The 144,179-nt window shown below is 33.4% G+C and overlaps 1 protein-coding gene and 2 non-coding genes across 4 annotated transcripts; 2 read left to right on the top strand and 1 right to left on the bottom strand.

Moving 5' to 3' along the window:
* Positions 1-388: 388 nt before the first annotated feature.
* Positions 389-461, top strand: Trnav-cac (transfer RNA valine (anticodon CAC)). The gene has a single exon. It is a non-coding gene; the product is annotated as a tRNA-Val (tRNA).
* Positions 462-81,662: 81,201 nt separating this feature from the next.
* Positions 81,663-143,295, top strand: LOC128992106 (voltage-gated potassium channel subunit beta-2-like). Of its 2 annotated transcripts, none has more exons than XM_054415518.1 (11): positions 81,663-81,796; positions 84,457-84,715; positions 126,647-126,864; positions 129,455-129,662; positions 131,269-131,396; positions 131,731-131,937; positions 132,643-132,740; positions 134,386-134,445; positions 135,835-136,026; positions 136,533-136,818; positions 138,144-143,295. In XM_054415518.1, exons 2-10 carry the CDS (start codon positions 84,594-84,596, stop codon positions 136,632-136,634), a joined length of 1,335 nt encoding a protein of 444 aa, XP_054271493.1. In that variant the 5' UTR covers positions 81,663-81,796; positions 84,457-84,593; the 3' UTR covers positions 136,635-136,818; positions 138,144-143,295. The 2 variants fall into 2 exon arrangements, with proteins under 2 accessions (XP_054271493.1, XP_054271492.1); XM_054415517.1 differs by having other exon boundaries at positions 132,643-132,746.
* On the bottom strand, positions 116,379-116,451 carry Trnav-cac (transfer RNA valine (anticodon CAC)). Its single transcript has one exon. It is a non-coding gene; the product is annotated as a tRNA-Val (tRNA).
* Positions 143,296-144,179: the final 884 nt, after the last annotated feature.

Below are 144,179 nucleotides of genomic sequence, written 5' to 3'. Positions count from 1 at the left end.
ACGAAAAATAAGGTACAATGTAGAGTTTTAGACACTAGTGCAATCTGTGACTGGCTCACACAACTGTTTAATGAAAGATCCGACCCACTGTATTGTTGCTATGCGACACCAACATATTGTTAGAAAGTGTCTGCAATACTGAAATGACAAATTACAATAATTTGTCTCGAATGACTGGACCTGACCGTTTGCACTCAGCACAACAAAATGTGTTCGGGACACAGCAGGGTGCTAGCAATGAACAGACTATATACAGTATAGTTTGTGTATTCATTGGTATTTGCATTGCATTAGTTACTTTACGGTATTATCAGTCCATTTTCGTAAAGCAAATTAAATATATAAATAATTTAAGTTTATCATAGTGAATTTCTACTCTTTATTCCAAGTTTCCGTAGTGTAGCGGTTATCACGTGTGCTTCACACGCACAAGGTCCCCGGTTCGATCCCGGGCGGAAACACGAACTTTTTGCCTATCGTAATGTATTTATTCGTGTTTAAAAATGAAATACAATTTTTTTAGACCATGTAAATAGAGTATTGATATACTTTTCGAACCCATTGATGCAATTATATTATTTTTTAAAGACTTTTTATTGGTTATTCGCATGTCGCAGGTGCCATAATGCCTATTTCTTATAGCCTAAAAGATTACCAAAATAGATTTAGTTTCGTATTTACTAACTTGTTCTCTATGGTTATTTTTTATAATTTATGATAATAACTCATTTCAATGGTCACTGGTTAGCACGACAACTCGAACAAAATTGATCCGATTTTGATGAAATTTGGTACAAACGTCTAAACTTACGTTTATTTGAATGAGTTCGTGAACCAGCATGATCGGACTATGGGAACGGGGGTTTGTGGGGGCTTATATGGGGTAAAAATTGGGGTTTCCCATTTTTTACTTTAAAAACAAAACATTTTACAATTTGTTTCAGACCATTTTGTAAAGCTTGAAAAGAGAAATTTGGTATATTGAATCATTGTTATATGCCTAACGGTTATTGAGTTAATAAAAAAACTTTAAATTCAAAATTCCCATGTTAAACTTATGGAAATACTGTTGTATTTTGCTTGTTTATGGATATTTATTCAAATTTGGCAATTTTGTTAATTTATACTAAGCTATCAAGATTTAAGAAGAAACCATCCTCAATATCTTCCCTGTAGCAGCAAACCTAGGTACTCATTAAGATAAGTGTTTTTTTAATAGGAAATACATCTGACAATTTTCAGGGAATATTTTAGTAGAAATCCAGCAAGGTAAATAGAAATTCACTTAGTCTGCAGGTTTGCTGCGGTGGGGGTATTTTATGTCTACAAAACACTATTTAGGTAGCTAAAGAAACAAGAGGCATATATGCTTCGAAATACTGGGAAATATTACAAAATAGATTGGGACGTTTTAGATATCGTACGATGAGTTTTGTAATTTGTTACTGACCTTGCTATTTGCTTTACAATTTGTATTGTAGACATTTTATAGGTCTTTAGATAATATTCTTAATTTACGCACAATGATCCATGGCTGGGTTCATTTTCTAAGCCCTTAGAAATTATACTTTTTATTGGATCGAAACGACAAAGTTCTGTTTAGTACTGTGTATAAAAATTAATGACAACTCAATGGTCGGAACAAAAATAAACTGAGCTATCCAGCTAATGGTAAAAGGAAATTATCAGACCAATAAATACAGTTAAACAGTCTAATAAAAAATTTAACACTTTACAACCTTTGAATTTTACACAAATTTCTAAAAAGTTTAACAGATTTTCCAGTCTTTCTTCTCTGCACCACAACCTGAAGAATTACCTTTCCCTGGAAGCATTTCTTTTCCCTCCTTATTCAATGATTCTCCCGCTCTTTCTGAACACCCTTCTTTGGCAGCCTCTCCAGGGGATGTTTCTGTACCTCCCCCACTCCTAGGCGGGACCCAAGCCTCCACCTTAGGTCTTGTGGTGGTGTAGGGGACATACTCTAGGGGGGTACCACTCATGTTCTCCTCACGGGGTAGCATCCAGTGGTACTGGGGTCGGAAAGGTTCCTGGTCTGGGGGGAGATCTGTACGATGGTGCAGCCAGCCGAACCATTCCGGGGGTACCTGCAAGGTTTAATTCAACTGAGGACTTGGAGAAACATAATAATGTATGTGGTGGATTATTTTGTATAGTCTGTATGAATGAACCTGTATCCTGGCCCTTAATGTACCTGGAAATTGGGCAATGGGGACTAGGAGCTTAGCTTGTGTATTTTTAAATTATTGCATAAATAAAACCATTCGCTTATTGATTGAATTTTAATCCTACACTGGTTTAAGCTAAAGAACTGGTAGAGGTCCGGCTCTGTTAGCAGTAGACTACGGTAATGTAAGGGATCTAACGTTTTAATGTTAATATAAAACATATGCGCCATCTAGTATGCCTACACTGAAGAAACTATGGTCTGACAAACTCCACGGAAAAGCCTATTCACAAAAATCCACACAATCATTTGGATTTTCCTAGGTGCAAAAGTGGAGCGTAAATAGCTGAGTACGTTCTCTTCTTGTCTTATACAGGGTGAATTTTAAATGAGTTCCCCCCCTACTTTTTTCCACACTTCTTAAGATATCATCTCCGGACCACGTCAGATCATTGTTGAGTAGTAAGTACTTCATTTTGACTGGGTATACATTTTTGGCCGCCATCTTGGATCCGCCATATTGGATACAAAGTTTTTTTTTTCAAATGTAAAGGTAGGGTTGTGACCCATCATTTCAAACTAGAATTTTATGCTGATTACAATGCCGCAATTAGTTTTAAAAATCTTGATCCGTTCTAAAGTTATGAGGACATTTTATAACTTTATTTTTAGCCAATTTTAACATTGTGCATTAAAAAAATAAGACCATAATCTCATAATAGTGCTAGATAAAGATAAGTATACACCACCATTCATTGTTGACATATTTTTACTTGGTTATGACGGATGTCGTTTTTTCAGCCGCCATCTTGGATCCGCCATTTTGAAATGTGATCAATTAATTTAAATATGAAGGTGGTGTTGTGACCCATCATTTTGAGCTACTTTTTTATGCTGAACTCAACGCCGCAATTCGTTTTTCATTTGCATCTTTTGATTTTGAAATATTGAAATTTTAAATAAGAGTATTTTTATATTTCATCAAGAATGCTTGATAACCAAAAACGAATTGCGGCATTAAGTCCAGTATAAAAAAGTAGTTCAAAATGATGGGTCACAACACCACCTTCATATTTAAATTAATTGATCACATTTCAAAATGGCGGATCCAAGATGGCGGCTGAAAAAACTACATCTGTCATAACCAAGTGAAAATATGTCGACAATGAATGGTGGTGTATACTTATCTTTATCTAGCACTATTTTCAAATTATGGTCTTATTTTTTTAATGCACAATGTTAAAATTGGCTAAAAATAAAGTTATAATAAGTCCTCATAACTTTAGAACGGATCAAGATTTTTAAAAACTCATTGCGGCATTGTAATCAGCGTAAAATTCTTGTTTGAAATGATGGGTCACAACCCTACCTTTACATTTCAAAAAAAAAAACTTTGTATCCAATATGGCGGCCAAAAATGTATACCCAGTCAAAATGAAGTACTTACTACTCAACAATGATCTGACGTGGTCCGGAGATGATATCTTAAGAAATGTAGAAAAAAGTAAGGGGGGAACTCATTTAAAATTCACCCTGTATAATTTAATGCTATACTGTTTTCCTATAAGATGAACGGGCCATCTCTGGACGAGCGGAAAATCACTCCTCCGCCGTTCCGCTTCCATTCCTAAAAAACCCAAATTTACCTGGCTATCGTCGTACTGCAGCCCCACATGGTTGACGTATTCGACCCATCTGTTGCGGAGGAAGAAGTAGTCGTTGTTCTGTATTAATTCTACTTTCGGTAAAAAAAACTACACGAAAAGTCCATTTTTACATATTTTATACAATAACTTGTTTATTTATAGGGACACGACCTCGGAATCAATAACCATTATTGTAGTCTACATTTTTAGAATTACGACGACGTGTTTTAACCGATGATCTATCTTTTACCGTTTTCAAAATATCAGCGTTTTAACGCATAGCGCAAACCGCCATGTTTGCCCCCTCCCCCCCCCCCCCCACCTTATCGACCACTTTTGAAATAGGCGACATACGCAATTTTGATCACCACAGTCCATATTACAAAAATAAGCAATAACATTGCGTACTACTTTCGTGCATGCTCAAACCCCCTCAGCTCCAGGACTATAGTATGCACATAAAAATAAAGGTATTTATTAGTAAAAAACAATGCCGCAAACCCGAGCTCAAACGGACAACCGAGTCAAAAATGGCAGCGTAGTGAATAATTGATCAAATAGCAACAATAATTGAGGTAGATTTTTAAATATTTAAAGAGATAACAATGAATGAATGAATGAATGAATGAATGAGGTGCTCCGTTATCTTATCGGTTTAAAGGTCCCTTATCGCCAAGCGCCATTCATTCGCGACCTTCGGGTATTTAAATTTATCTCTATCATGGAATGTCATTGATTTTAATTTAGACTTTTAAAAATCATAACTTCAGAACGAAACATGCTATTGGAGTCGGGTTTTCGCAGTTGTGATCAGCTAAGTAAAATCTTCAAACTAAAGTGGGCTTTTATACAGGGTGATTGATATAAGTGTGCCAGCCGTTTTATTCAAAAACCATAAGAGATATAAAAAAAAGTTAAATGGTAAGTGCCTTGGATTTTTTATTTTAAAAATTGTGGTCAAGTCGAAAAAAATTTTTTAGCCACAATTTTTCCAATATGGCCGCCAACTTTGATTTTTCTTATAGAACACCCTGTATTTCATGATGTATTCCGGTAGAAAATGTAATTTTAAGACGATTTTATTCTTGCGATTTTTTTCATAAACTTAACCGTTTCAAAGATAATAATGGTTAAAGTTGTGAAATTTTGAATAGTTTTTGTATAAAACAGCTGGCATGCTTTCTTAGGCCTTTATCAAAACTCTTTCTTATGCCCAATTTTTAAAACTTTAAACATTATTATCTTTGTAACGGTTAGGTTTATGATAAAAACATAACGAATAAAATCGTCTTAAAATTACATTTTTTACCGGAATAGGTACATCATAAAATACAGAGTGTTCTGTAAGAAAAATCAAAGTTGGCGGACATATTGGAAAAATGTTGGCTAAAATAATTTTTTTGACTTGACTAAAATGTTTAAAATAAAAAATCCAAGGCACTTACCATTTAACTTTTTTTGATATCATTTATAGTTTTAGAATAAAACGGCTGGCACACTTATATCAATCACCCTGTATAGTAAAATAATCCAGATACTTACTAATTCACAAAAATACAGATTTGTCTGGTTTTAATCCGTATAAAAGCTAATTTTAATTTTAGCTTGTGTTAAAATAAAACATATGCGCAATCTAGTATGCCTACACCGAAGAAACTATGGTCTGACAAACTCCACGGAAAAGCATATTCACAAAAATCCACACAATCATTTTGATTTTCCTAGGTGCGAATGTGGGGCACATAGAGCTGATTACGTTCACTTCTTGTCTTACATAATTTAATGGTAATGTTTTCCTAGAAGAGGAGCGGACGCACTTCCTAGAAGTTACGCCTCTCCGCGAGCGGAAAATAACTTCTCCGCGCTCCGCTTCCACTCCTTAAAACCCCAAATTTACCTGGCTAGCGTCGTACTGCAGCCCCACATGGTCGGCGTATTCGACCCATCTGTTGCGGAGGAAGAAGTAGTCGTTGTTCTGGTAGTACCTGTTGCCGTAGCGGTCCGTGCCGACCAGGGTGCCGTGCTTGAGAGTGTCCCGGATGAAACTGGACTTTAGGCACCCCCAGAGACCACCGTGGTGGCGAAGAGTCTTGGCGAGGCTGCGGAAGAGGGACATAGACAATGAGGACGTAGATATGGTTTGGATGTGAATTAGGAAAGAGGGTTGAATTGAGATAAAACTGTAGTGTAAACAAAGTTGTCCAGGATTTATGATGTTTATTTATATTTGGTGTAGAATTGTCAGCTGTTTTCTGATTTTTCCAGACAGGAGAGAAGTAGGATTTTAAATTTCTTATTAGTTTACAATGTGAAATGATCGTTCCTACCCATACAGTTTTGTTTGTTTTGTACAAGATTATGGCTGAATAGTGAAAGTAGAATTAAGTTTTATCATCACATTGTAAAATGAAAAGCTAGTTTGGATATGGGTTAAATGTGTGAAGTTTGGGGTGCAAGTTTGCAGACCAATTGTTTTTATTTTATTTAAGAATTTATTTTACGATTATTTCCTGTAATGTTAGAGCTTCGCCAGAAAGAAAAAGTCATTGTTTATAGTGATAGTATTTAATTTAAATGAGTTAAAATAGCAAGAAACGAAAGGTAAACTACAAATCTCCATCCACATCGGATAGGCTGATTAAAGTTTTGTTCAGCTAAACTATAAGAATGAAAATATATAAGGGTGTATGAATTATTTAATCTATGTTGAATCATTACGTGGTGTCTACATTTTTTAGGTGATTGGTGTTTATAAGCTAATTAACTAATTATCATGACATAAATTAATTTAGAAGAGTTAGATTAATTACTAGGCGTGTTACATCTTTGATTTAAATCGTGTTTACGGAGCTCAACTTTTACATAATTTTAATAAAGTTGAGTGTATATTTCGTCAGGCTTAAGAACTTCCAAAAACAACAATAAAACGATAAATGACTATTACTAACATAGTAGTGGTTTAAGTAGATTGCACTAAATAACGTTGTTTAATTAAAATTTAAAATAGTTCAAAGCTCACACATCTTGACTCTTTTGTGATGCAACACCGTGTGGAAAGAAAGGCACTTGGATTGAGAGCTCTTGATTTCCGATACAATCTTGAGCCTTGTCTGGAGGGAATCCAATAGATAATCACTCCCGCCAAAATCATGTTTATCTCCCGCCATAAACACATCTTTACACGGATATGCAACACCCAACATCGTTTTGATAGACAAGAGTACTTAAGAGCTCTTGATTTCCGATACAATCTTGAGTCTTGTCTGGAGAGAGGCCAATATACAATCACTCCCGCCAAAATCATGTTTATCTCCCGCCATAAACACATCTTTATACAGATATGCAACACCCAACACCTTTTCGATAGACGAGAGTACTTGAGAGCTCTTGATTTCCTATACAATCTTGAGCCTTGTCTGGAGAGAGGCCAAAAGATAATCACTCCCGCCAAAATCATGTTTATATCCCGCCATAAAACACATCTTTATACAGATATCTAACATCTTGTTGTTTGACAAGTACGCGAGAGCCCATTGAACTGCGATACAATCTTGAGTCTTGTCTGGAGAGAGACCAATAGATAATCACTCCCGCCATAATGTTGGTTTATCTCCCGTCATAAACACATCTGATAGAACTTTTATCGTCACTTGCTTACCAGTGAAATTGGAGATATTTTATGGCGTTTGGATATCCATAAAGGTGTATTCTTCACTTTAAGATCCATATACAACGAAGGTGATAAGATACAACAACGTAACAACGTAGGAATGAAATATATTGTTGGATCTATGAAAATCAATCGTTTTTACTGCATGTTGTATATTAATTCAATACTTTCATACAGAACAACCCTTTATATTGCAAACCTCCATAACTTGCACAGATACCTTATATGAGTTTATACGAAATGTACAAGTCGTTCATCAAAGGATTTTGATGAAAAAGCACCATCATGTTTATTTTAACTATTATAGTACTTTATTCCTTTACTCCTTACAGAACATAACAACGAATTTTTTCAAGAAGAATCTTACGGTTTTTACAACAGAGTATCAAATAATTTTCTTTTCCAGAGAGTACTTCTGTACATTAAATTACAACAAATCAATAATATACATTCATAAATTTATAATTTTATTTTTACCCTACAACCTATTTACATTTACAGAACGAGTAAACCTAACAATTAAAATCATTCAATACAACAGCTATAACCTTATTTAGGAGAAACAAATTGGAATGTATCTCCAAATTCTTAAAAAAATATATTATCATTTTCACACAACCACAGTTATTATTGTAACCCCTAAGTTTTGAATCTGTTTCATTTCAAGTCGAGCAGGCAAGTTTGATAACATGTAACCTTCCTGGAAAGTTTCATGGAGGACACTTCTCTCGTCCTATCGTCAAGATAATGTCAGTTTCTTTTGCCTTGAACCCCAGCAACAAATGGAGCTTGGCGTAACGAGGTGTCGTACTTATCAGCACAATCAGCTTTTCGCCTCTGTGTTTTTAGTTTAATCCATTACATTTTTCAAAGAGTTTCAGTAAGTATTTCCTTCCCGTAAATACTTCTGTGCTAAGTTTAGGTTTTATCTCTTCAACTTATTATTCAATTTTGCATAGTGTGCATTGTGTTTATTTTGGTCCACTTGAGTAAAATTTGACTATTAAATACCCCAAAAAAGAAATTATAAATATAAATTTAAAGTATTTTATTTAGAAACCATCAATCAATTTACTCGAATTTTTATAAAGATATTCTCGTGTAGAAACTACGATGATCACGGATTATAAACAATGAATTTTGTTATATCACAGTATATGACAGTGTTTAGCAACAGTCTATGTATAACATTATAATTGACGTTATAACCATCAAAAGAGTTGAATTGTATATAAATATTGATTGACTGGTGCTGAATAGTTCATCATTAACTCACATCCATCAATGACTGGGGAGAGAATGACTGAATAATGCAGTGATTGTAGTTTAATAATTCCATCATATCACATTACAACTGTTGAACGAGTCATAACTCACATCCATCAGTGACTGAGGAGAGAATGACTGAATAATGCAGTGATTGTAGCTGAATAATTCCATCAGACCACAGTACAACTATTGGACGAGCTATAACTCACATCCATCAGTGACTCGAGGAGAGAGTGACTGAATAATGCAGTGATTGTAGCTGAATATTTCCATCAGATCACAGTGCAACTGTTGAACCAGTCATAACTCACATCCATCAGTGACTGGGGAGAGAATGACTGAATAATGCAGTGATTGTAGCTGAATAATTCCATCAAATTACAGTACAACTGTTGAAAGAGTCATAACTCACATCCATCAGTGACTGGGGAGAGAATGACTGAATAATGCAGTGATTGTAGCTGAATAATTCCATCAGATCACAGTACAACTGTTGAAAGAGTCATTACTCACATCCATCAGTGACTGGGGAGAGAATGACTGAATAATGCAGTGATTGTAGCTGAATAATTCCATCAGATCACAGTACAACTGTTGAATGAGTTATAACTAACATCCATCAGTGACTGGGGAGAGAGTGACTGAATAATGCAGTGATTGTAGCTGAATAATTCCATCAGATCACAGTACAACTGTTGAACGAGTCATAACTCACATCCATCAGTGAGTGACGAGAGAATGACTGAATATTGCAGTGATTGTAGCTGAATAATTCCATCAGATCACAGTACAACTGTTGAACGAGTCATAACTCACATCCATCAGTGACTGAGGAGAGAATGACATAATAATGCAGTGATTGTAGCTGAATAATTCCATCAAATTACAGTACAACTGTTGAACGAGTCATAACTCACATCCATCAGTGACTGAGGAGAGAATGACATAATAATGCAGTGATTGTAGCTGAATATTTCCATCAGATCACAGTACAACTGTTGAACGAGTTATAACTAACATCCATCAGTGACTGGGGAGAGAATGACTGAACAATGCAGTGATTGTAGCTGAATAATTCCATCAGATCACAGTACAACTGTTGAACGAGTCATAACTCACATCCATCAGTGACTGGGGAGAGAATGACTGAATAATACAGTGACTGTAGCTGAATAATTCCACCAGATCACAGTACAACTGTTGAACGAGTTATAACTCACATCCATCAGTGACTGAGGAGAGAATGACTGAACAATGCAGTGACTGTAGCTGAATAATTCCATCAGATCACAGTACAACTGTTGAACTAGCTATAACTCACATCCATCAGTGACTGAGAAGTGAATGACTGAATAATGCAGTGATTGTAGCTGAATATTTCCATCAAATCACAGTACAACCGTTGACCGAGTCATAACTCACATCCATTAGTGACTGGGGAGAGAATGACTAAATAATGCTGTGATTGTAGCATAATAATTCCATCAGATCAAACTACAACTGTTGAAGGAGTCATAACTCACATCCATCAGTGACTGAGGAGAGAATGACTGAATAATGCAGTGATTGTAGCTGAATATTTCCATCAGATCACAGTACAACTGTTGAAGGAGTCATAACTCACATCCATCAGTGACTGGGGAGAGAATGACTGAATAATGCTGTGATTGTAGCTGAATATTTCCATCAGATCACAGTACAACTGTTGAAGGAGTCATAACTCACATCCATCAGTGACTGAGGAGAGAATGGCTGAATAATGCAGTGATTGTAGCTGAATATTTCCATCAGATCACAGTACAACTGTTGAACGAGTCATAACTCACATCCATCAGTGAATGAGGAGAGAATGACTGAATAATGCAGTGATTGTAGCTGAATAATTCCATCAAACCACATTACAACTGTTGAACAAGTCATAACTCACATCCATCAGTGACTTGGAAGAGAATGGCTGAATAATGCAGTGATTGTAGCTGAATAATTCCATCAGATCACAGTACAACTGTTGAACAAGTCATAACTCACATCCATCAGTGACTGGGGAGAGAATGACTGAATAATGCAGTGATTGTAGCTGAATAATTCCATCAGATCACAGTACAACTGTTGAACAAGTCATAACTTACATCCATCAGTGACTGGAGAGAATGGCTGAATAATGCTGTGATTGTAGCTGAATAATTCCATCAGATCACAGTACAACTGTTGAACAAGACATAACTCACAGTCATCGGTGAATGGGACGATGGTGCGTGAATAATGTAGTCAATTCTGGTGAATAGTTCCACTTCACTACCTCCAAGTATCCTGATGACTGTCCATTCAGCATTGAGTGATCTCTTGGTTGCTGAATATCTTTTGGTATCAATGTTTTCAATCTTTAGACGTGTGTTAGTGATGTAATTTAATTAATTAAATCAGTGGTCATATTTGTTGGTTTTTATCACGTTGGGATAAACCTGTTTTATAAAATTAGATATATAAAGCCTTACTTTACTTTTCTAGACTGATCCATCGTTCCTTGATTTTACTTCACAGATTCTACCCATACATAATCAAAACGTTCTGAAACGTGCATCCAATGACGTAAGGATTTACTTTTTGTATGCTCAGTTAAGTTTGAAGAAAATCAAGAATAATTTCATCGGTAATTTCTTAGAATGTACATCACCTTTTCAAGTTAAATTTTTTTGGACCATTCCCACATACAAAAATTCTAAAAGAAGGGCAACCACATTGAAACACAAATTTAAGAAGTTTTATGCCGTATTAACAGTAGTTTTTTTAGAACAACTAAGTGTATGCTGTAAACTATTTGAAAAATACAATATTTGTGCCAAGATTTCTTTAGAAATAGTCTTCTCCCCACAGATTATGGCTAGAGGCAGCATTAAAGATAAGAGTTGTTGTAAATAAAGCTTTAGAGGTACTATTTTGCAGCCATTACCATCCACAGTGTTTCACAGCTAAAATATGCTAAACAAATACTCCTTGCATTTTTCTATCTATATAAGTATGAAACTGAGTACTTATTTAGTGTATATTTCCAACACGATATTTTAAATGTACATTTTACACAACAGACAAATAAATAAATAATTAATAACTTTATTATAAAGATTTTTATTCACTAACGCATGGGTTGTCTTTTGTACCTAAATAAATCGTCTGAACCCTTGTCTATGCTTATTGGATAAAGTAATATGGGAATAAATTAAATATTTTATTAATTTTCAATCCCACATTTGTTCTTTCTCCTAAGTCTTTTTTTATATGCTATAGATAGATATTATACTTTACCACTTTAAGTATTGCAGCTTACTTTAAATGTAGTGTGGGACCGTGTCATCTTACTTTCGAATTAGAAAAAAATCTAACATTTTGTTCTGTTTCAGGTTAGTTTGTGCATCCTCTTTGGACTCCAAAGAGTAAGTAAACCACAAGAGATTAATGTATACTTAGTATTTTCGCAAACATTTAATTTTCAGAATTCGTTTCTCTTCTGTTGGCCAACCCGACACAATATTCTAATTATTTTAAAACCTAGTTATTAGACAAGTCACGTCTTTCTTTAAAAATTTTCAACCAATTAAATACTTTATCTCGCTACAGTAACCTGTAAACCCATCACGGTTAACAGCAGAAGGGAAAACGGACGATCCGATGTAAATTACGGCCGTAAAACACGCAAGGGAGATTATATAGATAAGACAACGAAGACATGAAGTAGGAACTGCCCATCATAAAGGGGTTGGTGCACAACATTGAAGAACATGGGTGCTAATAGTTTATCTTCTTCCATAGTGTCAGTTGGGGGGGGGCTGGTCTAGTGGTTAGAGCGTGGAACTTCGGTGCCTAAGGTCCCGGGTTCAAATCCCGCCAAACCACCAATGGATTTTATTTAAGTGATAATGCTGCAACCCCTAGGTCTAGCCTGAAGAAATGTGAAAAACATCCTGGGCTCGTGCCTAGCGTCTTAGGAAAAAAATAAAAAAAATATGGTGTCAGTCCAGGTGTATGTGTCGTATGTATTTAGTAATTTACCACCACAACTGACTATACACACGAATAAAGAATGGGTGCCAAATAGAGTTACTTGCATGAAAGAAAAGTCATATATATCATTTGTGGGAATATTCAATAAACAATTGTCTATGATGGGGGACCAGTTGATCGACAATTCACTTCATCGTCAGGCCACTCGACCGTCTTTTTAAATTAAATAAATACGATAAACGTCTTCGTTGACAAGTTATTTCATCGTAAGTCCCGTTGACCAACATGTAAAATTATATAAGGGTGCTGAGCAATAGCTTAGCTACTTTATATGTCAACTGAATCTTTTATGTGTCATTTGTGTAGCAACTAAATGATGGAAAAACAACGAACTGTGTATTACTAGGTGCTGCGGCACAGCTGGTAGAGAAAATGGCGATGAATAGCTTAGCTTGTGTGTCATGTTTTTATGAACAAATAAGGTTGGGACTGTATATTACTATGTGTTGAATAGCTGAAGAGAACCAAGAGTGCTTAAGGGTGTTTGGTCAAAAATTTGATGTCTTATTTTTTGATATTGTTCAATTGTACTAAAAATTAGAGATACAAATATATAAGGAAAATTTTTTTATTTTGAATATTAAGCGAGATGTGGAGCTTGAAAGTAGTAAATTTTTAAACTTTGGTACCAGTTCACAGGGAGAATGGGTAATGCGATTCTCACCAAAATTTGCATTCAGGTGTGTAAAAATAAGATAATAATCACTAGCTATTTAAAATTAAAAATTTTTAAAAAAATTTATTTTTTTATTTTTTATAAATTTTTAAAAAAATTTAAAAAAAATTTAAAAAAATTTAAAAATAGCTGCTTGTTTTTGGGAAAAATGTATCTGTATGTTGGAATAAAAAAAAATGTGATATGTTTACTCATTTGGGCTGTGAATTCGTACCTTTGATGCCTTGCGCTGTCGGAGCACTACTCGTTGAGTGTGTGTACACTAACACCGGGGCTTTAGAATACAACGATAAACGTATTCTTTCAATGTTAAAGGATGTTAATAATTACGTGATGTTAAAGTATTCTAAAGCCCCGGTGTTAGTGTACAAACTCTCTACGAGTAGTGCTACGACAGCGCAAGGCATCAAAGGTACGAATTCACAGCCCAAACGAGTTAACATATCACATTTTTTTTTATTTCAACATACAGATACATTTTTCCCAAAAACAAACAGCTATTTTTAAATTTTGTTAAAAAAAATTTATAAAAAATAAAAAATAAAATTTTTTTTAAAATTTTTAATTTTAAATAGCTAGTGATTATTATCTTATTTTTACACACCTGAATGCAAATTTTGGTGAGAATCGCATTACCCATTCTCCCTGTGAACTGGTACCAAAGATTAAAAATTTACTACTTTCAAGCTCCATATCCCGCTTAATATTCAAAATAAAAAAATTTTTCTTATATATTTGTATCTCTAATTTTTAGTACAATTAAACAATAACAAAAAATCACACATGAAAATTTGCGACCAAACACCCTTAAAGTTCCAGCCACATACCCGAAAGATATTTTGTATAAATCTTGTGTCAGATCTGTCAAAAATAACTTTGTGTTAGTAAAAGCTATAAAAATAATACTGTCATATGTCCAATCCACATACGACAATGATAGACTTTTTGGTCGACAGTTTTTCCAGTAATAGTTTATCACTTCATGCTACTTTGAAGGACAGCAGTATAAATAAATAAAAAACATGCCTTTATTTGCGAGCGTCTTTCAGTACAAGAACTGTTTTACAAAGTAACTCTTGTCAATATAACTAACTTAAAAATATACAAAAATTATTATACAAAACAATGTGTATGACAAAACAAAATTATAAGCTCAGTAGGATTAACAAACTCTCTTTTAGGGCAATCTACGATCCTTTCATTATAGTCACATTTTTATGAGGTTTTATAAGGGGTGTACTTACTAATTTGAATATGTAATTAGTATTCTAGAGGTTCCTTAATTTTTATGAAACTAATTGTTTCCAAGATTCATTTCTAGATAATGTAACAATACGTGCTTTGAGAGTAAGATGATAATCATTTAATGGATTTTCAAAACCAAGATTTAGTAAGGAAAAGTAATTATAACCTTGGAAAAAAACGTAGTTAAAATTGCCAAAGTTTATTTGAGTTTTAAATTTACTAACATAGTACAAATTCTATTTGTTCTTGAAAATATATTCATCGTCATTATCCAATCAAGGATAGCACGACAACAAAAGTAATTAGTTACAGTAGTTAGTAATTGGTTCCAAGTTTGACTATGCTATTACTCCTTTCGTATATCAGTATTTTATAGATGAAACGGTTAAAACCTGATTTCTTAGTTGAAAAGCTTATTCAGCTATTTAATTAATTTTCTCATGACATTATTTAAATAGCTCCTATTGGAAAAGTTGTACAACCACAACAAAATGTAAAATCCAACATGTGTATGTTGGAGGGTTTTGTCAACAAGTTGATATGGTGGCTGTTATACAATGGGTGTTGTATAACGTCAAAACAACATTCTTTTAGGAAAGACTGTTGCATAGCTTATTTTATATCTTTATAAAAATATTTATATTTTTTTATTATTCAAAAGGTATACGAGAACTTCTAAGTTAAATGCTAATGTTACTATGTTTATAGTACTCGCCTCAAATTCACTAATCTTCAAGGTTTTATTTTAAATATATCTTTTTTTCAAGATCGCGTTTTATCACCTAATAAGTTACAATATAAAACTGTTGCACACAATTTTACTTTAAGCTTACTTTTAGTTTATTTATTGATCCCAGCCTTTCAACTACAGTAGGCTCCCGCTATTCGAACTCATAGGGACCGAAGCCAGTCCGGATAACGGGTTTTCCGGAAAAACCGACGTCCCCTGAATCACTCGAAAAATAACCCAAGTATTTTACTTAAATTTGGGGAGCACTGTAATTAGATATGGGGTTACTGGCGTCAAATCTTTTCCACGAGAAAAGTCTTTTCAATACCACTCACTTCATCCCGATACAGTTCGGTTAAACCAATGTGATCATAAAAGTTGTCTGGTTAAATACATGTCACTTCTGCCAAGTGTAATCAGGTTGAACCGATGTACGGTTAAACTGACGTTCGGTTAACCCGATTTCTGGTTACACTGACGTTCGGTTAAACCGATGTCCGGTTGAACTGACGTTCGGTTAAACCGATGTCCGGTTGAACTGACGTTCGGTTAAACCGATGTCCGGTTAAACTGACGTTCGGTTAAACCGATTTCTGGTTAAACTGACGTTCGGTTAAACCGATTTCTGGTTAAACTGACGTTCGGTTAAACCGATTTCTGGTTAAACTGACGTTCGGTTAAACCGATTTCTGGTTAAACTGACGTTCGGTTAAACCTATGTCCGGTTAAACTGACGTTCGATTAAACCGATGTCCGGTTAAACTGACGTCCAGTTAAACCGATGTCCGGTTAAACTGACGTTCGGTTAAACCAATGTCCGGTTAAAACGATGTCAAGTTAAAAGATGTTCGGATACAAGTCTATTGTACTAGTTAAATGTTTAGTTAAATTTTCAAATCAACTTCAAAAATATCTAATGTAGACTTACTCTTTGGAAACATAACTTAAGAAGTGATTGGTGTTTATTTTCATTCTAAAAGAGCTTCAGTCTTACGAAACATTCCATTCAATCTCTCGCTGAAGAGGAACAAGATGGCGGCCACTCAAACCAATTTGATGGAACTTGATTACTTTTGCTCGACGTAGCTCACGACAGCTTTACTAGATCAGAGTGAATCATATGAAACATAAGAATGCTCATTTTGTCGAATTTTATCTTATCACTTTTGTAACAGCTTGCTGAATCCGTGCAGTAGCAGTTAGATTTGAATGGTTGCAATTGTCCACAACTAAATTAATTTGAGTTTCGATGAATGTTATTTTTCTGTAGTTTACGTCTCTTATGGTTTTGTATTTTTGTTTTTTTATAAACAGCAAATGACATTAGGAGTGTGTGAATGAAAATAAGCTTACAGAATTAGTTACCGAACACATTGTTTTAATATCTATGGGAACTTGGTCTGTTTAAATCGTGTTAAGTCTAAAGACTAATTTTAACAGTTTTTGGTAAGTGTGTCCCATTAGATATACAATATATTTTTAACCCATATAACACTTGTGGTAGGACTGGCTAGTACCCAGGTCAGGAGACAGGTTTCATCGTACAGACTATTGTGTCAAGTTAAAGTTGCAGGGTTTAGCTTCAAGACTTGTGAATGTTCATTAAATAATATTTCATGATGTTGAAGATCAATGACTTACGAGTATTTCTGGCATTTAAAGTATCCTAAGATGTGTCTGCATTCTCTTCTTCTATTTATGTATTAATTAGAATTTAAAACAAAATTACCCACTCTCACCTATAGGAAGGTCACCACTGGACCAAAGAGCAACCGATATTTTACAAAAGATTGTCTTTAATTTATCGAGCCAACAACACCATTTCCGTCCGTGGTACGAACGCTATTTTTCACCTCACTATACCCACCCTATTACCACTATTTACTACAAAAATAATGCACTCTAACAGTCAACACAACTACAACTTTAAGGTTATGTGAGGAAATAATTGGAAGAATCGGAAAAAATGATAATAAATAGTTGTTAGGCAGCGGTGACAATAAAACAAGGCTATTTGAATGCTATGGAATTGTGTATTTAATTTAAAACTGATTTTCGGCCCTAGGGATGTAAAAACCTGCTCGGTCCCCAAATAACGATGACAGCTGGCATATACAGCAATACGTAGCTTTCGGCATACAATAACCGTTTGTAAAACGGCTAAAAACGTCGTAGTGTGGTAAAAAATAAATAAACTAACATTAAAACGAAAATATGTACCTGAAAGGAAAATGCCTTGTAAGTGACTACCTTGAATAAAAATGTATCTAAAACTGAAAGAACTAAAATAACTACGATTAATACGCTTAGTGACACAAACATGCAAAATGTGGAAACGTCAACCGAAATGCACTGAAATGCTGAACAATAGTATGAAGTATGTGTCACAGTGTCGAACGTTGCAGATGTCATCTATGAGGAGCGGCTAAGGATGAGTGCAACTGAATAATGCAGAAACCCAGCCTGAATAGACGAATGACATCGCTGTCAAGTCCTTTGAACCTATCGTTATGTCGGAGAACCGTCCTTTCAAGTTTCTACTGTTTTTATGTCAAAATAAATTAAAAATTTTGTTTGACCACAGAAATATCTGCATAATACGTCTATGTACGGTAAAATCAAAAACCTATTCTGAAAACAAAAAATATAGTAATACTGAAACCTTGTTATTTTACAAGGGTTCACAGTATTCATTCAATTTATTTTTAATTGGAGTTTTTTTCATCCCTGACGCAGTCAATCAACCAATCATAAGATACATATTAATAAGATCAACCAATTTAAGATAGGGACGCTACTATGTGCGTATTTTAACCGAAATATGAGTGTAGGATGAGTGGCGCGATCTTGTAGTCTTGTTAGTGACTAAGGCCGACATGTTCCTTAGACACAGCTGTTAATTAATAGCCCATACAGCCAATGTCAAGTAAGGGGCCTACAGTTTATAGTGAAGTCCGAACCACACTTTTCCTTGGAATTAACGAATTGGTTTATCAGGATAGTACTGCGGATACTCGTAGTACTCACTAGTGCGGACGTTAATCCACACCAGGGAACATCGCATCTACAGTTCATGCCTATAAATATCCACAATTTTATGGGTTATCAGCAAAAACCATTTTAATGCTCTTTCAAATCACACAGTAAGCTACTTGAACACATTATTGAAGAGCATTATTTATCATACTAATATGATGAAACACATGTTTTTAGCTAACACTATGGGATGCACTAACAAAAATGGCAAAAATAAAAACTAAAACTAATTTAAAACTACAACAATCAACACCAAAACGACAAAAATATCGGATTGTATATTTTATTGCATAATATTTTGTAAATTTCTCATTTTCAACGTTGAAACTGTTTACTTCCACGGAGAGAAGATCCAGTTTTTCACCAGTGTTGTTGAACAGGTTTAAATTAAAAGAGACCTCGCGTTCGCCCCTTTGTATTAACAAAGACAGAACCGAGCACAGCTAAATAATACAGTACGTTACGCTGAATACCATCCCTTTATGTGGCAGACTTGTTAAAGATTTCAAGCTTTCAATGTTCATGGTGAAAATTAAATGGTGAAAAGTTTAATATTGTTTACATTGTGTAGCAGTAATGCTTTTTTGAATCGTAAATGATCAAAAAATGTTTATTTGTTGCAGTAAATGTTGTTATGTATCTTTTTTGTGGTTTATTTTTTTGGAGATTTGACTCCTGTGATTTTTACAAAAAAATCAGACTACGTTGACGTTGACTCATATTTAATAAATGCAATTCGTAACAAATAAGGGATGTATAAGATAAGATAAAGTAAAATAAGATTTTTATGTTTTTTACACTTTTTACACCAATTTAAAATTATTATTGGTTATTACACCAGAAAAATTGTTTAGGCCCCTACAAGTGCCTGGGTTCTTTCAATACGTCTCAAATAATTAGACTTCGTGAATTTGATATCAATAAAGTAGAAATTGTATAACAGACATATTTTCAAGAGTAAGTTTTTTAAATGTTGAATAGACATTATTCAAACGTTTAAACTTAAACGTTATTATTTATGTTGCTTTTGTTACCTATGCCGATAAATTTAACCATTCACCAAAATTAGCTAGTGAGAATTTACAAAGCTACCTTTTTCAATACGGAGAACAAGATTATATATTCTAACTTTGATTAAAATGTGTGAATGCTATTTTCTTAAGTTTTTTACGCCATACTACACTGTTTTAACGAACTTCCCACGCAAGTATTTAGTCCAGAAAACAGCTGTTTGCCGCCAGCTTAATCAAATGGGGTTTCATTGCGTGATACTGTTATGCAATGAGTTTTACCGGACACCAATCAGCTGATTATACTGTATTTTGTTGGCAATGAGTGGTTGTAGACAAAAACATAACCTCGCTTAGAGGTTATGACTAGTGATTTTTAGTCCTTTAATTGGTGGTGATATATAAGGATTTGTAGAGATTTAGTAGTATGGCGTAAACTATCGTACGTAACTCGTCCAAAATTTGTTTACCGGACTCGTATGGTAATCCCGTACTCGACTTCGTCTCGCACGGGAACGACCACACTCGTCCGGTAAACACTTATTTTCAGGACTAGTAACGCAATATACTATTTTAGATTACCAGCCAAACAAGAACAATTATTAATAACTTTATGTTGGCGTAACTTAAACTAAACTTTCTCTGGCAAAAACCGGTCATTAGGACAGACTTGGACTAAAAGCTGTCATTGAAAGAAACAAGTCCTAAATGATGACATTAGGGAGGCTCAGCAAGAAAAGTGATAAAATATACAACCTCTCTTCTCGCTATGGGACTTACTATTATTGTATAAAAGAATATTTTCTTTATTTATTGAATTTATAAACTAATTGAGATAGTTCTTACATATGTATAGTAATACTATCAATCAATATAGATTTAACTTTTTACACATGAATTAAAGAACACTCAAAGATCCTTATATATAATACGTGAAGGCGATTTCTACGAAACACTACTCCTCCGTTAATATTGGACGGATTTTTACAAACTATGTGTCAAAATAAATTATTTTTTGTGTAGACGCCCCCTTTCACCCATTCGTGTAATAAAAATCCTCGGGCTTTGCCCCACAGACCATCAAAATACCAATGTATTTCTTATGAAGAAAAGATTTTGTTTACAGACAAATAATTTGTATTAATCTCATAATGTTCATAGTAAACACATGATACACACAAAATCGTTCGTTTTCAGAGTGAGTTCGTTGTTTTCAGTTTCTATAACTGTAGCAGTGGAGTGATTGATTACACATTATCTTTGAGTTCACTCTTTTAATTCATCGGAAATTATGATTGATATTCGTTTTGAAATAACGTCTGTAACACTTTGCAATTGTTCGAATTCGAGCAACAGGTGCACTAGTATATTATTTTTTTTTAAGCACTACAAAATATTTTGGAATGAAATAGCCAAATGTTTCAGGGGTCAAAAATGGGTAGAACCAATTTTCACTCCATAAATTCCCATTCCCATAGTCTGATCATGCTAGTTTGCGAAGAATAAGTTTAGCTTTACACATATGTATTACATTTTATCAGAATCATAAAACCACTCCCAGCCCCTCGTCTTACCATGAGACATACACGGTAATGTATTATTCACTTTATGAAAAACTTTCTACAACATCATTTTTTTAATTTTCATATAAATACAAATAATTTTAAATCACTGCTAGTGAATCACAATAAAAATTGAAAAAAAAAATAGATTGTTTGGAATTCTACCCACTCTCCATTGTGAGATACATGACCGCATTCTTGAAGATAATCTAATCTGTTAACATTTCTTTTTTATAACATGTGTTGCAACACAATTAAAATTGTATTTCAAATTTAATTTCAAAGTTATACTTGCAAATTCTATTAAAGAGTTGAAACATAAATTCAATCTTATTAATGAATCTTTTTTCTCCTTATGAGAGAAAAAATTTAAAAGTATAATGCTTAACACCACTAACACTTTACCGTGAGTTAAATTTTAAAGTGGTTTTAAATGCAATGTATTTTTATGTTTTTTTTTGTTTTTTTGTTGTTAATGTTTCTATAGAAACATTAAATCACTTCATTGAAAACTCTCAAACAATCAACAGCACGACCAATTATCTTAGTAAGTCTTATTTTTTTGTCAATTATTAGTAAACCATGAGTCGCATTCGTAAGGTGGTGGTAGGTGTGGGCGTAGGGATCGCTGTAGGCTGGGTAGTGAGGAAAGTATTCGGGGGACCGCCTCCGCCACCTTTTGGAGGTGTCGGGGTGTTGGTTCCGCGAGTACTTGAACCACTACCTTCCGACAGTTTCCCTACTCCTGCACCTCCAGCATCCTGGGGGTGGGGCTCTTGGTAGGAAGTGAAGAAGGTGCTAGACGGGGACTAAGCACAGAGCAAAGAATAATTAGGACAAACACAAATTAAAAACAGAAGGAGGCTGCAAACATCTAAAGCCAAACAGAAGGAGGCTGCAAACATCCAAAGCCAATGATAAACAGAAGGAAGCTGCAAACATCCAAAGCCAATGATAAACAGAAGGAGGCTGGAAACATCCAAAGCCAATGAAAACAGAAGGAGGCTGCAAACATCCAAAGCCAATGATAAACAGAAGGAGGCTGTAAACATCCAAAGCCAATGATAAACAGAAGGAGGCTGCAAACATCCAAAGCCAATGAAAAATAGAAGGAGGCTGCAAACATCCAAAGCCAATGAAAAATATAAGGAGGCTGCAAACATCCAAAGCCAATGATAAACAGGAGGCTGCAAACATCCAAAGCCAATGATAAACAGAAGGAAGCTGCAAACATCCAAAGCCAATGATTAACAGAAGGAGGCTGCAAACATCCAAAGCCAATGATAAACAGAAGGAGGCTGCAAACATCCAAAGCCAATGAAAATTAGAAGGAGGCTGCAAACATCCAAAGCCAATGATAAACAGAAGGAGGCTGCAAACATCCAAAGCCAGGCCCAGGATACGACCCTGAACCCATCACAAGCTGTAAAAACGATGGGATAAAATTCTCATGATTTAGGGAAACTGAAACACCCTCTAGGAGTCGAAACGAAAAGGAAATATGCTAGCGGCAAACCAGATAGGCTAGCAGCAAACCAGATAGTCTAGCAGCAAAACCAGATAGGCTAGCAGCAAACCAGATCGTCTAGCATCAAACTAGATAGTCTAGCAGCAAACCGGACCGTCTAGCAACAAACCAGATAGGCTAGCAGCAAACCAAGATAGGCTAGCAGCAAACCAGATCGTCTAGCATCACACCAGATAGGCTAGCAGCAAACCAAGATAGGCTAGCAGCAAACCGGACCGTCTAGCAGCAAACCAGATAGGCTAGCAGCAAACCAAGATAGGCTAGCAGCAAACCAGATCGTCTAGCATCACACCAGATAGGCTAGCAGCAAACTATATCATGGGATTAAATGGTAATCCTCTACCAAGGACTGGTCAAGTCGAGGGAAATGACGTGCGGGATGTGAACAAACAGAGGAAACCTAAGACTACGAGGTTGGAATTTAAATTCCCAAAGGAATGTCTGGTGGGGGTTCTTAGATTTGCTGTAGAGTAACCAATAAATACTCCCTTCAAAAAACTACGTATTTTATTTTATTTTTGAAGTAGACATAAGTTAAGGGCTTATTTAAAAAAAGGTAATAGAAATGTTTTGTGGATTATCTGGACATCGACCATTTAAATGAGTTTTACAGGTTATGACAAGCTGTAAATATTGGATCATGACCATAATATACTGTTCTTAAAATAAATAGCAGTAGTAAGTATATTTTTTTGCAAGGAAAATTTACAAAAATAAAAACAAAATTAATATGCTAACGATTTATATTTCTTATATTTCAGCTGTAATTAGTAGATAAATTTCAGTAAAATGTGAATAAATAGAAATTACTGTAATAATCATGGCTCTAAATTTGGCTCTAAAATTGAAATAACCATTGTAAACATTATTTTTCTCATCGAAATTTTTTCGTCAATAAAATCAGATGACATAAATTCAGGGTTAATAATTGGTTGATGTAATTTAATATTTGTACAGTAGGTGTGCTTGGATTGTGTGTTAAAGGAGGGGATTAAAAGAGTGGTCCAAATGTGTAAACGTGTAATAATTTTTACCATTATATGACCGTTGTCGATTTAGCTATATTTTCCCTTTATATTATAAAATTACCTCAATACGTTTGGCATTATGTGATTCAGTATAATTTTCAGCATAATTTTTCCTATTCCCTAGCGATAAACTATATAAAAAAAAAACGCAAATTGTTATCACCGTCCTAGGGTTTTTGTATGTATATAGGATGATAACTAAACAGACATTTAAAACACTAGAAGCGTTCCAAAGTTTATTAATGAATCCAGAACAAAATTACTAGGAACTAGTGGTCGTCCAGTGGTCGGAAACTCGACCAAAAATATGTCATATACCCTCATTGAATATTGGATACTGAAGTCGACATTCCATTTATATGGACCAGTTGTTGCCATTTTTATTAAAAACATGTAGTTGTGTAAACAAGTCACAGTATGCTTGTCTAAAATTATATTTTGTATCTTTTGTATTTGTATTTTGTATCTTTTGTATTTTTTGTTGCTGACAAAGTTGGGTCATAACAGTTTGCTATAGCTCTTAATAAGTCATTCCATAAGTTTCACTTGGTAAAAATCATCGAGTATTCGAGAAAAATTATTCATTTAGATCAGCGCAATCTGTTGGTGGCTCACATCAACTACGACGAATTTAATTAAAACTGGCGACAACTTTAACATAGGGATGGAATGTCTAGTTGTAAGCCAAAGGTACAGGCTTTTCTATTTTTATCCCAATCTGTAAATAAAACATGAGTTTGGAATTTCTTAATTTGTTTTGAATTTCTGTTTATATTTCGTTGTTATTTCGTCACCATTGTGTTTGGGAAACCCATAAGGTCCATGTTATTTTTTTTAAATTCAGTATTGTGCTTAGTTTTGAGTCCATTAGGAATTCTGCACTTCTACAGAAAAATAACTTTTTAACAGTATGCGTAGATTTTCCCTACGATGCGCTCGAGCTGATAACAAAGGTTTTCAAGAAACATATATAAGAACATAAGAATAAGAATAAGAAAGTTTATGGGCAAGCAAACTTTATGTATTGTGATATATAGGATACACTGCGTCAATTGGTTTTACTGGTTGGGAAGCGTAGAAACTAGCGATGGGATAAAACACATTGGGTTGACAGTTGCTAGTTTCGGTTCAAGTTAAGTGTTCTTGGATAGAATCCAGGAAGTATAATTTGTAAGGAGCTATTTCTGTCGACAATATTTACCGAAGTTCAGGCTCGGTTAGACTTTTGTAAGCTAGTGCTCGCCTATGAAGAAATGTCTTTGTCGTCAGAGTTTTTGAACCACCAATTTTGCTTAACGTTTTAAAATCTGTTGGAGATAAATTTATATGGAAATAACTTTATTTCACTCTTTTCTGTCCAGAAAATAAGTTTGAGTCAGTTTAGGAGTTTTGTTGTGTAAAACACGTTAAAATTGAGTACTTAATTTTGGTTTAGTAGTGAACCTAAAGCAGTAAAACTTTATCTTAGTTTTTGTATTCTGCTTCATCAGTTCGGAAAATAGCTTGTTCCAACCATACATTTTTGTTATTAACTTCAAATTCCGTTTATGAGGAAATAACTCTTCAAAGGGGTATTTAAATTGAAATATGAATGGATTATAAAATAGAGCCTGGGGCATATTTTGAAGCTTTACTAAGAACTAAAATCAGCTGTTTGTGTAGTTCGAAGCAGTTATATAAAGCCCGGTCAAGAAGAAAATTATAGGTATCGTCTCAAACCATCGAAAAATATGGCATTACTTAGATCGAATGGTATATTCCGATTACTAAATGTCGATTATTCGGCTATCCAGGCCTATATAATATTGTATTTCGTTCAATACATTTTTGAGTAGCATCACTTACGCTATTGGTGTTAGCAAAATAGCATAAAGTAATCTAATTTCAAATATAGAAAGTCAAGGCAATCAAGGTAAAAATTAAGGAGCATCAAATGTAACAGAAAGAATATCGTCAGAGATTTTCACTAACCTAGAAGGATCCATCATGGAACCCATCCATTAGAAGCTACTTGATATCAATCTTGAGGTACTTGTTTTCCATTTATGGAGCCCTAATAATAAGGATCATGTTTTCAAGAGAACGAAAAATGTTTACTTCTTCTTTATCGCAACACTTAAACATTGGGTTAATCTCTGAGCGAAAACTGACCATATAACTTACAACTTTACAACTTACATTAGCTACAACGTGTGATTCATAATTCATTAATTTGACCTTTGAATGGGACATTTTACTGTATTATTTTGTCCATACAGGGTGTATACAACTCGTTGAAAAAGGATGTGTGCTTTTCCTTTGGCTGAGACAGTAAATTTATGGGCCAAGAACAAATAAATATGTTTATCTATATGTTTTGCGAATGTATTCATAGCTTTGGAACCTTTAAAACGATTGGCTTCAAACTGGGTAACATGTATGATGAAAAATCTGCATATAAATTGTCAAATTTCTACTTTGTACCAATTCTTCCGACTAAAATAAAATTACTAAACATGAATTCTTATATATTAACAGAAATTTTGTACCAACCGCGTTCTTATAAGCTTTTTCTGTTTATCAATATTTCCCCAAACACATTTTGCGAAGATGTTTCTGTTCACTCCATATTGGATTTCTCCAACCGCCATTTTGGATTCGTGCAACGATCTTACCTTTTTGTTTGGGTGTATTTCAAGCAATACTGCTAACCGAATTCGATATCTGGGGTTTTATGATGCAACTCCGAGCCTACGAATAAAATTCGTTTGTTTTGATATTTCAGTTATTACAGTTTTACTGGCCTCTGGCACTATGGCCTCCTTTAGGGTGATTTCATAATATGTTGGAATATGTTGTAGTTGAGAATGTAATCTTTTGTTTTTGTACAGTTGAAGGGGATTTTAAAGGAAGTTAGTCGAGCGAAACCTAAAGAGGGTTGCAGAATCAATAATAGAAAGCTCATATAGATTGACATAAATAGTTAATTAAATATTTACTAGAATTGGATGTGTTATAGTAAAATATTCACTCTCTGGAGCTAGGATTTTATAAGATATTTAAAACTGAGGAGGGTAGGGAATTCGTACTGATTCGAATCTAACACAACACAAAATTCGAATGGGCTGGATTAAAAAAAAATATTTTTGCACTTGTCCCCTTCTGTATGATGAATGAGTGGGGGGGGGGGGGGGGTGAAAGTTCCGTGTGCTCCCACTATCTCCGCGTTCCGCCATCTCCGAACCCAAATCTGTCCCGCCACCTCCGAATTCTTGAGTAACCCTTATAATCCCGTCACTGCCTGCGTTGGTAGCTGTCATTGCATCCACGGCTGCGAAGCCCCGTGGATGGAAGATTTAATGAAAATTTAACACGTGGGTTAGGTTAGGTTAGGTCAGGTTAGGTTAGGTTAGGTTTGGACGGAAATTCTTAACGCAGGAAGTAACCGAGGATTATAGGGGTCACTCTGAAATTCGGAGGTAGCGGTACACGGAGGTGGCGGGACGCGGAGATAGCGGTAGGTAACCGAAAGTTCGATAAGTTATTTTGAGATGTGGTAGTCAAGTTTTAAAATTTTCTTTTTAGTTTGACCAACCAGTGGTTTAGATGGTCGTTTGCTTCAGAGCCAGAAAACAGCCCTGAAGAGATTGTCGAGGATTCGAACACCGTCTCGGTCACTTATGTAGTCGAAAGCAAGTCGATTTGGTAATGAGAATCTCTAAAAACATTTGACCAACAAAAAAATATTGTCATTAACTAATCATAAATCTTACACATCCTACTGTTTTCTCCACAGGACGTTGGATAACACACTATGTAGCCTTGCATGCCACCAATGCCATTACGGTCTCCCCTGGGGGTGTGTTTGGATTCAATTCTCTTAACTACTGCTCTACTTCCTACTACAGATTAACATTTGGATTATTTTCATTTTGTTCCTAACTAGACTGGAAAGTAGTTTTCACTTGGCACATATGTATTTGAATGATATTTCATGATGAAGATTGCTATCGTATTTTGAACGAATCTAGGGTGTTAGAAGTTAAAATAAATCCAGAATTGTAATCCCTTCACTTCTAGAACAAATTTAAGAAAAAGGGTAAGACGTTTAAAATGATTATCTTTTTAAAAGTTGAATACAGTAGTGTTGGAAACGTATCAATTTGGTATTGAGATTTTAAGATAATTATGAGTTGGAGAAATAATGATTTTACCGTATGAATACAATTTATTAAATAGTTTTTCATAAATAATGATAGAACTTGTTTAATGAACTAAGAGTGACATGGTGGCTTGTTTGAATTTGTTACGCCTTTTATCCTCCTAAAAATGAAATATGTTTCACATTTTTAGTCTATTTTTGGATACTACAGACTAGCTATTTCAAAAATAGCTTTGAAATAATAATACAAGGATTCAAAATTAAAATGTGTTTCTTTCAATCTCCAAAGAAAATATATGACAGACAGTTTTAAGTTAAAAACAATTTTATTTTTCTGTTACATCGAAATTTTGTCGTATAATGTGACTTCCAGACACCTCAAAGGAAGGTTGTATACCTACTTTACATACTTAACCAATTCAATTATCTCTTAGCCATAGTTACAATCTATTACTTTAGAGGGTAAACCTCTTGTTATAACACAACCTAACAAATAATTAATGTCTTGATTTGTCGATGTGGTTTCAATTATAGTTACAGAGAAGTAAAATAAAATAATGGCTGAATCCAGTAACATGGTTTCCCACTTAACGGTACATCAACTCAAAGCTGATCTGGCAAATTGTGGAGTCAGCAGGTGTAATGGGCTTTAGAAGCCTCAGCGGTGCTGAAGCTCCACTGATAAACATACTACTTAGTTGTAACATTTATTTGTCAAAGTGATTTATTTGTATAGGCTTACAAAGGTTCAATGTTTTGTCGTTGTAAGTGTCTCGTGTGTTTTAACAGACATTTTAAAAGAAGCGCCTTAAACAGGCGTGGGTCTGTTTTATTTTTATGGACTGAAGAAAGCTTGGAACTTAAAACAAATGCTTAATTAAATGCATTTGTGTAAAATGAGCCAGGATTATCCTTAAACAGAACATAACCTCATCAAATGAGAGAGATTAAAATGTACCAGTCACAAAACATACGAGGAGTAGATAAAGACTTTTTAGATAAAGACTGTTCGTAGAATATAGACCGTCAGCTGTGCTGCGGTTATCATAGGTTCTGGCGCACACAGCTGGGAGCGCATATAGTTATTAAATAAATAAATACTATGATGATACGATTTATCAATTGTGGAATGGATTAAATCTTCCTTTATTCTTAATTAACTTTAATACATAAATCAAACTAATGCTTTTGATTGTGGAGGTTATAATCCGATTACACTATGAAACAAGGAGTTAAGTGCATTATATACATAATGGCTGCTCTCTATTGTGTTATATTGACTATTACTGACCTTGACATTTCAAGCTGAGAATATATCAGAATCCAAATTGATATTGTTGACATTGCTAATATGCATTTTGCGTATCAAACAGATATAATGTCTGATTAATTGTTTTAAGCTATTTAAATTATAATTCCGTTTGTATACATTGTATTATATTGTAATATTATTAATTATGTAACCCAAATTACTTCAACTACAAATAAATCCGATATTGACGAAACAGTTTAAATTATTTCGTAATTACATTTTAATTTAGCGTACCTAATAAAAATAGTATAATGTTTCGTCCCTAATATCTTAAGTAAATATTTTTGGGAAATTATCTAATTTATGTAGAATAGTCACATATAAAAATTCTGAACCTAAATTTCGGGGCATCGTTTTTTACAATTCACTCACTAATGAAATTGGCGGTTTATAATTTTACCTTTCCCTTTATTTCTGAACATTGTGTAATTTTCCAACAAAGCTGTTTCAAAGTTTGTATTTTTTTAGCAGTCATAGTATCTTGAACAAATTCTAATGTTAGATAGTATGTCTTTAAGACGTTATGTTTCAGAAAGAATCAGATGTTGGATACCAGCTGCCAAAGAAGAAGAGTAATAAAGTTTGCGATAAATTTAATTCAGTCGCCACTAGGCCTATCTTGAAACCCCCCTCCAGTAAATCAGAGTTCCTTAAATTGTTATCCTTAACTGGTTACAGTCCATCACTTAAAGAAAAATACTTAAAGAATTGACACTTTCTTAATTTTTTAAACTTACAATGTTTTACTACAACCAAAATTTTGTAAATCTACCCAAATAAAATAAAAATCCTTCCCTAAATCAATCCACATCTAAAGTTTATTTATGATTTCATTTAAAATATATTGATTAGTTAAGTATCGCTGGTAATTTTCACTTTTGTTTGTCTTAAATAATACATCCAATAAGAATTCTTGGTTAATATTTAACTGGAGATAGGAGTATGTTTATGTTTTTAATTTCTTCTTTTGACTTAAAACGTTTTTACACATAAAAACATTTACAAAATAATTGTATTTGATTTTTCATTGTATACAAAAGCGTTGTTTCTAAAACAATATCCAAGTAAAATATTTAGGAGTCTAGTCACGTCAAATTCCAATAACTCACATCTGTAAGCTCACAACTATCTTTCCATGAGGAACTCGGGCTTTCGCTGTGTTTTTCAGCTATAAATAACGTTAGTGGTAAAAATTACCAAAAATGGAAACATATTTTGTCAAATTGTTAATTACAACAGTCAATCGTTAATAACTGTTTTATTTACTCGAGCTCAGCATAAGACAGTGTGTTTTAAATCCAAACCAAGACGGAAAGCTTGCTACTGCTTGAATTGTTTTGAATTTTACGTATAGCTATACTTTTAAATAATCAGAGCTTTAGTGGCTTAAAAAACAGCCCTCATTCGAAAAATCCTCACACATTAATTAATTACGAAATTCAAGTGATGAACTAAATTCTAAATAAAACGAAAACAATATACAAAATTGTCTAGTTCCTCTTTGATTATAGAAACAAATTTATATTTTGCTTGCAAAAAATACTCACTTAGAAAGAGACGAGAATTGCAGCTTGAAGAGTATTGTGACAGGTGGCAGCCCTGTTGGAGTCGCTCCAGGTAGACAGTGTTGCCAATCGCTTGAGGTAAACAGCTGTTTATGAGCCACAAAACAGGCGTGCCAATCTGCATGATCAACATACAGTATGAAACACCTGTTTTGTGATCGTATCGTTTATAAACATGAAGCTTTAGTAGATATAATAGGACAATATGACCCCACTTTCGGCGTTTTAGAGGCACTTTTAGGGCACTTTTTATAGGGGAAAAATGAGAAAAAAATGGAAGAGCTTTTTTTGGCCACTTTTTTCAAAGACCCAGCTCTCGACCTATACACCCCTATATAAATTTTCTACTTTTGTTAATACTAAAAATTACGTCTGGAATATGGCTCATTTTTTGGCCACTTTTTTAAAAGACCTGGATCTCGTCCAATACAAGCCTATATAAATGTTCAAACTCTATTAAAATTTCAAATCCACATCCATTCCCATGTATATTTTCAAAATCATGTTAGGTTTGTGCGTGAACTCGGGCACGCTTATGGCTATGTGTAAACTATGCCTGACTCAAATGAATGACTGTGAGTGTAACCTAATGACCCCAATCAAAACCAATTGTCAACATTCTCTGCCTGTCTGGCGCCAGTCTGTCTGGGGCAGGTTTAGACAATTACCAAATATGTTTGATTGATTGACCTCAATTATTCAATTGTTCAATTTCAGTTTGTTCAATTTCCATTGTTAAGTTCTAAATTAATTTAGACAATTTTGTGGTATATAAGGGGGGCATTCTACGGAATCATCACTAACTCTTCCACCTGGATCTTCTTGTTTTGGTAAGTCTTTGACATCTAAGCTAGACTATTGTAATATGTTGTCGCGTGTCGGGTCATGGGATCAATTGGTGACGTAATTGATGCTTGTACTCATAGGCCTACTCTGTATTTCTTTTAACTTAGGAGTGTAGCTAATTTCCCGAGTCCATTTTTCAAAACTTAGCCGAATTGAGTCACTAAGGAACTTGTAAAAAATGTATATAAGTCTATTTTTAAACACTTAGAGTATTTTGAACAGTCACTAAGGAACTTAAAATGTATATAAGTCTATTTTAAAAAACTTAGCCAAATTCACTCATGACTTTGAGTCAAAAGTTTGCACAAGTTATTATTTAAAAACTTAGCCGAATTATACTCACTATATAATTTTGTCGAGTTCCTTTTAACATAGGTAACATAGTCTTCTCTATAACTAACACTCACTCTGTATATATGTAGACTCAGCATTCTGAATTGCTAAAAAGTATTTTTACTTAAGATTTTGGATTTAGTTTTGATTTAAAAAATTGCAATTGCCAAATTTTATTGTATGAAATTGTTTTGAATATTAAAATTTAAAATTCTGATTTAAATTATTATTTCCCATTAATTGAAATGGTCTAAAATGTAATTTCCACCAATTGTTTTTTTAGTTACATGTCAACTGTGTGCTGCTTCTCTATCCAAAAAAATAACTTATTTTGTTATTACTATTTTTAAGCGAGTCAAAATTGTGCACAAGTTATTATTTAAAAACTTAGCCAAACTTCATGCACCGGGGGACTTTGAGTTAAAAGTGTGTACAAGTTATTATTTAAAAACTTAGCCAAATTCACTCACGGGGGGGGACTTTGAGTCAAAAGTGTGCACAAGTTATTATTTAAAAACTTAGCCAAACTTCATGCACCGGGGGACTTTGAGTTAAAAGTGTGTACAAGTTATTATTTAAAAACTTAGCCAAACTTCATGCACCGGGGGACTTTGAGTCAAAAGTGTGCACAAGTTATTATTTAAAAACTTAGCCGAATTATATTCACTATATAATTTTGTCAAGTCTCCTTTAAAATAGGTAACACTCACTCTGTATATATGTAGACTCAGCAATCTGAATTGCTAAAAAGTATTTTTTATTTAAGTTTTTGGATTTAGTTTTGATTTAGAAAATTACAATTGCTAAATCTTATTGTATGAAATTGTTTTGAATATTAAAATATAAAATTCTAATTCAAATTATTATTTCTCATTAATTGAAATTGTCAAAATGTAATTTCTACTATATAGAAGATTCCAACCTATTTTTTAATTACATATATAAAAATGAAGACTACATGTCAACATTGTTTTGCATCGCTCTCCAAAAAAAGCAACCTGATTCGCCACTACAAGGTAATACATAAAATGAAGGTGAAACTGTGCAAAGTTTGTGATATAATCTGTGATAATAACATGGCTCTAAAATCTCATATATTACAAACTCATAAGACTTGTAATTTCTGTAAAAGAAATGTTGTTGGTCATTTTAAAAGACACATCAATTCTTGTAACAAATGTCCATATACAATGATTAAATTTGTTGGTGAATCGATTAAAACTGAACTTAAAAGTACTCTTCAGTCTTGTCCTCTACCGATAAAATGGACTTTAGTAAGGAGAATCAAATTTATAAAATATACAATAGATCAAAATGGAAAATTAGTTAATGAGAAAGAATGTATTGCAGATTTTAGAAGCCTTACTACCTTAACCATTGAGAAGAGAGATTTAAAGCCTCAAATTGAAAATGCTCTTTTAAAGATTGATGCTTCCATACACAAATATCAAGCCGAAGGCAGTGGATGGATTTATGACCATACTAAATATTGGCAGTTGCACGTTTACAAGTATAAGCCCCTAACTCCAAAGTCATATATCCCCACACCAAAAAGTATTAAATTGACAAAAGCAGTTTTAAATATAAAGAATGTTGATAATAAATGCTTCCTTTGGTCAATTTTAGCAGCTTTACATCCAAGGAATGCTAAACATGCTGAAAGGGTATCGAAATATGCACCCTACGTAGGTAAGTTGAACATGACAAATATAAAGTATCCTGTTAAAATATCTGACATAGATCAATTTGAAAGAAAGAATAATATAAGTGTTAATGTATTTGGAGTTGAAGACCACAAATTTATATATCCATTAAGAAGAACCAAACTGAATAGTAACACTCATATAGATCTATTATTATTACTACAAGGTCGTAAATCACATTACTGTTTAATTCGTGATTTTGATAGGTTAATGCTACGGTCTACGAAACAAGACCACAAGAAGTATTTTTGCAAGTTTTGTTTACAACATTTTTACACCAAAGATAAATTAGAATGTCATATAACATATTGTAAGAACTTTGATGCACAAAGAGTGGAAATGTCTAAACAAGATACATTACAATTTAAAAATTATAAATATCAACTTAAAGCCCCATTTGTGATTTATGCTGATTTTGAGTGCTTTATAAACTCCAATATACATATTCCATCGGGATTTGCATTTGTCGTAGTAAAAGATTCTAAGATTATTTCTGAAGAGTTATATAGTGGTGCAAATGTTATGGATGTGTTTTTTGAAAGATTATTTGAGACTTATGATTTTATTAAAAGTCAAATGGCGATATATATTCCCCTTGTAATGACTCCTGAGCAAGAGGCATCTTTCCAAAACTCAACACATTGTCATATTTGTGAAAAGCCTCTATATTTTGATAGGGTACGGGAACATTGTCATTCAAATGGCCAATACCGTGGAGCTGCCCACAATGATTGCAATTTAAACTATAAAGTAACAAAGAAAATACCAGTATTCTTTCATAACTTAAAAAATTACGATGGACATTTAATTATGCAACACTTGGGAAAGTTTAATCGTAAATTAAATTGCATAGCCAAAGATATGGAAAAGTACATTTCATTCTCTGTTGATGATTTAGTATTTTTAGATTCCTATAACTTTCTGTCCCTTCCATTATACAAATTAGCTTCCAATTTAAATACATTTAGATTCATAGACAATCCACTACTACAACGCAAAGGCGTATTTCCCTATGAATATATGACAGGACCAGATAAGTTTGCAGAGTCTCTACCTCCAATTGAAAAATTTTACAGTACTTTAACTAAAGAACATATCTCTCCCATCGAATATGAACATGCTAAAAATGTCTGGACCCATTTTAATATACATAATTTACAAGAATATCATGATTTATATCTTAAAACAGATGTATTGCTACTGGCTGATGTGTTTGAGACATTTAGAGACCTGTGTTTAAAGGATTACAAACTTGACCCCGTACATATGTATTCACTTCCAGGACTAACATGGGAAGCTTGTCTTAGAATGACTGGTATAAAATTACAATTATTTCAAGATATTGACATGCATTTGTTCATAGAAAGTGCAATCAGAGGAGGAGTCAGTATGATTTCTACACGTTACGCTAAAGCCAATAATAGATATATGGGCAAACATTATGATCCCAATCAAGAAAGTGTGTATTTAATATATTTAGATTGTAACTCGCTATACTCCACAGCTATGTGTGAGACACTACCCGTGGATGGATTTCGTTGGACGAATGAGATAGACTACAAAAACAATCAAAATGATGAGTTTGGATATATCTTAGAAGTTGATTTAAAATACGATAAAAGCTTACATGATTTACATAATGACTATCCATTAGCACCTGAGAAAATGAATGGCAAATTAATACCTAATTTAAATGACAAAACTAAATATATTTTACATTATAAAGCATTACAAAAATATGAGGAATTAGGTTTGGTTGCTACAAAATACTATAGAATTTTAAAATTTAGACAATCAAAATGGCTTGCACCCTATATTAATTTTAATATTGAAAAACGCAAATGTGCTAAAAATGATTTTGAAAAAGACTTTTACAAATTGTTAAATAATAGTCTCTTTGGTCGAACAATTATGAACCAACGCAAGTTTCGTGATATATATCTCAAGGATGAGTCACTATTAACAAAATATGTCACTAATCCAAGGTTTGACTGTAGCAAAAAGTTCGATAACAATTTACATGCTATACATTTAAATAAATTAGTTGTAAAGTTTAATAAGCCGATATATTTGGGAATGACCATTTTGGATATTAGTAAAGTAATAATGTATGATTTCCACTATAATTATATGTCAAAATTTAAGAACAAAAGATTTCTTATGACTGATACAGATTCTTTAATGTATTCTATAGTTACAGAGGACTTTTACAAGGAAATAGAAAGTGACTTGCACTATTTTGATACCTCTGGATATAGTAAAGACCATTTCTTATACTCTGATAAAAATAAAAAAGTCACAGGCAAGTTCAAAGACGAATTAGATGGTCATATTATGTATGAATATTGTGGTTTAAGACCAAAGTTATATTCTTATATTCCTCTAAAATGGTTATATGAAGAAGACAAGCAAGCTTTAGAGGTGAAGAAAGCTAAAGGAGCTGATGGTGCTACAGTTAAACATCTCCTTAGACATCAACATTATTTGAACTGTCTTGCAACTGGGCAAGATTACTATGAGAATGTGACAAGAATTAAATCTACAAATCATCATCTTCAAACCTTAACCATGAACAAGAAAGTACTATCATTTGACGATGACAAGAGGTTTATTCTAGAAGATGGCATCAATACGCTTGCGCTTGGTCACTATAAAATTGATCAAACATAAATCTATATTTGCCATTATTCTTTGACCTTTCTTTGTCTATTACAAAAAAGCCATATTTAGTTTTATCCCAGCATTGGTGGCAGAGATTTCTAAATTGGTTAAATGAAAAGTCATTACCAACATGATTGTTATATACATGTTTTAAATTTAAATCATCTTGTTTAAATAATATTAGGAAATTTACATTATCACGTAAATGTTTGTGTACTTTGCTGTAAGATTGACACAAGTAAAAACAGTTAATATTTTTATGTCGACCCATTGAAAAAAATTGTGTAATATTTTGACTATTTATGTCATCAAATACAACAACTGACTGTGATTTTACATCATTTGGTGTGATTTCACAGTCAGTAAACGTGTGTAATTTCACTTCGTCACACAAACTAAATATTTCAATTATTTTTTTATATTTTTCTTGTTCTAAAGATTTAGATATTAAATATAAGTTTGTAAATTTTAATCCTTCCTTTCTTACAATTAAATTGTAAATTACAACCGTCTTCCCACTTCCACTTGGACCACAAATAACACATCGAATATTGGTAGGAAATAGACCCAACTTCTTTGGTATATTTTCCTTAGTATGTACTATTTTAAATTTATGTTTTTGTTGAATAAAAGACATTTTTTATATAATAAAAATGGTGAAAAATGATAATAAGAAAACATGTAAAAAAGGCAAAGGTTTATTCTTAAAGCCTTACAGGGGTCGAGGGCTATTGAATACTCTTATAAATAATCTTCCATTTCCACTTCACATACCATCATATCGGTACTGTGGACCTGGAACGAATATACGTCAAAATCTAGCCAAAAATGTACCTCCAAAAAATAAGTTAGACTCTTATTGTAAAGAGCATGACATATTCTACATGAATAATCCCGATACCGCTGCTCGGAACAAAGCAGACATGAGATTAGCAGACTTAGCTTGGACTAGAGTAACGGCGAATGACGCAAATCTTGCTGAAAGAGCTGCAGCTTATGCGGTGACAAATTTGATGAAGGCAAAAGCAAAAATGGGAATGGGATTAAAATTTAATAAAAAAGATGGACAACTACCAGCTGTTAGAGGCCGCAAAAGACGTGCCTCACTTCCGGGGGGTGTACCTAAAAAACGAGCTAAAAAATCTAACACCAAAAGTAAAAGAGTGCGGAATAGTTAATTTAGACAGTTCATCTGGCACACATTGGACAGCATATCGTAAAAATAAAGATATTGTAATTTATTTTGACCCATTTGGAATCCAACCTCCAAAAGAAGTAATTAAATATTTTGAGGGACATAAAATATTCTATACAACCGATCAAATACAAGATTTAAATAGTTCTATTTGTGGAATTTTATGTTTATCATTCATAAAAAATTTTTGTTTATAAAAATGGATTCATTTACAATAACATTTTCGGGTACAGAGCCAGAGCTAAAGTCAGTGTTCTTTCCTCCCATAGAATTAAATGATGATTATGTAATTGGATTAGTTGATTTTCAAAGTTATAATTCTATATTTAATGTGAAAAAACCTCTAAATACTTTAACATATTACAAAGTAGAGAAAAAAACATTACCAAAGGGAGAGATCTTAGTTGATGATTTAAACCAGTTATTAGATGGTAAACTTAAAGTTATAATACATAAAAATGGAGAAGCATTAATTAATACTAAAGTCAAACTTTTATTCAAAGGGCTTATTCCAAAATTAAATAAACTTAAAGGCAACAAATTAACCATTGGAGAAGGTGATGATGTTTTCTATTATGACCACAAAGCTCCAGTTACAATAGAAATTTCTGAAGGAACATATGAGGTGGTTGAGCTTGCAAAGGAAATTCAAAAGCAAATCCCAGACTTTTTCCTTACAGCTAATAATAAAACTATGAAAGCGACATTACTTTCTAGCCACGTGTTTGATTTTACAAAACCATGTTTAGGGTCTGTTTTATTGGGATTTAAAGGTGTTTCTACTCCTGGTGTACAGTTTGAATCTACAAATAAAATAAACATTAATAATGTAAATGTGATTAGAGTAAAATGTAATATTGCAAACGGGTCCTATTTAAATGGAAACAAATCACACACCATACATAGCTTTTATCCAGAAGCTCCTCCTGGCTACAAAATTATTGAAGTTCCAAGAAATATTATATATTTTCCTGTAAATAAGAGAAGTTTAGATGTTGTCAGTATTACATTTGCCGATCAGCATGACAAGGCAATTGACTTTAATGGAGAAGAAACTACAATTACTTGTCATATAAAAAAGATATGAGAATTTATAAGAATTTATCTATAAGTATACAAAATGCTAGGTTCCTACGATCAATAGGACTAAAGTTAAAATTTTCTATTAATAAAAATGGAAGATTTTCTAGACGTTACAGGGAAATCCCAATTCGACGATAGTGTGGTTAAAATTACAAATCACTCCTATGTTCCCCATAACACTTTAGCAATAAATAATTCTGATGAAATTCGAATATGTATTAATAATCAAGATTTGCTAACTCTCCCGTGTAGGAGTTATCTGTATATTAAGGGAGAAATTGAAAATCATGATAAAGGTCATTTTATAAATAATGCATTTGCATTCTTATTTGATGAAATTAGATATGAAGTCGCAGGTAAAGAAATAGACATTGTAAGAAACCCAGGAATTTCTAGTCTTATGAAAATATTGAGCTCTTACAATAAAACTACTAAATTGTCAAATGTGGCATTTGATTCTGACACGAATTTAAAAGAGTTCCATAAAAGTGGCAAGTTTAGTACTTGTTTGCCATTAGAACTGTTAATGGGTGTATTTGAGGATTTTAATAAGGTATTAGTAAATGTCAAACAAGAATTGGTGTTAAAAAGATCCAAAAATGATTTGAATTGTATATTAACAACCACTAGTGCTCCAGCCAGTGGTACTGCTGATATGATTCCTAAAATTACACTTAACTCAATTCAATGGGTGATGCCACATGTAATACCATCAGATGGGGAGAAGTTACAATTACAAAAGATGTTACTGCAAAATAAAAATTTGCAAATTGCATTTAGAAGCTTAGAGTTGCATGAACTTCCATCATATCCCAATACTACAAGACATACATGGTCAGTAAAGACATCTTCAAGTTTGGAGAAGCCTAGGTATATTATATTTGGTTTCCAAACAGCTAGGGATAATAGTGCACGAAAAAGAACTGATGAATTTGATCACTGTAAGTTAAAAAATCTCAAAGTATTTCTAAACTCTGAATATTATCCTTATAGTGATTTAAATCTCGACTTTGAAAATGGAGATGTCTCTAAAGCTTATGAGATGTTTATGAGGTTTAGAGAGACTTACTATAATACTATCCCAGATCCTATGATTAGTAGGGCTGAGTTTATGAAGAAATATCCACTAATTGTAATAGACTGTTCTAGACAGAACGAAACAGTGAAGGAAGGAATTGTTGATATTAAATTAGAGATTGAAACTGCAGAAAATGTACCAGCAAATACATCTGCATATTGTTTAATAATACATGATAAAGTGTTTGAGTACAATCCTTTGTCAAATGAGATAAATAAAATGTAAATAAAAGATGAAAAACATTCAACAAGAATTGGTTGACTCTGCAAATCAAATACGAGAGAAATATAGAGCTTTAAAACGTGGCAAGTTTCTAGAGGCTGAAGAGAGGTTTCAAACATTCCAACCTTTAATAGAGCCATTACAAGAATTAAAAAAAATCGCCAAAACAGAGAGGCCTCGAATGGAGATTCTCCCAATGACTCCATCTAGAATACCAATAATACCAAGATTACAACCATTACAGCAATCCACCCCACAGAAATTAGATTTTGGTCTTTTAGCATCAGACTATTTAGGAAATTACCTCAGTAAAAGTAGTATGACAGACACTACATATGGTATTAGACGAGAAGCAAATAAATTTTTTATTGGAAATAAGGAAGTTGACATTGCCAATGATGATGTTACAATTGCAAATAAAACCTACAAGGGGACAAAAGGTTTGTGGCAATTGTTAACTTTAAAAGAACCTGAGGATTATACTCCGGCTGATTTGCAAAATTATAAAGAAATTTTGGAAGCTACAAATGGACATTTAAAGAGTTACAAAGATGGTGCACCAATTTCAAGTAATAGACATACTAAATATCTTAATATAATTAAACCTCTATTTAAGTCTGTTGGTGAAGGTTTGAGACAAGTGACTGGTAATAAAATAGACTATATTTATTGGGATGATCCTAATGAGCTTGTAGATAGGTTAAGACTTCTTTGGCTAAGTCGCCAAGCCGGTAACTCAGGAGTGGATAATGAAATAGATTCCATTATTGAGGAATTGAGAGAAAGTGGAATTATTTACTAAATAAAAATATGTTTATAGATAAATTTTATCGTTTATATAATCCATATAATAAGCCTGCAGAACCCAGGGCTAGTAGTGAACCTACTTTAAATTTACAAGACGATAGTTGGAATGGTTTAAACCGTAAAATTGGTAACGTTAAAGATGGGGAGTTTGTAGATGATGTATCAACTTTGGGACAGACATTAACTAGAAAAGGTGATGTCTTCTTACAAGGTAGAACTAAATATGAGTTTTTAGAATCCAAGAATAAAAATTGGAATGCTAAAAAACAGAAAATTACTAATGTGGAAAAGGGTGAAAGTTTAGATGATGTGCCCACTTTACAACAGACTTTAATACGAACAGCTGGTGGTACATTTGTACAAGACAATAATAATTATGAATTTTTAGAATCAGAGAATGGTATTTGGAATGCTAAGAAACAGAAAATTACTAATGTGGAAAAGGGTGAAAGTTTAGATGATGTGCCCACTTTACAACAGACTTTAATACGAAAAGAAGATGGTAAATTTGTACAAGACAATAATAATTATGAATTTTTAGAATCAGAGAATGGTGTTTGGAATGCGAAGAAACAGAAAATTAGTAATTTGATGGAAGGTACAGATAGTAAAGATGCTGTGAATGTTTCACAAGTTCCAAAAATGGAAGCAGGCTATTGGAGTTTTAATAGTAAAAGGTTAGTACGTGTTAAACCTGCCATTGATGACACTGACTGTGTTATAAAAGAACAGACTATAACTTTTGATAAAAAAGAAAAATGTTGGGATGCCAAAAAACAATTTATAAGAAATCTACCAGAGGGGGAACATTTGGATGATATTTGTCTAATGTCACAATCTATGCATTACGATGGATCAAAATTTGTATATGGAGAAAAAAATTTTAATTTGATGGAATATAATCCTGATTTATTAGTTGCTGACCCCACATCTTTGAGTGGATTTAAGTATATAGATAATAGACCATATATACCAGAAAACTATGTATTTAAAAGAATGGAAGATAATCTATTGATTGGGGCTAATGGTGATGTATTTAGAGTTACAGGAAAGGATGATGTTATAAAAAATGAATGAAATTGCATACGAGCTTCATAAGCCTGCAAGAAAGAATTTCATTAGAAGGTCTTTTAAAGTATTGGGTATAAACGAAACCATACAAATAGATTTAGTTGATATGCAAAACTATGCTAGAGAAAATTCTGGCAATAAATATATTTTAACTTTAATAGATACATTTTCTAAAAAAGCTTATGCTGCTCCACTAAAGAATAAGACAGGGTTAGTGGTTACAGAAGCCATTAAAACCATTCTACCAAAGGGGGTTAAAAACATTCAATCTGACAATGGAAAAGAATTTTTTAATCAATATTTTAGCAAACTAATGAAAAAATTAAATATTAATCACTATCACACATTTTCTACAACTAAGGCTGCAATTGTGGAGAGGTTTCAGAGAACTTTAAAGAATTGGTTATATAGGGAATTTAGTGCTCAGGGGAGTTATAAATGGTTGGATTTACTTCCAAAGTTAATTCGAAAATATAATAATAAAGTGCATAGATCTATAGGAATGAAGCCTAACCAAGTAAATGTTAAGAATAGTAAATATGTACATGAGAGGTTGACTTCTAAAGTAGAGCAAGTTAAAAAGCCAAGATATAAGGTAGGTGATAGCGTAAGGATTTCCAAGTATAAACATGTTTTTAGTAAAGGTTATACTCCAAATTGGACAGGGGAACTATTTACAATAGCAGAAGTTAAGAATACAAAGCCTGTGACTTATATCTTGAAAGATGAAAATGGCAATATAATCAGGGGAGGCTTCTATACAGAGGAGTTGTTAAAGACCAAGTATAAGGACATGTATTTGGTAGAGAAGATAATTAGGAAAAAAGGTGATTCGTTGTATGTCAAATGGCTTGGGTTCCCAAGTAGCCAGAACTCATGGATTTCCACTAAGGATGTCCAAGGGAGCACGTCATAAGCCGGGAGCATGCCCGAGTTCACGCACAAACCTCACATGATTTTGAAAATATACATGGTAATGGATGTGGATTTGAAATTTTAATAGAGTTTGAACATTTATATAGGCTTGTATTGGACGAGATCTAAATATAGCTGGTCTTTTAAAAAAGTGGCCAAAAAATGAGCCATATTCCAGACGTGATTTTTAGTATTAACAAAAGTAGAAAATTTATATAGGGGTGTATAGGTCAAGAGCTGGATCTTTAAAAAAAGTGGCCAAAAAAAGCTCTTCCATTTTTTTCTCATTTTTCCCCTATAAAAAGTGCCCTAAAAGTGCCTCTAAAACGCCGAAAGTGGGGTCATATTGTCCTATTATATCTACTAGCTTTCATAATAAATTTTACTCATTTATAGGTAGGCCTATTGGCAGAATCAATTAGTTATGATTCATTTTAAATATGTTTGGAAATGGAAACATTTTCTCATGAAGCGTGAACAGATTTTTTTATACTTTTAGTGACAAGATTCTGCATTGCAGAAAAATCTTGTTATCAATTTTAGATTTGTGAATCTATAAAATATGATATATCTCACGATAACACTACGGATTTCCCCATGGTTAAAACCTATAGATGTTTAACAGAATTTTAACCCTGTAAGATGTTTCTTAAGTAGAAGGCCCACACAAGATCCTCGCCATATTTCTGGTGGTTAAAATCAATGTCATCACTGAAGACATCCTTTAGGTGTATATTAGTAAATATATTTATCGTTTGGAAACATCATGAAGTAGAAAAAAGCAAATATTTCTCTCCACAAACATTGGAAAATAAGATCACCATTCTTAAATCCTTTAGTAAACCTACTTAGTTATAATATTTTGAACTAGCCGGTTGGTATTAATAAGCCTGTAAATTTCTAGCTAAAAGTGAGTGCACGTTAGGCCCTGGGATCTTGCTATACTATTCAGGTCTTTACTAAATTATTCAGCATCAGCTCCCTCTCGCTGAAAGTGTTATGGGTCGTTTGGGAAGCATGTGATGTTTTTGTTTTGTCACATTGTTTGGTATACGTTTTTTAGACGATTTAAGAAGCGAATTTTATGGCAGTTTTCGGTTTAAAAGTATATAAATGTGTAGTATATATCATGAATATTAGAACAGAAAGCGGTATGGATCGTAAATATAAACAAATGACGTAACTGGCCCGAAACCTATACTGTGAAATCAACATATGGTTTGGACAGTTCCATTTAAATAATGTTTACTTTCGGGCCAGTAACATCATTTGTTCATGTGTATGATCTATTTTAAAGTTGTACGTTTTTCATTAATGTATATGTATTTGGAATAGTTTTTTAAGATAAAAAAGCAATTACTAAAACTAGCTGTTACCCACGGCTCATTTGGCTTTAAGTATTAATGAAACTATTAATTGGATAAGTTAAGCTGAAACAAACAAAACAGAATACAGTTATACGAATAAATAATCACACCTGATTTTAATAAGGTATTTAAAGAGTAACATGCAAATAAGTACAGCTGATGCATTTAACATTAGGTAGATGGAAAGTTCCCTTAAGAAAGAAATTACGACCTTAAAGGGGCAATTATAAAATAATGGATAGTTTGTGCACAAGGTTTCTCGTCATGACGAACATTTTTAATATATGTATATTGACAACATCAACGCTCATCAATCATAAGGAAATTTTAAGTTTTTAAAGACATGAATCTTTGGAAAAGTCAGGAATTTTGAAAAAAATATTCTTGCAGTAACTTTTAAGTATTTATAAACAATACTGAACTCATCTTGGACTTGGCCTAAAGCCATGGCCTTGAGCGTGAATACGAGGAAACTTGCAACTAAACAATAGACACAAACTCAGCAACTGGTGAATCATGTTTGTATCGATAAGTGAAAATAAGTGAAAACTCAAACAGTCTGTAGTGTTTATTTGTGCATTTGTCCATGGATAAAACGCCTGATAGGTTATATGGAGTCGGTATGTTGCTATGTGTGTTTGTGGTTTTAAAATGATAATATCTGGTTATTGGTCCAGCTTTAATCAGTAAGCGTTTCCTGATCAACAAAACAGGTTCTGACTTATATTCACAACTGATAGCATACATTATACATTGTTCTGAGGTAATCTTCAACTGCATAAGTCTACTTTTCTTTCAGAAATTGATCATTTGACCGCAGTCCAAGATACAACCAGCGTCTGATCTAACTAACTTAACCTAACCTAACATAACCGGTAATTGTTACTGTATATTCTTATTGAATTATGTCCATAATGGGTTTTGTTGCATCATATTCTTGTGTACATTTTGTTGAAGTCTATTTATTGTTATCTTTTTATGTCAAAGCTTAAAAAATATTTTTATAAATTCTTTTAGTCTGTTGTTTTTCATCTGTAATTGATTTTTGTAAAAAAGAAATGTTACGACCTTGCCTTCTTTGAACTTCAATTTGAAATTTTTTTGTTTGTTAGATGTAGTAGTTTTTTTAAGTTGATGAGTTAATACTGTATAAATCAATCAATCCCAACTTAACTTATCTTAACTTATCTTAACCCGACATAACCTAGCATATCTTCCCAACCTAACCCAACCTATCTTAAACCAACCTAACCTAACAAAAAACTACTAGTAAAATGATAACAACCACCTAAGTCCAAGTCCTTTATAAGAGAACTAGTGCACCTGTTGCTCGAATTTGAGCAATTGCAAAGTATGGTATTACAGGCGTCATTTCAAAACAAATAACAGTCATAATTTCCGATTACTTAAAAGAGTCAACTCAAAGATAACTTTTAATCAATCACTCCAGTTATCGAAACTGGAACGAACGCTCTTTTGTGTATTATGTGTTTACTATGAACAGCTGTTTGTATGCAATCAATGCAAATTATTCGTCTGTTTTAAGTAAACAAAATCTTTTCTTCATAAGAAATACATTGGGATTTTGATGGACTGTGGAGCTAAGACTGAGGACTTTTATTACAGAAATTGGTGAAAGGGGCTTTTACAAAACACTTTTTAAAAATTGTTGTAGGAGTAGTGTTTTGTAGAAATCGCCTTCACGTATATATAAGGATTAGTTTCCTCAGCTACTGTTGTAATCTCTAGTTCTCTAATCTTCAGTTCTGTTCACAGGTGACGCCAGTACTAGTGTCCAATCAAACTGGCCCACCAGTTTTGGTTCTCCTACCCGCCTCCGGGCGCTGGTTCTTCGCGCTCGCAGACAGACGAGGAGAAGAAGGAGAAGAAAGACCTGCAGGAGCAGCAGCAGCAGCAGTTGTACCAACAGCAGCAACGCGCCATCCACCGTGCTGAGCGTCACGCCGAGCGCGAGCTGAGGGAACTCCAGCAGCAGGAGCTGATAGCTGCGTCAGCGTCGCTGGTAGAGGCGGTCAACCAGTCCAGGGAATGTCGGTCCAACTCTTTACAATCCATGTGAGTTGTTTGTGTTAAATTGTACTTAAAATAAGTTCTTGATCAGCATCGTGCTGAGCGTCACGCCGAGTGCGAGCTGAGGGAACTCCAGCAGCAGGAGCTGATAGCTGCGTCAGCGTCGCTGGTAGAGGCGGTCAACCAGTCCAGGGAATGTCGGTCCAACTCTTTACAATCCATGTGAGTGGGGTTACATTTTACTTATAATAAGTTCTTGATCAGCATCGTGCTGAGCGTCACGCCGAGCGCGAGCTGAGGGAACTCCAGCAGCAGGAGCTGATAGCTGCGTCAGCGTCGCTGGTAGAGGCGGTCAACCAGTCCAGGGAATGTCGGTCTAACTCTTTACAATCCATGTGAGTTATTTGTGATACATCTGACTTAAAATAAGTTCTTGATCAGCATCGTGCTGAGCGTCACGCCGAACGCGAGCTGAGGGAACTCCAGCAGCAGGAGCTGATAGCTGCGTCAGCGTCGCTGGTAGAGGCGGTCAACCAGTCCAGGGAATGTCGGTCCAACTCTTTACAATCCATGTGAGTGGGGTTACATCTGACTTAAAATAACTTCTTGATCAGCATTGTACGTGTTAAATTACCTGAAAGTACAAAAATTCGTAAAATAACACTAGTAATATTATATTTACACTGATACTGTTTACTCACAAGGTAAATACATATAGATAGTGGTGATCGATTTCGATTGGGCACTCCAATCATTATCAGACCCAATAGGTGAATGGCAAGTAGAAAGAAGTAAAATATACAATGACAAAATTATATGACAAATTAATGATGTCGCAATGGCTCCCTTGTACACTATTGGCTAAGGGACGCCATTGAAATTCTTGTCATTCGCCTATTGGGTCGGATGATGATCGCAGTGTCCAACCGAAATCGACCACCACTCACCATCATCTATGTATTTACCATCTTGTGCGTAAACAGTATAATGTAAATGAATACCAGTGTTATTTCACGTATTTTCATACTTCCAAATATTTTACTTTCTCCCCCTATACGTTATTACTCCATTTCATACTTTGCCTAAAAGCGGCAATGTGTAGAATGCCTGTATTACACTTTGCTGGTAACAAACAACGGCGCTCTAGCAATACAGAGCCACGCATGTATTGCGGGTATTGCGTCGGGAAAATACAACGGCGCTGCCAGCTAATACTGCAAAACATTGAGATAACGGGAAATAATTTATAACTTAAAATATTAAAATACTTAAATATAAATGTTATTGCTTTCTCCTCTTATACATGGTATATGTAGGAAGTTTTTTCGTTATATTCGAGTTTGGTTTAAAGATAGAAATATCAGTTTTGGGCTCATGAACCTACAATAGTGGTTATCCAAGTGGTGTTTGTGTGTATCCACAGACTACCAGATTTTGATGAAATATCGTATGTTGGTACTAATACATGGTACATGAAGGTGTTCGTTTCATTATATAGACATTTTTATTTTAGTAACGATTTCCCTATAAAATAACAGGAAAATGGGGCTTCTACAAAAACGGCTCAAACGAGTTTTATTAAATATAGTATGTAATAGTCCTTTTAATCTAAGTGAAATGATACAACCCCTTTGCTGGAATTACGGTTCATAAGCGATTACAAATTCTCTATAAAATTTCATAGTTACTCCCTTCGCTTTCCTATTTTAAGGGTTGTAGACAAGACAATATGAGAAAGAATGTTTAGATTGTTGGTACTGTTTTTAATACTTCAAGAGATTTATTTGATTTTAACTTAGTTCCATTTATGAAATTGTCAGAAATTACATAAAATATAGAGTAATTTAGGAAAGGTTACTGACAAACTACGATTAGGCTTTTCGCTTGCCAAGTATAGGTCTTATCTATGACCGAATGTTTATATTGCGTTTTGGGAGGGATTGGAGATTAAAAGAAAAGAGGGGTTAGTTAAGTTGAGCTAAATCCTATGCGAGAACCTTCCAAGAGTAACAGAATAACTATGATTAGGTCATTGGTTGCCAAGTATAGGTATGATCAGGAGTTTTGTCTCATGTAAAAGACAGAGAAATAAGCAGGATTCGTAGATAAATTATTTGGATCCTGCCTCAGTCAAGCCTGTTGGGAAACTCAACAGTTCAACTTATTGGCAGAACATTTAAGGTCACTTAAAATAAACGTTGGACGGTTCGGGTGGAAACTGAGGGGATAGGTGGAGCCATAAAGAGTCGCACTTTAAAATAGCATTTCGCTACTTTTTTGCAAATCCGTCTGAATTTTTTTTGTAGAAAAATACAGAATATATACCGAAGTATAAACTACTTTGACCACATAGATGGCAATTATGTCAATTGGAGCAAGCATATTTCCAATCAAAGTTTTACATTTTCATTTTTCTTCGAATCGACCTCCAATAGCATTCATTAATAATGATAAATAAGCCTGTTGATCAAATCAATTTAGGAGGTTCTATCACTTAACAACAAAACTAATTGTCATTTGGCATTTAAGCTTAGAAATCTTTAATTGCCACAAAAAAAACATAATGCTTAAAAATTCAAAACATCATTGCAAACAACTTTGTTTGTTAAATGTATAAACCCATTCATCTGAATAAAGTATATTTCTCTTCCTTGGTTCAAGATATTTTGGTAAAAACCAACCGTTTAGAAAGAACATAAGCTAAACTCTTGTTGTGTTTTCATGAAGACTGTAAAGTGAATCAAAACCAGGGGTTCCCACCTGAGCATACAGATCTTTATTTTGAACTCACGAAACTTAAATGGTTAAAATGGGCATAACAAACGTTCCTTCAAGAATACCGTTGAAAAAAACGTTAATTGAAGTGTTAAATTAGATTTACTTGTGATTTTATCGTAAACACATATATCGGAGGGGTTTTAATAGCTTGTTTTCGTGACCCACGACTTGACTAATCGGTTTTCTTTGAAAACTTCTAATGATACCTAAAAACGTTGTTTACATACAGTACTTTAGATTGATAAAAATATTTTAATGGTTTAAGTCACTTAAAAGTAAGACAATAATAGGGTTTTACATACCTCCGTCAAATAGTCCAACAATTTATTGCTCATCAGCTAACATGTTTGGTTGCGATGACAACAATAAAGTAACAACAATAACAATATAGTCCAGGGACTAGAAACATGAATTTTAACTTTAAAGTACCTACTATGCATAGCACAGGTAAATGTTATTATGTTATAATTAATAATAAGCCAACGTTTAAAACAAATATCCATTGATAACAAATTGTAGTTAAATTTAAAATGTACAGTAAAAATAAAATACAAATCATTGATTTATTTATCTTTCTGCCTGGTAAATCACGTCGCTTTTCTTACAATCATTTCGATCTTACGAATAAAAAACAGATAAAACAATAATGGGAATTTTATATCCATTCATGACTTCTAAAGTCAATTTAAAATCAAATACGTATAAAGTAATGCCTCTTGCGGAAATGAAGCAACGACTGCAGTGGAGTGATTTTGAATCACTTTGATTTTCTCTCGCTTCTCCCATCAAGTAATTTCCGCCATGAGCATTTTAGTGATCAGCTGATAAACATAAGCTCGATTTTGCCCTTACTCGAGATAAAATTTTAAGATATCTTGGATTATAAATTGAGTTAAACATTGGGTTACCTATTTCATAACTAGGCCGTAAAGTAAAAACCTTCACTTCCTCAAGTTATTATTAATAATAAACTAAAATGTCACAACAATGAAATATAATCAGCTGTTTCAGACATGTGAAAAGATTAATGTGAACACAGCTGTTAGGTTCACCTCTGTTCCATACATTACTAGCTGGTTAAATTCATCCTGTATTTGTTCAATTAAACTCAATAGGTTTTATTTAAACAACTAATGCAAGTTTATGTTACTTTATAAATTAAATATATATATATATATATATTTTTACCGGGCAGAATTTTATATTTAAAGCTCATAAAAAATAAACAGTATTAATCAACCAGTATTAAACACATGTAACTGTCCTTTTTGGTGGTGATATTAATGATTTCTCAACAATCAAAATTTAGTTTAGTCTTGTATAAACTTTACATATGTTTTTGATTCAATATTTTTATCAAAACAAGTAATGTTGCCTTAAAATATTACTTTTTTATAATGTACTTTAAATTACTTTGAATTTTGTTTCTTATTCATTTTTCAAAATAAAAAATCCTCTTCTCATTATAGCAATGTGTCGTCTGAATTGTATCCTTAAAATTCTGCATAGGATCATTTTTATATAATTTATTAACTACGTCAAACCAAATAAAAAAAAAAAAACTGCTTAATCTGACTGACTTTTGTCAGCCTAGATTGAAAAAAAAAATTTTCTTTAAAACTTAAAACAATATAAAACTTTGAAATTCAATTCATAATCAACTCATAAGATAAATTTTCTATATATATAGTCAATCCAATCAGATAAACTAATAAAGTGTTAAGTCTTTTTTTATCCTGTATCAAACATTTTAATAAGACAAATTTCGTAAATTAAAAAGATCGTATAAAAGTGTACTAAAAAAACTTCTAGGAACACTTCCTTATCAGTAAGTCAAAGAAACCATTAAAAGTAATCATGTAAAGTTATAACTCTTAAAAGTTTTAATGGTGTCTTTTCTGAACACAATTAATTTCAGAACGGCCAAATTATAAGTGGAATTTTCCACAAAGTATCTAAAGGCACTTCATCTTAATTATGTCAGCCATTATAAACATTAAATTTCCAAACAACTTTGGGACCCTTTATTCTTCTTGTTTCCTTAAAAGTTAAATAGGTTGATTACATTTTGTATATAACATTTAAAGGTGATTTAAATGTCATTATTTGCAAATTATTGATAGTTTACTTCAGTAATATTACTTTAGATTCATTGTAAAATTTCCCACCTAATCAGCTGCCTTGGATCTGTTATTTACATTTTCTAGGTTATAAATTGTAACCAACAAAGTGACCAAGGGCAAATTTTGAGATTTCAGGCAATGGGAAATGGTGGCTTACTGCTTACTGGCTTTACTGGCTTACTGTGGATATTGTTTTTGAAACACACCTCATTTAGTGTTCTATATGTAATTTGGGATAAAATTTCCTCTCTTTTAAATTAGAAGAACGGCACATTAACTTAAAAGCGAACCGTAAATGTTGCTGCAATTAGGCCTACATGTAAAAAATAACCCAGAAACGGAATATTAATGTTTTATATGTGTAACTCTTAATTCTATATATGTTTCAAATACTATTTTTAAGGCTGTGAAAGTTTGGTCCAATAATATAAAGTTCACTAGTTATCCCATTTTTGACGTAGGCTAATAATATTATTTGTTTATGAATTTAACTGTGAAAAATATTGTTTTAAAACACCATGTTAAAAATACTTTAATATTTTGGTATCAGAATGTCCAATGTTTCCCTCCGTTGTACACTTTTCACCTCATGTACCTGTCTCCACCCCTGACAGTAGCTTCTGTAAGAGTGGCAACCCTGAACGGGTGGTGGCTCTATGCGCACATGCCCGCTTGCTGCCAACCTTTCCAAACGAAATTTCCCCACCCAGCCTCCACTAATGATTCGTTTGCATCCCATCTCAGTAGTTCAGCTGGATGACATTTCATAAACCATCTCAACGTTCCACTTCTTACATCAGAGCGTTTTGACGCGTGCTCTACCCCTATCTCTCTCTCTCTCCCGCTCTCTCTCCCTCCCCTTCTCAAGCAACTCTTCGAATCCTTGAACTCTCAACAACAGTTGGTATTTCCCTTTTGTTTACTTCCTGCTTTTTTTCTCCTCGATTCTGCTCCACAATGACGATGTCATTAAAATTCTTCCCGACCATATTGGATTTTGCAGTTGTGTTTAAATAACGTTTCGGTCGTGAAGATTCATTTTTACTCTCTCTCCCCCCCCCCCCCCTTATAACATAGATGGAGAAAGTATTGTTTTCATAAAAATGTTTGCGATTTTTGTGGAAATATCAGTTTTTGGGTCCCCATGAACCTAAAATTTGGTTTACAAGTGATGTCTGTGTGTGTGTAGATGTGCACAAAGCTACATAAACACCTCTATGGTCCGATTTACATTAAATTTGGTAACTACAGGCGTTTTTTTTCGTTTTTCAATTTTGTTTTTAATAATGATTTCCCCTTAAAACCCAACAAATATTGAAACAATCGAAATAATACAAACACTGCTAAAACAATTTTGATTACAGTTTTGTGTAGTGCTTTTAACGCCAAACAAAATCATACAACCCACAATACTGTAAAAATGCTGTCCAAAATTATTGTAATTTTTATGGTTTTATCTATAAAATAACATAATTAGTTCATCCTCTTACCAAAGGGTTTTGACAAATGGGAGAAAGCCATTATGTATCATGCTTCCTTTTAAGTATTGGTTATTTGCCGTTGGAAATAAAATAAATAAATAAATGAAAGTAGTGTCACTTTGCTGAGTCCGTTTATTTATAGGCCTAGCGTGTAAATTTAATGGACTCTCACAATTTTATTAATTTTGACAATATGATCTCAAATAGTTATTATAACAGGTTTGTATCCCCGAAAATGCACAAATGAATCAATTTGAGTTCAGCCAATTTATAAAATACTGAGCAAGACTTTTAAACATTCCTTTGTGACTGACTTAAAAAAAAAAAACAAAAAAAAACACTACGAGTATTCAGTTTATATTAAACATTAATAAATGGTGTACATACTTAAGTAACTTATGTTTTTATCGATAATGGCATTGAAATACTATTGAAATACGTTTAAAAGGCGATGCTGGTTTGATGTAGCCTTTTTCATGCTGTCTAACAATAAACAAAAATAACTGGTCATGAAGTTACATCGAGTGCAAACACAAATAACCCCACCCCCGCTGCGAATGTGGAATAATATTTGTTTTATCTTTACAGTATGTTGATTTTACAGTGTCAATGCTGTTTTTTTACAATGCAAATAAACAAAGGTACTAGCTGTAATTTGTTAATTAAATTATACCATGTCAATGATTATACTTAAATTTAGATGATTGTCATGTTTTAATGCTTTTACCATAACAAACATGAATATTAACTTTGACCAACTATTTGTCAATGTGATCATATTATCAGCGTTTACAAAAGTAACACAAATATGGAATAAACTGCATATTTGAGCATTTCCCGATAAAATCACCCTTCTGTAAACACATATAACGCGCAGACGCTTCATTTAGTGCAACAGCTGTTTCAGTAGGCCGGAACTGCGGTGTTGCCACATCTCGCAGCCTTGTATTAGAGGATGACAATGATTTTGATCAAGTTACCATTTGTGCTTCCCTTGTATTAGAGACAATGAATTTGATCAAGTTATTTATTGTGCTTCACACCTGATATAACTGAACCAAAAGTCTTTACAAAACTAAGGAGTACAAATTACGGCTGAGGTGTTTTCTTTAATGAATCGTGGGTACTCTTTTCTGTAGATGTATTGAACATCATTTTCTTCTACATATATTTTCATCTCATTGCGACGCACAGACAGAACAACTAGTAAATTGTGTACATACTTACTTACTCTTACTCCTGTGGCCACTCAAAATCCAAGAAGATTTGTGGCCTTGCCAACAAGGTGAAGATGCTTCCATCCTTCTCTTTCTTCTGCGTCGTCCACCTCTGCTTCCAGTCTTCTGACGTTCCAAGCAACTTTGTCATCCCATCTCAATCTTGGTCTCCCCAGTGTTCGTCTTCCTTCTGGATTTTCTTCTCCACACTCTTCTTATACAGTTTTCTTCTACTCTCCTTCTAACATGCCCAAGCAATCTGGTTCTCCTACTTTGAATTAAAGCTACAATATCAGGTCTTATCACACCATCTTCCAAAGTTGGTCCGTATATTCTCCAATATTTTATTTTCAAAAGTTATTAGTTTTCTTTGTATGTTCTTTTTGCCCATATTCTGATCCATAAAGGAGAACAGGTTGCATTTTTGCCAGATATATTCGAATCTTGGTGTTCCTTGACAGGAGTCTGCTTTTCAAAATTGTCGATAAGCCCCAATAGCATCTATCAGCTGCATTTAATTTAGCTTGTACTTCCTGCTCCTTAAATTGTACATATAAATTGTGCGAATAAAACATTTTAATTGTTTTCAAACAAAGTATTTCCTCATAGTACTCTTTATTACTTAATACTAAAACAAAACTTGGAGCTAAATCAAATAATCATGTAAACAAATGGTCATAATTTAACCTACTTGGAAATTTCCAGTAAAAGTTGATGGTGGATTGCTGGCTTTAGCCGAACAAGTGACATATGGTGCAGTTAACTAGGACAGCAAAGCTGTGTTCAGTGATATATGTTAGTGATATATGCGTTAGTCGCGCCGAGTAAAATTCTGGTTATACTTTACAAAGGTATTGCTAAATTCTTGTCATTTATTATTTAAACTGAACCCTACTCCTGTTTTACAAGGCATTGGATATTAGTAGTCTGGATATTGTTAATATACACGTAAAATATAATTAGGTAGTGTTGTGTTAATATTTCCTTTAACTTTATGATTTTCGTGATAATTCGTAAATATTATTTAGAGGGAAAGAGTAAACTGATTTATTCGTTCGAAGATTGGTTCAAAAAGACCCTGGAAAATGGGTTTGAGCGAGTTTTGTAATTAAACAATTAATTGTATCCATCCATTGTGAAAAAACAAAATTAGGTTTTCTTCGTTCAATTTATATTTAAAAGGCAGATAATTGATTTTAAATAATTTATATTATCCTATTGGTTGTGTTTTAATACTCGACAGATTTAATTGCTAAATTTTATAAAAAGCTAGACACATTACGTTGTTTTCTATGTTGTACTTTTGACTAATAAATAATTGGCTTATGTTGCTTGAATACAGGTTAATCCTCATATCAGTTGGCACATTTATTTCATCCATTGTAGGTTTCTTTATTTAATTTAATTACATTAAAATTCTTTATTTTGCTATTGATTTATGAAAAAGTTCACTATTGCAAAGATACAGTGATGCTGGCTGACTTACTATAAAGAATGGTTGCGTTGACTATACACAGAATTCTGTGTATTGTAAATAATGTGAATTGTAATTTAATAACAGCTGATTGATCTTTTAGTAGAATTTTCAACAGGTTACTTTGATTTATGATTGTGAAACGTTTAGTTCGGTAAATCACTATTTATCGCATAGATTGAACTCGTTAAATTTATAATCATAATCATCGCATTCTGAAACAACACAAACTGTCTACACAACACAATTTTACCACAATTTATTTATCCTACTATTTTACCAAACCGTTCAGTACTTTACCATCATATTTCAACAGCTCACACTCAATAAGGCATTCAATACACTCTCAAAGCACTCTGAAAGATAAGACCCGCATAACGCTTCCAGATATAGCCTCTATATGAAATTGGTCGGTTATAGCGGGGCCTCACAAGAAACCGTACAATAGAGCTTGAGGCGGTCACTGGGCGCACAATGATACCTCCTTAACGTTGCCACTGAACACTTTGTCAATGACGAGAATAAAGCTCAATAGAAGTTGCTGAAATTGAGCTTAATAGAAAGTGAAACATAATAATAATTTTTGTGAATTTGTACTTTTTGAAATAGTAAACAGTTTTGGATGTTGGCAGTAAAAAATACTTTTTATTTTATATTTTATTTTGCATAGGTTATACAAAAATGGCGTATGGGGGTTTTCTATGGTATTTGAACAATGATAGCTCTTATAAAATATATCTTAGCCCAAAAAGTTAGTTTCATCATATATTTAGTTTTTAAGTTAGTATGGGTCGGCATGTGCAAGATGAATTGTGTAAAATATGACACATAAATTGGTTTAAAATAATTAAGATAAATCTGTATTTATTTTTATTTTTTTCATGTCAAACTACATGGTTATTTTTTGTAAACAGAAAGGTGTGCGTGATGAAAACTGTATAGAAATATGAACATTTACTATAGCAAACGTTTAAAATATAAAAGAGATTTACTTTACAATAACCAAATAATAATTTAAGCACCGCTAACACATAAATGTAGAATGTAGTAAGGTTACATGAAAAATGAAATGAAATAAACGTTCATTCTTTCAAAAACATTACATATTTCATTTGAATATAAAATTTAAAATATCAAAAATAGCTAGGCCTACTGTTAAAAATTGAGTAATTATTTGGAAGGTAGTAAATTTGGTACCATATAATTTTTAATATGATGTTAATAACTGAAAAAAAAATGAGCCCGAAACAAAACATGTACATTGACCAAACAAAAATAACGTGGTATTCAGGAGTAATATATTTTTATGATTTTAAATTATACTATGTGTTTTCATAGTAACTTAAAAAATTTCAGTTAAGAACTTACCGTACTCAGGTCATGTTTAAGACAATTTTAAAAGATTTTATTTATGTGTTTTAGACTACTATTTAATAGTTTTGCTATGATTTGGTATTTTTACTCGACATTTCTTGAAATGTAAAATATAAATCTTCCTTAAGCAGTTTATCAAGTTAAATTTATTATAGCAGTTTATATTTATTATAGCAGTTTGTATTTATTATAGCAAATTCATATTTACCATAGTAGATTATATTTATTCTATTCATTTACTAATATTTAGTAAATGTAGAATACTCCTCAGGCACCCTGTTGCTAATGAGTGGTTTATAAATTAAATGTTAATAGTTCAACAAATCGAAAAAAAATTCAATTCGGGGAATGTTTTACATTATCAATCATGTACATAATTCTACATGATTTTTTAAAATCCTATTAGCAAAGAAGAAATTTAATCCTTTGCCTAATTAAATTTAAAATAATATAAACAAAGTTTTAAATGAGCCAAATTTTATATATTTTAAATTGGAAAGACACTATAAAAAGGCTAAATCAACATTAAACCTTACCTTACTATCTGGTATAAAAGTCATAATGGATTTCGTACGCATTCTTGTTGCAACGAGATATTTTCCTCTGGCGATATTTTTGAGCGTCGAAGAGGAACCTACCCGGCTTCATTGGACCCTTCCGGTTTATTTTTACTGTCATTATATTTCACCTCTAAGAACGAAAATAAACAGTCTTTGAATGAGGAGTGTCGTTTTAACGAATGTGACACTTCCTAGACAGAAAGTTATTTCAACGGATTGTGTATTGTATTTCTCGATTGTTAATTTTGTTAAATCGCAGTAGGCCCTATCTTTGTATTCTCCTAGGATAAATATACAATGCTGTAAAGAAGACAGACATACATTATGTAAAAATACTGCTGCACTTTTCGTTAAATTTTTACACATGAAATGAAATGCAAATCGTCTTTCACATCTCAGAACAAAATGAGATGTTGTTCTTCTACACATCTCAGAACAAAATTAAGAAACCCCTTTTTTGAGACAATAAAATTTAAGCGAAAAATATATTTTTTTATTCATGTATATTTTAAAGGTATAAGTTCTTCTATGCAGGGAAATGCTTTGTTAATGACTTTTACCTATAGTATGTATGATTGAACTGTCTACATACCCCCCTTCTACCTAGTACTAGACCGGGCCCCTATGCAGAGGAGGGTTGGGACACAGGTTTTATCATAAAGACTATAAATAGCCGAGCTTATAGAACATGGCGTTTCGTATGGTTTAAATTTGTCAAAATGTCATCACACAGCTAAATCATATTTAGTGATTAGCAAAATTTGAACCCAGTTCCTCCAGAACAGAAGTCCAGGGCTCCAGTTACTAGACTAGCTACACACCGTATATTAGTTTTTTTGTGTTATCTACACCGATGGCATTTTTTATCGTTTTGAAAGGGAATGGTCCAAAACCTTGTTACTATCTAACGTCGACCTTTTTGTTAGCATCATTAATTTATAGCACAATGACAAATGGTATCTTGGTCTGGAAAAGATCTCTTGGAATCGAACCAGCGACCTTCAGATTTTAAGGCTAGCACTATAACCACTCGGTTACCCGGACAAATAAATTTAATTTTGCAAACGGGTACAAATACTTTTAACCTCAAATTTGATTATTATTGTTAGATTACAAATTACTCCCCCTAAAAGGATTATTTTCTTTGTGGAAATTGTCGACATAAGTAGCTTAAGTTTAAACGTAGGGTGATAACGATCCTACAGCCAATTTTCCAAGAGCTTTTACGGGTTTCCAATTTGAATGTCTGGTTGGTTGACGTAGTTCCCGGTTTTCACTACAGATGTCTCCACCGTCCGCAACACCATCGCTTGTATTGATCATCAGCAGTCGGTAAGTGTGAGGGTAGATCGGCATTTCAGTCTACTTTTCCGACAAAAATAAACATTTTTTTAAAAACTGTATAATTTGATTGACTTTGAAAGTATTAAACGTGGGGTAGAATTTAATTGTTTAAAAAATGGAATGAAGCAAAATATTAGGTTCTTACAGAGTTTTATAAATCGTTGTATTCATACCCTTCAGACCCTTAAAACGACACCTATACAACTTTTCAGTGCATACAAATTTATTTAAAAATGCACATTCTTAAAACAATTTAAACATACGTTTAATAGTAATAATTAGCTGTTTATGACTTTTTCAAAATTACAAAATTCTTGGACTGATCCAGTAGGCTAAGTAATTTTTACCAATTCATATCTTTCTTATCTGATACGTTAAAAGTACAGTACTCTAGTTTGCACAAAAAAAATATAATTGGTACAAAGTCACTAATTTTACCCAAACAAAATCCATCCTTCGATTAAGGAATTCTTTTACGGAAAAATATCATTTTTGAACATTGTTTACGATTACCGTATGGGTTAAATTTTGTGAAATATTTTTATTCGTATCCAATACTAATTTACATAGTCAGAATTGAATTCCGTTTCCGTGTGTAATTTTAAGTGCGTGATTATAGTGAAATTAAATTGGTGGTTGAAGTAGTTGAAATTAGGATTAGGTTAAGTAAAATATTTAAAAAATAATTATTGGACGGTTAGTTAAGTGGTTAGAACCTAAAGATTTTGTACTAGCCAATATGTGGGTCTGAATCTCGCCTATTACATGATTTTCAGGAATGGCTTTGATTACCTTTAGGGTAGTTCAAAGCTCATCCTCAAGCTGTAGGACAACCCTTAGTCGAGTAGTTTTCTATTTTCTTAGTACTTCTTTTCTAAAAAACATACGATAATTTATTTATTGTGAAGTTAAAACTTGTTCAATGTATAATTCCCCTATTACTATTGGTGTTTTAAATCGTAACAAAATGTTAAAAAAAACCTTTGTGAAAATATTATTTGGAAATTATTTGGAATAATTTATTTACGCAAATTCGTCAATAACTTTATTTGTGATTGATGATATTACCACACACTCTCAGTTTAGCAACAAATTAACTACAGAGCCTTCCGGAAGTTTGAGGTTTTGGGACATACAACCGACTTTGACTTGTTTATGCTTCTTAAGCAACGACGTGCAAGTTCAAAATTTAAGAGACTACAAAAACATAACTCTTAACTTTTCGAAAATACTTTCTCGTGTAAGTATGCAAGATACACAGCAGTTACATAGAATTAATATTAATTAAATAAACTACTTCAAATAAGCTGTAAATTAGTTTATTTAATAGCATTTTTTAATATAGACTAACAATTTTGATGCATACTTTTTACTGTTGTTATAGCAAGTGTTAGAATAAAAAAAATCGTTGTTATTTATATATACAAACATGGTTAATGCTTATAAATAGTTTATAAATTATTAACAAAATCTTAAGCATTGTGTTTAATTAAAGTAAGATTCAATTTAGTAACAAAGGACTGAAAAGAAGAGGAAATAATGAAACTGAGAAAGAAGAATAATCTTGACCTGATATTTTTCATTTTAAATGTTCATAACCTTGACCTTATTTATTTGAATGTCAACCCATAAACTCAACCTCATTTCCTTTGGCTGTCCTTTATATATAGTGCAATGGAAATACGTCGTAGTTTTCATTTTAAATATTAATTTAAATTTAATTTAATAATTAAAAGCTGTATTGACGTGTTATCTTCAAAACTAAAACTAATTTTTTGTGACCAGGATCAATTAAGACGTATTTAAAAGTAGTTGTAGGCTGGTGACATAAGTTTTAGATTGCGATTTAAATTATTTTTTGCAGCGTCATATAGTTGATCGCCTTTTTACTTGTAGTAGTTTATTGACTCCGACTATACTGAAGAAAATAGCTCCGAGTTATGAAAACGCGATAGTAAATTAGTAAAATGTTGTTGTATTTTCCCATAGTGTCATGTTGTATATTTTACTACAATAAATTCACCTTAATTGACTAGACAAATAGGAAAGTAAAAATATTTTATATCCTAATTTGAGTTTGAGTTATGTATTGGTTGAATAATACCATTGCATTTAGGATACAAAATTAGGCAAGCTATTCGTATGATTTTCTGTAGCCATTTTCATCAACATGGTTAAACGTTCTGGGGATGCGGAATACTATCCCCCGGAAAACTACCCCCCAGGTGAAACGTGACGTCACAAAATCTTTCGTATGATTTTCATCAACATGGTTAAACGTTCTCACAGAGTGCTAGCCTGTCACCACTAGATTTTTTTTACTATTATTATAGTTGATGTCCTATACGAAAATTAAAGTCCTCAACACTCTTTGGGCTATTTGAAACGTTTCTTCGAATCAGAAATCAGTAATTTAACACACTTTTTGACTTAGTTTTACTACGTCCATTTCAATGCTCTACTGACCACAACTGTAACATGGAAATGGGATGAATACATCAATAGTTAAAGTAATGCATGCACTTCGTATATAGATAATTGAATTGAACCATGTTGAAGGCCTATTGAAGGGAATCTGTGTACAATATTTGGTTTTGTGAATCAATTGCTTTAACAAATAGTGAAGCATGGCGAAAAATGTAACATCTCGGTCATTGTTCATTTCCGTAGTGTTTTTGGTCGAAAACAGTAGCTTTAGGTCCGAGTGATAGTGTTCCATCTTATTAATACATTGATTCAGACCTGCTCATCATGGAGGTATTAGCTTATTAGCTTAGCTGTTACTATGTACAAAACTATAAAATCCATTCAAATGTTTAAGCTGTGTACAGTTTTAGAATTAAAATGTACGTTAAATTATAGGCCATGGACATAAGTGTGAATTTACTAATTTCTGTCCAATAAGTTTACATGCCAAATTACAAGAAAAACTCATTGTGAACTACAGCATTTTTAAAACTCGCATCAACCACCATAGCCATTAACAACTAAGGAAGATAATTTAGATCTTTGTGAGTTTACATTCGATTAGGCTCTTTATGAATAAACATTGACTACAACTAGTCCGCACGGATATAGATGAGATGAGTCTGCAGTATCCAAAGGCCAGTTGTAATAACTTTAAATATTAGTACAGAAACTGTATTGATCATAGCCTATTGTCTGTATGAACTGAATGGCCAATAAATCATTTGAATCATAAACATAAACAAATGACGCCACAGCCCCGAATAATATACTAATAACCGTAAGAGCTGATTTATACGTTATTTGTCAGTTCCAATGGTTACATTTCTATAGTATTACAAAATTGTCTACTTTTTGGCCAGTGATGCCATTTGTTAATGTTTATGATCAATACAGTTTCCGTTCTGATATCCTTTATAAATACCTCGTACATCTAAATTACGGCAACAAACAACTGATCGAATGTGATAGACAAGCTGAACAGAAAACCTTTGAATTATTAATCATCCACGAAAACAATATAGCATATTATTGTTTTCTGACTTACCGAATCTGATTATATAGTATTACGAGAAATACAGTTCATCATACCATTTTTTTTGCCCTTGCTAAATATATTTTCAAACTAGAGTTGGAGTCTAAAATATTTATTTTTTATCTCGGTGAATATATTAATTTGATTAATCCGTTGTTCCAGACTAATAGGGATATTTTTTATTGGTTTGCAACTACACCCAATTAATTGTCCTTAAGGCTCAAATTGCCCTGGTCAACGAAACAGCTGATTTGAGTGACTACCATACACAATACATCTCACTCCATTCTACACTGATTCTCTACGGCTGAAATTCCCCCAGTTGCTTCCCCATCTCAATTGGTAATGCATCGCGAATATATTAGTTTGTATAGCTACACCAATTACATGCGGCCAGGGGTAACTAGTGGTAACTATAGTTAGGTTAGTTACAGCCGGGACGGCGGCAGGTGGCGCATTGCGTCGCAGTGCAATATCGAACTAACCCCCCCCCCACTCCCCCCCTCTGAGGGCAACTCTCCCCCCACCACTCTCCCCCACCACCACCCTAGTCGGTCGGAATCGTCAACTATTTAAACCCTAGGTGCACGCTCTGCTAGAATAGCTGCGGGCTGCGGGAGAGATTGTAAAGGCTGGTCGAGTTTTTAACTTTCGAGGCCAAGGTTTTGGAGTTTGAAAATTATTGGGATTAAGTTTGTAGTACGAAAAAGTACTAATCTATATCCCAAAATATTCACAGAAATTTAACAAGAGTACTTTAAGGCATGTCTGTCTGTGGGAGCCTCTTAAGTTTATGTAGGGTATATGCATTTCCTACTGAAATTAAGCCAATGCAATTTTTTAATGTATATTTTTTAATTGTCTACACTTGTGGTATTTTACAAAACAAACTCTTTTAGGGCAAGCGCTCCAAAACCATATTTACAATTCAAATATGTAGGCCTATATTGTATAGCAACTTAAAAATGTACTTAAAAATGAACGATGTTTCCAAAACATTTCTTTAAATTTGTTTCATTTGCCAAAAGAATAAAAAAAGTTTCCCATTAAAAATTGAACATTTAATCCAATTTTATCCCTTCTTTTTTATTTTCTTGTACAAACGTGACAAACCATCCCATATTAGGACTGAAAAAGCGACCCAATAAAATTGTTTTGCTCAAATCCCATGGAAGATTGTCGCGATCCTTAAGTGGGTCAGGTCTAGGTTAGACCACTTGACCTAAATAGGCAACCAACGGAAATGATCTAGGTACTTTATATAATCCCATAGTTAGTTCATTAAAGTAATTCAGGACTGTGGAACATTTTGCCATTATTAAGGCACTTTTGTTAAGGGTTTATACATTATTTATCAAAGCTGTAAGAATCACTTTGCTTTTAGGTTTTTTTTTATTTCAATGTATGTTCTGCTAAAGATTTGAGTGATTAAATATATTTTGGAACTGTTAAATTCATACACCTTGTAGATCAAGTTTACTCTTTTTAATAAAATCCCAAATTTTAGAACTTTTCTTTGGAAAAATATTATTACTTTTCATTACATTGACAACAATTTTCAATTATTTTTTTTAAAGTGTTACAAAATACTCTTCTATATTAAAGAGTAGTTTTTTTTTATCCGGCAAATACAATGATTGTCAAATTAAGTTTGTTGACTAGTGGGAAACAGTATAAGGGAATACAGTAATTATATTTGGCTATTTTTCTCTGGGGCATAGTCTTGTAATTTCACATAAATATTAAAAAACAATATCTTAACACAATCGATAATCATTCATCTGTAATGTAAAAGACAACTACTTTTGGGCTTTGTATTGATAAAACATTATTTTGAACACGTTTGAAACATTGTTGAGAATTACACGATATTGTAAAACTTTCTTTGTCGATGTAATCACTGAGTATTGAAATTATTTTAAATGGCTTAGCCTGTATTTCCATTCTTCCTATGTAAGCCAACACTTGATGGATTTTGTACAAATGATTGATAGGTTACCGACAGTGTTGTCAACTTTTAAGCTCTTGTTTTGACTTCTTCGACATCATTCTGCCAAAATTTCAACTCATATTTGCGAATAAACCAACCAAAAATATTCTGTTAACTTTGCATAAATAAAATAACTATAATACCTTTTCAGTTTGAGTTGTGTCAATATTTTTAAGTAAATTTTTAACCTTAATTTGCTGACATAACAGTAACCTTCAGATATTTGCCAATGCTTTTAACCCGTTGTACATCCAGCATATGAGAAATAGTGTGCAGGGTTTTTTCACTTTATATGTTGTTTTAGTTTATTGAAATTCTATTAGTGGCTAAATATTTATCTATATATAAGCAAGCATGGTTCTTGAAAACCTTTTTTCTCAGCTCGTGTGCATCATAGGGAAAATCTACGCATACTGTTGGAAAGATATTTTCCGGTAGGTATGCAGAATCCCTTCATAAATAAAAATATGATCAAAAATAGGGACATAAAATAAATTTAAATTTTAAAAAAATTAACATTGGCCTTTTTGGGTTGTCATGCTGGTGACGAAATAACAACGCAATATACACAAATAAAAAAAAAATAGAAGAAAACCAATCATATGTTTTATTTACAGCGTGACGTGAAAATAGAGAAGTATGTACATTACATAATTTTTGTCAAGTTTTTCGACAACTGGACAAGCTATAGTTTATTTTAATACACATTCAACTTGTATAAGCAAAGATAATTTATTACATGTTAAATTTATGTTTTGGAAAAAAAATTTTGATGTTTCATAGATGAATTTTTTATTCAATTTTGTTAGTAAGGTTTTACTGAAGTAGATACCTATTACAAACGTTTATTTATTGTAATAAAATATTATAATTTAAAAAAAAATCAATAAATATCATATGTACTGACAAACTTATGAAAAGGTGGTTTGATCAACTTATTTATCTGTTTCGTCCGTGTTTCAGGTAGGTAGACTAGTGTTGGAGTAATTTTTGTGTTGGTAAGTAGCATTTTGTTAATATTCAATTATCAGTTCTGTTTTAGTTTCAATCATAATTATTGAATTTTGAAGTATGTAAATTGGTATACCGTTATAAAACGAAGTTTTTTGTGTTGGCCGGAAAATAACCAAAAAATTACATAAAGCGTTTTTTTATATAAAATTCTTAATAGTATCTTTGACTATTACCTACATGAAGTTAGTAGGTTATTTAGATTTCTAACCATTCCAAATATCAAGTTACAATATTCGGTGTGTATTGTAAAACAAATAAACTTAAAATTATCAACTAAATCTCCTGATGTCCTGAAAATATTTTCCCCAAAATTAAGTTTTTAAGATTTTCCAACCCCCTCAAACATTTTATTTATGTAATAAATTTAATTTAATTTTCTTCGATATAACCTTTATAATATTTAGAATAGAAATAATTAATTATAACATAATACTTATTACTGCTCCTTAAAAATGTGCCAAAAAGATCAATATTTTAAATATCTGATCTTAAGTGTTAGAAGTTTAATTTTTTAACGGCTCTCTTAAGTATAAATAATCGCAAAGAACTGACCCATTTTAGAACCTAAGATAAATGTAATGCATAAAACATTTTCCATGATGTATCAACAAAGAGGGCATAAATATAAAATGATAAACTATGCTTTTAGGATAATCTGGAGATTTTCAACCACTTTGGAATCATTAAGCTAGGCGCCCACCGGGCAACTCAGCGGGTGACGCGGCGCGGCGCGGCACGGCGCGACGCGGAGAAAAACTTCCGTCCGCTTCTCCAGGGTTCGCGCCCACCAAGCAACTCTAGCGGAAGCGCGGGGCAGCGCGGAGAATTATTCTTTTGGAGGGGATGCACAGTGCACTTCGATTCGGACCCGAACACTCCCGAAGGGCTCACGATACTTTCCGAAAACACCCGAATGAGCGGCAGACGAGGGGCAGACGCCGTTTCCGTGCCTCTACCCCGCGCCCACCAGGCAACTCAACGGAGGCGCCGCAACACGAGAGGAAGAAATTCTCCACCGAATTCTCACTGCCGGATTCGAGAAGAAGTTTTTTTCCGCGCCGCGTTGCGCCACCCGCTGGGTTGCTAGGTGGGCGTCAGTCCATAAGATAACATGGCACGGATACGTGGCAACTTTTTTCCACGGCGTCGCGCCGCGCCGCGCCGCGCCGCGTCACCCGCTGAGTTGCCCGGTGGGCGCCTAGCTTTACGAACCTCAGCTGCAGAACATTCTGATTTATCTATGATAATCCTGTAATCCTTACTAAATTATCTTAATGTGGTACTTTGGTATTATATAGACCAAACCTAAATTGGTTACCCTTAGGTTAGGTTAGGTTATCTTCTTGTTATCTTATCCTAACCTAAACTAACCTAACTTAACCTAGGTGTGGTAACCTAAACCAATTTAGGTGTGGTCAGTATAATACCAAAGTACTGTACCGTTTATATTATCGTTTTTTTTTCTTCGCGTAAATTTATGGAAAATTTGTATTAACTTCTTTTGTTCTGCAGTATTTTCCAGTTTGTCTAATTTCAAATTTAGTTGATGATGCAAATAAAAAAAAATAATACAAGATCCATCTGTTTTCAGATTCTAAATTTACGTAAATTATTTAAATAAATATACGTAATAGTTTTAAATGACCCATGCACTTACTAAACAATTAATTTATTGCTATAGTTTTAAAATTTATACATTGTATTTGCAGTCATCATAAATTCATAATACGTTGCTAAAGGTGTAAGTCATAAATTATCTTAGTTGTATGTATACATTATAACAAATCTTAAGAAAATGCATTTTAAATTGTATCCCTCTATAAAAATGCCAGACTAAAATTAAATTTCTTATAATATTTAATTAATTACGGAGTGTATTTAAAATGCACGTATTTGAAATTACTGTTTGATATTTACTTCTTTTTCTGAAACTAAGTGGTTATTTAATAAAACTCTGAAGTGTCATTTAAGTACCGTGAAAGACAAATGTAACTTGGGCAATAAAATGACGCTTTTATTGCTTTTCCAAATTTATTACCCAACTAAGTCTTTTTAGGACTTCATCCATCACATGATGCTTCAATAAATGTATTTTATAAAATATTTTGCGGTGACTGAGCTTTGATAAGTTGAAACAAAATTGTTTTCTTAGTTTTTTAAAAGAGTTTTATTTTTATTTAAACTGACAAAAATATTAACTTCCATTCCAATATTGTGTATATATGAGTACGTAAAGAAAAGGTCATTGTGATGTAATGGATTTAAAAATTATTACTGTACCATATAAATATTCTATAAATAATTTCATATACTATTTACCCATTTTCAAGAGAACTCACTCTTATCAAATCAAATCCCCTATTTCATGATCCGTTAAATTTTAGAATAAATATCCGTTAAATAATTAGAATCAACTATTAAAAAAAGTTTGCGAAAGATACTTAGGATTGAAATTATTTAATTCAAGTTTCTAGTAAAATTTGAAAGATACCTTTAAAAGGCGATGGCCACTAACATGTATACATTTTTTTACAATCATATCACAATAGACTCAAGTTTAACTTATTTACAGAATATTAGGACGATTATTTTGAATATTATAAGATTCTTACTCGTAACCTTGAAAGTGTCTGGACCTATTGTCTTTGGAATATTTTATGTCCAGTCCATGGTGTGGCTTGAGCACTGATGTTAACCAATTTTCCATTTCTTTTCCGGTCAATTTCTTGTCGTGGACTTTACTGATTGTTCACAATAACATACTTACTTACTTACTGATGGGGCGTCACAAATCTCAGTAGATTTTTTGCCTCGTAGATTAGCCACCTCCACTCTTCTCTATCCTCCACCATCCGGATTTCTCCTCCGCACTGGATCACATCCTTTTTGACTTGGTCATACCATCTTAATTTAGGCCTACCCAACGGACGTCTTCCTGTAGGTACGGCCTCACAAACCTCCTTCAGTCTTGTGCCATCCTGTCTCCGAAGTACATGACCTAGCCAACTAATTCTTTTGGCTTTTATAAGCGCTATTATATCAGGCTCTTTATATCGGGCACGAAGCTCCCTATTTTTCCTAATGTGCCAAACTCCTTCTTCATAAATTGGGCCGAATATTTTACGAAGTACCTTATTTTCAAACACCATCAAACGTTCTTCATTTCTTTTGGAGAGGACCCATGTTGTACTTCTATACAATAACATAGAATAATAATTAAAAGTTTTAAAATAGATCGTTATATTTAGACTCAATAAAAAATTAACATAGCATGTATAAAGATCGACAAACCTTATCATACTTAAATTTGTCTGCTGATTCATAAGGCCTATAAACACTATAAAGGTTGATAAATCTCATTCTGTATTTTAGACAAATTTGTTTCCGATTGCAAATTGCCTGGTGGATATAAACAAACCTTAACCAGGCCCGATTGGAAAACTTTACGCTCGACGTGTTTTACGTGATTACACTACGAGTTTGTTTGAAAATATTTTTTCCTTTTATATCTCTAAAAATCTTCGAGTAAAATACCCTTTTAATGGATGTAATATGACAAATTTAATATTTATAAGCTGTTAATTTTGTACTAAATTCACACATTACCTTCCCTGAAGAGGCAAACATAAGTACTCGTCAATCCTCATTTTTTCTAAACAAGGGAAAAGCCTTTATGTTTGATGACATGTTTTAGTAAATCTTTTAATACTTTTCATTGAAATGACCATACAAAGTACGAATTTTAAGCCAAGTATGAATGGAGATGAGTGTAGGATGAGTGGTGCAATCTTGTAGTCTTGATAGCGAGGCCGACATATTCCGACACAGCTGTTATTAGCCCATACAGCTAATGGCAACTAAGGGACCTACAGCTTATAGTGGAATCCGAACCTTATTTTTGCCTTGGTAGATACGAATTGGTCTCATTATCAGGGTAGTACAGCGTATGTAGTACAACTTCTGTATCCAATAGTCAATGGTAGTACTCATTAGTGCGGACGTTAATCCACAGGGAGTATCGCATCCACAGGGCGAGCCTATAAATATCCACAATTCTTTCTAGAAATAAACATTCAATCAGGTGAATAGAAATTCACTTAGTCTACAGTTTACTGTGGTGCGAATATTTTTAGGATTACATCAGGTATGTAATGAAGACTGAATTGCTCATTTAAATGCTTTTATTGACTGAAGGATGAGTTTTGTTTGGACAAAATGACACCATTGCTTCTGACAATTCAAACGTTATATACCTGGAGAATTACGTTAAAAAGTCATTAACAATATTCCCTTAACAACGATCATCGTGAAACTAGCCATCATAGTTTAATTCAACGTTTTATTTCTATCTTTTACATTTTATTACACTTAAACATAACATTAATTTAAGTTACTATATTGATCCGAATAATGTCGAGGAATTACTTTAATTTTACGTAAATATTTTCTTTTTCATACTAGAATCGTTGCAGTTATTCTTACTTCGTGTAGTTTGGCAACCCTGAAACAGCTGACCCACATTCCCTTATTGTTGCCAATTTACCCGCCAAAAACCAACGCCGCGATGGATCACCAGCCTTATCGTGAACCAACAATAAATCCATCTAGGTAGTGTCGGTACAAATCCCAAGATAAAAATGTGTTGGTTTGTTTGTGCTGGAAATTCATTTAAAAACAGCCTTTACATAAACAAAACATACATAACCAATTTTTGTTTACTTTCTGTCTTACATTACTCTACTCTTTTTATTTTCATGCAATTAAAATTAAAATATTGCAAATTAAACTGTACATTTATGAAGGATATTGCTAATAAATACCTTTTGAAACTGATCCAGCCTAACTCTATTTTATACGAAACTTGCAATATTTTATACAAAAGAAAACAAGAAGTGCTTTTGAATGAATATTGCCTTTTACATCAACGTGTGCAAAAATAACTCCTATAATAAAAAAGCTAAATATTTTCAAAAGGGCGAGACTGACAATTGTTTTGCTAGCAGAAAAGCAAAACAATTCTCGAAACTGTTACGTTTCATGAAACTTTTCAAACAGCAATTTTAATGGAAGGGTACAAATGAAGCTGGGTAAACAAAAGACAGTAAACATGCATCAAATCCTGTCCTGTGTTTTAATCCCGTGCATGTATAAGCACGAGTGCAAAACTATTGTTCACTCTTTTACTTCTGATTGGCTTCTTTTTCAACGTTATTGTGAGTGGAAGAGACAAATAATATTGGGAAAAATAGTTTTAGCAATTCATATTGAATGTTTGCGTTGAATTTGTATCAGACCATCACGTTTTATTTTATTTTTTGCGGAATTCAAAGATATTTAGTTTTTTTAAACTGACGTTGGGTACAATCGTCGAGCATCATTTAAATTGTGTCTATAGTTAAAACAATGCAATACAGGATTTCTGTATTCAGTCTATACTAACTTACCTTTGCCAGCGAACTATTCAATTAAATAGTTCGATGAAATATTTTTTCTGTAACTGTAAAGTACGTTTAAAGTGAATACAGAAATCCTGATTGGAAAAATACTGATTAAAAAAGTTTTTCTGTTGTATATTCCCTGATGGTAAAAAAAATTTCTTTTATCATATTTAGTTAAGAAATAATTAAGATGTCATTTAAGCTTTGCCAAAAAAGGGAAATTGAGAATTTATAATTATGAATCAAGTTTTGTTTTACTAGTATGATGAGTAAATAGAAAGATGTCAGTAACAAAATTGGACTTAAAACTACTTTTTAATTTATTTTTAAAAGTTTTTTAACATTAAAAAATACTCTCAAATATATTTTCATATCTGTTCAACTTGTATAATAAACAAACTAATTTTATTTCACTCTAAAACTTCAAAACTTAATATACGAATAAAATCTTAAATTTATAATTTCTCAAGTTGGCACTTCTACACTCAAGCGTGGTTAGGTTGGTACAACTGAGTCTCAGCTGATACATGTTCCGACGATAAATCTGTGCAGACGACACATGGCTGAAATTAGTTCCAGCTCCTAAGAACACGGAGAGCTTGGTGCAATTAATTTGTCACACCCTGTAAGGTAATTTAGGGTTGATAGTTTATCGAGCTTTCTAAGCTGCACTCATCGTAAAAAAACTGTTGAGTTAGTTGATGGTTATAATTTAAAAATATGAGCACTTATTAGAAAATACGTAGATGTGTTTAGAAATACTGTACGTTTTCTCTTATTTTTGTGTGTAAAAAACTCGTTACCGTAAAGTCTAATTTTTATTGTGATAATAGATTCCAACAAATTTTAATTGAAAACGTGGGTGGAAATCGTATAACTTTAAAGTACGATATGAAGTAAATAGCAACAACTATTCGCATTTAAACAATATTTACTATAACAGCTTTCATATACAATGTACATCTATTTGGTGTCACAAACTAAATAGACCAATTCAACATTAAATTACGTGTTTGTATATGAAATTTTACCATTTTACACTCGGCCAATATAATATTGAGACCATGTTTAAATGTATGAGTACTCGTTTTAGTATTTTAGTTGTAAATTTCTGTAAAATAATATGTATAAGTATTAAAGTTAAAAAGTTAAGAAACTAGAATGATTTAATACATAGGTGTAGGTTTTAAAGAATTTTAACACGCAAGGATTTTTGAAAATACTCAATTCTTTTACAATAACAATTCAGTGGATTTAGATACTGTTTGAAAGTTTAAAAGTTTATTTTACTTAAGATGAATGGAAAAAAGACTTTGAAAGGAGATGTTAATTAATTTCATCCTTCTCCAGACATTGCAGTGGAATTGTGTTAAGTTTAATTTCATTCTGTTCTTTGAATTTCCCAACATTATTTTATTTGAAAATTAAGTTTTCCCCGTAATTGAACAACATGGGAACTTAATAAATTACTAATATATGGAATGTTGTATCATGTAGTTGGGCATGTATAAAATATGTGTTTTCAAACCTAAATGAGTACCTCACCCTTTTTTAAAAACATTAGTTAAAAATTAAATTACAATAATTTAGACTAAAGTAACAGTTAAGTAAACTGTTATTACCAATATTTCTATTTAGTATTACAAACTTAACCATTCAAATCAAAATGTATTTCAATTCCTCATAGGTCATATCATCGTATTACTATTTAAAAAATATATACGACTTTGACAGGATATGAACCGTGTTCTCTAAGCTAGACTATCAACAAAGTTTACGAAAGCTTATCAGTGATAAAAAAACCTTGAGTAAAACTTAGTCATATTTTATAGGGCAAAACAGTCTTAAAATGGGATAAGCAAAATAGATTCAAGTCACACCATTAAAGTCATCTTAGTTTGATATGTAACCCCGTTGTGCAGAGAGCTGCTATTTGTTGAAGACATCAGCTATATATTACCAAGTACAGGCGCAGCTGGTGTTAGTGCCAACGCTTTAATATCAAAATGGTTCCCACTTCTGCCATATTTAGCGAGATTAATGCCACTGTTTTAACTGAGTACCTAGCTTAAAACCTGATTGTTTGCTAGTGTGCACACTCGTGGGATGTTTTAATTTTGATGGAAGTATTTTAAACGCTGTATTGGGAAAGGGGTTCAAACTATTGAAATGTTTTTGATAGGTTGGGGATTGAACCCGTGTCTCTCACACCGTGATCTTAACCAGAAGTGCACAGTTACAAGTCAAAACATGTACGCAGTGTATTTGTGTTGGCTTTTGGTACTATTCTTTGGAAAACTTTTTGGTTACTGTATTGTTATAATCCATCGATTTTCCCTATACAATATATTGGTCATATACAGGGTGATTGATATAAGAGTGCCAGCCGTTTTATTCGAAACCCATAAGAGATATCAAAAAAAGTTAAATGGTAAGTGCCTTGGATTTTTTATTTTAAAAATTGTAGTCAAGTCGAAAAAATTATTTTAGCCGCATTATTTCCAATATGGCCGCCAACTTTGATTTTTCTTACGGAACACCCTGTATTTCATGATGTATTCCGGTAGAAAATGTAATTTTAAGACGATTTTATTCTTGTGATTTTTTGCATAAACCTAACCGTTTCAAAGATAATAATGGTTAAAGTTGTGAAATTTTGAATAGTTTTTAAATAAAACAGCTGGCATGCTTTGATCAAAACTCTTTCTTATGCCGAATTTTTTAAACTTTAAACATTATTATCTTTGAAACGGTTAGGTTTATGAAAAAAATCATATGAATAAAATCGTCTTAAAATTACATTTTCTACCGGAATACATCATAAAATACAGGGTGTTCCGTAAGAAAAATCAAAGTTGGTGGCCATATTGGAAAAAAGGCAGCTAAAATAATTTTTTTGACTTGACTAAAATTTTTGAAATAAAAATTCCAAGGCACTTACTATTTAACTTTTTTTATATCTCTTATAGTTTTAGAATAAAACGGCTGGCACACTTGTATCAATCACCCTGTATTGTTTAACCAACTATAGTGGAAACAATACATAGGGGTAGTAGTTATTTTCTTTTATTTCACTGGAGTCAAGAAACACCAGTATATTATCTCACGTTTAATCTTCGATTGAAATAATCGAATGTATGAAGAGTACTATCAATCGTAGATAATTTTGAGCTTGTTTTCCAAAAGTTTCTTTTTTAGCTCTAACACGTTAAACTTAAGTTTGCGTCTAAAAACGTTTGTTGGTAATCATGAAATATACTTATTTTTTCCTAGGACGCTAGGCACGTGCCTAGGATAGTTTTTCACATTACTGCAGGCTAGACCTAGGGGTTGCGGCATTATAACTTAGATCAAATCCATTGTTGATTTGGCGGGATTTGAACCCGGGACCTCTTTGGCCGAAGTCCCGAGCTCTAACCACTGAATGAAATATACTGTAAGTTAACCAACATTTAACATCATTTTTTTACATATCACATTTATTTACAAAAGAACGTAAAATATGCCAGTGGTGTTGAAAAATACTCAACACAAAACTATTACACAAATAAAAAATTTGTGCCCACTACATTATTATCGATAACCTTAAAAACTAAGTGTGTTTTGTTATTTCGTATGGCCCGTTTTTTTAGAGTTGGTTTTAAAAATCAAGCAACTTATTTTATTATTTAAACCAAGTTAAAAACTCGCTGTTTTTCAAAAGCCCCACATTAATTGTTTTACTTGCTGACTGGCCAATGTATACAAAAAGCCCGCATTCGCCAAATTGTTTCCATGAAACTCTTTCAGTATATAATGTACTTCCCCTCACCTAATTTCACTTGCACGAACTTATGTATGCATTTCCTGGTGACCGTGCTTTGCTAAGGGAAAATATGATCATAAATTAGTATTCCATTGTTTTGTTCAAAGTTTATTAAAAAAATGTACGTAATGTTATGGCATTTTTACGTAAGCTCCGCTTTAAAGGAAATATTGTATCACGTATATATATTGAAATAAAATGTCATTAATGTGCAATAAAATGTGGCGTCAATATTGTTGTTACTACCGTTAACCCGACGCGAAACTAAATGCTTATTATTTTACATAAAAACTCTAAGTTGTCTTCAAGTATTACCTTGATAGCTTAGGCCAGATCATTTTATATATTTAATTATATTTTTCATACGTGCCATTTTGCTTACAGAAGTTTTATTAGTAAGCCCACTTATTATTCCGAACTTATTATAGTCATAAACAAGATTTCTGACCTGTCGTTCAATCCTATTGTTTCTCGTGAACTAGTTTCGTGATTTCAACTCCATTTTCAAAGCCTTATTTCTTCTTGTCAAACATATATCAAGGAAGTCGTATTTACACACCAATAAAGTTCAATATTACTTTTATAATAAAAAAATAAGAAATATGCAATTCACAATTAATACTACAGAAGGTATTTTATGACATTTGTATTGGTCATAAAATTCTTAAATATTATTTCAGCCTGTTGTACTCTCATCGACGATACAAATGAACCATGTTTGACTGGCCATGGATCACAGTATCAATTAAGGCAAGGACTGTGTCACTGTCAATGTTACAGCAGATGTGATCAGGCATCAAACGTAGGCTGTTGTAGCTGACGAGTCATATTTGTAACTCAAATTCGTACATTAAAGTAAAAAAAGGTTGAAAGCTTGCACAATCGATGCAATTAATTGATCAGGAATCGTTAAAAAACTAATGGGAAATTTTTATGTTACACGTTTTTAGCTAGAAACCCTAAAATCCTAAGCTATTTTCATCATATATGTCGGTGGTTTCTCTAATGTCAAGCAAAAAAAGCATGAATCGATCATCTAAAATTTCCTCTTTGCCACATTAAAATTCTTCACATCAGTAACTGACACTGTATAAAATATGTAGAAATGTATTTTACCTAGTCGTCTTAACATATATACAGCTATTTTTTCTTTTTTTCTCTAACAACTGATATACAGGACGTGTCCTTAACTCCGTATGTTTGGAGGTCCTTTGAGTGTCCTGCACTAGACAGTGATTAGTATTGAGTCAGATATATTTCGTCCTGGCACTATGCCACAACTTTCCTATCTCCTAATCCTTGCAGTCTGCTTCTAGTCTGTGCTTGGCCTGTCTCTAGTATGTCACGACGTGGGTAGGTCTACCTTCATGGGGTGGTGCAATTGAAGTTGTAAACATGTGTATTTAATGTTTTAAGTGTTTAAAAGACGTCAGGATCTGTGAATTTTGTGTGAACATTTGATACGTGAAAGTGTGCGTTTCTAGGAGGTTGGTAAGTTTTGGAGGGTGGGTTGGATATTTTTAGGTAGATATGTTTTATTTCATTTTATATGTAATTTTGTATTCATATGTCATTTGCATTAGGTTACCTACGTTGCTGTAAATTGTCACAATAGATTCGCACTTCTATTAGCCATGTGGAACTGAATACATTTCGTTTATGTCATGACTATTTTAAAGTGAAAATGTGATTTGTGTAGGGTCCCGTTGATGCAGAAAATGTTAATTATTAATTACAAGGGGCGTAGCCCGAGAGGAACTCGGGAAAGTGAATATGCCTATGACATTCCTAGATATTATGTGGACCATCTTTAAGCTTAATTTTGGCTGTATCGGTTTAGTATTTTACTCGTGACATCTGTCTACACAGACAGATAGACAGAAACCACCTCAATTTTATAATAGTGTAGATTTAGAAACTAATTTATTCAACAGTTAATAGACTAAGTAAAAGTCCGACATATCCATATTTAAATAGGTCGTCAACTAGGTAAAGGATAATGGATCAAGTAAAATTAAGCTAGTCTAGGGAATAAAAATCAAATCTTAATAGTCTTTTATTGTATTTTTTATTCGTATATTTCCAAATAAAAGTTTCAAGTGCTATGTATGTTCTAGCTTCCAATAAATGATCTGGTATCTAAATTATTTAATTTACAATCATAAAAAGGTTATACTAATTCAGTAAGAGTCAAAAGGTCCGACAAAAGATCCTGTTGGTTAAATCCACTTAGATACTATCTCGATGAATTTTCCCAGTTTCAGCCGGGATAATAGTATTAACATTTACGCTGACCCCACAGGATACGGTCTAAATCCACTTCTGCAGCTGGTATCATTACAATACCTGTATGGTCGATTTCGTCTTACTTAGGGGTTGAGCTTTAAAATAGGCAATACATCTGTGTTTGGTTGTATGCTAAATGGGAATTTTTTGATATTTTTTACCTGTAAACGGGTTTCTTCTTACTAAGGGATCAAAACATTAAAGAATAAAAAATGTTCGTTTGATAATTTTATGATACGTAGGAATAAAGGCAATAAAACTTTTCTATGGCTGATATCTTCATACTTGGAGGTTGGGCTATTAAAGAAGCTATGTTTATTTGTCGTTTTAAATCATGCTAATGAGAAATTTAAAATTAAAATACACTTCATAGCTTGTACACCTTATATTAATGTTATGTTAGCAAATTATTATGTCGGCCAATTTTTTTTCAATTTAACGATAAGGATGTTTAAAAAACTACAGATTTGTTTTGAATCATGGAATGCTAAATAATTAATTAAAACACACCACTATGACCTTAGGGATACGAACATTGAAAAATACTATTTTCCCTACTCATAAGTTCAATTATTTTTCTTAATTTACAGCTAAATTATTTTTTACGTCCGTTTTACACACTGTTAACGCCAACCAGATTTATTGTTATGATACATTTATTAGACTGTTTATGATTTTAACAAAATAACGTAGATTTTATATTGTATTTTAAATTAGCAAGGACCTACGAGATAGTATAGCAATAGTTCTTGTTATAATGCTTAAACCAAGGCATGCTGTATTGAATGTTCCCAAACAATAGGCATACTTCTCCACTAACTCCTAGCCACAGAAATGTAAAACATTATAACTTAGTTCCCTCCTAACTATGCAAGACCACCGACATAGTAACCAGTAACCAGTTAAGTTGTCTTTTGTTCGGACAAGAAATTTAGTTCAACATGTTCATCCAGATAGCATATCCATTAATAATTTAATTGTTTAAAGTTTTCAGTGAAAACTGCCCAATTCCTATAAGGGTAAAGATTAAAAATAAAACTTGAAACTCTACAGGAAGTTGATGTTGTAAAGCGATCATAGAGCAAATGGGTGTTGTAAAGCAATCATAGAGCAATTGGATGTTGCAAAACAATCATAGAACAAGTGAATGTTGTAAAGCTTACATAGAGCAAGTGGCTGTTGTAAAGCAATCACAGAGCAAGTAGATGTTGTAAAGCAATCATAGAACAAGTGGATGTTGCAAAACAATCATAGAACAAGTGGATGTTGTAAAGCTTACATAGAGCAAGTGGCTGTTGTAAAGCAATCACAGAGCAAGTAAATGTTGTAAAGCAATCATAGAACAAGTAGATGTTGCAAAACAATCATAGAACAAGTGGATGTTGTAAAGCAATCATAGAGCAAGTGGATGTTGTAAAGCAATCATAGAGCAAGTGGATGTTGTAAAGCAATCATAGAGCAAGTGGATGTTGTAAAGCAATCATAGGGCAATTGGACGTTGTAAAACAATCATAAAGAAACTGGTTGTTGTAAAGCAATCATAGATAAAGTGAATGTTGTAAAGGAATCATAGAGAATGTGGTTGTTGTAAAGCAATCACAAAGAAACTGGTGGTTGTAAAGCAAACATAGAGCAAGTGGATGTTGTAAAGCAATCATAGATCAAGTGGATGTTGTAAAGTGCTAAGTGCAAGGCGAGTGTAAAGCAATCATAGAGCAAGTGGTTGTTGTAAAGCAATCATAGAGCAAGTGTTTGCCGTATAGAGCAAGGGAATGTTGTAAAGCAATCATAGAGCAAGTGGTTGTTGTAAAGCAATCATAGAGCAAGTAGATGTTGCAAAACAATCTTAGAGCAAGTGGACGTTGTAAAGCAATCATAGAGCAAGTGGTTGCTGCAAAGCAATCATAAGGCAAGTGGATGTTGTAAAGTGCTAAGTGCAAGGCGAGTGTAAAGCAAGTAGAGCAAGAGCAGTAATTGTGGAACAGCTGGCTTTGTTATTGACAGACACTTCAAAGCCGAATCCAACGCGGCTCTCGGCGAAGCTCTCATATCCACTAGCTCTCCTTAATGAGGTGTTTTCCAATTGCCTCTTTCTCTCCAATATTCTCTATTTGTCTGCCTAATTCAAACCCAGAGTATTATTTGGATTTAGAATCTCATTCTCTCTTTGTTCTGTATGCTGTGAAAATAAAGCTGTAAATTAACCAGCCGCACGTTTTAATGGGTTTTAAGATCTAGAAAATTTATAGTGGACTTTAAACAATAAACAGCAATGATTATACATATATTGTTTAAAGATAACTCATGTTTCAAGATAATGTTAATATTATATAAGAATTTTACAAAACCTAAGCTAGTTGAAACGGACAGGCATTAATTGTGCCAACTGACCTGAGTCAGGTAGTCGGGTATTCCTGAATTGCGCCAACTACTCAAGGGGCCACCCGATACGTTCATTGACTGCACCAAGTGGCGGACCTCTTTGGCTGTATAATTGAGTGGGTTAGGTTAAGTTGGGTTAGGTTATGGTTAGGCACTTAAGCAAGGACATTCCTTCTGCCAGCAACTTACCGCTACCTGGGCTTGGCGCAATTAAGGAACTCTTTGCACAATTAATGCACGACCGTCAAACCACGACATGTTGTTAAACAACTAATTTTTCAAGCTGCGATCACCAATCAAAAACCATTTATGGTCATTTACTCTATTTCACTGGGTAACCGAGGAATCAGAAGTAGCCTGAAGACCACCAGTTAGATTTTGAAAAGTTAGTAGCTTATGGTTCGGAACTGGATCCGACTAGGTCTAGAATCCTTAAACATCGTGTCCTGGATGAAGAATCAGGAACAAATCTGTAATTTAATTCATTCAACACCCTTATCAACATTAATATTGTAAAAAAGTAAAGAATTACTATAACGATTTATTGTTTACAATATCTTTCTTCGAACACAATTTTAAGCTCGACATTCACCAATGTTACCATTTCCGTTATAATTGTTATTTATATTGTATCTTTAACGTTATTATGTCCTCCCCCATCCCTTGATAATATCATCACAACAATGGGGTCTCAAACAGTTGCACTAAACATTGACATATACACTCCAGTCACGACCCCCCCCCTTTTAACAGACTGCAGGTATTTTAGTCACGAGTCAGGTCACGCGCCCTCAGAGGGGGGGGGGGGCTCACCAGTAATTCTCTACAGTTTATCCCTCCACTTGAGAAATCAAGATGAAAGTTACACTTGATTTCCGAGTTCTAAGTAAAAAAAGATTGTAGTTAAAACCGTGCATTATTCCAGATGTTCTTTGAATATGTATTGGGTTAAAAATATTAGTGAATGGTTATTAACACGGATATTAGAACAGAAACTGTATGGGTCATAAACATAAATAAATGATGTCACTAGCCTGATTGTCTATTCTAATAGCTATTACAGCTGGTTTGTACGTTTTTTGACAATTTCTTCAAATATCAATGAAACATGTTTAGTTTGGGGTCAGTGACGTTGTATATGTTTAAGATCCATACCGTTCCTGTTCTAATATTCTTTGTTGGTAGTAAAGTTCATTTGTTACTTTAAAATGCGATTATAAACCTTTGATTTTGAGTATAATTAGATTTTAATCAATAATTTTGTTAGTGTTTTTTTTAATTCCACCTTAAAGTTAAATTTCACATAGCAACGAACAGCATACTATTGGTAATATAGCATGCATATATTTTGACCACTGTATTGTTGTAAACCAAATAATATAATGCCAAGAGTATTAAATTAAGATTGTAAACATAAAATTAATCCTGGAAAAATTCACACCTGATATCTTAATTTTGCATTTATAAAAATATCTTTATGACATCTACATAAATATTTCCTTCAAACGGTGTGTTACAAATATTTAACTCTAAAACCAAACCCCATTCTACGTTAAGAAAATATTTTACTAATGTCAGCATAGAAAAGAAGCTTTCTTCCTTATTTTAAACATATGTTAAACTGTCATGTTTTTTTCTTTATGGTGGTCAAGACATTAAGTTTCTTTCTATCAATAGAAACTTATTAATTTAAATTAATGTCTCAGTTCAAATGAATGTTAACATGTTTTAACTATCTCGTTCCACAAGGGGTTTACAGTGTCTATGTAAGACGCCTGGTTTATTAAGACATTCTATAATCTCGTCACCTCATGGGACTAAACTGACGTTGTACATATTACGTTATATTGCAACTTTTCCTTCCACAACATACGTTACAATGTTACACGTTTATAATTGAAGACCACGTTCATCCTGGATTATCCTGTGACTTTCGATTGATGTATGTTGAAAATTTACCATTTGCGTGTGTTCATGCATATATTTTGGATCTTTAAAATTTTTACATACACTTTTAACGTATTATCCATGCTGATATTTTTAAATGTATTGAAGTAAACACGTCCTTTACATGTTATATCACTAAAACTAGCTTAAGAATGAAAAATAATTAATTTAATTTGACCCTTGAAATTCATTGTTGATTATTACTGATTTCTTTTGTACACACCTATTTTTAAACTAGACCAAATTAATAGATGACTTATTAAAGTGTATTGCATCTTTTATGCCATTTAAAAATTATTAAAATATTCAAAACTAGGAGAAGAAATATAATGTTGATAATATGGTATGATTGAATCTAATTCCTGGCCCTTGCCTATCTTGGACTCCCCCGATCCTTAGCCATTATCCTGTCCCAGATATACAGAGAGACAGGTGACAGGTTGTATCATTCAGAACTCTTAATAACCAACTTTTAAGGCTAAAAGGGTTTTGAAATAGTTGATAATTTAAGCATCTTTGTATTATGAAGAAGTAGTAATAAATGGCTACAAATGATTTTGTTCCCTTAAATGTGTTTAAAAAACAAGAGCATATTAATATGAATAATGAGTATTTGCCTTTCGTGTAATCAGTATTTTGTTTCTAAATACTGAATGCTAAATACTTTTGAGTTTTTAAAGCTTGATCTCCATCTTCATCAAATATATGCACTGCTTTATATATCATCCAAAGTAATAATCCACAATATCCATTTCCGTTCGGCAATCTGATAGTAACAATTGAAAATGCATTTTCATACATATACACTCCAAGGTCAAGCACGCCTTCTTACTCCATGCACCTGCCATTAATCATACGGGCGCGACACAGAGTAATCAGCCGGTAGTTGCGCACGCGCTCGACGCGACACCTCGCGGCATGGCCCGGCACTACGCGTCGTCTGCAACCAGCCCAGTCCCGCTCGCCATCTCTCACAGTGCGGTCGGTGATCGGTGTTTCTTTCCCATCTGTTCGTCTTTTTTGTTCTTCCACCTTTCGTCGTTAAGTGTAACCGAAGGACCGTGTATTCTTTACGTATCCCACAACGTGTAGCATAACACCTAGGTGATTGTCGATAGGATTAGATCGAGTTGGAGCTTTTGTTGTACTGTTCTTTGTCTGGAGTGAGATTAGGTTGCCTTGATTTTGTTTGTTTGGTTACAAACTGGTTCATTATTGGTTTTTATATTGATGAGCAAAAACATAAATGTTGAAGATGTTAAATAACACTTACATCTAAAAATTCAGGAACATAAATCCAGCACAATAACTTAGTTTTCTCAATAGATTTTTTTATTGAGACCTATCTAACCTATTTTCAATTTACATTACTAAATATATCTCTTTTGTTTACCAAACGTTACCATAAAACTAAAAGCAGTAACCTCTTTGACATACAATAAGGAACAAAGCTACTTATTATTCCTTTTTAACATAAAGTGTTAAGTACATATTTTTCAATAAAAGCCAGATTAAAGCAAAGGGTTTCATGCAAAAGGCGAGATAAAACGACCGCTTAAATGAATAAATATGAGGTTCCGCTTATTGCAAAATCAATACAGACCGTCAGCCTGACCTAACCTCACCATTGCGGTATCTTTAACCTACTCACTCGTGTTTGAATAATCGTTAACTTCCTAACCCCTTTTTGATATGCCTTAATTCCCATATTCGTCATTTAAACCACGTGCAACCTAGTGATTAATATAAATAACTATCTTAACCTCAAAAACAATAATTAGGCTAAATGCATATTTGTAAATCAATATTAATCCAACTTAACTTATTGTTCAACTCAATTACCCATACAGAACTAATTGTGTATGAATCTTTATGATTTATAGCAATTATTCATGTGATTCTCCAGTTTGAAGCATCATAATTGCTGACATAAGTGTTTGGAACTAGTATCAAGCTTCTTTAATAATTCTTATGCTATAACGACACCATTTCCTCAGAGAAGAGTAGATAATATATATTAAAACGATCTGCAACTTACTAATCTATCGGTTGACCTACTGACCTCAATGTTCAAACTATCTCTTATCCAACCCAATGCTTACCATTAATCCTCTGTTTAATGTTCAAACTATCCTTACTGATCCCCTTGCCTAAACTAACATCCATTCAGACTGGCGTATTTCTTAATCACCGACCTATTAACCTAGTGATTTTTAACACTTGACCTACTAAAATCAATAGTTAATCTACCCCTTACTTGCTGTAACAAATGTTTAAAATATATAATTCCTTCACCCATACTTTTAAACTATTGCTGATCCCAATGGTCAAACTGTCGTTAATATGTCTTATTTTTCAAACTGTCATTGCTAACCTGAACGTCAATAACATCATTAATCTTTTGTCCCCGATATTCGAAATGCATTGCTAATAACAATGTAAAACCTATCATTAATATTTGAACCCTATGTCCAAACTATTTTTACTAATGTGTTCACAATGCTAGGGTTGCTAGCATTATTTTTGACCCTACTGTTCAAATTATCTTTGCTAATCACAATGAATACACTATCATTAATATTTTTACCCTAATGCTCAAACTATCTTTACTTATTACGATGTATAAACTATCATTAATCTTTTGACCTTAATGTTTAAATTATCTTTGCTAATCACAATGAATACACTCATTAATATTTTTACCCTAATGCTCAAACTATCTTTACTTATTACGATGTATACACTATCATTAATCTTTTGACCTTAATGTTTAAATTATCTTTGCTAATGATAATGAATAAACTATCATTAATCTTTTGCCAGTTTTGCCCCTAATGTTCAAACTATCTTCACTTATTAAGATGCTTTTGCCATCAGTAATCCTCTGACCCGAATCCTCTAACTATTGTTTCTCAAATCAATATTCAAATCATAATTAATTAAATATTGATTACTTATCCGATCAGTTCTTAAAGATGATTAATGATACTTTATTAATCATCAGACCAAATTGTTCAAATATAGTTTTTGGCTGCACTTAACTTTAGGTCCTACACTCATTCGAATGAAAATATCGATTTTTCGATTGTTTCATTCGATATATCGTTTGGTTAGTTAGGTTAGGTTAACCTTACCTAACTAACCAAACTATATAACTTATCGAATAGTCGATATATCGATCGATATTTTCATTCGAATGAGTGTATGACCTAAAGTAAAGTGTAGCCTAGTTTTCTAACTGTAATGTTTAAACAGTTGTTCACTTTTAGGTACTTATCCTAGTGTCCCTGACATTCCTAATCAGTAAGCTAATTTTAATGTTTCAACTGTTATCAACGCCCTGATCTGGATGATTCTGACCTTTCCTTTACTTTCTGATCGATCCCGATTTGCAAAACTCAACTTATACCTAATTTTCTACCTAATGTTAACCAAAATTACTAAACCCAATGTCTTTGCATCCCTCGTAAATGATATGTTTAGATTATCTCAGTATTTTCCTCCAATTTTAGACCACAAGTAAATTGTGATAGGCCTACAGTGATATTTCAGCAGACACAATTAATCCCACAGAAATATAAGAGTGTCTCTGAATACTAGGAAAAATGCATTCAGGGGCAATCCCATACTGCTAAGAGTAAAGGGTAAATATAATAGGGTTACAAATTTACTCCAATGAGTAAAAATTAATCATTAATGTTCTCACTCCAGCACCCTTTAAATTGAACAGCAAAACATAAGCTGAAAAGTAAACTTTTCCCCAGTACCTTGAGTGCTATGCTCCACTAACTCCGTGGAAATCAAGGGATCAAGCTCACAGTTCCTACGTCAATTGACCAACAAGCAATGTCTGGCCTAAGTACACGCCCAGTTAGGCCGTAGGCCCACCGCAAGTGTCTTAATGTCGCAAATAATGCTTTGCTCCCTGGCGGGGGACTCGAACGTCAACGTCAGTGATACCAACAACAACCGCAACAATGCCACCGAGGAAGACGATATATTCCCCATACCCACTATATACCGGTGAGTTGGCAGCATTGCCTGTAGTTTTAATAGTGAATTGCTCATAGGGAATAAGCTATTATTTGTTCCTATAGTGTGTAGATGGAATCTGTCTCCTGGCTGGTCTTCCTGGGGCTGTCCCGGGCATTAAACCATTGGCCCCAAGTAGACAGGGTCAGAAGACAGGTTCCATCATACAGACTATAGTACTATACAGTGTTTTGATAGAGTGGGAGCATTGATAAATTATTATTGAGTGTGTTCATCTTTAGTTTACCTCTTACCTTTTTTGTGGAATTAATATTTTTGTAACAGAGAGTCTTCATCTCGTGACCCATAATCTTTCCTATTTCTCTCACAGTTTTTATTCATATACTTTCATATTTTTTTCTATTTATATAGTTTAATCTCTCGGCATTAAGTATATTGAGTGGTAAATACCATTGTATTTGTATACTGTTTTGTCCTATTGTAATATATTTACTGGTTTTTATGATTGGTTCAAGTCCAACTAAGAACTTTAACAGCCACTGGGGCAGAGCCCAAGGGACTTTTTCAAAAAGGTCAGTTTGCAAATCTACGCGACACGCTCTTTCCAATGAGACGTCAATGGATAAAATCGGTTAAGAAATGGCGGAGGAGTTCAACCGTCAAAGTTTCATGTAGCGTATTAATTATATAGATTGGTTTAATCTCAAATAAAGAAAACACTGGTTCTTAAGTACATATAAAATCAACGCGAACAAGTTACATCAAGAATTGGAACAATTGTGAACATAATTCAAACGATAAAATTGCGGAAGAGAATGGCAGGATTTGAATCCCGGTCACTAGGCAGAGCGCCAGCCATCTTTGTATCCTCTATGGAGATTTATTTGAAATTGACATTTGAACATTTACTGCCTTGACAAAAACATTTTAGACCACCGATTTTGTACATCGATTTATGGTTTGTAAGATTGATTTTACCATGGATTTTGCTATTAAAGAATACATATTATCTAACAACATATTTACAATTGGAATTTTCTAGAGTTTTAATCACATATTGTCCTAAACCTTCAGTATCCAATAGTCATTGCTTTCCAATAATCAATAACTTAATATTTTTTATGCATAACATAATAACCAAATATCAACATATTCACAGACAATATTTTAATATAAATTCTGTGATTATTTTATATCAATTTTTGTTTGTGATGATGACTATTACATGCCTAATGAAAAATATAAAATTGCATTTAATTTTTATTGATCAGTAGACAAGATTCAATAATTTCAGATGAATCTGCTTTTCCTAGTGTATTATAATTTTCTAATTTAATCTACAAAACTTCTTGGTTAGTTTTTAAGAGTTCTGCTTTTAAACGTATTTATTGTCCATTCGAATATGCATCGATTATTTTTAAGCTGGGTTTTCCTTGGCGCGGAATCGGCGAGCGGAGAGAGGATCGCGGAGAGCGGAATTGAAATTAACATGACATTCCGCCCCGCTTCTAGGAAAACAGTAACATTAAATTGCCTAAAATTTGCATTAAATTAAGACAAGTGGAGTACGCTCTCCGCGTTCCTCTCTCCGCTCGCCGACTACGCGCCTAGGAAAAGCCGGCTTTAATTGAACATATAGTATTTCTTAAGCCAGCCACAAACTAGTAAAACTCGGTTCATCGAACGATAATTTATCTTAAAACTGGATATGAATTAAAATAAAATCCAGCCTCTAACAAAACTGTAAGGTACTGACTCACTAAATGCCAGCTTTGCTCAAACCAAGCAGTATTATTTTAAGTACTGCTTCATTTGGCAAAGCGGTATAAATTTTGATCCTTTTATGCTTAGGAAACCATAGCCCTTAGACAATTTGTGTTTTCTAACGTTTTTTGTAAATGTTTTTATTCTTAGAACAAACTTTTTGCTGAGTGTTAACTGATTAGAGTTGAAAAACATATTAAGATGCTGAAACACCTCCTCCTAATTAGATGTTTGATTTGAAAGTACCTAATTGGATACAACTAAATATTCTAATTAGCGTCTGAATCTCAATGACCTAAAGTAATTAGATGGTATCTTTGTTGAAGAACCTCTTTAATTATCGTCTACAACAAGAGTCTCTCTAACTTGTTAGAGATCTCTGATATGAATTGTCCAAGAATAAAATTATGAAGCACGAAATTGACGGAATACACTTAACTTTTATGGGTGTTAAGGTGATTTTCAAGAATAGTGTTCAGAAATTAAGTGTTCAGTGATGAACGATTTGATAGAAAGTGGTCAGTGCTTGTATTTTTAAAGTATTGGAAGATGTAGGATTCAGACATGAAGTGTTTAAAAGGTACATAAGAGATCGTGCTCTATGTATAATTTCATTAGAGCTTAAGGAGTACACTGCCCAAGAAATCAGTGCCCTGAGAATAAATGTTAAAGGGTGAAGTGTTTATGAAGAGTGGTCTATAGAACAAAGCGTTCAAGAGAAAGAGTGTGTCATGGGTCAAGTGTTCAGGAATGAAGTGTTTAAGGATTAAATGAAGGGTTCGTGAAGAGCTTATGATATTTTGTACAAGATTAAAAGGTTGAGGCATAATTTTCGTCAGGAATGAGTTCTGTGATGAAATGGTATCTGTGAGCCTTTAGACCTTTGTAATTCATAGTTTGCAAATAACAATAAAAACGTACTATTAATATGCTGAATCCGAAAAATCGCCAAAGTAGGTAAATAAATATGCCTCCAATATTTTAATCGGGATAGAAATACATCCACCCCACCCCATCACACACAACACATAACAAAACAATTCCACTCTCTATACGTTCTTACCTGAAAACGGGGTCAGATTCCAGACCCCGAAACGTCGTGAAAACTTGGATTTTACCAATCGTGATGAACAATTTCCGCTATAATCTGTTAGATAATATATCCAATCTGCTAAAAAAAGCTACTAAGCCAAATAATTTATTGTCCTACTAATTTCGGCAGTACAGCTGCATGAAAGGAGCGATTGTTTAAGCAGAGTTGGCAGTGTGTTTGTATGTAGGTGCCAAGCCTTGTTTATTGTGTCGTACACCGGTGTTTCCTATCCTGCCTTGGGACAATCTAACAATATAATTTACTGTGACTTTTGTATTTGGTTCCTCATTGATCTATTTATATTTACTCTTGACTTCTGTATTATTTAGTTCCTATATTGGAATAGCATCTCAATTTTATCAAAAGCGCCAATTTTAGTTATTTTTCAGAATGTTTAACTGTAAAACATTAAATCTGTAGCAGTTTCATCCTAAACACAAAAAACTAGAGAACTAAAAAAATCTAATGGCATTTTAATAAAACACCCAACCATGTCCTGTGGGGAAATCTGTAAATAAACTTTATTAATATTCAGAACTTATCGCTGTTGACCAAATTAAATGTGGGTTTCACTGTTCATGCTGGTATTTGCCTAACAAACAATGCAGAAACGCCATTTTACTGGCTGTCGCTGTCAGATAAATATTCAACATGCAGCTGCTACCTACCCGACCCTTGTAGGCTACACGGTTTATGTCAGTAAAGGCAGGCAGAGCAATTCGCCATGAGACTGTTGTGTTACTGTTTCATGAGGAAAGAAGTCTTCGGCTCCAAAAATTAATCTGTAAAGATTATATTGAATAGTTTATTATTAAAGAAACATTTTTGTATCTATAGGTAAAGAAAGACACTGTTATATTATATTTCGTTAGTTACCTACTTAAAATTTAATTTGTAAAGACCCGATGTGTACTTCTTAAAATTGTTAGTTGCCAATAGAGGCTCGATTGTTCTTAGGAACTAGCTGAAGGTTGCTGGTTCTATCCTGAGAAACGTTAAACATTTTGAAGGTTCAATACTGTACGAAACTGTTCTTGATCTTTGGACTTTTAATAGGCTGAGCTGAAGAAACAGCAAATCTTGTTTTGAAAAAAGCTGTCATTCTTTAAACACTCATTCTTCACTCATTCTCACTCATATGGGTTGGAATCGTCCAATCTTATCAACTCAAGAGCTTTCTTGAAGTGATTGTTGTGTTTCAAGGGGTGTGTGCTCAAGTAGCTATATGGCATGTATCCTCTTCATCTTTCAATAGATTATGATCTTAATCTGTTCAGCAAAGGGTTAAATACTTCATCAATGACCAACAAAGTAGGGTTGCACTACAGATTAGGTCCTTGCTGATATCTTTGGATGATATATTCCACTCTCGTGCGGATTTTTCTCAGGCCCTCATCATACTCCCCCATAATGCCCAGCTGACATTTTCAGACCGACAGGTTTATTCTTGTCCGTTATTCTCGTCCGTGTCCCGTCACGAAAGTTGGACGTGTACCAACTGTCAGTCATACTGAGGAAAACTCACACTAATGTAAACAACTTTGCGGGTATTTATTTAAAGTTTGCCTCAACTTTTACTTTACATTAAGATTCGATTTCATGAAGACTTCATTTGAGTGGTGTATCACATAATGTGTCGATTAGTATTTATTTTAATTGTAATTGTTGCAATTAATCTTAGTGGTTAGTTTCTCGGACTTCGGTGCACGATAAGTTTTCATCTCTGGTATATGCACAGACATTTCAGCTGTTTGCACAGTTTATTATTATTTATTGTGTGTTTATCCAGTCCATGAGTGTTTTGTGATTTTGTGTAAGGAAGTGGCCTAAAGGTGGTCTTTTTACTATCTACGTAAACAATTTGTTAGATAGAATCATTAATTTAATAGCCAGATGACAAATAACAACTACAGTCGGGACCACGAGAGTTAGTTGAGGGAGGAGCCTATTTACCACGTGACTTCTAAGGAGCCAATGAGGACAGTGCGGTGTTGCCAAATCTAATAATACCAGCTGATTTGAAAATATTGTTTAGTATTTTAATTAGTGTCGTCATCGGGCGATGGCACTAGCCTTGTCTTGTGATTGGTTGCCGCCAATTGCAGACTCTCGTGGTCCCGACTATAGGTTTTCTATTAAAATGGGTTTAATTTTCTTTCATTCCATTGACACAACTATAGAATTTTCATATTTTAAATTTAAAAATTTTGCACAACGGTATGTTGTATCACATAGGAAATCCACTATAGTTTTGTGTGCAACAGTAAAACTTGTGCTACCCTTTTATTTTAACGGATCGTTATTAAAATTGATGTGGAAACTTAGTAAAATACAGGAAATAATAAGTATTAATAACTGAACTGAAGTTGGGTAACCACTGTGTCACAAAATTATTAAATAAAAATTTAGTTTTAAATTAATCAAAATCCTCTAAACAAAATCAATGTATTTTTACTGTTTACATTATTTATTTCAGATAATAATAATACGCTTAAGTTATGATTTTAAAAATCCATCTAATCCTAACTTTTATAAAAATAAGATGTAACATTAGCATTTTTGTGATAATCCGTCTTGATTTAAGGCTCCCCTTTTTCACACTTTACATTGATAAATTACTTTTTGTCGAGGTCCACGTGATAAATTACATTCTGTGTTATCTCCTGACCTCTCCGAGCTTAAAAGGATACTGAGGATAAAATAAAAATTTATTAATCGTAGAACCCTTTAATAGTCAATAAACAACCATTTGTTAAATTGAATTATATGTGCTTAGGATTGTTACTTATATTAAAATATACAAAATCGTTATAAAGCACTCAAGCTAAAGAACTTATTTCTACATAATGTTAAATGTTGAAATGTATTTTCTTTTGATTTTTTTTATTACTTGAACCATTTTTGTACCTTTCAAAAACTGTCCATCGATTTTCATATCAAATTTATTCCTAATTCTTCATTGATCGAAATCAAATTACTCAACGTTTCAAATTCCTCACTTGATAATTGCATTTTAAATGTGAAATTTAATTTCCTTGAAACAATAGAAACCTCTTGCATATGTCTGCTGATTACTTATTAGAGGACAACTCATTGCAGGAATTTACTATTTAAATATTTGCAATTTAGAACGAGCGAACGTGTGAATGGACTTCAGTATATATCAGAATTTGTATTTCATCATACAATTATTTGTTTACTCTCCTACACCATTTTTGTTAACTATTTCACCACTCACATCCCCCTACCTACAAAACTGCAGTTCCTGGTAGTTTTCCACTACGTCACATCAAACTGGTAGTTTAGCACCACACTTCAGCTAAACTATATTTAAACCTGACATAAATTCCTGGAATAATGCAAAGCAGTGCAATACGTTAAGGAAAACAATAAACATTCCAGCTTGGGTTGCACAAATTACAGTCGCAGCAGTGGTGGTTGCTGGGGGGTTGAGGGGGGTTGCTGGGGGTTGAAGGGGGTTGCGGAAAGGGAGTTTTAGGGAGGGGGTGTCGGGTTTAATATTTATCCACATGCCACGTACTGTGGCAATAGTTTAATCTCTTACCACTGAGGTGTGGTGAAGATTTTTTTGCACATAAGTTAAATGTTATAATTGTTAACAGTCTAACTGTTGTAAGGTGTTCAAGGCTTTTACAAGGTTGGGAAAGGCTTTTAAAATACTGATAAGTATTTTATAAGGTTGGGAAAGGATTTCACAAGACCTGCAAGTATTTTACAAGGTTGGGAAAGGCTTTCAAAAGACTTGCAAGTATTTTATAAGGTTGGGAAAGGCTTTTACAAGACTTGCAAGTATTTTATAAGGTTGGGAAAGGCTTTTACAAGACTTGCAAGTATTTTTTAAGGTTGGGAAAGGCTTTTAAAAAGCTTGTAAGTATTTTATAAGGTTGGGAAAGGCTTTAACAAGACTTGCAAGTATTTTTAAGGTTAGAAAAGGCTTTAACAAGACTTGCAAGTATTTTTAAGGTTGGAAAAGGCTTTAACAAGACTTGCAAGTATTTTTTTAAGGTTGGGAAAGGCTTTTACTAAGCTTGTAAGTATTTTATAAGGTTGGTAAAGGCTTTTACAGGACATGTTACAATTTTTTAAAGTTGGGTAGCCTAAGGCTCTTACAAGACTTGCAAGTAGTTTATATGGCTAGGTAAGGTTTTTAAAAGTCTTGTTAATATTGTACAAGGTTTGATAAGGCTTTTACGAGACTTGTAAGTATTATACTAGGTTGGGTAAGGCTTTTAGAAAACTGAAACTATTTTACAATGTTATGTAAGGCTTTTACAATAATAAGTATTTTATATGGCCTGGGTAAAGCTTATATAGGACTTCCAATTATTTTACAAGGTTCAGTAAGGCTTTTACAAGAACTGTAGCTATTTTACAAGGTTGGGAAAGGCGTTTAGAAGACTTGTAAGAATTTTACTAGGCCGGGTAAGATTTTTACAAGACTGTTAGTATTGTACACTGTTGGGTAACACTTGTACAATACTTTTAGGTAGTTTACTAGACTGGATAAGGTTTCCCCGAGACTTGTTAATACTTTAATAGGCTGGGTAAGGCTTTTACAAGACTTGTAACTATTTTACAAGGTTGGAAAGGCAGTGTACTGTACTACGTTCTGCAGATAAGGCTGTCCCACGTCCCCGGGATAGATGTATGTCCCAGGCACGTACTCCCGCAACCCAAGAGAGACATCTGTAAAAGTTTACTGCTTCCTCCAGTAATTAAACTTTATAACTGCTTTGTTGCTGTTTCTTGGATTCTTTCACGTAATTGATACAGGTTTCGTTAATTCTAACATCTGCAACCGTTAAGTTTCCTGATAAATGCTTACTGGAATTAACTTTTTTTCATAAAGATTTTTATATTTGGTAAATTTGTGTATCACCAAAACAAAAAATATGTTAATTTTTAAAGAGATACTAAGTATACATATTCCGTAAGATTCATCTTGTTTTAGGAATTTTTTTTTTTTTTTTTTTGTAAAGAAATGTTTATTACAATCGTCGTTTGACTGTATGTTTCTATGAATTTTGCATCTAAATCGTAATTATTTTAGTTACTGTATTTAGCGTCAATTCAAGGTCTTAACTCCTAGAGGAACCTTATCCTAGTGATTTAGTGCAAAATATGTTTCAAAGGCGTAGCACGAATGGCTAACAAGTTTCTGTTTACGGTAAATAAAGGACTTTTTCATATTCTAATTTTTTGTATCCGTACTCTTAATTAATGTATCATAATATTTCAAAAGATTCTTATAGAAAAATGTTGTTACATATGATATTATTGTTAGTTAAAACTCGCACAAAAATTAAAAGTCGCCAGTGAAAATTCTGATGATATTCCAAATATTTACAACAGTTATATGTCCGAACAGTTCTTTTCCAACCGGGTATTTATAAGTAACCGTTGGCCTTGTGACTGTGACTTAAAAGAACCTAGTTGTAACAGGTGCAGTTGCACGTGCACTCATAATTTCTCCGCGACAAATATGAATACTTCCCTAAATATTTTAAATGTGTACTAAACTAAACCCTAAGGTTTCCTGGAAGCTTCTTGTGTTTTTTATCAGTTAGAGACTTCTATAGCATAAGAATATTTTAGTATGAGAACATTTAGTGGATCACTTTATTTTATGCAACCTTTAATTTGGAATTTATCTAGTGAAGAATCTGTTACAGTTAAAACGTAATCATAGTGCTTTAATAATTTCTGTTATTTTGGCAAAACTATTGAAAGTGAAATTTTTGTCTTCCACAACATAGGTTGTTCTTTTTCTTTGAAAATGAATGACTAATCAAACATAAGAAACGCTGTGAACACACAATATACGCCAAAAATTATTATTGGTTGATTTTGTAGGACGCACATCCGACGCAGTTTATATATTGCCTTTTTATATATTGAACGTTCTAAAAGGAAGTTTTTAGTGAAATTAATTTTGTATTGATGATGATGATAATTTAGAAAATTTTGATTAACTATTCTGTTTAGCTTCAATAAGATATATAATCAATTTTTACAAGGAAATTTGTATAAGGCATGAGTAACAAGCTAAAGACAGTGTTTTGAGAAAAGTCTTGCCACATAAATTATACATTTAAATTCTAAATATACCACTTTAATGAATCGAAGTGTTTTTAGTAAATTCTATGTCTTAAACGTGTTAAAATGTTAATACGCTCTTTTGTGCTTCTATCCATTGTTTCGAACCTGTGAAAACCTCTCTAGGGAGATAAAAAAGTTAACTGTATTGTTTAAGCAAAGGAAACACAGGTACAATGCGCTCGATCCCAGAGTAAATAAAAAATCCAACCCAACGGACTTCTCTTTAAATTTTTAGCGCTAGCCCCTTTCCCTAGTCCTGCGTTTAAAATTGGGAAGTCTTTGCTTAATCTTACTTTATGTAAAGGTCGTACCAAAACTCCCTGGTTATATTTTTTTGTTTGGTCCTGTCCATTCAGACAAATATATTTCACTTCATGGGTCAAAATTAGGTTGTTATTTGTCTACTTGTGTGTGATTTTTACTCAATTTTGTATAACGAATAGCTTATGATCCCTTTGAGCTAAAGAGCAGTAGGTAAAGAGTTGTATATATTAGACTCACCTTTTGTTTTTCGGATCTTTGAACATTCCAAGTAGGTAAAATATTGAAAGTGCTGCTTTGCTAGAAGAAGGAATTAATAGGCTTGGTTTTAATGTTAATCTAATGGTACCTTTGTTAACTCATTAGGGTTGTATTGTAAACAACCAAATTGTGTTACTTTATACAAATTACAAACCCATATGAACAAGGAAATTAAAGGGTAAACTGTTCTCTCCTCTTTAGGAGTGACTTAAATTACGGATATTTTTTTATCTTCGAGAACAGAAATTATGTTTTTGAAAATTGTTTTGGTTTCCATGTATAATCTTTTGGACATTTCCGTGAATTAACCACCACTTTTAGGGATAAAACAATCATTTAAACCTTGTTTGTAATAAGCTTATTTTAGGTTAGGCTGGGTTGGTTTAGAACCAAGGGACAACTTAACACTTCAATTGTTTATGGTTGCATACAAATACAGTAAGTGGTAGTGAATTAAAATAAAATGTTTCTTTGTAAATAAACACGGTAGATCACTTAGCCTAATATTATAAAATTCAACATAGCAGCTATCCAATACCATATAAATTCACTTTAAAACTAAGTACAATCTTTTTATTAAGTACAAGTTTTGAACACAATTGAAGTACTGTATACCAATAACGAATGCACCGATGCAGAACTATAATTGCAACCCTTTGAAATTCGCTGTTGAAATTGCGCCGCTAGGAACTAGGAACTCTGTTGTTCGTGTTGGGTATTGTACTTGCCTATCGACCTGCGGAAACCCGTTGTAACTTGCACTGACTTGCACGAATGGATGGCTCTCTAATCCCTCTCCTTTGATATTTAGCTCGTGAGCTTTTATTTGAAAACGTAAAATACTGGTGAACATGGGATGGAATATTGTTTTCTTTATTAGCCTATAATTGAAAATCTATGATCAGAGTATTTAAAATTACATTGTTTGTCTATGAATGTATTGGTTTAGGTGGATTATCTATTTAACTTTATTAATAAATTTATTAATATTTGTCCATATGAATGCCAGTAAAACACTAATACCGAAACCCCAGTCTGACAGGAACACGGGAATTTTTAAAAAACGCATGTTGGCAACACTGTTTACTTTTGGTAGATTCCATTCCCCCAATACCTTCCCCACTTTTCCTCCCCTACCTATTGATATATCGTTTGTTCATTTTGCATGGGTGCCATGACCTTGACAGGTCGTCTGTTCATAGCATGTCCGTCTCAGAAGCCCAGCATTAGTGTATTTTAAAGCGGGGTCTCACAGACCGAGCGTTTCGGTTTGTGTGTTTCTAAGCGGGGTCGATTATTTTTCAAATGGGGTCTCACAGACCGGGGGTTTCGGTTAACGTCAGCCTAGGTGGGGTTTCGGTATTAGTGTTAAATTCATTTCCAGTTTATAAACCAACACTACTAAAGCTGATGTTGGAAATATACTGACGTTCATCAAGGCTGTTTAAATACAAGCCAATTTTATGTGAACATATTTTTTGTAAAAATTGTTTTTAAGGTTACAACATCATATATGAACCTTTATATTGTTTTACAGTAACATTCGATCCATTTAACTGCTGTACTGAGTTAGTTTGTATTACAGTTATAATAAAACTGATACGTTCGTTTTTTCCTCTAAAATAAGAGAGAAACACTTGGTTGAGATTAGCTCAATTAAAGACGATTGGATGTAAAACAAACAGAAACAAACATTAAGGTTTTGGAATAGGATTCTTGGACTAAATGGATTATAGTATGTATGATGTAACCTGTCTCCTTACCCTTTGTCTACCTATGAATGGACATGGCCTTAAACCATTGGCCAATCCCCAGGTAGACGAAGTGTCAGACGACAGGTTCCATCACACAGACTATAGGAATTTTAAGCAGAAACATCTTCTGTCTAGAAAGATGTTAGTTTCACACTAACAACTTGTTGATTCAATTATTAAATTACACTCAAAATATTCCATCCTATAACAAGAGAGAATCAGTAAGGAAAATACAGTGCGTTTAAGCAAAATCTTTCGTAAGACTCAAAAACCAGTTTCAAATTTTACTTTAGGATAAAATACATACTTGCGGAACTAGTACCTAATGCCAGTAGTAAAAGGTAGTATAACAAAATTATGTTCCAAGAAATATTAAATCAGTTTTTATTCTCTTGGATGAGAAAGGCTTCAAAGGGCTTGCCAGGTGGCAGTGCTAATCAATAAGGCTGTTGAGATCAAATCAAAACACTGCTTCTACCCCCCCTCCCCCCTCTTTTAACCCCTTTAACCCCCCTCACTGCCCATTAGCGAGAAACCCTTTGACAACAGATACAAACCAAGGTTGTTTTTACAAAGGCGTTAGCTGGGTTCGCCACCTCGAGTAAACAGTCTTTGAACGTTCAGAAATACTTGAGCACAGTAAAAAAATCTTTATTTTTTTCATATTTGTGCATTTAAAAAGTTTGATGTACTTACGTATCATACCGACCGGGAGGTTTATGGGGTAAAAATAGATTTTTCTTATTTTTGATCCTCAAAACACAAAATGTCCCAATTTCTCTCAAGACCTTTTAAAAATCAAATATTTAGTACATATATCAAAGTGTTTTTGTACGATTATTGTGTGACGCAAAATTCTAGAGGGGAATAAACTAATATTCACCAAAGTCAGGCTAGGCCTACCCCTAGAACCAGCCACACTAAAATTTCTTCCCCGGAGTGCTCAGAAGGAGCTGAGAAAAATCAAGGGGTCGATACGAAGTTGTCACGGCTTTGACTGATCAATTTATTTAATTCATTCGAAGGCTCAGAGTTCTAGAAGCGCTCAGGAAATCCTGCAGACGCTCAGTTGGAGCTATATCATCCGTTGTCCGGACAGTTGCGGACACGGAAAATTGGGTACACGTCTTAAAAGCGGACAATTGCGGACACTAGGGATTAATGCTACTTGACAAGGGTTTGACAGGTTATAAATATTTCACTGCCGGACAACTGCGGACGCATGTTCTGGAAAGAGTCTGATTTCCACCTAAAGAACAGATACACACATGATATATGATTTTAAGACTGATTTCCATCACACTTTACACACTAACCTAACCTAATCTTAGTTACCTTAGGTAAAAAGAAATTCCTACAGAGTCGTCGGGGCCTATATAATAAGTCATCGTGGACCTGTTTTACTACCTTATCGTAGCATTTTAGAATTGCAGGTAATTCATTAAAATAATGTCAACTATGTAAATCATTGGATAGTGTACCTCTTAAATACTGTGGTAGTTTCCAAATGTCCTGTAATACTTTCTCTGTATTATTTGATCAAACGTTTTCACATGAGTGGTTTTTCCTTTGCGCTGTATTTAGATCGTATATTCGTTTGCTAACGAAATGATTCTTTCTTTACATCCACGTTTTTATCTATCTCGTAACCATCATGGCAACTCATAAGGCTTATGCTAAAAACATTATGTTGGTTTTAAATTGTACAGACATTATCAAATTTATATTTGTTTGTTTAGTCACATGAACACTGTTTGTCAAAATAACCCTTAGATAAATATGTTCAGCCGTTATTGAGTTAATTCATTACATAGTTGACATAAGGTCCGGTCTCAAAGAGCTTCGTTCGCTCAAAATGTTAGTAGTATCAGGAGTATCAGTAAGTTTTTTTTCTTCTATTAGTAAATCATAAAATTAATTAAAACTTAAATTACTTGATAAATTTACGTTAACCCACGTACTGGAAAATCTAGTTTTTCTTAATGCCGGAGCTTCTGAAGTTAATAATTTTAGTTAAACTGGTTGGTTAGTAAAAATTATTAAGGCAGATTTTTTCTTGAGGAACAATTTATTTATTGATGAAAGCAAACCTGAATACAAGACTAACCTCAGTCCCCCTCTGTGGTGACCCTTGTAAATTGCAGATCTGTGTTTTCCTTGTAATGACTCAAAGCTAGAGTCAACTTTTCCTCTTGAAAATCGAATTTTGCCTCGAAGTTCCTTGGGAATCTACCTCCTACAACCTTCATACGACGTAGGATGAGCGTTTGTTGTTCCACTTTCACATGAATAGATTCAACATGTGAATTATCACATCCTCTGTTTACTAGGTCGGCCAGATTAAATTCGTCAGGTTTAGTAACTCCGCCAAATATTACTGGGATAATTGTGTACCGGTAGTAAGTGTTAAGACAAAGTTCTCCATTTTTATCGGTCAGCCATAATACGATCGTATTTGTAATATATTTCTGCACCCAATCTTTTCCATACACGCCAATCGATTTCATGACCAATTCGTAAAACTCAAATTGCTTTGCATCTTGAATGACGTACTCGTATTTCACGTCCAGGAATTCTTTTAGTGCTTCCCCTTGCGTTTCAGTCCATACAGCGGTGACCGTTGGAACCACAAACGCCAACAAGACACCGAGCATGGCGATGCTATTTGATTCTGTAATTAATAAAACATTTATCCTAAAACAACCTAACACTTACTTGCAGCTAACAAAGTTTGTAAGTGAAACACTGGCAACGATCGTGCTGATGATCAACGTTATTCCTTTAACTGTTACCGCGTTCAAACTGTTTTCGCAAAATTCAGTAGAGAAACTAAATATCAGAAGAGTAACTTCGATGATTACACCATCATTTACATGTCATGTATAAAATTAATGAGGTTGTGGCGTAGCTGGTGTAATTTGTGTCATCTGCGATTGATGTCATTTGCGCCACTGCTCGAAAATTGTCTTGTTTTCCTGTTCGGTTTTCGAAAAACAGCAATTTGACAAGTTTTTTTTACGGTAAGCTGTACATCTCTGCATATACTTGAGTTAGGACTTAAAACTATTCGCTTTGCTAAAAAATATACCATTAAGAGAGCCGTTACATAAGATAAGAATATTACCGTATGCAAAAGAGTTATCAACAACGGGTTTCTGTAATTTCTACACTATTTTACGCACGTACGACATGGAATGACGTCTTAGATAACGTCAATTTAGCATTACCAAAGCTTTATAAAGGTAGCTAATGAAAATGTTTGCTATGGCGGGATTCTAAAATCGGTTGACTGTTATGCGTATTGACAATATATTTTTCTCCAAAAGAAAACCCCAAATTCCTGTCAATAAATGCCCAGCCAAAGGGTTTATTAGGCTACAAGTTACAATATGTGGGGAGAGCAAAAAAATATCATTGCCTAATTTGCGTTGCCTATTTTCTTTTATTTGAAACAAATCTTGCATCTTTGAATATCCACGTGGATATTTCGTTGACAGTATTTGACATAAATAACTATCTATTTGGAGTGCCTCAAACTTCTTTAATGGGTTCCATACTGTTTTTAATATTCATAAGAACGTTTTTGTACACTAAGAAGGCCAAGGTCATGTGATATAGGCAAAAACCTCGGAGCATCATAAAATGCGCTTAGGCTGGGCGCACACTAATATGGTCGGGATAATAGTTAGTAACAAGTTTGATAATGTGTGTGTATTGGTATAGTGTAGATATTGAGTGCATAATTATTTAAAGAAATATACAGTTAAAATGGGAAGTTTGCTCTTACTATCTCATTAATATTATTGATACTTATTTTATTAGTATTAATGGATTAGGTTGGAGCATACTGGACACCACGAAATTAGACTAGGATTAGTTCTGAGTATGACAAAAGTAACGTGAACAGTTTATTAATTGTACACAAAAATGTGGAGTTGGATTAAATCGTTACAATTAAAGAGTTCCATAATTTTATATTTCAAAAATGGATTCAATAAAGATGGATTTATTATTGCATTTAAATGCCAGGGATTTAAGTTGGATTAACTGTGTGAAGATGGTAAACGATTAAAAATTTTCAAATTTCCTCTATATGTACTATGAACTATTCATCTTTTCTTGTACGAGAGTTTAAAATCAGTTTTCTGCATTTTTAAGGTAATTGACTTAAAAGGTACTGCCTTTATTTATTCACATAATCCAAAACAAATTTTCATTTTCTTCTTTTTCTGATTAATTTTATTAACGTGCTAAACGTGTAGTAATATCAATCTAAACACTATAAATTGCTCATATTTCCATTATTCTTCGTTAACAGATGGATTTGAGCTTAAACGATTTTTAAAGTCAAAACCCGAATTGTTTTTCTCTTTATACCTGAAATCGAAGAGTCACCAAAGGCACACACAAAAAATATACACTAAAAAAATACAAAAATGTATTAAAATTGAGGTTGGGGGTTTGAACGCAAAATGTTAAAACTTGTATAAGGATTTTAGTAGTTAGTTAGGGGTTTAATTTCGTAAAATGAAAGAAGTGATTCTAGACCCTAATGCTACCCAGTCCAATTCATCTCGACACAATAGACTTCACACAATAGAAGCTCACGCCAGTGATGGGTTTTGTTGGTCTGTTTCATCTTATTAAAACATCACTGATGAAATGCAAGTGGAAATTAAAACAATTATTGAATAGAATATTGCTTTAGAAGATATTCTAACTGTTTTTATTGTTGCAGGTAAGCTGAGAAGACTGGTGTACAGATTGTAAGTTACTGCGATAATTCTTAGAAAATAAAATTATTGTGTTAGGGGATATAACCTAAATTGTAACTAATAGTGTAGCGTTAAAAAGCTGTTATTTGTTATGAGAGAAATCAGTAAAGCAGCAAGATTCACAAAAATACTTACGGTCTACGTACAATCGTCCACAATCCACAATGTAACTTATTGAGCTCTACGACGTTGACAATTTCAGTGTAGTAGGATTTTCACACAGCTCCGAATGAGGGGTTTGTATTTTATCACCAAATACGTTATTATACTAAACCAAAGCACCAATTAACCCCCCTTAAGTGTTTCATAGTACAGAATAAAAAAATATTCGTACACATCCGAAGGCAAAAAGACCTTTACCGCTGAATCCGAACACACCTAACTCAACAAAAACAACAAAAAGGTTGTTCATTGGGACTAATTTCAACATCGCTTTTTATCCAAATATAATTCCTCAATTTATACAACAATGTTGATTTTGGTTAAGTTTGAAATTGGTTTCTATAAAGATCAAATAACCAAATGTTAATTTATAGTTAGACAATAGTTATTTGTGTAACTTAGGTTAGGTTAAATCATTGAACAAAATGGGAAACGCTGCACCAGATGATCGTATTTGTAATATCTTGTGTTGCCAACTTATTTTCAAGCGTACACGGATTACGTGCATAATAAAAGCACGCTGTTTCGTGTTGTTTGGCTGAAATACTGGAGTGCGGCAAAAAATGAGTGTAGAAAAAAATGGGTGCGGCAAAAGTAAGTAAATGCAGCAATTAGCTACTGTGCGTGCTATAAACAGTGGAAGAAATCCCTCTATGTCAGGTAACTGTAGGAAAATCCTGTTCATCCGTTCTACTTAACCAATTTATACGTCTGAGGTTACATTTTAAAGCTTAAAGTACTATTTAATACTTTGGTAAATCATTACATCATAAGTGTAAATACATCAAATCGTGTTCGAAGGCATATTTCATTATATAGACACTCTCTTCTTCGTTTCACGTTTTCAACAAACATTCATAAAAAACTTACCAAACTTGAATAGTTAACCGCATTTTCAGCCATCTCTCGTTATAGATTGCCCAAATGAAAGGCTCAGCTGCTGGCCTGGTTATAATTACGAGGGATATTCCAATGGAAGCGAATGGCTGACGTCCAATAATAATAGTCGGTTTATCAACAATCGAACTCCTCGCACCGCATTGGTTAACTCTGGCTTTGTCGTAAATTCATTTTAACTGGTTATTTGTTTCGCGGATATAGTTGAAAACTTGCCCTTTGCTTTGTACACACTGCTATTAACGATTCCTGCAAAGGATAGAGTATGAATGAAAGGTAATATGGTTTATCCTTTATGGAAATTTGCGCATTGCCACACTTGAGTACGCAAAATAGTTCATTTCCGCTCTAGTTCTCACTCACGTTTGCCCATTTACAGTTGTCTATGGCAATCGCGTACTTTGCGCTCTTAATAGACAAGTAGCTATTGAACACAATTTTTGAGTATAGCATGTATGTATTTATGTGATGCTTCAAGTGCTTTTTTTTCCATTATTCAACTATTTTTAAGTACATAATACGATTCAATGTTAAAGTTGTAGCATTGACTTTTAAAAAATAGGGAAGACATCTCATCTATGTAAACCATTCAATTTTTCATTAAAACAGAACATATTTTAACAAAATTGTTGAATGAAACAGATTTCGAGGTTTATTTTCCTCTCACAATGCCGTCTCAATACTCATTTATAGTAATTACCTAGTAACTTAATATATATTATACATTATCAAAAAGTTATCACATTCCCATACTAAGCTGAAAAAAAGTAATTTAATAGAACGCCGTCATAGTGTGCAAAAACAATTTTATTTTCTGTATGTTTTATTAAACTATCAACTATAAACTAAGCAAGCCATACCACGTCAAATCGTAGAATCCAAAACTAAAAGCTAAAATATTATTTTAAAAGCAGCACACTTTGAAGGGAGCCCATGTTATGTTTTAAAAAGAGCCATCAACTACCCAAGACTAGGGAAGTTTCTATATCCGTTCTCCTTGCTGGAAATATCTTTTTATTGAAGATATTCGAAATTTTAGAAAACAGAAAACATCTTTTAAAATAATGTTTGAAATGTTTTGGTTCAAAAACAAGTTATTTTTCTTGCAACATATTTCAAAGCACACTGCAAAGTTTCCCTTTATCTTGTAGCGTTTCTAGGACACGGGGTCATAAATGTGCGGTGTTTTCCCGGAATTCCTCCCTCGCCCTCCCTTCCTCCCTGCACCGGTGGAGACAATATTATCCTCATACTAGAACAAGGATAAAATGTCAAACTTCATCTCAGGGAATTGTTTAACTGTTAAAGAGGTTATAAGAATTTAGAAACAACACTATTTTGAGTTAGAAGTAAATTTCTGAAAAGTAGATTTCTTGAGCGGAGGTCTTCTTTAACCTTGAATGTACTTGTCCATATGACCTTAGGGATGTGTAGTAGGTATCAAGAAAATAACAGGGTGTTAAAAAGGTGGGGATATTCTAGGTAGTATTCCTTGGGTCAAAATAAGAAAAAAGGTTGTTATAAGCACATTTCCTATCTTATTTCGTTTAGCATCTAATTCATAACAATTCATAACTCCTTAACGGTTTGAGCGGCAGCATTGAGAGTAATAAAAAATGGTCATCTTGGTTGCTATCTTTGTGTCGAATGAGAATAAAGACTCTTTAACCTTTTTCAAAATGGCAGCTATTGTAAATATTTTATGCAAAATTTTACAAAAACCGTTATGTTTATCAAATGATCTCTAGATACATAAAATCTAAGGGGAATTGATACTATGGAAGTTAATGACTTTCTTGCTATACCTACAGCTTTCTCCAGTTGAACAATGTTAAAAATGTAGACAATACTGTGGGTAGGAAGAAAGACATTTATTTCTCAATTATTCTGTTTCCATTTGTTTTTTGTTTTTTTCCAAACACATACAAATGGACAGACGCTAACTAAATGAGATATGACATATTATGCAAAACTCCTATGATAAAAAAATCGAAGTATTTTAAAAGGACCGAGACAGACAATTGTTTTGCTAGCAGAAAAGCAAAACAATCCTCGAAACTGTTACGTTTCATGAAACTTTTCAAACAGCAATTTTAATGGAAGGGTACAAATGAAACTGGGTAAACAAAAGACAGTAAACATGCATCAAATCCTGTCCTGTGTTTTAATTCCGTGCATGTACAAGCACGAGTTCAAAACTATTGTACACTATTTTACACAATTTTTATTTACCTTTGCATGTTTTTTTGTCTGGACTTGCAGTTTTATTTGGTTTGTTTTCCTTTTTATATTTAGTTTCAGTGCATTTTAATTGTACTTTGACGTAACCTATTGTACAAACTTAATGGCTTAATACTTTGGATCTTTCAATCTTTACTTTTGATTGGCTTCTTTTGAATGCTAGCGTGAGAAGTAAAAATAATAAATGGTAATGGATAAAATTTATCTTGGTAATGGTTTTACTGATTTATCTTCAATGTATACGTCGGTTTTGTAGCAAGCCAACATGTTTAATTTTATAAGTAGGTGGATGACAAAATATTTCGTTGTTTTTTAACCCTACGTTGGGTGCTATCTTGTACGATTTAAATAGTTTCAATGGCTTATAAAAGGCAAAATATATAAATAATATATAATAGATAAATAATATATAAATATATATATTAAGTTTATACGAACTTTCCTTTAAAAATAGTAATACATTTAGGAGGGACAGTATTTAATTTAATAGTTCGATTAAAATATGTTTGATTGAAAGTTTGTATACATTGAAAACCTAAATAATTATTAAAAATATTTTTTTCTTTTATTTTCTCTGGTAGAAAAATAGTTGGTGTTTAATCATATTTGGTTAAGGATTAATTAACAAGGAGTTTGATATTTAAAATTATTAATCAAATTTAATTTACTAGTATCATGAGTAAATGGGAAGATGGTGGGAACAATTGGACTTAAAACCACTTAGTTAGTTGAGTATTATTAGATTTTTTAATAATTAATAATTAAATAATTAAACTCATGATATTTCCACGTCTGTTCAATTCATAATATACCAAATAATTTTATTTCACTCTAAAACATATTATCAATAAAATAATATTTATAAATTACTTGACTTTAAATCCTTCAAAAATACTCATTGTGTATTTAATAAATGATAAAAAAAATTAGTTTTTCCTCGTTCTAATAGAACAAAAGTAATCAAAGCAGACAAGGCACCGAGCAAACATTAACCTTATTTTACCCTCACAATTCAAATGGAAATTTGAAATACACATAAAAGTTATTTTATTAGGGCAACTTTATTAAAACTGTAAAACTGAACGCGGAGTGGCGTTCAATAAGATAAACAATTCTCCTCAAATCACATGGATTTATGAAAAGTGTTTCAAATATGGAACTACGAAATGAGAAAACTTCTTATGAAATTCCACTATCTGAGAGCTGTATGTATGAGTTTCCTATTTATCTTGGATATATAATGTTTGAACAGAAATAATATTGTTTTTTGTTCGTATCGTTTTGTTTTAGTTATATTGTTTGTGTTTTTGTAGTACTTAAAACAAACAAAGGATTTATTTTAGAAACTATGATGAATTAAATGTCACATTTTGTTTTGATTGAAGAGTGTAAACCGTGATTTTATTTGATACAGAGTATAAGGAGGTTGTACCGTACTGTTAGGTAAAATAATAATTTTGTTTAAACGTTAACCTCATTATTTATTTATAAATAGTTTAGATTTATAAATATTGAATTGGTGGCTTCAATGGTAGCATTTTGTACATAATTGTAAATTAATTAAAACTACCAATTTAACGTCTTGAAAAAATTAAGTATGAATGTAAATATATCGAATAGTGTAAGAACACTTGCTGTGTTTTATCTTTATTATATTACTAGCTGTAACTCATGGGCTTTGCCCCGTTTAACTTCTTAATTTTCAAGATGATCTCGTTCGCATGGCTCAATTACGTCCTGGTTGAAGTTCATTCGCTACGCTCACTCACCTTTAGGTTGGAGCTCGTTCGCTACGCTCACTCATCTTTAGGTTGGAGCTCGTTCGCTGCGCTCACTTGCCTTCAGGTTAGCTCGTTCGCTACGCTCACTTGCCTTCAGGTTAGCTCGTTCACTACGCTAACTCGCCTCCAGGTTGAAGTTCGTTTGCTAGGCTCACTCACCTTTTGGTTGCAAATTAGCTGTTGTCATAAATGTAAAAGAAATAATAGTGCTGCACCCTGTTGGTAATCCTTGTAACTTTAATGCTATTGAACATCATAGAACAGAACCAACTTGTTTAATTAAAACAGCTGTTAAGATTCATTAATTCCATTTCTCATAAGGTTAACATGGGAAACTCCAGAGCCACTGGGGTGGAGCCGATTGGACGGATCACGAAATTGATGGTGTATAAACCTATTCCATGAAATTCTACACGTATGTACAAAATGTCGTGGCAATCGGTTCAGCGGTGTCTGAGTTTATCACTGCCAAATAATATATATATACAAACATCCTCTTTTATACTTATAGACTAACCCGTAAAATGACAATAAATCTATGATGTAATTTAATTATCACCTAGTGTTATTATTTTGTGTGTGTGCTTATTTTTGGTGTTTTTTTTTTCATTTTAATTAGAAACTATACAACCCTTGGTCTTGTCACAATAAAACTGCAATTTTTTTAGTATTATAATTATTGATTGAAATCCCAAACCACTAATCATCTAGAATGCAAAATGGATTTTAAAATGGATTTGGAATGCAAAATTAATACTCTAGGGGTAAATCTAGTAATCCTTTCAGTTTTTAGGCTAGCACTATAACCACTTACCCAGACTCACAAATACTATAATAAAACCCGGTATGGATCATTAACATAAAAAATTACGTTGTTGTCCCGAATCCTGTACTGATAGCAGTAACATATGTTTTGGCAATTCCATTGAAGCAATGCTAAATAATGTTTATTTTGGGACCAAAAACGTCATTTTTTATGTTTGTAATCCATACCGGTATTTTTCAAATCGTGCTCAGACTTATTTCCAGAATGTACGTTTTTAACAACTGTTTATCATTTATAACTCACCAGCTGCTTATAATTTAAAACTTATATTTACTACTTGTGTAAACACCTCCCGGCACCCTCTCAGTTTATTTACAAATACATCACTTCCTTGTAAACGGTCCAATTTGTTCAGCACGGTTTGCCAAATCGCGTCCAAATTCACACCTTCATTACGCAATAGATTGCATCAGTGCAAGATACGTCTGGAGATAATTTTAACTACCAGGAATTTCACTAACTGGAAATATAAAAAATATTACAGGAAATAAAATATGATTTTAGCTAGAGTCGTAAAGTAAATATAAAATGTGCAAGTAGACTTCTTGTCATTTTGTAAAATCTGAAACTTGTGTTTATGCTTGTGTTGGTAACGTTTGACTATGGTGACGTTAACTACAAGATTTTGTCTTTATGGTGCATTTTCTGTGTTTTACATTTATTTTATACCAGAGGACTAACAATATTGAGAAGATGATTTTATTTGAGTTAAAATGCTTTAAAGTTGGCAAAACTGTAGGAAATAAATTAATAAAAAAAACGCACTCTTTGGAAACCTGAGTGATGTATATGCCTACATTGTGTTTCTGCAGTTTCATTAGAATTACAAACAACAAGAATAATATGATTAATCCATAATAGAAGTGTCAGTTAGAATCATGGCATGAAACATATCAGCAGATTCTCCATTGTATGAATCTTTGACAGTCAGTCAATTTGTTTTAAATCTTGACTCAGAACCGACATATCCATTTATTTGAGTTGCCTTTCATGGTGTCAGATAGTTTGTTTCCTAAGCTTGGCTACAGTTTTATCATTTACCTAGTCAAAAAGTTGCTAAAGGCTTCTATATTTGCTTACTTATTTGATAATTTATTCCTTCATCGGTGACCGACAATGTAGATACATCAGTAGTATGCCTAGTAGTATGCCTAGTAGTATTTTAATGTATTAGATTTCATTGAATATACATTAAAATACTACTATATACAAACATAACTACAAAATAAAGCTTCAGTGAAAAACATTTCATACCGTAGATTTAATGAGAAAAAATAGGTCTTCTAATGGTGAGGTTACCTTGTAGGCCTGAAATATAGGTTTTCTATCAAGACCTAAGATGTATTTTACAATTAATTTATTTCAAAATCAATTAAATTAAAGATTATACAAGGACATTTTACCTTAAAGTTTTACCAAAACTTTACTTTCAATTACCCATTAATTTTCCTCCAACTCTTTAAGCACTCACAAAATATTGAAAAATATTTAGAATATTTTGATTGTTGTTCGTATTTCAAAAAGCTACTTATATTCTACACATAATATTCTTGTTCAGTCCAAAAACAAAGACGATCCATCCCTGTCAGATTTTGTATGCATAATGTAGAAGGTGTTAAAGTATACTCGGTCACCTTCAGGTTTATATGCTTGACGTAATGTATGTAAATTATGTTAATGTCTGTATTTATTTACTTTGGGATGGTGTGAGGTGTTAAATGACATCTGTAGTGTATATAGTTGAATTAGTTTATATGTCAAAAACCTGCCTATGTGTACAGTATACCAATGTCGTCTTAGCTTAATTTACCCTGCTGTAACTGAATAACTTGTATGTAAGGCAGAATAACATTTTCGTCCTATGACGAGCCCGGTATTGTTTTTCACATTATTTCAGGCAAGAACTAGGGTTTGCGGTATTATCACTTAGATAAAATATATTGGCGATTTGGTGGGATTTGAACCCGGGACCTTAGAGACCGAACTCCTGCGCTCTACCACTAGACCAGCTGAATTGCACCCAAGGCAGAATAACTAACAAACACAAGTACTACAGAGAAGGAAAATATAAGTTTACACTTTCAACGATGTTTTGCTCTAAGGTTTCACCTTACATTGGTTTTTCAGTAAAAAAACAGTTTAAACAATCTTGTCTCCAAAAGGGAGTGACAATCAATAGACCTAAGATTAAATCAAAACACTACCCTTCCCTCTCCCTGCTGACCTCTGTCGCCCTCCTCTACCCCTAACGTTGTACCGGTGATAACAAACACGAACTAGGTAGACTTTTCTAAAGAAACCTGCATGCTTTCGCGAAGGTTCAGTAGCATATTGCAAAAATATTCAAGTCGTATTTTTTCTCAACACTGACATCTTTACGTTATTTTATAGTTGCTGGTTTAATTTATGTCAATTCATTGCTCATGGATCAATAATTGAGCCCAATGACAGATGACACTATAGGTGAGTGGTTATAGTGCTCGCCTAGTAATTAAAAGGTCGCCGGTTCGATACTAGAAAAGTCATTAACTTTTTGATAGTTCGTAACTGGGCTCAGCTGTTCCTGATCATTGGGCCTTAAATAAATGATCCTGGCTAATGAAACAGCTGATCTTAGTCAGTAACAAAGCCACACCGATCATCTCACACCCTTCTACACTCATCCTTCACTCATACTGTATTTGGATTTGGGTTAACCTAGATGGCGTCCCCCATCTTAATGATTAATAATTAAATTGAACACATAATTGACACCGTTAGGGATAATACGAGCAACTTACGTTTTTATTTTGAGAAATTGTAACCCCTTTTTTGTAAGTAGTGATTAGTACTTAAAAATCCTAGGTATTTTTAACGTAAGCTTTACTAGAACACCTTTTTGCGGACGTAAAGGAAACTTTTTCGTTATAATATGGTTCTTAAATAACTTTGAATCTGAATAGAATACCACATCAGTAAAGAAGTCCTTATAGGAACCTTTATCTATTTCAAACCTAAAGCATTACTGTGGTATTTTGTAATCTTAGTTTGCATTACTAAGAGCATTTACTTTGGATTTAGTAGAACAAATATTCTCGCTGAAGAACCACTTATTTTTTCCTCTCTTTTGCCAACTTCTGCCCTTATTACCCTGGCGTCTGATTCAAGATAAGCCACGATTCTACGTTGAATGCAGAGTTGCTCATTTTGTGCATTTTATATTCATAGACACCTCTTCGATTTGTGTTTTGCGAAGTCGTAAGCTATTGTGTGAACGGTTTTGTATTGTAGGTTAAGTAAATACTATATTGAAAGGTATAGTTTAATACCTAGTTTCTTAGTTTTCACACGTATTAACCTATAGGACGTGGTTCAAATCCGATCAATCACTAAAAGTAGGTGACCATGCTAGGACCCGACGATTTTGAGCCTAATTTAAGCTGTAGGTTAACATACAGCAGTTTTGGGGGTTGAAAATGAGAAAATCTAATTTTTACCCCATAAAACCACGTTCCTAGGGTCTGTTCAAGGTGGTTCGCGAACTTGTTTGAATAATTCTCGGTTTACACGTGTTTTTTTCGAATTTCATTCAAATCTGGTGATTATTCCTTGTGCTATCATGCTAGTGAACATATGAATTTGAGCTGATATGGTTTTTTGCCTTTGTGGACATAAAAAACTAAAAAGTAAATCCGTCCAAGTCTAGGTCTTACCCTATGGTAATGGCTCTTTTCTATATGGGAAACTCATTGAAAGCTATGTAGGTTACAGTATACTTTTATACCCTTAGCATTATAAGAGAATCCATGAACTCCTTTCAAAATACATAAGTTCAGGGGCCCTCCCCTATATTGTTAAGGGTATAGCTATGAGGCTATTATAAATAGAATCTAGAGTCAAATTTAGTTTCGCAATAACATTTTATTCCAGACTCTTGCATTCCAGACATAACATAAGCATTGGTTGAACGATTATTAGTTTGCATAGGTTCCTTAAATTTAGGGGTCACTAAAGTAGTTAGAACGCGGGCCTTCTGTCCTAAAATAACTGTTTCAAATCACATCAAATGCCAGTTCATTGTCAGCCACGTATTTAGTACCTTGAAACGGCAACTCAAAGGTCCACCTCAACCTTTCGTCCACATAGAGAAAGAAAATAAAACTCTTAAGTTGAGAACAATTTGTAATATTGGGGAAGAGCTGTTTTCACTAAAATCTTTCTCTAAAATAAACTGCAGTACTAGTGATATTTACTCAACCAAAGATCTGGCTATGTATGGTATTTTAAACAAAGATAAGTCTTAAAAACCCTTTCACTATTGTACTGGTGTTTTTTGGTTCAAAAACTATAAAAAGACGGATCTTGAGATCATTAAGTATTCAAATAACAATATCCAGCAAACTGTAACAAAACTTGGATACGGTATACTAACCGTGAATATCTGGAGTATAAATGATAAACTTGTTTAATTCCGTCAAACTACCCTTGTAATATGCACTTGCAGTAAACATTTAGACGTCTACTACCCTACCTAGCTGCCAGCCCCATTAACTTCATCTTCAGAATAATCTTTATTGTCATCATTATGTTATCATTAACCGCATCGACAAGGGAAAAAAGAGATTAACATAACGATCGTTGTGATCGTCAATGTTATCAGCAATGATAAAACATCACCGTTATCATCGACGAACGTAAAAGTTTATAAGACCATTTTCAAGACTGTATCACCATTGCTATCATCATCCTTAAGTTATCATTGTCATCATTGATGGCAGTAAAATCAACGACATAACATAATCAGCACTAGAATTATCATCATTAACGATAGCAAATACTTAACAATAATTAAACGTGATTGTTATGTAATTATAAACGTCGAAGATAGGAAAAACAGCTGATCTAACGACATAATCTACATTGCTATCATCTTATTTTTTTAATTAAAGTTATGGGAGTTTTCTAACAGAGGACTATACCTACAGGAGGACTCTCGTGATTATGGCATTTACTACGGAGAATCATCTAAAACACATAAGAATGGTGTAAGTTAACCACGAACAGTACTAAGAATAACCTCATACTTGACTTGTAGTAAAAGTTCAAAACAAAATGTTAACATTTACAGAATATTTTTCCGGTGATTATTGTAAAAACAATATATGTAAGTAGCTATACTTCGTTATTTTCTATTGCCGTGTCTTCGCCCATTATAGTCCCCACTATTCCAGAATCCATAGAAAATAGTGAGTTCTATTGCATGTTCAAGCAATTAAAAGAACAGTGTTTTATCTTCACTAGCTGATAAGACTTTGTACTGAAACTCTAATTGCAGTACGTAATTCATACTATAATTAATTGCACCTAGCTTAGCAGCAACCCCTGCAATATATCATGTCAACTAATCTATTCACAAGCGATTCATGGAGGTCGACTAGTTGACAATAGATTCAGGTCTGAATGCTATGTACAAAGATTTTTTTTGTTATTTTTTTATTAAAGCTTTCCAAATGTTTAGGTTAAGTATTTTAAAATGAATGTATCACCAAATAATTAAGTTTAGTCGTTTAACATGCATTTAACAAAGAACTTCTAATTTAGGAAATATAGTTTTTAACATGACAGTCGCTTACGTGTGTAAAATGTGTAGGTATTTATTTTAGGGCAGATTTTACACTTTTAAGAAACGGTTGATACAAATTTGTTATATTTAGTTGGAATAGTTCTAAATTCGGTTGAATAACAATAAACAAAGATTAAACAATAGATCGCCTTCCAGAACTGGGCAGAATTAGGCTTAAAAATGTCTTCAGCTGATCCATAAAATCTATAAAACATATGATTGGAACTTGTTTGGATTTTCTGTTTATAATTTTTTGTTATTTTGTCCCACGCGTTAGCATAAGGCCCGTGTTATCATTTTTTTTATTCCAAATTCATTTTTCATGCTTTTTTTAGCCTATTTTAATTTATAAAGGGTTTCTGCACATCTACAAGTAAATATCTTTCATTTGGTACCAACAGCGGTGTAATTCGGTCCAGTAGTATAGTCAGGCTAGCTGTCATAAGTTTTACAAAAGCTTTTTAATATATAAGATCATTAACTCATAAATCTCATCTCCCCCTTATTTGGGACCTAATATGTACAAAACCTCCCCCTTATCAACATAATGCTTCTTAATTATATCAAACAGAGAGCTCTATTTTGTAGTTCATTGTATAACCATTTTGAGCGAAGATGTTCCATTTTACATTTCTATTATGGAGAAACTTCAGTGGGGTAACTTTTATATCGTGCCACAAAAGTGTCCAATGTAGCATCACAACTGTCAGAACTTGGCTCCGGTTAAGGTTGGTGAAGACGCAGTAAGGTCGATATTTGGCTCGAAGCCCACTGGAAGGACCTACTTCTAACTGGATTCAAAGGAAGCCAAAACTATATTTTTCAACAGAGAAAATCCTTTCATATGGTAACTTCCTTGCTTTGTGACAATTCCGATAAGGTTGAATAGTTTTAGAAGTGTTTGTCTTCTATTTTGAAGGTCACAGAAGCAATTGTGTCAAATTACAACAATATCCGTTTTATGTGTACTGTATGTGTGTTACTTGTTTGATTGTTACACGTTTTATAACAGCAACACCAATAAAATACCGGTATGGGTCATAAACATAAACAAATTACGTTTTTGGCCCGAAAGTAAACAAACCCCTATACTAATAGCATTAACATTTGGTTTTGTTAACTTTCGGGCCAATAACGTCATTTTGTGTTTATGATCCATACCGAGTCTTTTCTAGTATTCGTGGGAAGTACCTTTCTATTTAAAAATTATATGTAAAGCGGCTCTAAAACCAATACAATTGTCAGCTGATATAGTTAGAAAAACAGTTGGAAAAATCACCCAAATTTAAAAGTTAAAATATTTAATCTAGAAATGGTCAAAGATTGTTAAAATTGCCTTATCAAATTTTAAGCAAGGAAATTTTATCAATCTATTTATTATTGTAAAATATATTCTCTGAGCGTGGAGACGTTGGCTAGACTATTTAGATAAGATTATACAAAAATGTTTACTTATATAACATACGACCCAAGCGATTTTTTAAAGATCGTTTCAAACTGACCGAGTTTTCAAAGCACGTATTTCCACCGGAACTACCGCTGCAATTTAAAACTTAGATAGCTCCCTTCGGCATGCGCAAAAACTGTTGTTTTGTTATGGTTCTAGATACTGGACAACTTATTAACCGCCATAAACCAAGTAGAAATATTATTTGAATGGGGAATTGTAACTAAAGCACAACCTAATTTTATTACTGGTCGGTCTATCGAGATGAACTAGGAAACCTTGAAAGTATGTTGTGGGTTTGTGTCTCGGGTGGGGCTACTAATATTTATCGGTTCAATTGATTCCAATTCTGAATTTACTCACCCCTTGATTTGCTGTATACGTTTGCTGTGTATTTGCTGTATACTATAAGGACGAGAAAATGCAAGGTATAAGATGTCATCAACCTCTTGAAGGAGGAATCCCATTGGGGCTCTACATTTGCACTTTGATTATTTTAGTTTTTCCCACCCTCTCATCCACGGACGCTGGTTCTAGCTTGGAAAAGTATTGCCCATTAGTTATAGTCCTAGAGGGTGGCGGTATTATCACATAGATAAAATCCATTGGTGATTGGAGGGATTTGAACCCGAAACCCCAGGCACCGAAGTTCCGTGCTCTGCTACTAGACCAGCTGTAATACATAGCTTAAATACATAGCTGGACCGACGGAAAAATATATAATCCTATCAAAAATATATTAATGGATGTATAACAGGAATTTAAACCCAATACTTTATTTGTAAAATTTAAACATCCCCTCATTTCTCATTTCCTCAAATAATTATATGTTTTCGTACTCAGTATTCAGGCATATTAAATACTGGTAAGCATCCATTTTACATCTAACGGTTGCCAAAAGTATTCAACACATTAAATGTGTATATTAAGAATAATTGAAAACTGAATTGTACTTTATACAAATAAATATATCCGTTTTGCCAAATCGTTGCTGCAAAACCACAATTTACCACTGCAGAGCCGTTATAAATAACTCGGAACGTTTTGTCGTTGACAGTGGATAAAATGGACGCATAAATGAGGATAAAATAATGAAAATTAATGGTTTTGTCATATGACAGTGTATCGTCCATTGGATACCTCGCGAACTCGTTTCATTTATTTAGAAATGGGTTTTGTGATTTAAATCATGCGTTGCGGACGTGAATTTCAGTCAGACAAAAACTTGACAATGTTTATCGTAATCGTTTGTGAGATCGATAAAAAATTTATATTTCAATATGTATCATTTAGTTGTTTTACATGGATATAAAATGTAGTTTTTCCACCTGAAATCTTGTTTTCCAGTATTCATTTTTCGGTAAATACTAAACTAATAGTAACACCTTAATGAAAATACATTTCACCTAACAGAACTGTATGTCGTTGACTTAAGATAGTATCAAGTATTACTGTGAATATCATGTAACCCTATGTAGTTAAACTTAGGGGTAAGACTTTGGATGGACACATATTTAAAAAAAAAATAGCATAAACTAGTGCAAGAGGGGTTGTCTAGTGTTCAGTGGGGCCTGAGCTGGTCTAGAGGAGAGACTTCGATCCACGAGGTCCCGGGTTCAAATCCCGCCAATCACCAAAGATAATGACCACCCCACTAGATGACCCCACTAGATCTAGCATGAAGTAATGTGGAAAACAATTCGGGGCTAGAAACTTGGAAAAAGGAAGAAAATTATGGTTACCACTATTTTCTAACTAGCGACAGTTCAAAATTAAATTAGAAACAGATAAATTTTAAAACAAACCGTTGATAACAGTATGTCAATGGTTATTAAAGCTTCCGATAAATAATTCAACTCGATATTGCTTGGAAATTCAATTATGGAACTGTCTAACCGTCACCCCTACACAATACCGCCCCTGTTATATTATATGAATCCTAGCTTTTGTTTTATGAAGTGAAAGATAACTAAAAGTCAACAATTTTACCCCTGTATTTTAGGTTTATAGATGTATATTTTATGAAATTTTAATTATTATGGCAGCTGTATGATTGTAATATTACATTCATAATGTGAAATCAATTATACATAATATTTGTTTGGATTTTATAGTGACTAAATGGGACAAAAATAAACTTATTCTTACAAAAAATTGAACTAATTTGACCAAACCAAGAACCAATTATTTTAATTGATATGTTTTTATTGATAGGACGTTGAAACGAAATAGAACGTAGCAAGGGTTTATTAGTTCCAGCTAACATTGAAGGGTGGTTTACAGAACACTTGAAATTCTTGTTTTCACCCCTCATTATCTGTTTCAAAACATCGCTCTTGAAATCCGTTGCTCTACTGAAACTGGATAGTTTCATAAAAAGCAGCCTTAGTGTTTATTTTTAATTAAGTCTAAGGTATCATACCTTCAAAGGAAAATCATTTTTATGAATGTACTAGCAGAGTACCCGTCCTTCGTACGGGGTTGGCGTATAAGTATAAAATGCTAATTGCAGTTATAGCCTACTCGTGCTTTGGGTTTGCAATGGGAGAGAACACGGTTTAAGAACAAATTGTTTTTTCACTTACGGTAGTATAGCACATCTACCGTAGCCATAATGTTGTACCATTGCCCTTAAACAATAAAAAGGTTAAATTCTAATCTTTCACAGCTTTGTTGTCAAAAAATATATTATGAAAAGCAAAAAGATTGTGTTTCCGCCCGGGATCGAACCGGGGACCTTGTGCGTGTGAAGCACACGTGATAACCGCTACACTACGGAAACTTGGAATGCACGGTAGAAATTAGCTATGACAAATTTAAATTATTATTATATTTAATTTGCAGTACGAAAATATGACTAGCAGAATGCCCGTCCTTCGTACGGGGTTGGCGTATAAGTATAAAATGTGTATTGCAGTTATACTCGTGCTTTGCGCTTTCGATGGGAGAGGACACGTTTTAAGAAAATTTGGTGTACTATAATTTATAATACTACTATAATAATGTTCTACCACTGCACTTAATCAATAAAAAAGTTAAGTTCTCACAGCTTTTTGTTGCTGCTTAGTTCAAATTAGTTGTTGCCATACATGCAAAACGAGTTAATAGTGTTGCACCCTTTTGGTAAACCTTAACTTTTTAATGCAATTTAATATCATAGAACCAACTTGTGTAGATGAAACAGCTGACAAAATTGTTTTATTCCTTTTATGAATACTCATAAGGTAACATGGGTAACTATAGGGCCACCGGGGCGGAGCCCGAAGGGATTTTTTAGATAAGAATGCGTTTATATGCTTATCGGGAATGTGAGTTATCATCACACCAAATTTCAGCCCTATACGACCAGTATTTTTTGCGTTTACTTGTCACAAATATCCATCCATAAATCCAAACTTTCTCACTTATAATATTAGTAGGATTACTTATGTTTTACCCAGTAGCTACGTGGCTTGAACGATCTACTAATCAAAAGGTTGCTGGTTCGACTCTGAGAAGAGGCGGTTTTAAATGCTTTTTGTCTATGGCTGGAGACAACCTTTTTTAAGCGTTTATTAAATGATTCTGGCCGTAAAACCAGCTGATTCAGTAAAGAAGCTAACACCTTACCGACTCTCCACTCATCTTTTCTTAAAATATGCACCCTCGTGCCGGTATGGAGTCGTCTAAGACCGCGGGAGAGAAATGTGGCAACGCCGCATATCCGGCCTACTGAAACAGCTGTTGCACTTAATGTAGCGTATGCGCAATGTTTATGTTTAAACGTTTGTTTCACTATTGTTACCATGACGATAGGCCGGTGCGACGTTGCCAAATCATATTGAGGCCTTGTATTAGAGGAGGTTATGTTGTCGGTTGTGTAAATTTTATCTAGTTTAGAATATGTTTTACACATATCAAATACCAAAACTGTTATTTCAATGAATTTCTTTAAGAATGTGCTTGGTTGGTAGGCTTAGTATAAATTGACATGGTTTAAGAGTCAGTTTATCTACATAGAAAAAAAATTGGATCATTGATCGTAGTCACTCAATATTGGATGAAATTTGAATTATCTTAAAGTTTAATCACATTGTTAATGGTAAAACAGCTAAAATTGTAATTCAAAATACTCCTGCCACAGCGAACCTGCAATAAGAAAGGTACGGTATGTGTTTTGTTTAGTGAGATGTTGATAGCTTGGTATGAAATAAATAAATTCGGTAACCAAATTTTATAAACATATTCTTACAGTCAAGCAAACTACATCAAATTACTTATATCTAGAGAAATAACATAGGAATTTTGAATTTACAGTTATCTTGAATTTTCTCCGTAAATATACAATAATAAGAATACAATAATTATTCAATAATTTGAATTAGTTATTCTTTCAACGCTATACACTAGTTTGGAGAGAAATTAAAATTTTTTTTGTTGAAAATGGGACAAACGATTTGGGTTACTATATCGTAAGACTTTTATTATAATAAAATATGACTAATGTCATAATCTTTTTAGTTATTCAGAAGAATCAATTTGTTTCTTGTAATAACATAATGACACCTTCTAAGTATGTAGCAAATCAGTTGATTAGGGAAATGCGTAGTATGAAGGTGTTGGTAATCAACAATAATTCTACAGCTTTCAGAACTAAAGTCATAAGTTTTACTTTATCTAACCGCACCCATTTCATAACTTTAAATCCAGATCTCGATTGAGATTTATTTTTCATCAAATTGGATGACAGTTTGTGCTGGGAAATCAGAACTTTCGGCGACAATATTTCAAAACTGAGTCCGGTTGTTGACAGTACAACATTAGTCACAACTGACAGTCTTGAGTACCGAATGGGGAGAAGAAGGAGAAGAAGGGGGAGAAGTAGGTCGATAGTTGCCCAAGGCCCATAGAGGTCGCTACTGTTTCCTTGGTTTTGATATTAAAAATGTTTCATGTATAACTAGTACTTCACAACACTAGCAAACTAGCTCTCCATTTTTCACAAGCTTATTTTTGTAAGGCAGGGTTTTTGAATGTATTTGGGTAGGTGAGCACAATTACAATTAAATTATGTGTGACTAGCGGAATACCCGTGCTTCGACAAGGAAAATCTGTTAATGATTTGAAGATGAATAATTTGCGTACTTAAACATTCATGTTGAAATAAAAGTAAATTACGTATACGAAATTATTTAGTTGGTATGAATTCTGTACTTTCCTAAAACCACTGAACTGCCAATGATTACATTTAAGAAATGTAAGACCAACAAATACTTCTTTCTTTAGAGTTTATTGCTGGTTAGTGGTGAAAGTTCTTGGGAGTGTACGTACCTTGCAAGAATGCTCAAATGTACTTTTGGATATTAAATTAATTTTGGAAAGTTGATAGGTACTTTGAGGGGACTTTTGAATATTGGGGGTAATCTTATAAATACTTTTGGTGGGTCCTTAAAGATTTTTATAAAGCTATTTGTATCTCAAAGAACTCTAAGGTGTACTGTAGACGTACTTTTGGATATAGTAACTAGGCTATTCTCAAAAAATTTTGTGAAGTATCTTTTCGATGTCAATTTTCATCTTGAACATAACTTTGAAATTATATTTTCAATTTTTAGTAGCATTTTGTCTACTTACAAAGTTATTTTTAATTTGAATCAGTGCCTCATAGCTCACAACAAACAAAATAGTTTTTTGTTTTTTTTTTGTTGTCCTAGGACGCTAGGCACGAGTCCGGGATTGTTTTTTACATTACTTCAGGCTATACCTAGGGGTTTCGGCATTATCACTTAGATAAAATGCATTGGTGATTTGGCAGGATTTGAACCCGGGACCTCAGGCACCGAAGTCCCGCGCTCTAACCACTATAAAAAACCAGCTCGCTCCCCCCAAACAAATGGTCAATTATCAATTATTTAAGATGGGGACGCCACTATGTGCGTATTTTAACCCAAATATGAGTGAAGGATGAGTGTAGGATGAGTGGCGCGTTAATATCAATAACGGTACAAATGTTGGTATTAACCGTTCAAGTAGAAAACTATTTAGGCTAATAATCTGTTACCTCTATCACACTTTATTTGTTTGTCAATCCAAGCAGTTGAAGATGGTTTTATCCTGTACCCGGATCGGTTTGAGGCAGCACGGAGCGGAAAGAAGCAAAGCTCCTTGAAGGAATTATTGTAAGAGCATTAGAGGCTTTGTATCCTCTACCTCTCCTATGTTTGTAGACATTGGCGTTATTCGAATGTTTACATCTAATTTTTAGCCACGGATTCTAATTTATAAGATTAATGTTACCATTTTTTTTACTATGGAAATAAAGGGGAGCATTTATAATTCTATCTTGAGTTGAGGAGTTTGTATTTGATTTTTTTAGGTTATGTTGTGGTTCCATTTTAAAATAACGAGTATGGGAGTAGGATTTAATTAATTTAGTATTATCTTAGATAAAATATACTCCCTTGTGTTGGTTCGTCTTTAGTATTATCATAGATAAAACAAGTCTATGGTATTATAGGTATTAAAGGTATTATGCTATCGTCTTTGACAAGAAACGTGATAACAACAAAAAAAGCTGTTAAATGATTAGTTAATATAACACATTATTTTATTTTTTACAAGCCTTATTGTGGATATTTGGGTGTGTGCTTGGATTGGATCATTTCAATCTAGTTAGTATTTGTATTATTCAATCCGGGGTAGAAAGATTTATAGCAGACACTTTAAAATAAATAAATTTACTGTACCCTTTCAGAATATTATAAGCCGATTGAAAGGGAGATAAAATATTTATGCACTTATTGATTAGAATACTGATCAACTGACATAGACAACTAAATTACATTTTACTTTGGAAATATTTCTAAAAAAAACACACAATGTTATATTTTATCTTATCTAAAAACATTTATGAGACAGAAAACAAAATTTTTTGAGTAGAGGGGTTGGTAAAGTGGCCAATATAGTAGCAATCTTGACATGTCAGCCAACAATAAAATGCGGATACTGCGGAGAAATCCAGCGCCAGAGGTCGATACTGTAGCTGAGTTATCCGTGGATATTCATCACTGCGTGCTGCGGATATTATATCCGGCATGTCTAAAAAACTAGAATGTGTCCACAAGTTTTGTTGTTTAGTTGGTGGTAAATTTGTACTAAATTATACTATAAGGCTCTTCCATGACGTTCCGATTTTAATAAAAAGACATTATTAATGTTTTATGTCAACTGTTACAAATCTCCTAAGTGTACACTTTTACTGTCAAAGTTATTGCTCGATGTTATAAATTGCTCGAACAAAACTTTAATTTTGTTTTCAAAAGTTTGGTATGAAAGATGTCAAAATTATACCAAAGACTACCACAACCTATGTTAGATGCGTATGTAGAAAAATTTTAAATGAACTAAATTCGTTGAACTGTCAAAATAGCTGAAGGTTTAACGGGAATATTTAATTTGTATAGGTGGTGTGGTTACAGTAAAAAATAACATTAATGTTTGTGTATTTTACTGCTATAATTAGTTAATTATTTTCCGTAAACTCAATATTTGCCTTTAGTTGGCAGCGCCGTGGTATTTTCCCGACGCAATACCCGCAATACATGCGTGGCTCTATATTGTTAGAGCGCCGTTAATGTTACCTGTAAAGTACAGTATAATGCAGGAATTCTATACATTGCCTGAGTTTTTAGACAAAGTATGGAGTACTGGAGAACTAACAATAGGATATTTTACAGTTTTAATACACATTATGTAATGTGTACGCATTCTATTCAAAGGTAGAGTAAAAAAAATATTAGAAAACGAATTATCTTACAATATTTAAATTTGTATGTATGGTTGGGTTAGGTTAGTTAAAGTTAGTTTATTTGAAATTGAATTGGCTTTTAGCAAATTTCCCTATAAAGAAGTAGCTATTACCGTAGGTAGCACGGTAAGACCTAGAGCTGGGACCGACATACTTTTTCATTTTGGTGTCAAACATTATACGTTCAATTTTTTTATATGTACATAGAGTACATAATTTCTAAGTAAATAATACATTTTCACATCTGTGTCCATTAAGGTCTCGATGCTTCAAACCAAAAACATTTATGAGTTAGAGAAAAATATTAAGGTTTAGAAGGATAAAATATTTAAAATATGGATTTTTGTATCCACCAAGGATACGAGGAAATTCAATAGAAGAAACGAAAGAAGAGTGTTTTTCACATAAGGCATTCCCCCTCTGGCAAAAGCAAAAGCCTTTTTATTTTACGCATGAGAAACTACGGTTGAAAGTTGTAACCGCCATATTTTCCACATCTGCATACATCAAGCTGTTTTACATGCAAGTTATTCGGTGAAATAAACTTCACCTTTGTTATAAAAGTCGTGAAAAAGCTGTTGACTGATTGTAAAAGTTATCTTTGTTTATCGTTTGTTGTGACCCGGTTTCCCAACAGTAATAAATCACATTCTTGGAAATAAATTTTTTTTCGTCAATAATTTGTGTCGTCTAATATTTGACTACTTCATATTGTACAGTGAGTAGGCCTAATTATGGTGTAGAGAGCGGGGGTTCGGTCTCCGAGGTGCCGGGTTCAAATCACGCCAATCGCCAATGTATTTTATATAAGTAATAACGCTGTGACCCTTTAGACCTAGTTTGAAGTAATGTTTAAAAGAGTTCTGAACCTACTGTTCTTTGATGTGAGACATGACAAAGAGTAATCTTGGTAGACTATAACAAATATTCCGCATTAAAATCACGAAACCTTCCCTAGAATATATATTTTAATAATGAGGTCTCTAATGAAAGGAGAATCTTTAAATGTGCAACATGCATCCTCCAAAGAAAACCATTCTAAAATTGTATTTAATTTAAACAATAATTTAGAGAGTTTTGATAGACAATACTTTATCCCGATTCAAATACATATTTATAAAATCAAATGTATGTTTGTCGTTTGTTTGTCCTTTATGAGTTACCAAACCGGCCATCCAGTCATAATGAATGAAACTTTTGGAAGTTGTTATTTATACCCCCAGGAAGGTTTGTTAGAAATAAGGTTTTGAAAAATTCCACAGGGCTCTGCCCCAGTGGCCTTTAAAGTTCCCATGTTATCCTTATGGAGAAAAGATTTGTTTACATTTGAACAGATGAATACTTTTGATTTGTACACTATTAACTAAAGGGAACAGATGGTTGTGTTTATTTGGTTAAAAGGAAAATATTTACATTATTTTGTTGCCTGAAAATTGGTGTTTTACTGCATAACACTTTTTGTAATCGTTTTAATTTAAAAATCAAGATATATACTATTTGTTGGGGTTTGATCTATGTTTCTCTGTTACTAAATAACAGTCTATGACGATTCATATTATTTATAAATATATTTAACACTGATATTACCGTAAACAAATTTGCATGAACATGGATTAAACCCCCCATCAAAGTTTAATGCGCTCATAACATTGTAATTATGAGGTTTAATCGCGCCAGATTTGGTCTAATGGCGCATTCTATTGGAGCAATAGCGCTCGTGTGCATTACAAATACCGTTGGGAAATGGGCCATTACACCGAATGGGCCAACATTACTGCAGCCGACATTAATATCCAGTTACATGTATGTAATTATTTGGATAGGTTACATGTTTTTATTGATATGTTCTAAGTTAATTATTAGGCTGTGGTTTATGTGCAGCTTTTTCGCCAATGTTTAAAGGTCCATGATATATGTTTTACTAATTTTGTTAATACTAATTTAGAGTACTGTATGTATATTTAATAATTTGTGCTTTACTATTTGTTAAACAGTATAACTAAGGGACGAGTTATTGTTTATGATTAGACCATTTTATTTGTTTAAAGGGGGTTCTAAATTACTGAAATAACAAGAAACAAATTGCAAGCATAACATGACCCCTACTGTACACCGGACTAAACTAATAATAAAATTGTCTTCAGCAGATCCATAAGGATGATAGATCTATCAAGGGAGTATGTTTGATCTATAGTTACATGCAACCACCAATTCTCCGTTACAAAGTCCAAACATTACCCATCGTGACTCATAGTATCTATTTTGTATAATTTAAATACTAATCCATGTCTGTATGATGAACTTGTAATTTTAATTTTTCTGCATGGGAAGAAATTATTATGTTCACTAATCACCTAATGATAAAATATTTTTCTGATTGAATACAACATGAAAATGGCCCAGCTCGCACAACGTAAGCTACACTTAACCCAAATAAGTGGACCACGACAGCCTGTTCTAGAATCCTCATTTTATCCCTACTAACAACCCTGCCTGACACCTACTTGAAATCCCATTACAAAGGACTTAGGATGATTTGCCCGATATAACTGTTAGGGAGGAAGTGGGTCAGGAGGGAATACAGACAAATGGCCTCAAAATCGATTGGAATAACTCCCTCCACTACAACCCCCCTAACCACCCCCCTCCCCTATCATAACGTCACGCCATTTCTGATTCAAGTGCGTTTAACCCCTTCACATTTCATTTGCTTTGCACTTCGTAATGTTACTTTTGCAGACTCGCAAAATCGAATGCATTTTGAGTGGAAATGGGGTATGGTTGGGGTGCGGAATGTTCTTGTGTTTCATTTACTGGTGATGTAAATTTGAAGTTATTGAATAGGTACCGTTTAAGAAAATCTATTTCAATTAATGAAATAAATGAACATAGGTTAGGGTTCGAAAGAAGGTGGTGATTTAACATTTACTACCCTTGGCATCCATAATTTATGCATTCGATTGAATGGTCACTACAAATAGGATTATCGTCCAATTGTTAAATATAAAGATTGTTTGTTTGTGTGTTTATGTTAGGTACATTGGAGTGTATGTATTTGGAGTATTTTCAAGAAGAGGGTTACTATTTCAATTTAACCTATGGAAGCTAGGTTAGTTTTGGTTAAGTTAAGTTAGGTTATGTTACGTACATCAACTTCATTTACATAGGACACTTAGTGACGACCTTTTTCTTTAAAAGGACTCTGATTTCACATGTTTTTTCCTTGTTAAGTTTAACTGTGTGCGAATTCTTGCCAATGATTTAAGAACAAATAATATTCCAAGAATAAATCTTTTGTCTATGTGAAGTACTTTTAATTTCAAGAAGTAGCAATTTAAACATGAAACACGCTCTACTCCGGACAGAAACACTGTTTTAAATAATTTAATTCAAACACAAAGTTGATAAATCTACAATTGGTTAAAAGTAGAAGAGGCTGACGTCACCAATACAAAATCTAGTTACATGTCCGTCAATCGTATAATCGATGATGCAGCAAAGTGCAAGAGAGAGAAAGAAAACCATGTTGTCACCGTTGCTTAGCAACACGACGAAACATAACCTCAAAGCTCATCGTTCATTTCATAATCGTTATTCGTTTGAACGTGTCAGAATAAATCACAGAATGAGGGATTCGTTTTCATTAAAAGTTTGCGAGTGTAAAATACGACGTTAATGTGTGCGTTGATTGATTTAGAATTCTAATTAATCGTCGATCACAAAATTTGTTTCGTGTGACGCATCAGCAGTGTTTTAATTTTATCGAATTCGATATATTTGTCTGCGGAAATGTAGGTTAACTTATTTGTTAGGTAAGTTATGTTCCACTGTTAGTCATCATAGTATTATTTATATGAAGGGTAGATACCAGTCCACAACCACATGCGAACGAATTAATGAATATTTCCTCACAGTTTTTACATTAACAAAATATCAGATTTTCTTAAAATGTTTAAATATTAGAAAATTGTGGAAAACTTTACATTAAATTAGATGTTGCAGCGAATTGTCTACATGTACGAAAATTTGTCATAAGTTGTAATTTCTGTCTATAAAGTATACTCCAGTTGCATTTATTCAGGTTTTTGTTTTTTGTCATCGACTTGTTGTTGGAAAGCATCGTTAATTTATTTCCTGGAATCGAACCAGCGACGGTCAGATTTGAAGGTGAGCACTATAACAACTCGAGTAACCAGACAATTAATCATGGACACTTAATCACTTGAATCTGTTTAAACGTACTGAATGTAACTTAATTTTCAAAGTTTCACATTCAATTTAGCCAACCCTTTAAACTATCACGTTCCCGTCAGTTTCTTTTATGAACTGCAACTCCAATCTCAAACTGTGGAATACATGTTAACACTTATGTCGTACCTGCACTTGAATGCAGTGTACACTTTATTTTCACAGCGTCTACAGTGAGAGTCGATCCAAAGTGCCTAAGAGGAGCAATTTCGTTTTCACAGCTTAGCAGTAAACTTTCCTTGTCCGAAATGGAAAATAACCGTAAAACAAATTTATAACGTCCCTCTGTTGCAGCTGAACAGTTTTACGGGATATAATCTCTGCGTTTGAAGGTTGGATATAAAGAAAATTCCCTCCCTTGGCTCACCTGCGTTGGTTATTGGTCAATAACTTCTTCCCTACCTAGGGAAATTTCTTCCCCAAACTACTTTGTGTGTTCGGTTTTATATTTGTTACTTGTTTATGGGAAATCTTCCCCAATATATAAAGTATATATAAGAGTATAATTTGTATAAAATTATAACACATCATTTTTTCGTGGCTACCGTATAAATTCACAAAAATCGTCGTAGACTATGATGACTGGTTCTATGGTTAATACATGTTAATAATTTATTGATATGACATTAATGATTACAAAAGTTATAACAAACTTCAGGTTTTACAGTTTTTTTAGCTTGAGGGGTATATATATATATATTTTTTGTATGGCGATATTTCAAACTGAGAACAATGCTTAGTACAATAAAAATATGTTTTGATCCAAAAAAATGTACAAGCAAGGAATTTGGTACTGAGGTTGGGTGTACCTTTTGAACAAACTAAAAGTCCCCTAAAATTGAAGTTGTGCCACAGTCGCCACATTGGAAAATTGACCTACGATTATGGAGTTTTTACTGTATGGAACAGCTGTTGCTACAATTGTATTTTACATCTGTTGCAGTTGTCGAGCCCCCATCGCCAGTCTGGACTGTATGGAGGAGTTCCAAAGCACGAATGAACAGCTGTGCATGCAGCTGCAACAACCGTGCTCCAAGGAACAGCTGTTGCTACAGAACATCAACACGCCGTCCGTAACACGACAGTCGTCCACGGTGACACCGGGCCTGCGCTACCGCAACATCGGCAAGAGCGGGCTGCGCGTCTCCAACGTAGGCCTAGGTCAGTGCTTCACCGTTTTGTAAAATTATTATTACATTATATCACACTTAAACGTTCTAGGACCCTTGGTTCTAGCCCGGAACTGGTTTAACTACTTCAGGCTAGTCCTAGAGGGTCAGGGCATTAACACGTTGATAAAATCCGTTGGTGATGGTGGGATTTTAATCCGGTACCTCGGCCTCCAAAGGCCCAAGCTCTAGCACTAGACCCTCGCTTCCCAGTGCCTCACAGTACAGTAGTATACTTCCTTATGAATATTAGAAAAATGCATTATAAAACATATCAGAAACTTACTTCCAAAAAGTATAACTGAAACATACTATCCATCACGTATACAGGGTGTTTTTTTAAAAACTTGCATCTTTATTTATGTAAAAACCGCAATAGATAGAAATATGCAGTTTGCGGGAATCATCTATTGACGTAGGGGGACCAATTGTTTTGAATTCAACGTTACATTCACATTCCCCCCCTTTCCCTCGCTGCCACCAACTTATTTTTTTTTAATAGCAAGGTACCCCTTGTGACATATCAAATAAAAGAGCATAAAAAAAGAAAATGTTTGATGAAAAAAAATTGAAAATCGGTTCATAAATTTGTGAGATATTCCCCCCCTCACCCCCCCGGAACTTAATTTTTTTTAATAGCAAAGTACCCCTTGTGACATATCAAATGAAAGAGCATGAAAAAAGAAAATTTTTGGTGAAAAAAAATTTAAAATCGGCTCATGAATTTGTGAGATAATCACCCCCCTTTTCCCCTACCCATAACTTGTTTTTTAATAGCAAGGTACCCGCCCTTGTGACATATCAAATGAAAAATAAATTTTGCCAAAATTTTTCTTTTTTCATGCTCTTTCATTTGATATGTCACAAGGGGTACTTTGCTATTAAAAAAAAAATAAGTTCCGGGGGGGTGAGGGGGGAAATATCTCACAAATTTATGAACCGATTTTCAATTTTTTTTCATCAAAAATTTTCTTTTTTCATGCTCTTTTATTTGATATGTCACAAGGGGTACCTTGTTATTTAAAAAAATTAAGTTGGGGCAGGGGGGTAAGGGGGGGGGGAATATGAATGTAACGTTGAATTCAAAACAATTGGTCCCCCTACGTCAATAGATGATTCCCGCAAACTGCATATTTCTATCTATTGCGGTTTTTACATAAATAAAGATGCAAGTTTTTAAAAAAACACCCTGTATATAGATCATGTATAGCCTCCTTAAAATGGATGTACATAATATAGTACATATAGACATACGTATACGGGTACAATTTTTTTACTTGCTCAAAGTTTAATGTGAAAATTCTATTTGCACGTGTGGTGCTTTTGAGTAAAAATGTAATATTGATATGACTATTTTGTTAATATAAATCATATTCATTTTCCATAAACTCAACATTTTGCAACAATTTTTTTTTGTTGGCAGCGCCGTGGTATTTTCCCGACGCAATACCCGCAATACATGCGTGGCTCTGTATTGCTAGAGCGCCGTTAATGTTACTGGCAAAGTACAGTTAATGCAGGCATTATACATACATTGTCTGAAGCTTTCAGGCAAAGTATGAAATGAAGTAATAACAGTAGGATTTTTGTAGGCCTACTGCATTTATTACTAGTACTGTATATGGAATTTTCTTCTCACCTGTTGGCCCTTTAGTGCAAAATATACTATTTTAGACCATCTATTTTCTTAATATAAGGATTTTCTCTGTGACACCCGTTTCTAAAGTCCTATTTAACCGATTTTTAAAATTAATTGACAGTTGAATATTTTACCTATTCATCACAAACTTGAACACTGTTTTTTTCTGTAAGTAAAGATTTATGATTGACATTTACTAAGTATATTTTGTCATATTAGTGTGAAAGTATTTAGGCTAATGTATGTTTTGGGTGAAAACCGTTTTTTACTTATACAATCCGGCACAGTTGGAATTACGAAGTATTGAATATTGAGACACATTAAAATTTAACTAGCCCACGTATAAATGACAAATGACAATCCTCAACCATTGCTAAATGTTAGGCCTTGAAAACCTGTACCTCATTGTTTTATCTGAATTCAATTAAGCCTCTAGTGAAGGAAGTTTGACTGGCAGTAATGGGACAGCAGATGGACAGCGTTCTCCATTGTGAACAAATCCCAAATGTGTCTGATGGAGACGGGACATGCATTTGAATCAACCACCAAAACACATGTACACTTCAGTTCTGATTCAATTGTGTCTAAACATATATCATTATGTTTAAAAAAAAAAAGTTATCTTTTTAACTACCATAGGTAGTGAGAGTCTTATAATAAAAAAATATATATCTACATAATTGTTGTGTTTGAAGTCAAAAGAATTTTATAAGCGAGAAAACATTTTTAATTAACATATAGAGTACTTATGGACAAATTAATTGTATCCACTGGAACATCATACCACTAAAAAAAAAATCCAAAATCCAAACAGAAAACATTTTCAAAGTATAATGGAACCCCAAATTGGATAGCTCTCTAGGACAAATACCTGTTGATGTATCAAAAACGTTTTACTTAAGAAGAGGGATATGGTTCAATTTTCAAGGATATGGTGTTACAGGGACGTGGGTGACATTTGGCAACAACGTCAGTGAAGAGCAAGCCGAGGCGGTGGTGCAAGCGGCGTACGAGAGCGGCATCAACGTCTTCGACCTCTCGGAAGCTCACTGCGGCATCCGAGCGGAACTGGAGTTGGGACACATCCTGCAGAAGAAGGGCTGGAAACGCAGCTCTTATATTGTTACAACTAAGATCTATTGGAATTCTAAGTGAGTAATGTCATAGACAAAAAGAATTAAATATAGACCGTCAGCTGTGCTGCGGTTACCATAGGTTCTGGCGCACACCGCTTGGAGCACCATGGTAGTTACGGCGTACGCGCTATGTAAACTACAGCGGTGTGCGCCAGAACCTATGGTAACCATGGCAACCGCAGCATGTCTGACAGTCTATATTTCATTCTTTTTGTCTATGGTAATGTTGATTGTTTCCACTTATTTGTTTGTGGTATAGCTCAGCTGTCTTTGATTGTTGAGCTTTTAATAAATGGACCTGGTTGAAGAAACAGCTGATCTTGTGAGTAACAAAGCTACACAAGACATTCCACTCCATTCAATGATCCCCCTTAATCCATTCGGGATCAAATACACAGCGTTGTGTCCCTATCTTGATTGGTAATAAAAATGTTATCTCTTAGAAAATCATGTTATTTTAAGGTTAAAAGGCATTGCTTCTTACAATGGCATTTAGAACTTTTGGGAAAAGTTAATGGAACAATTATTGAGAATCAGACTGTTCCAAAGCAAAAGAAGGAACTGAGAAGTAATATTCAAACACACACTCCTCATTTTTACTTCACTATTATTGTTGCAAAGTTCAAAATTAATTGTCCAGGCTTAAAATATTTAAAAACTGAAAGAATAATACAGCTCTTAGCTCTGGATACTTTGGAGAAAAGTTAAGAGAAGTTGAAAGAAGGGAAATTCAAATTGAAATCAAAATACTATGACAGGAGAAACTATGAAGAAAATATTTATAATTTGGGTTTCACTGTTGTTGCTATAGGCTAGTTTATAAACTAGATTTTCTTTGATTCATTGCCTGAGAGGGGAGGAAATACTACCAAAGGAATTAAAAACCCTGCTGGGAGTCTTCCCGGTGAAACAGTGTCACATCAGTCATCACTTACATGGTGTGCTGATCAAGTTTCAGCCTATTCAGAAATGTTCATGCTCAGGGCAGTAAAAGCACACAGAGAAGTAAACAGAGGAAACATGCTTATGGGACAACCATGCGCTTTCAGCTCTAGTATGTTGTGCCAGAAATATACTTGTGACGAGCAAGAAGAGCTCGAACGGCGAGTACTGTGGGGAAATTCCTATCGCACAGGGCACAGGGTCCTCCTCAACCATGAGCGTTGTAGTACATGAGGGCAAGGGACGTGGTGTTGGACTTTGCCCTTCTAGTCACCACTTAAAGGTTGCATGTAGTGTATCCACTGTTTCTTACTTCTCTGTGCAAATCACAAGTAAGGAGCATTGTAGTGGCAGTGCTCCAATATTGCTCTGAAAATTACGATCTGTAATGTGGCTGAAACCACACCTTGATAATGATGTGATGTTGTCTTAAAACACAATCATAAAAGCCTTGCTTTTAGTGGAGTTAACCAAGAAATTGCAAAGGATGGTGTGGACCTTCACTAATTGATCTACCAATAAGTTTAAGTTTAGCTAGCAAAGAATTACAATTGCATTCCTCTTGATGGGCCAAAAATTTGAAACTTTTACAATAGACATTTTAAAATAATATTTTGCTAGTCATGAGTAGTACGGTATTGACTTTTCAATGTTTTAAATGCATCTATTTGTTGATCAGATCTGAAGAGAGGGGGTTGTCAAGAAAGCATATCATCGAGTCAGTGCGAGCGTCACTTGCTAGACTACAACTCAGCTATATTGACGTCGTAATTGTTCACAGGGCAGACCCAATGTGTCCAACAGAAGGTAAGTTTACTTAAAAATCTGTTATCTGGTTGATAAAAGACACTGATAGCGATCATTCGGTTGTTACGTGTGTCAAAACCTTTTTGGGGTTTACCTTAGTCGGATAACATTCCATGGTACAGTAAACATTTTTAGTGACGGATCAAAAATAACCTTTCTCTTATTTCTGCATACGTTAAATGTTGCTAATCTGAGCAAATTTTTTAAATTTTGATAAACTGCTGGCAGATCATAGCTGAATGTAGAGAGCAAAGTTTTATAGTTTAGGTTTAGCGTAAGAAATTAATTATTGTAATATTTCTTTCATCTTGTGAACTTTGACATTTTTCCGCAGAGGTGGTGAGAGCCATGCACCACGTGATTGGTCAAGGCTGGGTGATGTACTGGGGAACGGCCAAGTGGACGCCGGTGGAAGTGATGGAAGCCTACACCAACTGTCGTCAGTTCAACTGCATCACTCCCATCATCGAGCAGACGGAGTACCATATGTTCTGTAGGGAGAAGACGGAACTGTACATGCCCGAGTTGTACAACAAGATCGGTAAGATTCCACTTTTAGAGCTTCGGTAGTCTAAATTTTACCAGAGTCGATTTGTAGATTATTGTTCCCTGTGAAGCTAAGTTTTTCTAGTCAATTTTCTGTGCAATGCACTGCCTAATTTGCACTTCTCGCTTCATTGTGGAATGTGCTGCAGTCACAAACATTTTCACTGCGCCGCAGTAAGTAATGTTTGAAGTAAGTGAGTGGGAACATCCTTTGCTTCTGTTTCCTGTTCTCGAACTAAGAAATAACTAGCTTTATTGCTGGTACAGAAGAGATGGAGGTTGAAAAAGACTTTGTTGTGCTCAATGAACTATTCATTCTTTAAAACTTACTTTTTTATATCCCTAGCAATATGGCTGAGTTGCTAGCCAATTGGTTAGCTTCGCGGACTTCCGTGCGGGAGGGACGGGTTCAAATTCCAGCACATCCACAAAACTTAACTCTCATGTTGACCTCTTGAAAAATATCACTAACGTATAAAAAATAAAAATATAGTGTCCCTAAACACTTTTTAAAATACACTTATTCAGGAGCACTGCCAAATTGCTAAGTGTATAGTTATGACACAATAAAACTGTAACCTTTTTTGAAATAACACTTAAAACCTATAGACTGGTACGAATAACAGATTGGATGTTTTTAGTATTTTGATTGTAAAAGTTTGGACAATATCAGACTAACCAATGCACTATGTTTTTGCAGGAGTGGGTCTCATGGCGTGGTCACCACTAGCCATGGGTTTGGTCTCCGGTAAAATTGACGACGGTGGTTTACCGGTTCTTTCAAGATCGTCGATGAAGGTAAAGGTAAATTGAAAATCCAAAATTTACTAACCTAAATTTAATTTAATATAGATGATTTAGCAGGGATCACAGTCAATATAATCTGTGTTGTTTTATGTTTGTGTAGGTTTTATTGCTGGTTATTTTAATTTTGTATGATTAAAATAGTTTTTAAGATGGTTTAGTTTAGTGTTTAGATGTACATAGATCATTAGAACACTTTAATATTTTAGTTTCTTAATTAGTTTGATGGATAGCTAGAATATGTGAAAGAATAGAGGAAAATTGTGTAAAGAAAAGTAGTAAAAATAACAAAAAATAGATGTTAGGTATTTACATCTTTTATTAACTTCTTTTAACTTAAATAAAATATAAGTTTCAATGAGAGCCATTCATATACTGTTTGTATACTTATAATTCTTCTGAATGAGTCATAGATATTTGTATAGAGATTACATAAGTTAGTAATATTTAGATTATTTATACTTCGTGGAGAGTAATTTAGTAAATATCTTTAGTCTATATTATAATATTCTAGTCAATATCACAACAAAGAAATCTTTTTCTTCTAAGTTGCTTAGAATAGGTATTCGTTTCTGATAGACAGTGGTTTTTTAACATATTTTATTTTATCATGCACTCATAAAATCTCTACTTGATGTTACAAAATTTAACACACAAGATTTTCTATATTTTTTAACTCCTTTTAGACTAAGTACATTTTTTGGCAAAACATATTTGATAGCTAATAAAGCTCTTATAGTCTTAGATATAGTTAATTGCAATATCAAAACTTAATTATGTATGAATGTGTCTAAAACTGAAATTACTGACTAGTATAAACAATTTTTGTTTATTTTGTGATTTCAAACTACACGATAAATCAATAACAAAAAGTTAAGCAATGTTCAAAATGAAGATTATTCCCATGCATTGCAGTTGAGATAAGTTGGAATCCAAGCCAAGAAAGGAAGCAATTTTCATCTCTGAATATTTAAGCGTATCTCGGCGTCTACGGCTAATGAGTCTTTTCAAGTCCAAATTTTGTCCATTCTCGTAAGTTTTACAGACTCGTTTTATCTTGCACAAAATTGTCATTGCTATTTCTTTAGAGCCAGTTAAAGTTAAAGTTTATGCGTTTTAGCAAATGATATGGCAATTATGAAAATCACAATAATTTGTTTGCAACAATACGCTGAAAAACTAATTGGTTAAACTCTTGATAGGGTTAAACACTAAATTCTTATTTCAAAATTAAGTTTTACTTCTTGAAATAATCGATTTCTTTTAAATCAATAAAAACTAAGGGAATATTCCGGCCCGTGGTTCACATTAGACACAATATTGATCCGAGAGCTATTTGCGCCCAACCTTCCTTGCGGGTAATTTTTCTCTTCCTTGTATTCCCAACAAAACTAAAACCCTTTGCGACCCTGAGTCCATTTACGAAAGCAGTCCTGATAATAATATTGTAACTGTAACCCTTTGTAATTTGTGCTATCAAACTATTTCATAGAGTAGGCCTAAATTAGTGTCTTAGTTAATTTAAACCTTTGAATTCTAATCCTAAAATAAAAATTAACATTAACTTTGAAATTTTATTTCGAAGATTGTTAAACCAAAGCAAGTGAATCTGTAAGAAGATACTTTTGTACTTTTACAGAACAAGTACTCTTCATTCTCTCACAGTTGGACTGAAGACGAAACTCAGTCGACTAAAGAGGTAATTTAGATATTTTCTTTTAGGATCCGAAATGGAAATAACAAACTTTTAATCAAAAACTAAACAACCTAACTCAATGTATTGTACATTTTTCAGCATGTGTGCTTTACTTGAAATAAAGTCCAAGAACAAGGATGAGAGATTAATAGTTTTTAAATTAAATTGGTTAATAATAGTACGATATCTTCCAATTTATTAGTAATTTGGTGTTTTATATCATAGTTTTGTTGTGATTATTCCAAATGTAACTTAACTTATTTTTAAAACTAAAACAAAGTAGTTATTTCAAATTTAAAGTTTAAGCATGGAAAACAATTTTGCAAACTATAATAACGTCTAACCATTACTAACACATAATTGAATAAACCCTACCGGTACCGTACTGAATATCTAAAATGGTAAACTTTAACTGGTAAACTTGTACTAAATAACTAATATTGGCTAATTAACCTAGAATGTGTGCATGGTCGTTTGCATGTTGTTTAGAGTAGAGTTTAGTACTAGAAGTTAGAATAGTACTAGCTATCACGCTAAATTTGTACTCCTATTTTACTTGTAGTGTTTAGCAAACAAGATTTAGTTTGAAGATTTCTATTGACAAGTTAGGCTGTGCAAGACTCATATTATCAGCTGTAGTCTGCTCTACTGCAGGGTGTCAAAGAAATAATAGCGACTGAGCCAATTGAACAGATATCATTGAATCTTGAACTTGATACTTCCTATTCGTTGTAAGTTACATCGTCCTTTTTGAACACTTTCAATGGCTCGAGATATTCTCTGTCTAGGAAGATGATTGTGCAAGGTAGTTTTTACTAAATGAGTAAAAATTAGGAAAGACCTTTTTCAATTCCAATTGACAACTTGGATAAGTTTAACTGCCTTGACAAGTTAGACTAAGAGTTTGTGACTGTATTTTTTCTCTCCTATTCCTATAAAAGTAATTTTTACAGGATTGAGGGCTGTACCGTTTCATTTAAAGTTAAAAGTACCATATACTGAAATTCAGTATGTGGTCCTTCAGTATCAAAATTGTTCAATCTATTTTTGTGAAAATCCGCTTTTTCAGTTATCTTATGGGTAATGGCAAAATCACCGTTTAAAATCAAAATTTCAAAAAAATGTTGAAATTGTTGGAGATACAATGGATTAGTTTAAAATTAGACAAGTTTTCCTAACTGCCAAAATTTGCTGTCGAATACAGCTGTGTTTTTAGCAAAAAACCTAAACATATAAAGGTCAGGTACCGGTGTTTTCCTAGAAACCCGAATTTGATAAAGAAAACTTAGTGCTTAGAACTCGCACAACATCCACAATCCCGCAGCAATTTCTGGCAGCCGAAATCGGCAGTTAGGATAACCCTGTAAGAGATTGACTGATTGAATGTCGCAGGAGCGGATGCAGCCCGAGGACAACAGACGACAGCAGGAGAAGCTGCGTGAGGTTGCGCAGGTCGCTGAACGACTCGGGTGTTCTGTTATCCAGCTCAGTATCGCCTGGTGCCTCAAGAACGATAGTGTTCAGTGCCTATTGCTGGGTGCTACCAGCGTAGAACAGCTCTACCAGGCTATTCACAGCTTACAGGTACCCCAGCTAGTTTACTTGCGTACACACCTTTTTTGCATTCCCAATGAGATCCGAAACGGCGATAAAGACACAATAGTAAGCTAATCCAGTTGACTTAGTTTGTAAGAAATTGTTGTTTCAGTTTGGCTTGGTTAAAGAGTTGGAGTGTGTGACAGAAATCAGTTACATCATCACACTTCTGGCTAGATTCAACTACATACATCTTGATCCTAAAACTAGCTACGATTTTATGAGAATAGAATGCCTAGACCATAATGAAATGGATCAATCAACAAAAAGCTACTGAAAGCATGCATGACATGTACTGAAACATAGGAGTAAAGTTAAGAACTTTACTAAAAACTCCAATGGCATAGGAAGGATCAATTTATATTCCATCTCCAGAAAATCTGTTAATTCTGGTAGCTGTACAATTTTCACATTCCTTGTCAACGTTTCCAGAACATCCAAACCCCCTGATTTCCACCACCTGTTCGTCCAGTTGATCTCAACTTATTTTCCAGATGGTGCCGAAGCTGAACACAAACACCATGAACGAGCTGGAGCGTATCCTAGACAACAAGCCATCTCGTCCACCGATGGTGTCGACTCTGGCGCTTAGATGACAAACAATGTGCCCGCCGGGCGGATCTCTGGCGGGCGACTCCTCTCCCAAGGAAGAGGACCTTCACGAGGAGTCTAAGGAACAGAAGCTTCCGTTCTGCAGCATCCAGTGACAGTATGAACAGTTGGACCACGTGTAGTCTGCTGATACGTCATAGTCTCTCACGCTGTCCACGTCGTTCTTTAGTGAGTTGAAAAAGTCTAAAAATGATTTTTTTGAATTCTGAAGGTCACCTGTTTGATTCTGGGTTCGTCCATTTGCCATTGCTCATTGGGCTGTCAATTAATGATATTGGCTAACAACAGGTTAATGCTAGGTAAACATAAAAAATCAAAGGTTTTTTAATCATGGGGACGCTATCAGACCCGTATATAGATTTGGCAGGCCCTTGTAAAGATATTAAAGGCTGGGCCCCCCCACTCCACCACACTTCTGTGCTATGTTTGGCAAGGCCCAGAAAATTTTTTTCGGATAAACCGGTCTGAGTACGGCCCTGGACGCCACCTATGTGCGCTACCCAAATATGAATGAAGGATGAAATGCCTTGTAGCTTTGTTACTGACTATGACCAGCTGTTTCATTAGTCAGAACTATTTAAAGCCTAATGCTCAAGGACAGCTGGGTCCAGTTTTGAACCATCAAAATTCTACACACTTTTCTCGGGATCGAACTGGCAACCTTTGATTACTAGGCAAGCACTATACTAATGAGCTACCCAGTAGTTGCATAATCACTAGGTAGTTGGTGTTGAAACACGATAAAGATTTAATTTCCGTTCATACGAGGGTGGTTTTTATGTAAGGGCCAGTTTTGTGTGAATCCGTAGTTCGCTTCTACGCCGCAATGAGGCTCATCCAAATTTACTGGCATCATTTGTGGACAGTATTACACAAACTTCAGCTCTGGAGCTGTCATATACACTTTTTTGTGTGTTTTTAAAATTTGTTAAACAATCAAATCTTTTGTGGTGTCCGAGGTAAGGTCAGTGATACGTATTTTGATTACAAGAAACATATACGATGCCGACATTCATCGCCAGATGACTGGAGATTATGAGCCTGATGCAAAGATAAGCGTAGAATGTGCAGAAATAGGCTGGGGAGTTTAAAAATGGCTGTGAAAATGCTCATTTTGGAAGGAATTGTGTTTTTCCTGGGTACCCCAGACGTCTCAAAGAAGACCACTTGGAAAAAAGGAATTTACGGCCATGTTTACACTCCATAACCAATTTCCACACTCATTGTAGGGACATCAACTCCAGCCATTTGTGAAATTTTAAACACACCCAGCAAAGCGTATATGACAGCTACAGAGCTGGAACTTGTGCCATTCTGTTCACAAATGATGCCAATAAATTGTGATAAGCGTTGCGGCGTACAAGCGACTTACGGATTTATACGTGAAATCGGCCCTTACTTAAAATACCCTTGTATATTTTATTGCAATAATATACTTCAATTAACTTTGTTACTCAAATTTACCATGGTCTTTAAACAGGTGTTTTTTTTAGGTGGACACCTCAGGACCTTCTGAAAACAGGTTTCTGAGCTCTTCTACGTTTTCAACGGCTCCCATTTTCCCACCGCAGGAGTTGAGCAAGCTTTACTTATATGAGTGCGGTTGGCGTAGCTAGCTTCGTCACAGCCTAACTCTTTCTCTGGTGTACGCTGCACAGTGACAAACGGAAACAGGAGATGGCAAGAGAAAAACATAAACTTCTGCGTAATATGTATTGCTGTGTGTCTGTAGACCAGTAAGGTTTAATGACTTTAAAAATGGTGTTATTAGTCAACAATTTGAAAAATTCTATGACGTCTAAGTTTGTACAACTTAAATAGGAGATGGCTGGGGAAAAACATAACACTTTGTCTACTTAAATTTATTTATGACTGTAATCTGTGTATAGAGATCAACTAGGTTGAATGACTTTGAAACTGTCTTATGAGTAAAATAATCGAGAATATCTTAAACCTTTGCCCACATTGTTCACATGAACAGCTGTAGTTATTCAACATCAGCTGTTTTGACTGCTTATGTGGTCTGTAGCTCAAGTAATGTTCTGGAATTTATAATTACGTTATAAGTTATAATTACCATTATATTGAGACAGGGACACAATTCTATTTACCTATTCTACTTGAACAAAATTGAAGAAAGAATGTAGAATGAAGTGAGATGCCTCTATGGCTTTGTTACTGACTATGACCAGCTGTTTCATTTACTAGGAGCACTAATTACTAGGCAAGCACTGTATTTATAGTCAGCATTCACAATTCCCTCTATCACATTTTGAACTCCTTCTAAAAATTACTAACCAACCACCAACAGGTATCTGATCTATTCTATTAATATTTATTCAAGCCCCTGTCACAAGGAGCTGGTTTTTTCACCTCTAGTAGCTTGCAGCTAGAACCAGCAGAAAACCAGCATCGTGACTGATTCTCCAGCGGCCAGAAATACTCGCATGAGCTGGTATCCCTAGCCGCTGGAGGTTTTAAACAGTTTAATACCCCAAGTGCTTGTAGAGGTACTATCAGGTCACATGACCACCCAGCTGTGGTCTCTAGTGCCACTCCAGCTCCGTCTTACTGGAGCCAACAGTATTGTGCTAGTTCTCGCAATAAGAACAAATAAATGTATTTATTAATTTAAATTATGGTAATCAAGTACTGAAATGTTTATATATTATCATTTCATTTTTTGCCATGCACTCTTTTACTTCTCTGATGGCTGATCATAGTCAAAACATCATTTTTTATAATAACAGACAACATTATATTAATAACAATAGTGGCAGTTATTATTGTAGTTTAGAAAATATTTCAAATACTTTTATAGTGTGGTAAAGTATTTCTGTTGAAAGATACAGTATTACAATTATTTGTTCAAAACCAGTTTCAAAGTCAATGAGCCTGTTATGAGACCTTAAGCATGATTTCTTGGTGATTATAAATAATAAGAACAAATGTGTGAAAAAATACTGATTTAGAAAAATTAATATTTCCTGTATTTACTTAATTTGATATGTGTAAGGTTTTAGCTATGAATGATTTATAAGTGAATTCATTAATGCATTACCGAAGGGATTTGTTCTAAAGAATTGTTGTAGCATCTATCAACACTACTAAATATTGAAACACTATGTCAAGCTGTTTACCTTTAAAATATAGATGAACAAGTATCGACGTAAAATGTGTTTGACCATGTAATGCATAAAAAGTCTATAATCTTTGTGTTTAAACTTACACATACAGAAGACCTTCTCTTAACAGACCCACGATCAACTAAAGTTCAGGTTGAACGACTCCCCCAGGGCAATAATAGTTTGGTTAATCCTCCCAACAGGGCCGCCCCGAGGGTAATAAACGCCCGGGGTGAAATTTAAATGTTCACCCCCTCCCCAAAAAAGTATTTGGGGGGGGGTGGGGGGGGGGGGGGTTGCGACCCTAGAATTTGAAAATGGTTGGTTTACAAATCGTACCTAGGAATCTTGAGACTTAATACTTAATACTGAATACTTAAAAAGTATTTACTTGAGACCCCAGCAGAGCAAGCAGGTTACATGCCTCGAGTGTATTTTAAGTTACCTGAGGTAGGTAACCTGCCGGCCAACTAGCTTCAGGTAACTGTGGCTTTATTGCATCAAATTAAATCATGTAGCTACCCAAAAAGGTTAGTATTTTTTTACCACACAAGGAAAAATGAAAATCAGAAAACTGACTAAGTAAATGTTTGAGTGTGGTCGTACATTTTGCGCAAATCTTACATTCCTGTGTGTTTGTATTAAATTTAGTACCTTTTAAAAATTTGCTTCGCTGAAATTCAATTTTTATGAGTTTTTGAACACATTATATATTCTTATTTTCAAAAGTAATATGCAGAAATGTAGAAGGGTCGTCTTTCTATGGCACTGATAATTAATATTGGTTTCTAAATATTACATCACTTTCATGGTGTGTTTAGTTCAGGTTTTTATCTACATTAGTTTGATGATTCAATGATTCGATGATTGCCTGGATGAGAGAAGGTGTTCTGTAGAGATTTGATTCAAATATTTGATCAATGGTAGAACAAACCAAAGTAGAGGTTAAACGGAAATCTTAATCACAATTGCCTATTTACCAACCTGACAACAATAAAACGTCAACGCCTACACCAGGGGACGCTCATTGCACTAAGTAGTGCCAACCGCGCAACATCCGCTCACATCCGAGGTTGTTATAAGGTAGTATAGTTTTAAGAATGTGACAATATACCACATGTATATCTTTTCACGAAAGCTTTACGTCACGTACGTTATACATGAATATATCTTTTAAATCTTCTTACTATATAATTGTAAATATACGCTAATAGTTAGGTACAAATTAACAAATTCATAAGGCTTTTTATATCGACGAACCTCTTTTTACCTAGATTGAATAATTTTTGCACTGCCTAGACTTTTATGTTGGTGTTTCAGTGTGTATATAATCGAGACGTTTTCGCTAACTTTGTTATCGTGTTAAGTGTTTCTTCAGGATTTCAAACTGTGTGATTAAAATCTTAAAATATTGTAATTTTTAACCTTTCTTTGTTGTTGAAAATAAATAAATTAAATCCATGATAAATTCCACGTTGCAATTAATCTGTATTCAGTAAAAGTGAATCAGATTTCATTTTCCTATTTTGTTTCACTTTGCCAATTTAAAATACTAGTACTTGTCAAGTCCAAAAGAAAAAAATTCTAAACTATCGCAGGCTTTCTGTCTGGATTTTATATCATTAACTTGTTGACTTGATCTAATTTTATGTTGGATCTTTGAATACATCTTTAGATCATGTGTTTGAATTTGAAACTAAAATTTTAGTACTATTATATCTACTATATCAAATTTCGACTCAACTAATTGTTCATCGTACCTCATTGACATATCACTGGCCAGTTTTCTCAAATTATTAACCTGTTAAATTTTAACCCGAAGTTATTGCTTGTTCAGTTACTTATGGGAAGATATTTTATCAATAGTTTATTGTTCGTATAGTTTATAAGTAAGTTATATCTAAAAAAGTGCTTGAAAACTAATAGTGATAAAAGTAGTATGCATAGGAGCGATAATTTAATACATTTAAGTATACATAAGACCATTTCATAGATAGGCCTATGCTATACACGGTTTGAAAATATTGTAAATACGACTTTGTTTTACCTTGTTTCTGTTAAGATGTTTTCATTACCGTAATTTATTTTTGAATTTGTGTGTGGATATAATTGTTAACGATTTACCATATCTTAGTGTGTAACTTTAATTATTTTATTCTAGCGTTTTGATGTTTCGAATCGGAAGAGGCGCTCTTAAGCTGTTTGGAATGTAATGAATATTTTCTTGACTTATATTTTTAACTATATCAAGTTAACCTGTAGAATTTATAGTCTTTCACTGATTCGTAATTCAACTAGAAATGTGGCTCTGTGGAGTTATTGGTTAAAAACATTTAACACTTAAAAGTCTAATTTAAAACTGTTTTAAAATTATTATGAGTTTATAGTATAATGGAGGATAGGTCTTATATCTACAGAAAATTCCCTTTAGTTGTAAACACATTTTTTTACAATCAATTTTATAATGTTAAGCTTCAAAGTCTGTTTGGCTGTGCTGCTTAATTTTTATAATTATTTTTTATGTTTTGAGATTTTCCTTACATCACAAATTTTAAAAAAATTCCCCAGTAGTGCTTTTATCAAAACTATTTTTTTGTAATTTTTTTCTCAAAGTTTGTGTTAAAAATATAAGTTTAGAAAGATAGAAGAGATCATTGAATATGTTATGTTAAGCGAATTTCAAAAACACTATTCGTCAAATTTTTATGTACTGTATTTAGATGTGTTCTAAAATACAATAGCTCGAGTACTTGAGGTCCATAAATTTGGCGTAATTGTGTTGTGCTGGACAAACTTGAATGAGTTTGCGAGTCAGCAAGATCGCGTAAAATACAAAGTATTATAAAAGTTTTCAAAATTTTCAAAAATTGGTTATTTAAAAATATCCATCATGAAAATTCCCAATTGTTATTATAACCATTATGTTGAGCTAAAAAAGAAATAATTTTGTACATTAAGGCGGTGTGCAATTAAAGGTTTTGGGGAGAATTTAATATCTTGAAAATAACCAAATAACAAAACAGAGTCCACAGTTAGAGCATATCCATGTAGTAAACCTATCTTTCACTTATGGTTGTTCCATTTCCTACTAATGGCAATATCTAGGATAAGTGTTGGTGATAATTCTTTGCTGTATGTGACCTTCTAACAATACTAGTTTATCAGTAAAAACATCTTTGCTTTTGAATTATGCTAATCTAAAAACTATTATTACTTTAATTTCGAAAGATGTGTTGTTACAGTATTTTTGATTCCCTACTGCCATATTTGTAATGAGGTGGATATTTGGAGCAATAGTGTATGAAAATCAACTGAATGACAAAAAATTTCAATTTAAAAGAACTACATTTCAATTATTGTTCTGTGTTTGAAGTGATTTGGTGATTTCTTTATGTGTTTTTAAGAATAATTTATATAATCGTGGAACCCTTTAGGATTTCAATAAATAGAAAATTTCAGCAAACACTATAAATTGACCAAACTCAAGTATTTTTTTTTTTTTTTAAGACATGATAAAATAATTTAGGAAATGTATTTTAAACATTTTTCACCTTAAGAATATGAAATAATTGAATTTTACACAGTTTGACACATCCTCTTATTGAGTATAATATTTCCAAAAATAACTTAAACTTTTTAAAAAAGTAATTTTTTAGAGTAGCCTAGTTTTGTTAAAACAATGAACCTTAATTTCTAGTGTGTTCTTTAATTTATGACCAAAACATTAGAGATAAATTTTAGATTCCAATTTACAAAATTAATAATTTAAAATTAATAGCTAAATTAATAATTAATTAAAAAAATATATGAGGGAAATTAACTCGCTAAATTTATTCGTCTGTAAACTAAACTATGTAATTGATAAATATTAAGTAAGAAATATGAAAGAATTTGATTGGTTTAATTTCCGGCTTTTGCAATTTAAAATTATAATAATTTCCAAAGTTATGTGTGTAGTGACTACAATCTTGAATTTATTTATTTCGTAATATTTCATATTCTTGTCATCATTATCACAATCATCAGTATCCCTCATTACCACATTTTTATCTCAAATATAAATACATAAATATTAAGCTACTCTATTCTTAAGAATTTTGCAACATTTAAATTTCACTAGATGCTGTTTTTGATTATTCCAAAAGTAATGTTTTATAGGGTTTGAACTAGCATTATTAGTATTTTGTACAAATCATATTGATAAATAAAGATGGCTGCTGAACTTAAGCTAGTAGTTTTAATAGTATGGTATTAGTTTTAAAATATCAGAGATGAATTTCATTTGATTGTATTTAATGATTACATTTTAATGCACAACAAACCTTTTATAGGTAAAAGGTTAACCTGTTTTTATAAGAATTTTGCATCTAGAAAACCATTTGAAGTCAGAAAAGGTGCTTTATA

The sequence above is a fragment of the Macrosteles quadrilineatus genome, unplaced genomic scaffold (assembly GCF_028750875.1).
Source record: "Macrosteles quadrilineatus isolate MER2022 unplaced genomic scaffold, UCM_ALF_1.0 Scaffold_4__1_contigs__length_99947679, whole genome shotgun sequence".
In the NCBI taxonomy this organism is placed as follows: domain Eukaryota; kingdom Metazoa; phylum Arthropoda; class Insecta; order Hemiptera; family Cicadellidae; genus Macrosteles; species Macrosteles quadrilineatus.
The sequence above is the reverse complement of the archived record's forward strand: the minus strand, read 5'-3'. Positions and strand labels throughout refer to the sequence as shown.

Bases quoted from the DNA above. Each gene is read 5' to 3' on its own strand.
- LOC128992106 (XM_054415517.1), top strand. From the start codon at position 84,594: ATGTCGCAAATAATGCTTTGCTCCCTGGCGGGGGACTCGAACGTCAAC. The intron at 126,865-129,454 runs GTCAGTGCTTCA...ATGGTGTTACAG, and splicing joins CGTCTCCAACGTAGGCCTAG to GGACGTGGGTGACATTTGGC. The intron at 131,397-131,730 runs GTAAGTTTACTT...ATTTTTCCGCAG, and splicing joins CCCAATGTGTCCAACAGAAG to AGGTGGTGAGAGCCATGCAC.